The sequence below is a fragment of the Schistocerca serialis genome, chromosome 11 (assembly GCF_023864345.2).
Source record: "Schistocerca serialis cubense isolate TAMUIC-IGC-003099 chromosome 11, iqSchSeri2.2, whole genome shotgun sequence".
NCBI classification, from domain to species: Eukaryota; Metazoa; Arthropoda; class Insecta; order Orthoptera; family Acrididae; genus Schistocerca; species Schistocerca serialis.
Genome location: NC_064648.1, coordinates 131,752,503 through 131,862,039, shown reverse-complemented (window position 1 = coordinate 131,862,039; position 109,537 = coordinate 131,752,503). Strand labels below are relative to the sequence as shown.

At 40.6% G+C, this 109,537-nt stretch overlaps 2 protein-coding genes across 7 annotated transcripts; both read left to right on the top strand.

The window, feature by feature from the left end:
• Positions 1-15,513: 15,513 nt before the first annotated feature.
• Positions 15,514-103,379, top strand: LOC126426901 (zinc finger protein 239-like). Of its 6 annotated transcripts, none has more exons than XM_050089002.1 (8): positions 15,514-15,846; positions 15,943-16,067; positions 27,819-27,899; positions 54,679-54,753; positions 54,837-54,911; positions 82,472-82,509; positions 98,106-99,863; positions 103,206-103,379. In XM_050089002.1, exons 2-7 carry the CDS (start codon positions 16,026-16,028, stop codon positions 99,130-99,132), a joined length of 1,338 nt encoding a protein of 445 aa, XP_049944959.1. In that variant the 5' UTR covers positions 15,514-15,846; positions 15,943-16,025; the 3' UTR covers positions 99,133-99,863; positions 103,206-103,379. The 6 variants fall into 6 exon arrangements, with proteins under 6 accessions (XP_049944959.1, XP_049944958.1, XP_049944957.1 ...); XM_050089001.1 differs by having other exon boundaries at positions 15,940-16,067; XM_050089000.1 differs by having other exon boundaries at positions 15,924-16,067.
• LOC126426903 (uncharacterized) lies at positions 100,474-103,379 on the top strand. Its single transcript, XM_050089005.1, has 2 exons — positions 100,474-101,318; positions 101,426-103,379. Exons 1-2 carry the CDS (start codon positions 100,743-100,745, stop codon positions 101,555-101,557), a joined length of 708 nt encoding a protein of 235 aa, XP_049944962.1. The 5' UTR covers positions 100,474-100,742; the 3' UTR covers positions 101,558-103,379.
• Positions 103,380-109,537: the final 6,158 nt, after the last annotated feature.

Sequence of the window (109,537 nt, the reverse complement as noted above, 5' to 3'; positions counted from 1 at the left end):
TTTAATTTCTTTTGGAATAAATAATTTATGGAAAGCTGATTTAGTCAAAACTGTTTCTGGAAAGTTAAAAGCAATTTCCAAAATAAATATATGGTATAAATATTTGTTAACTGCTACAGATATTTTTTCAGAATTTGCTTTGGCTTTCCAATTAAAGATAAAGCAGGTAAAAATATAGGTGATTCTTACAAGAAAGTATTTGAAAACCAAAAGAATTGCAAACTGATAATGACAAGAAGTTTATAAAAATAATTTCAAGAATTAATGAAAAAACATAACATTAATTATTATTCATATTTTAATGAATTAAAGACATCTTTTGTTGAACGATTTTATAGTCCAGTAAAAGAGAAGATGTGGAAGAAATTTTATCTTCGAGGAAATTATAAATGGATTGACTTGTTTCGAAATTAATTGATAATAACATAAAACATACAATTATAAAAATGGCCCCATGGGACGTTAATGAAGAAACTGAAAAAATCTGTTTAGATAACGAATTTGTTAGATACTGAACCTAAATGTAGAATTGGAGACAAAGTTAGGTTATACAGCAAATTAGTCAACAGGAATTTCCGAAATTGAAGATTTAAATAATTCCGGTCCAATCACATATAAATTGAAACATTTAAATTGCGAAATTTTTATGGAAAAGAATTAATGAAAACGAATTTTCCAGAGTTTTAAATTGTTGTAAAGCTTTAATGAAGAGAGTTATAACGTTTATGTTAAATGGTTGGTTTTCGATAATTTAGACAATAGTTGGGTAAATAAAACATAATTAATTTTTTAAATATAAATGGAGCAAGGTGCTTTCCATAACCTCATTGATTTTCAAAAGCATGTCAAACATTTCATATGTGGAATTCCAAGTCGTAGTACAATCTTGTTTGATTGTCGAAATAGGTTACCCATTTATGTCTGAATATTATGTAATTTCTCAAGTGGTTGAGGACTTCTTTTTCAAAATTCCATTATTGTCTCCACTTTTGTCCTTGTGTCTATAATTGATTTAAGGCTTGCTTGCACAATTAAATTCAGTGTATGTGCAAAACAAGGTACATGCCACCATTGCACACAAATCTGCCTTCACCTTATTAGGTGCATTATCTGTAATGCAAGCTACAATCTTATTGGTAATACCCCAAACTGAGGTTACAATTTGTAAGTCACTAGAAATGTTTTCAGCTGTATGCTTGTCATGGAATTTAAAACTAGATAACAAATATGACTTCAGTTTGCAGTTTTCACTCATGAGTTGAGCAGTCACTGCAATATAATTCTCATTTTTCACAGATGTCCGTCCATCAGTCATAATGCAGATGTACTACTGTAGATCTTACTCACACTAGTGCACTGTTGAACACTTGAGAGAGTAAACTATTGGAGAGTGTTTTTCTATTGGGAGGTACATAGTTTTCATTTTATAAATAAGTCATTTTTCTAAACTCTACACTCTCAGCTACAATAAATGGGAGATATTCCTTAACGACAAGTCTTAAAATCTGTTTGTCTATTTTGGCTCGTTTAGATGAAGGCTTTGGTCTTGATGCAAATCTGGTAATCTTTGTTGGGCTACCACACTTACTCATAACTGAACCAGTAGAAGTGCTGGATATTTCTTGCACAGACTGTTCATCTGGACGCACAGGCACTGAAATGACAGATTCCTGAACAGTTGCTGTGGAATCTGAAATGGCTTTCTCACTGCTCAGATTCATAAAAACTGGTTTCGACAGAGTTTCTTTTAATTATCTGTGGGGTGCTTATATCACAAATGTCTGTTTAAGCGAGAAGTAGAACAGTGACAAGCACAAGTTACACTTAATTTTCTCAGGACTGATTTTCATAAAATAATCCCACACTGGGTTTCATAATGCCATATCTGAAGACAGAAGAACTAACTTGACGGATCTGCAGATGGGAGCAAATTGCAGAAACAACAGATTCGCTATTGGTATTCTCAGATTCTGTGAGTATGGGTAATATACCCCTCCTGCTAATTTTAATGTACAAAAAACGAATTATTGTGAATAACAGGCACATTGACTATAGACTCACAAATAATCCATGTAATTCGAACAAATAACAAAATAAGAGAGAAAAAATTTTTTGTCACCCAAGCTATTTCGAACCATTACCATAAATCCACCATGCTTCTCAGGCTGTTCCATTCATCGTTAGACCAGCAGTGATGTGACCATCAGATTGCTAACAATTATACATCCATCCAATTTATGTATACATCTAAAAACTGCCCTCTATGCCTTTTTTTATTCAAAGCATTGCAGGTTTACTTGCGTTTTTAACATGATAACTGTACATGAACAGAGAAGCGTATATTATAAAAGATGTGTTATGTAACTGAATGGTTTTCACTGTTTTGTTATTTTGAATGCGAATAGTGTGCGTTATTTCATTGTTTGTTAGTGTTTATAAAGCAGATATTACGCCATTTCAGAATATGGAAGTCAATTAGGAACGAAGCTTTAATATCATAAATCTTAAGTTTCATGCTGTTGTTCGTCAAAAAGATTTCGACACTCTTGAAAATGTTCATGAAGTGACATATTAAATGTGTTTCATGAAGTGGCATATTAAATATGTTTCATGAAGTGGCATATTAAATATGTTTCAGTATCTGTGCCAAGCCCGAATCTCGTCCGAGACAGAGTGGAATGAAACATCATTATTTCGATACAGTTAAGGGTACTGAAACAGCTTTATTTTGTAACAACGATACAGTTTCATTCTGGGTCGAGATCGAATCTGGCCCCTTTATCCGAGACAGAGTGAAATGATACACCACTGTTTCGAAACAGTAGAACGTAGCCATTTCGAAACACTGAAAGAGTTCCGCATATTGATACACTGTATTGAAACATAGAAACAGCGGCCAAGTGTACTGTATATAATCACTGTATTCGCTGTTTGAATATATTTTGTATGTTAAGTATGTTCACCAAGTTAGTAGCTGTAATGTAGTTTGAACACTGTGCTCACAGTCTTAATAATTTTGGTATTTACAGATTTCTGAAATATCAAGTCTATTCACTGTCAATAGCGTGAAATATGTTTATTGTGATTTGTACAAAAGACGAAGCCTATTTCACCATGTGTGTATCCAGTAACTGCTAATCATGAACGCTGATTAGTTTCGAAATGAGTTATCCATACACTCGTAATTTACGAAAATTTTCAAAAATTAGTTTCGAAAATGTACAAAAATTCTCAAAAATAACCTATTTCTCACGTAATTATACAAGGAAACCACAGAACGAATGGTTTGAACGTGGATAGGCCTACTATAGTCAAAAACTTTAAGAGAGCATGTATAGGTTTCAGTCTATAATTGACGATAGCTGTTCAACATCTTTTAATATAAATGTGAAAGCTTTCTGAAACAATGTTTTATTAATTAATCAGTACGTGCACAACAACAACTACACACCTCAGAGCACATAATAACCACTGAGTAATTACATCATAAAGCAGGAAACAAAATAACTGTTGAGACCAATTTGCACATCTTAACATGCCCCCTTAAACTAACATTGACATATAGTGTAAAGTCTAAACGTACAGTCACTTCTTCGCTTATTTCACAAGGCCACAGATACTAAACATGTTTCCATCTGGCATTGCTAAGTGGTTTTGCGAAAGCATCAGCTAACATTTCTTCAGAAGACAGATGTTCAACATTAATAACAACTGACTCAACATGCTTTCTTATAAAATGATACTTTATATATGTATATATATATGCTTTTATCTAGAGTTTGCCACTGCATTCTTGGCAAACTCAATAGTTCCTTTATCATCACAACATACTGTAAATGACTTTATGACACTGCATGGATCTACCTCAAACATAAATTGTCTTAACCAGAGTAAATCTTCAACAGTTGATGTCAAGGCCACATGTTCAGCTTCAAAAGTAGGAAGTGCAGTAGTTTTTTGTTTTCTACTAGACCACGAAATTAAAGAGCCTTACAATTTTATGGATGAACCAGCTACAGAGTGTCTGTCATTGATTTTATTTCCCCATCTGCATCACTGAAGGCCATTATTTCTCTGTTACCATCTCTAGAAAATCCTAGCTTGTAGTCCATGTTTCCCTTTAAATATCTAAACAATCTTTCTACTGACAACCAATAAATCTTTTTAAAACATTTATTATATATGCTAAGGAGATTTGCAGCGAAACACATGTCTGGTATGGAGATTCAGGATAGCTATAGAAGACTTTCTATTGCTTTTTGATATGGTACCTCCATATCACATGATTCTACTACCACAATGCCCAAACCAAGTGGTGTTGACGCCAGTGTGGCTTCACTCATTCCAAATTTCTGCAGAACGTTTTTTGTAAGGGATTTCTGGGAGATCCAAATTTTTCCTTTATCATAATCCTGTTTAATTTCCACGCCTAGGCATTGGCATATCTGTCGTAAAACTTTTATCTCAAAAAATCTCTGCAAATAATTTTTGAATTGATCCAGAACACTTCTGTCATTTGAGAATAATAACATATCATCGACATATAAAGCTATGATGACTGGTTTGGTGCAATCTCTGTGAAAATAGATATATGGATCAGTGTTTGATCTGTTCAATTTCAGTTTTCTTAACACCTCATCAATTTTTCAGATTCCAATTCGTATCAGCCTGTTTGAGTCTATAAACAGCTTTCTTCAGCCTCCAGGAGTTGGAAACTTTTCTGGTTGAATGACACAAATGTCTTCATTTAAGTCCTCATAGAGATAAGTAGCAGTGATGTCAACATTGTCGATCTCCAGGTTCTCTCTAGCTGCCGTAGACAGGAATTGTTTAATGGATGCATGCTTGACCACTAGTGTGAAGGTTTCCTGTACTCGAGCACATCCTTTTACCACTAGGCATGTCTCAAATGTGTCTGGTGTACTGCTAGACCCAGGCTTTATTTTTAATATCCGCTTAGTCTCGAGTGGTTTGTGTCCCCATGTCTGCTGGGTAGCTCTACTTTTTCAAATGTGTTACTACAAACTATAGATGAGAATTCTTTCTTCATTGCTTTTTCCATTCTTCATTATTTGTCCCTTCCAAGGGTTATTTGACATCAATGTCTTCACTTGGAAGTCCTTCTTTCAAATAGTAAGTAACAGTGGCAGCTCGTGAGTATACATTCTGGGTGTTCACAAATTTTTAGATTCAGATAAATTTGAGAGTGTGAAATTAATTTTACAGATTTATACAACTACAGCCACTGAAAATAATAATGAAAACATTAATAATAATAATAATAATTATTATTATTATTATTATAAGATGCATAACTTACCTGACAAAATAAATAATTATTTTTGTGGAATTTTGTTGTTTGGTGCCTAATTAAGTACAGTTTAGGGCAATAACGAAATAATATGTAGGGTTTCGCAACTCTACGTTTTTCATTTTTGTGTAAGTGGGAGTTTTTGTCTTTTCTATTTTATTCAGAGAAATGTAATATGCACACAAACGAAGTTGACGTTCGGCACGGTGGCTGATAGCAGCGACAATAAAGACATATCCCATTTACAGTCGCTTCCATCAGCCACCGTGCCGAATGTCAACTTTGTTCTCACGAATACTACAAGATGCCTGAGAGACGTATTAGTCCACGCATTTACTTCTGGGCTGAAAATGGGATATTCTTACGCTGTGCACTGCACCCATACAGCAACTTGTGCTAACTGTGTACTTTCCTTATTAAATGTTCGCTTGTATAAATCATGCTTATCTGATTTCGTCACTCTCTCAATCAACGAATCTATTTTTGGAGGCCCTGGTTCTTTTGCGGCTAACTTTTCCCGGTAATTTACTTTTCTGTCCACAAACTGAAATTTTCACTCTGCAGCAGCATGTGCTCTGATATGGAACTTCCCTGCGATTGAAACTGTATGCCGGACCAAGACTCGAACTCGGGACCTTTGCCTCTTGTGGGCAAGTTCTCTACAGAGGCAAGTTCTCTATTGCCTCAGCTACCCAATGAAGACTCACGACCCATTCTCACAGCTTTACTTTTCTCTTAGCGTTTAAAATAGATTCAACATAGTTCATGTATACACTGCAGACGAAAGCTGATTGCCGCACAGTAAACAACCTACTCCAAACACAAAGTGCCGCCTGTGGAAATGATTAAATTCAGGTAGTTATGTCTACCAATATGGTTACTTGAGTAGAATACAAATGAGGCGCTGAGAGCCACAAGGGCCTAAAGCACACTGCTATCGATCCCACATTTAAGTGAATATCACAGAAATCAGTGATACAGCTTTCTGTGAATATTCATAAATGTAGTGTGGACCTGCAGTACAGATGAACCTGACTCACCATAAGAGCAACAGATTTCAGAAGCATGAATGACTGCTACAACCTCACTTTCGAAGATCAACAGATTTCAGAAGCGTGAATGAATGCTACAATCTCACAATCGTTGATGTGTTTCGGGCCCTTATGTGCTCACAAGGGAAACTACCCTCAGATTTAGTGGTAAGATGGCCCAGTGGATAGCCCATCAAAAACTGAACCCAGATGAAGCATGAAAACAGGAAGAAATTGCACTGAACTGTGGAAAAAAAGCAAACTAGGAACCGTGAAAAGTCCAAGCTTAACAAGTGCAATATAGAGAGAAAATGAATAGCTACAGCGTCATGGGTAAGTGTTCACAGTAACAAACTGTTATGCGGGCGAGCCATGTTCAAAACTCTCTCATAGCAAAGAATTTGATTTTTTTTTTACTTGAAAATATTGTGAACTGTCTGTCTGGTCATTGAAATGTTTACTCCCTTTCTGTAGTCTTGGTAGTTGTCATACTATACACTGGTTGTAGAATATAAATCATGTGGTAAGAATGCATTACTGTCACAAGCAAACGTGATGAATAGTGAAGATAACAAGAGACATCTCACAGAAATTAAAACAACAAATAAATGGGAGTGAACTATGTTACAACAAAAGAATTCGAGATTCAAAACTTTCAAAGTGGAATGCAACTTCAGAAACTTTAAAAAGACATGTTTTGACAGAGCACGGACAAACTGTGTGACTGTGAAACTGTTGCGTTCATTTGTAGCAACTAATGTGGTTCCATCATTTCCTTGGGAATGATGACATACGAATACCTAAATTGGGCAAGGAGACATTTCTCATTCAATCACCTAGCTACAAATTAGGTGTGCCGATAAGAGATTCCTATCATATGACACACATGCCATCACTAATGCCGTGTGTGACAGTCCAGACGTGTTTTCCAGTGGAGGATTCGGTGGACTTGTCGCCTTGTCTTCAAACGTTTGCAGTTCCCATTGGAAAGCCACTTAATTTCGGCTGCTAATAGAGTAGTTGTGCAGAATCAACTGTTATTGTAGGTCCCTTCCTTACACTTTGCTGTTGCAAACGGATGTTATACCGCAACACAGACACAACTTTGAATACAGTGAAAAAAAGAAACGCCGTAGTTTCGAACATGGCTTACCAGCGTGGTAATCCTACACCATAACCACTTAACCATGATGCCACTAGTCTGCTAAGTTTTATCATACTGCACTTTTGTTTTTGGACTGTTCACTGTTTCTATTTTACTTTTTTTCACATTTCAGTACATCTTCTTCCTGGTTTAATGCTTGATCTGTGTTCAGTTTTTGACATTCACTGGGCCCTCTTACCACCAAAACTTAGGAGGGGCGCCATGGGAGTTTCCCTTGTCAGCACCTCAAATGAATTACTGTATAACATCCATAGCTTAATACTCTATGGCTCATTCAGAAACCCACTAAACAGGTTTACTGTCAGTACAACTTTAACATATACTGACATCCGGTCTAATTTTACTACAGTATATAGTGAGTGAATTAGCATATCTGAGGATTGTGCTATCATCTAGCAGGATTTATGTCTAGCGAATGGGGATAAAAGTCTCCCACAGTGTGCTAGCATCTGGCGGCACTGACATAAACTTCTAGTTGTGTGCCAAGGGATAGCTGTGTACATCGTGAACTGTGCACTTTGTTGATCAAACCAGTATGCATTTGGCCCATAAGGCAATTACATCACGCGAGTTGCGCATGTGCAAAAGCTCCTTAAAACGTGCACAACTCAAGGTGTGCTCGCGACCCCGTTGCCAAGTTTCATGGAGTCTAGAGGTGCAATAGCACAGTAGATTTAAGTGCCATATCTTTCAGACTACGGCATTTATGTTACGTTTAACAGCATTCAAGAAACATAACCAATAAATCCGCAAGGTGCCGAAAGTTAGAGTGTTCATGTGCTATTGTGCTCTTACACAGCAGCCACCATCGGTAAATAACCTGATCAAGCCATGTCTTGGGGTTTGGTTCTCTGTTTGATCTTCAAGGTGTAACCTCTTGAAGTATGTTTTGATTCTCGTGACCCTCGTGTTGAGCTTCAGTTTCTATTGAACCACTGTCAAAGCCATAAAGATTAGATTAGTTTTTTTTTCTCCATACTCGGCAATCCACCTGACGGTGTGTGGCGGAGGGTACCCTAAGTACCTCTATCGGTTCTCCCTTCTATTCCAGTCTCGTATCGTTCGTGGAAAGGAGGATTGTCGGTATGCTTCTGTGTGGGCTCTAATCTCTCTGATTTTATCCTCATGGTCTCTTCGCGAGATATACGTAGGAGGGAGCAGTATACTGCTTGACTCTTCGGTGAAGGTATGTTCTCGAAACTTTAACAAAAGCCAGTACCGAGCTACTGAACGTCTCTTCTGCAGAGTCTTCCACTGGAGATTATCTATCATCTCCGTAACGCTTTCGCGATTATTAAATGATCCTGTAACGAAGCGCGCTGCTCTCCGTTGGATCTTCTCTATCTCTTCTATCAACCCTATCTGGTACGGATCCCACACTGCTGAGCAGTATTCAAGCAGTGGGCGAACAAGCGTACTGTAACCTACTTCGTTTGTTTTCGGATTGCATTTCCTTAGGATTCTTCCAATGAATCTCAGTCTGGCATCTACTTTACCAACGATCAACTTTATATGATCATTCCATTTTAAATCACTCCTAATGCGTACTCCCAGATAATTTATGGAATTAACTGCTTCCAGTTGCTGACCTGCTATTTTGTAGCTAAATGATGAGGGATCTATCTTTCTATGTATTCGCAGCACATTACACTTGTCTACATTGAGATTCAATTGCCATTCCCTGCACCATGCGTCAATTCGCTGCAGATCCTCCTGCATTTCAGTACAATTTTCCATTGTTTCAACCTCTCGATACATCACAGCATCATCTGCAAAAAGCCTCAGTGAACTTCCCATGTCATCCACCAGGTCATTTATGTATATTGTGAATAGCAACAGTCCTATGACACTCCCCTGCGGCACACCTGAAATCACTCTTACTTAGGAAGACTTCTCTCCATTGAGAACGACATGCTGCGTTCTGTTATCTAGGAGCTCCTCAATCCAATCACACAATTGGTCTGATAGTCCACATGCTCTTACTTTGTTCATTAAACGACTGTGGGGAACTGTATCGAACGCCTTGCGGAAGTCAAGAAACACGGCATCTACTTGGGAACCCGTGTCTATGGCCCTCTGAGTCTCGTGGACGAATAGCGCGAACTGGGTTTCACACGATCGTCTTTTTCGAAACCCATGCTGATTGCTACAGAGTAGATTTCTAGTCTCCAGAAAAGTCATTATACTGGAACATAATACGTGTTCCAAAATTCTACAACTGATGGACGTTAGAGATATAGGCCTATAGTTCTGCACATCTGTTCGAAGTCCCTTCTTGAAAACGGGGATGACCTGTGCCCTTTTCCAATCCTTTGGAACGCTACGCTCTTCTAGAGACCTACGGTACACCGCTGCAAGAAGGGGGGCAAGTTCCTTCGCGTACTCTGTGTAAAATCGAACTGGTATCCCATCAGGTCCAGCGGCCTTTCCTCTTTTGAACGATTTTAATTGTTTCTCTATCCCTCTGTCGTCTATTTCGGTATCTACCATTTTGTCATCTGTGCGACAATCTAGAGAAGGAACTACAGTGCAGTCTTCCTCTGTGAAACAACTTTGGAAAAAGACATTTAGTATTTCGGCCTTTAGTCTGTCATCCTCTGTTTCAGTACCATTTTGGTCACAGAGTGTCTGGACATTTTGTTTTGATCCACCTACCGCTTTGACATAAGACCAAAATTTCTTAGGATTCTCTGCCAAGTCAGTACATAGAACTTTACTTTCGAATTCATTGAACGCCTCTCGCATAGCCCTCCTCACACTACATTTCGCTTCGCGTAATTTTTGTTTGTCTGCAAGGCTTTGGCTGTGTTTATGTTTGCTGTGAAGTTCCCTTTACTTCCGCAGCAGTTTTCTAACTCGGTTGTTGTACCACGGTGGCTCTTTACCATCTCTTACGATCTTGCTTGGCACATACTCATCTAACGCATATTGTACGATGGTTTTGAACTTTGTCCACTGATCCTCAACACTATCTGTACTTGAGACAAAACTTTTGTGTTGAGCCGTCAGATACTCTGTAATCTGCTATTTGTCACTTTTGCTAAACAGAAAAATCTTCCTACCCTTTTTAATATTTCTATTTAGTTTCATTCCAATTGATCCGTAGTGAGGAGGTCCTCCAGGATGTAGAACATGTCAGAAAAGCAACAATACATGACAAATATTTACAACTAAAACAAATAACAAATAAATAAAAGGTTTCATTATCACAGTCTTCTGATTTAATCTCTTCTTCAGTTTGTAAAGTACTGATGTCCTGAACAACTGCTTCTTGTTCCACTCATAACACATTTGTGGTCTTTGGTTCCTCTGTCTTCGAACCCGAAAAACTCCCATCCTCCTAGAATTTTACATCCCTGCTGACATTTATCGGGCTGTCTCTGTATTGATAAACTGATAGCCTTTGGTGACCTAACAGTAGCCTACAAATGTCAAATTCTGTGACTTCTTATCCAACTCTTTGTGATGGGGTTTCGGAATGTGAACCATTGCACTGCAACCAAAAATTCTCAAATGTGATAAACAAGGCTTCCTATGTCAAAGCTCATGTGGTGTCTTATCTCCTAGTGTGGTGGTCGGTGAACGATTTGACAGGGGGGAGCTGTAGACGCAGCTTCAGACCAATACTCCTTTGGTAGGTTAGCATCGAACATCATGGTACAAGTCTTTTCAACAATATCCTCTCGGTTATACCATTTTGCTGTGGACTGTAACGTACTGTGAGCTGGTGCATAATACCTTGAGAAGCCAGAAATTCTTTTAGTTGATCGTTGACATACTCCCTTCCAATGTCAGACTGCAACTTCTTGATATTTCTCCCTGTTTACTTTTCCACCATGGCTTTGAAGATTTTAAATATCTGTGTTACCTCAGATTTTTTCTGCAAGAAATAAACAAACTTGATTACTGAAAAACCATCAATAAATGTGAGAAACTAATGATTTGCACCAATAGACGCTGTCTCCATTTGCCCACACAAATCAGAATGTACTAAGATGTCGTTAATATACCTTTTGCTAAGTTTGAGTACAAGACGTGGCTGTTTACCCATGATGCACAACTCACAGGGATCCTTAACCACAATATCTTCATTTAGTCCTGTCGAAACCTTTGACAACTTCAGCGTATTTTTACGAGTCATATGTCCTAGCCTGCGATGCCATAAGTATCCACTATCTTTTGTATAATAGCACTGTTTTATTTTATTTGTATTTAAACATTAGATGTCATTCTTAGGCTATGCTTTGACAATTAGTTTACCTTCATCCCACCTTTTTTGTTAAAAGTCGCTTTATGCCCTTTACTTACAATTTTACTGAGAGCAGATTTACAGCTGAGTTTGGGATATGAATGACGTCAGATACTTCTACTTCTATTGTTCTATCACAAGTATAGAAGATCAGATTAACACTTCCAGTAGTCTTTGCTACAAAGGCATCATCTCCCACACTGGTCACTAAACTATTGCATAGCTTGACATTATGAAGCTTGCTTCCGTCATTAGTAATGTGAGCCGAGGCACAGGAATCTAAATACTACATATCCTTTTCGTGAGACTATTTAACACCAGATGCAAGAAAAGCTTTCTTTTGTTGTTTCTGTTTCCTAAATACACTATTGGCCATTAAAATTGCTACACTAAGAAGAAATGCAGATGATAAACGGGTATTCATTGGACAAATATATTATACTAGAACTGACATGTGATTACATTTTCATGCAATTTGGGTGCATGGATCCTGAGAAATCAGTACCCAGAACAACCACCTCTGGCCGTAATAACGGCCTTGATACGCCTGGGCATTCAGTCAAACAGAGCTTGGATGGCGTGTAGAGGTACAGCTGCCCATGCAGCTTCAACACGATACCACAGTTCATCAAGAGTAGTAAATGTCGTATTGTGACGAGCCAGTTGCTCGGCCACCATTGACCAAACGTTTTCAGTTGGTAAGAGATCTGGAGAATGTGCTGGCCAAGGCAGCAGCCGAACATTTTCTGTATCCAGAAGGGCCCGTACAGGACCTGCAACATGCGGTCGTGCATTATCCTGCTGAAATGTAGTGTTTTGCAGGGATCGAATGAAGGGTAGAGCCACAGGTCGTAACACATCTGAAATGTAACGTCCGCTGTTCAAAGTGCCGTCAATGCGAAGAAGAGGTGACCGAGACGTGTAACCAATGGCACCCCGTACCATCACGCTGGATGATACGCCAGTATGGTGGTGACGAATACATGCTTCCAATATGTGTTCACCGCAATGTCACCAAACACAGATGCGACCATCATGATGCTGTAAACAGAACCTGGATTCATCCGAAAAAATGACGTTTTGCCATTTGCGCACCCAGGTTCGTCGTCGAGTACACCATCGCAGGCGCTCCTGTCTGTGATGCAGCGTCGGGGGTAACTACAGCCACGGTCTCCACGCTGATAGTCCATGCTGCTACAAACTTCGTCGAACTGTTCGTGCAGATGGTTGTTGACTTGCAAACATCCCCATCTGTCGACTCAGGGATCGAGATGTGGCTGCACGATCCGTTACAGCAGTGCGCATAAGATGCCTGTCATCTCGACTGCTAGTGATGCGAGGCCGTTGGAATTCAGCACGATGTTCCGTATTACCCTCCTGAACCCACCGATTCCATATTCTGCTTACAGTCATTGGATCTCGACCAACGCGAGCAGCAATGTCGCGATACGATAAACCGCAATCGCGACAGGCTACAATCCGACCTTTATCAAAGTCGGAAACGTGATGGTACGCATTTCTCCTCCTTACACGAGGCATCACAACAACGTTTCACCAGGCAACGTTGGTCAACTGCTGTTTGTGTATGAGAAATCGGTTGGAAACTTTCCTCATGTCAGCATGTAGGTGTCGTCACCGGCGCCAACCTTGTGTCAATGCTCTGAAAAGCTAATCATTTGCATATCACAGCATCTTCTTCCTGTCGGTTAAATTTCGCGTCTGTAGCACGTCATCTTCGTGGTGTAAAAATTTTAATGACCAGTAGTGTACATATCTGTCACCGTCATTTTTTGATGGCGTCCTCCTTTTTCGTCCTTGCTAGAACAATATTTAGCAATATGATTCGGTTTATTGTGCTTGTAGCATTTAATAATACGTTTTGTTGACCTCTTCTTGTTTGTATGTAGAACAAATTCTTCATTTCCATTTGAGTCTTCGGGTTTGTCGTCTTGTAGCAGTTTCATTTTAATGGAATCTCCCGTTATACGTGTGTGACTGTTTTCAAGTGCCATGATCATAGTCTGATAATGATCACGTAAGCCAGCCAGGACCAAAGTTCCTATTCACTCTTCTCTCACCGCAAACTTCATTTAATTTAATTTAAACGCGGTCGTTAATATTCGATCGCAGCAGTTGTCAACCGATTTGCATTTATCTAATTTGGTAGTGATCAATGATCTAAGTACGCACACTCTATGTGTGAGTCCTGAGTCATCAAAAGCTTTTTCCAAGGCCGTCCGTTCTGCTACCATATTTGTGTCCCTTATATGGGAATAATTCATCTTGTCCACGGAAAGTATAATCTGGGAATGTGCCTTTTTGTCTCTCTTCTTCCATAAATCGTCCCGTTTCGTCGGATCCGAAGGAAGGTTTTTAACAACGTGCCATAGTTCGCCATGGACCAATTACGCCTTCATGGCAAAATTCAGCGTCGAATAATTTTTACGTTGGCCGAGCGGTTCTAGGCGCTACAGTCTGGAACCGCGCGACCGCTACGGTCACAGGTTCGAATCGTGCCTCGGGCATGGATGTGTGTGATGTCCTTAAATTAGTTAGGTTTAAGTAGTTCTAAGTTCTAGGAGACTGACGACTTCAGAAGTTAAGTCGCATAGTGCTTTTTTAATTTTCACGCCTGATCAACTTATCCACCACTGGGAGTCCAGTTGGGGCTGTGCTACTCATTTTTAGCTTTGAGTGAGAGAAAAAAATGACGGCAGTCTGCACGCAAGAACGATCAATCGGCAAAATATAAATGATCGGCACAAGCGTAACTTTCAAACCGGCTCTGAATTTGCGCGCACGACTTGAATTTTAATATTTATAAGACCTTACTTTCACACCTGTGCCTGGACCAATAACCTTTTGTTAAGCATTTTTTAATACAAACGTGAAAGCTTCCTGAAAACAATGTTTTATTAAATAATCAGCGCGTGTATAACAACTAAACAAGTCAAAAGGTTCAAATGGCTCTAAGCACTATGGGACTTAACACCTGAGGTCATCAGTCCCCTAGTCTTAGAACTACTTAAACCAAACTAACCGGAGGACATCACACACATTCACGCCCGAGGCAGCATTCGAACCTGTGACGGCAGCAGCAGCGTGCTGAAGCGCCTAGAACAGCTCGACCAAAGGGGCCGGCTACACAAGTCAGAACACATAATAACCATCGAGTTATAACAACACAACGGAGTAAACAAAAAAACTATCGATATCAATTTACATATAATAACAACAATGGCACGTGTATATCACCGCGCACGCCTAAGTTCGAAACTTTACAGTACATCACAATACAAACGAGTTTTGATACAAGCAGACAAAGCGACGCGAACAATAAAACAGTCCACTCGTTAACAGGACTGATTAACGAATGAATTTTACTTTCTCTGACAAAATACAAAATTTTACTTTTTTCATGCCGAGTGAATATCATTCCTCTTTAGTGACAGGCTGACTGTAGCTGTCAAATTTTCCACTCCATGGCAGTCGAAATCACAAGACGCGTCGCCAACATCTGAAAAGCCGAGTCATTGAACACCAAGCTGTGTCTCGTGCACTACGGCAAAATATTGCAAAATGTGTTTCAAATGCCAGTTATCATACGTAGCATGGACGCAAAGGGACATCTGAGTCACGTCGTTGAAACTAACTAAAAAAAATTCGGTGATCTCTATACGTAGTACTGAGCATCTCTCATTGTTTCAGACGTTGGCAAAACATGTTTCCATCCAGAGTGCCTTGCAGGAACAGATGACTGCAGCGTGGCGTTGTGGAAGTTTGTAAATGAAACGGAGGGGCAGAAGTTTTGTTTATGCATTGTGCCGCTGGCACGCTGCGTTGTCGTGCACACATGTTGGCGACTGTGCTGGGTGTGGATTAAAATACGCACTACTATAACATATTTAGTATTGTAGACATCCAATAAGTGATTCATAACAGACGCAGACGTATACAAAGTGCCACCTTATCCTTGGCTTGACGATATTTTACGCCATAGAAACGCTTGTAGTTATTTGTGCTCGTTAAGTTCAAAATAAAATTGTCATAAATCCATATCTACTGCAGCTACGTGAATTGGTGTAAATCTGTGAGTGATATCTCACACTAATTACTTGTGTTACAATATTCACTTTGAATCGTTGTATATATGGTTGACGATTCAAGTGTGTTGTTTTATCAGCAGTGAGTGGGAATACAAGCCGATTAAAAGAAACTGACATCCGTGAATACTGAGCGTCAGCACACGCTTTGCCGACTCGTTTTGTCATGAAGGAAGAACCACTGGATGCTTTCTCGCCGGTCAACACGGTGAGAATGGATCCCTTTCCATTTCATAATTTTTTCTTCCACTCGTCGTGTTCCCTATATAGCATGGAGGTGGACAATCTCAGGGCCATGGAACGAGTCAAAAAATCCAGCAACAAAAGACAAGGAACAAGTGAAATACTACCGTGTGGCGTGTATTGCTTTAACAATGTACCAGGTTTAATTTTTCACACATTTTTATAAAATTTGCCTTGCGGTTTTAATGCCGAAATGTGCGTTAAGTAAGACAATTTGCGTTTAATGCGGCGCGTACGTAAACAGCAGACTACACTACAGATCAGTCTGATAACGACAGCCCGTATTCCACGTTCACAATTGTCGCCTTCGCCAATTTACAGCCATGCTATGCAGCTTAACCTAAACCTTGGGATGTGCTACAGCCAAGTCTGTCAACATTACCAAAAATTCAAATAGATGGAGTTGTAAATTTCTTGCTTTCTTATAACTCATTGTGGGAAGCTTAGCAAGTATCAAGTGTGCCTCACTATTATTCATTTCCTCCCCCCGACTCTCATTTTGTAACAGATGAGTCTGCCTGTCACAAGTGAAAGGAGAAATGGACCACCACCTTTTCACAAGAAAGATCGTAATCACAAACTTGACACAGTACAAATAATGGTTACAGTTAATGGATTTAAATCCAACATTGTTGATAACATTATTAAAAGAAACGAAACTGAATAAGCAAGCTAGATCCCACATGTGCCCAATGAGCATATACAGACATAAAGCTATTTATTTATGATATGATAGGAGAAATATTGGACAACTATTTACAACAAATATATACATTTCAACACAGGTAGATAAAATTTTAATTTCATAATGGGTTCAGGGCTTGAAGTCCAGGTCTGAAATCCATCAAGAATCTACTGCAAACAAATTGTGAAGATGTTCCATTGCCCTTTCCATTGATATCAAGGAACATTCAAATGTTTTGTGATGTACTGTACACTGCGCTTCGCTGCAGTCACATTCAAAGGAGGACTTCTGTCCCTGTTGATGCTCCACATTTGCCCTAACCTGTTTGATCTGATTCAGTATGCACGAGTGCGAGTGTCAACAAGGTAGAAGTAATGTTAGCTGAAACAGCAATAGTCTCTGACTGCATATGAAAGCACTATAGTTGGTGACCAGCTGAAGACTCTTGGAATGGTACCCAAGATGGTTCCTGTTAACTTGTGGAGTATATTGTTCTGAGTTTTGATTCGGATTACCGAAGCGTCCGATTCCACCCGTCTGCTTTGACCCATGACGTCACCAATATGGTGGAAACGACCATTCACCACGACTCCAAATAGCACCTATGACGCCATTACGTAAACATGACAACAAACATGAAAATAGATTGAAAAACCAACACACACATCTTCCTCCAAAAACATAATCAAACTAACGGGACAAGCATGGGAAATTGGAGGTTTTTGGGCGGGGATAAACTAAATATAAATACATATAAACACGCAGGGTCAGCAGCAGCTCACGATACCGAAACACATATCTATGACCGCGTTTTGGAATCGGACACTTCCCTTGACCTATATAGGTCAACAGCAGCTCACGATACCAAAACATAGATAGCTAAGAGAACATATTGAAATCAGACACTTCCCATTACCTATAAAGCTCAAAAACAACTAACGATACCAAAAAAATTTAAATCAAGTACTTCCCCAAAGATAGGTATCTAAATCAAGCCCAAGTGCCAATACCTAAACATTAACCACCAACACACGCAGTAAATACCACTGACCAAACAACACAGAAGAAAGAAAGAAGAAAAAAAAAAAATTCCACCCACAACCTACTAACCCCCCCCCCCCCCCCTCCACCCAACCTCCACCCTCCCTCCAAAGTCAAAACATCCATCAACAAAAATAAACAAAAACCAATCACACACTAAAACTAAAAAACAACTGCAACACAACAGATCCTCCACAATGTAATCATCAAACAACCACCCCACCCACCTACCTCCACAAACACTACCAACAACTACACGCCCACCCCCTCCCCCCGGCCGAGCCGGAGCACCCTCCCCTCCTCCCTGCCCCCCTCACAACACATCCTTAACCAACCACCTTCGGCCTATACATTTTACTAATAGCCCTTAAAAAAAGCTGAAAAATGCAATAGTCCTCAGTGACGCTCTTCCACCAACAATACTCAGCTAAATGAGACTTAACCACCCCCCCCCCAAAATCCCTCTATTGTATTTGTACATGCATGCCCCAGTCTCATAATTCTTGAATTCTGAACTATGTTTAACAAGTACATTATCATGCTCCCTCTCGCCGAACCCCCTATAAGATGAAGAAGCGTTGGAAACTATTGTGCTACCCTCCTCTATAAAATCTTCAATTAATCCCACCAATTCCCTTTTCATGTGCCCCTCCAAAATCCTAAAAGCACACACTGAAAAACCATCCCCAGATACAACAGCTCCCCACACCCATAAACCAACCGGAGACTTACCCCTCCCATACTTTCTCCTCCCAAACTGCGACTCGTCAACCTCCCCGACCACCTCAGGCCCACCCAACTTACCTTTGTACTTAATATATTCTGAACGAACTTCCCTACAAAATGAAAACCAGTCATACACCGTCCTTTCACTAACACCAGTTTCATGTGCACAAAAACTACGGGAGGATCTATAACAAAAATAATACGTCATCAGCACTATCTTGGCATGCCCAGCCTAGACCTCTCGAACCAGGTACCACACCTTATGGAACCCCATGGGTTGTCCCTACGTCATTGTCACATGTAGCAGTCTCTGGTCCGAGACACCGGAACTCTGGCCAACCGCATGTTCTGCCAACACACGCTGCACTTCAGCCAACAGCCCGAATAATTGTAAGAATTTTATCAGGGACAGCATATTGTCACCCGTTTCCGTTAGCAAACGAGAACTATTATATTTATCCGTCATATCCAAACCTAATAAAAGCAGCAAAAATTAAATTAAACGACTCATCATACGATGTACAGCAAACAGCTGTACAATAACTTTGACACAACAAAAACTTAATTCTTAACTCACTGAAACCAATTTCTGTTAAAGACCAGTCACAAACGACGCCTGAACAGATCAACCAGCAACACCAAAATTATCCCAATACACTACATAACACGCGAACCATAAACACACCACCAACTGCAACAAAACGTCAGTTACAAACACAACACACACATAAACTAAACACCGTGCTGTCGTGACGTCCCACACAACACCGCCCTTACATCCTGGGTCAAAACTGACAGGTGGGATCGGACGCGTCTGTTGAACCTTTTGATTTTAGTTGCCAGATTCCGGAGGTGGTTTATGTATGTCAGAGATGTTCGTAGTGGCATACCCAGGTATTTTAGAGCATGATCTCTAAACATGATGATAGGTTTGTGGTTTGTTCTGTAAGTGGAATATTGACACAATGGCCTTTTTAGGAGTTACTTGGACAGGGAGAGTTATGTGTGAAGTCTGATGTTAATGTTTCTTCAGCTTGCAGATCAAAAGTGATGCATTGTTGTTGTTGTTGTTGTGGTCTTCAGTCCTGAGACTGGTTTGATGCAGCTCTCCATGCTACTCTATCCTGTGCAAGCTTCTTCATCTCCCAGTACCTACTGCAACCTACATCCTTCTGAATCTGCTTAGTGTATTGATCTCTTGGTCTCCCTCTACAATTTTTACCCTCCACGCTGCCCTCCAATGCTAAATTTGTGATCCCTTGATGCCTCAAAACATGTCCTACCAACCGATCCCTTCTTCTAGTCAAGTTGTGCCACAAACTTCTCTTCTCCCCAATCCTATTCAATACCTCCTCATTAGTCACGTGATCTACGCACCTTATCTTCAGCATTCTTCTGTAGCACCACATTTCGAAAGCTTCTATTCTCTTCTTGTCCAAACTAGTTATCGTCCACGTTTCACTTCCATACATGGCTACACTCCATACAAATACTTTCAGAAACGGCTTCCTGACACTTAAATCTATACTCGACGTTAACAAATTTCTCTTCTTCAGAAACGATTTCCTTGCCATTGCCAGTCTACATTTTATATCCTCTCTACTTCGACCATCATCAGTTATTTTACTCCCTAAATAGCAAAACTCCTTTACTACTTTAAGTGTCTCATTTCCTAATCTAATCCCCTCAGCATCACCCGATTTAATTTGACTACATTCCATTATCCTCGTTTTGCTTTTGTTGATGTTCATCTTATATCCTCCTTTCAAGACACTGTCCATTCCGTTCAACTGCTCTTCCAAGTCCTTTGCTGTCTCTGACAGAATTACATTGTCATCGGCGAACATCAAAGATTTTACTTCTTCTCCATGAATTTTAATACCTACTCCGAATTTTTCTTTTGTTTCCTTTACTGCTTGCTCAATATACAGATTGAATAACATCGGGGATAGGCTACAACCCTGTCTCACTCCTTTCCCAACCACTGCTTCCCTTTCGTGCCCCTCGACTCTTATAACTGCCATCTGCTTTCTGTACAAATTGTAAATAGCCTTTCGCTCCCTGTATTTTACCCCTGCCACCTTCAGAATTTGAAAGAGAGTATTCCAGTTAACGTTGTCAAAAGCTTTCTCTAAGTCTACAAATGCTAGAAACGTAGGTTTGCCTTTTCTTAATCTTTCTTCTAAGATAAGTCGTAAGGTTAGTATTCCCTCACGTGTTCCAACATTTCTACGGAATCCAAACTGATCTTCCCCGAGGTCCGCTTCTACCAGTTTTTCCATTCGTCTGTAAAGAATTCGGGTTAGTATTTTGCAGCTGTGACTTATTAAACTGATAGTTCGGTAATTTTCACATCTGTCAACTTCTGCTTTCTTTGGTATTGGAATTATTATATTCTTCTTGAAGTCTGTGGGTATTTTGCCTGTCTCATACATCTTGCTCACCAGATGGTAGAGTTTTGTCATGACTGGCTCTCCCAAGGCCATCAGTAGTTCTAATGGAATGTTGTCTACTCCCGAGGCCTTGTTTCGACTCAGGTCTTTCAGTGCTCTGTCAAACTCTTCACGCAGTATCTTATCTCCCATTTCATCTTCATCTACATCCTCTTCCATTTCCATAATATTGTCCTCAAGTACATCGCCCTTGTATAAACCCTCTATATACTCCTTCCACCTTTCTGCCTTCCCTTCTTTGCTTAGAACTGATGCATAGCAGTTAGTATAGTAGTAGTAGTAGTAGTAGTAGTAGTTTTATTCATCTTTGTATCACTGTGTCAACAATATTGAACATTAGAATGTAAAAAAGTTTAAAAAACTTAATTACATGTAAACAGACACATACATACAGTTGCGACTTGATCATGCGGACCTCAGTTACACGTATTCACAATTATATAGATTATCAACCTTGAGCAAATATTTTTTTGCTCTAGTTCGTGCATGCATGGACATGTTGTGCCCGTGCCCCGCATGAACTCTGCCCCTTGCATTTCATTAATTTTTAAAAAATTATTTATTTAGATAGATAAAAAATCTACACTTCAAGCAGCGGAAGAACACACACATAAAAGACTGTTTTAATTGGCAAGCTTTCGGAGAAGGAAAAAGGCTGGAGAGGTCTAGGAAAAGGGGCAGATTTCGGGAAAGTCACCCTGAACCACGGGTCAGGGGAGAGTTACCATACGGGATGGGGAGGAAAGACTGATTGTTGGGGACTGCATGAGACGAGATTTGAAAACCTGATAGCTTAAAGGTGGAAGACAGGCCAATATTCAAGACAGAGATTACTACTAAAACACCATGGATGAGTTAATAAGACTGAAAAGCCAAGTGCATTGCACATAACAGGTGAGAGGGGGGCGGTCAGAAATAGACGGGAAAGACAATGAAAGATGTAGAAAACTAAAACGGAGTGAAGCATAGAGTAGTTACAGTAAAGAAGTGCGGAAACGTAAGAAATTAACGTAATTTACGGCCAGGCGGGTGTCGAGAATCGAGGACATGTTGCAGCGCTAGTTCCCACCTGCAGAGTTCTGAAAAACTGGGGTCTGGGGGAAGAATCCAGATGGCTCATCTGGTGAAACAGGTGCTGACGTCACGAATGTTATGTCCCAATCTTCGCAATATTTTTGTCAGACCCTATGCTGCTCCTGCACCCAACTCACTACCCTGTGGCTCCTACACCTGTGACCATTCACGCTACATGACTTGCCCTATGCACCCTCCACCATCTATAATAGCCCCATACCTGGCAAAACATATACTATAGAAGGGAGAGCCACCTGTGAAAGAACACGTCATGTACCAGTTACTGTGTAAACACTGTTCGGCCTTCTACATCAGCATGACTACCACCAAATTATCAGTTAGGACGAATGGGCATAAGCAGCAGATGTCAACTGGCAACTAGCAATATCCTGTTGCAGAGTGTGCTCTACAACATGATGTTCGTGACCTCGGCACCTGTTTCACCACACACACCATCTGCAGTCTTCCCCCAGATACCAGTTTCTCATAACTCCACAAGTGGGCACTAGCACTACAACGTGTCCTTGATTCTTACCACCCACCTGGCCATAATTTACGTTTATTTCTTCCATTTCAGCATTTCTTCGCTGTAACTACTCCTTGCTGCACTCCATTTTAATTTTCTACATCTTTCATTGTCTTTCCCGTCTATTTCTCATCGCCCCCCTCCCACCTGTTATGTACAATGCACTTAGCTTTTCACCCTTATTAACTCATCCAAGATGTTTTAGTAGTAATCTCTGTCTTGCATGTTACCCAGTCGCCCACCTTTAAGCTCTCAGCAATTATTCAAAATGACAGTCACAATCCCATTATTTATTTTGTCGCCAACCGGTTTCAACCCGCGATGGGTTCATCTTCAGGGCAATTTACGCTGTAAAGTCATAATATTAGCAAGTAATCATGTACATAATCTACAAGCAATTAGTCAAAGTTACATAAATAAACAGATTTTTATACCCATTTGGTCGCTCTCTGGAGTCTTCACCCTGCCTGTGCACGGTTGGTAACTATGCATGGTTGGTTCTCTGTGTGAGCTTAAATAACGGACAACAACACATGGGCAGACGGTAACGCCCTCCACAGTGACCGATGGTAGTTACATACTTAAGCAAGAAATCATAAATTTTAAAGTTTGTTCCAGTTGTAATATAAAACATAATAAATAATAATTATAACTAATTAAATCTCAAGAAATTTACAATTATTTAAAATTCAGATATCTGTTGTCCCATTCATTTTTCACATAATTTGTGGATGGAGTAGAGCCCTCTATCTTTTGTGGTAGGGACGCCGTTGCCATGGGCGATAGTAAATATCAAGCGCCCCCAGCGTCCCTACCACATGAGTGGCAAAAGAACAATAGTACACCACAAAAAAACAAGGAGAAACATGATGAACAGCGTGAAGGAGGTCAGAACGCAAAGTGGTGCTTATATGTCAGTAATATGCGACCTCCAGACCATATGTGAGCAAACACAGATCAGAAAATTGTAAGTAATTATTTTTTTACATTAAAAAATTGCATCGTGAACTGTTTGATAATCTAAAACTAACAAAATTGTATCATTATAGATCTCACTGATGATGCCTTAGAACAAGAAAAAGGCGAAACGCATACGGGATAAATAAATGAAGTGGCAGCAGGAAACGTAGTTTTATTTACAAAACAAGTATTAGTATCCTATGACTATAATATCAGTGAGTCACTGTTGGAATCAGCCAATTCGTACAAATACCTGGGTGTAACACTTTGTAGGAGTATGAAATGGAATGATCACATCGGTTCAGTTGTGGGGAATGCAGGTAGTTCATTGGTACAATTTCGAAGTAGGGCAATCAGTTTACAAAGGAGATTGCTTACAAATCACTCATGCGACTGGTTTTAGAATATTTCTCAAGTGAGTGGGAACCGTACCAAATAGGACTAATGAGGGATATTGAACGTATGCAGAAAAGGGCAGCACAAATTTTTGCAGGTTTATTTGATCCATGGGAGAGTGTTGCAGAGATACTGAAGAAACTGAACTCACAGAGTGTTGAAGGTAGACATAAAGTATCCCAAGAAAGTCTGCAGACAAAGTTTCAAGAACTGGCTTTAAATGATGACTCGAAGAATATACTACAATCCCCTACGTATCGTCCACATAGGGATGATGAGGATAAGATTAGAATAGTTACTGCATGCACAGACATGTTCAAAAATCATTCTTCCTGCACTCCACACAAGAATGGAACGGGAAGAAACCCTACTAACTGGTACAATGGGAGCAGAGATGTAGATGTAAATGTTGATGTAATACTTTGGAAATATGGAGCTTTGAAAATGAATGGATCATCTGTAGTAGCCCTGTATTGTTTAGCTAACAAGGAGTACATTAACCAATGTGATTGCCTTGCATGCATCTTTGTTATGGAGATTTGAACAGCAGTAGATCTTTATTAAATAACACTCTGTATTTTGTTTTATTCGGTAGTCCACTCCCTCTCCTCTGGACCTGATGACAGCATATCAAAGTGCACCATTTTTTCACATTTTCGGATTTTTATCTCATTATAAAATTTGCAATTTTTTGAATAAAGTAATACACATATCATTTATAAACTCACATGGGAAGCATTTTATTTTATTGAATGTAATCTACACTAGTTGAAAATGTTAAAATTCTTACTTGCATTACTTCAAGATCTAAGAAAATCAGTAATTTTTTATATAGAATGCTGTGGATTGCTGTGTTATGAATGTTAAATTATGTGTTTGTATTGGTAGCACTATCAAAAACAGTATCATATTGTCTCATAGTATAAATACATGTTGTATGTCAATGGTAAAACCACAAGAGGCAGGTTGACAGACAAAATGATTGATGGACTACAGCAGTATTATGGGGTGGGCATTAGAAATAATACTGATTTGTTGAAAATGAAGCAGGCAGTATGGGCTACCTTCTTCCACAGACTATCGACTGATGAAAGGCCGGTACACTGTCTTTGCCCTCCTGGACCTGATTCATGGTGCAAGTACTGCAATGCCAAGTACTCAGACAGTTCATACAGCCATAAACATTCCATCCCAGTGGCAGTCATGGATATCATAAAACCTATTTACAGAGACCTGGCAAATCCTGAATTACTGAAGAAGTGTGTGCACGGTCAGACTCAAAATCTCATTGAGTCGTTCAAAATCTTACACGGACTCGCTTACCAAAAATGTTTTTGTTGGAATGAAGACACTAAAGTGGGGAGCCAGTGATGCTGTTATTGCTTTTAATGATGGCAACATTGTTAGAGTGAAAATGGCACAGCATATCGGAATTAATCCTGCAGCAAACTGCATCAGAGAACTTTAGTGGATGGACAAGGTTTGCACTGATAAAGCAGAGTATGCAGCAGAGTTGGCTATTAAGGTCCAGAAAGAAGAAAATACTTGGAAAAAGATCAAGAGGATGATATACTGTATGGTGCAGGGTGCTTCTGACTGACTAAACATAAAAAAAATAATCATATATTAAGTGAGTTGCAGTCTTTTGAAATCTGAGAAGCCGTTCCTGAAAATTTATGTTGCATTTTTCCCTAAATCTCAGAAATCACTTTGAGTAGAGTATTCAAATTTTCAGGGAGTAATAACATACATATCCTGAGTCTACTGAACTAAAAGAAGAACATAATATGTATAGCTAAAATTATTTAGGCTAACATACAAAAAAGTACACAAAATTTTAATCTTATAATTAAAAAAATGTATTTCCAAAAGCACTGGCTGAAATGCAATTATTGTAGTTCAGTAGACTCAGAACACAGTTTAATGTCCTGGTGGTGTGGTTACCACACTGGACTCGCATTTGGGAAATGATGGTTCTAACGCATGTCCGGCCATCCAGATTTAGATTTTCCGTGATTTAGATTTTCCATTATTTCCCTGCATTGCCCAGGCAGCCAGGCAAATGTTGAGATGGTCCCTTTGAAAGGGACTGCTCGGAAACACCTCTGGAAGTCTTTTTTTTGGAATGGTGTTCAGTTCCGTCATCGTGTTCTGCATTATCTCATCTCTTCTCCCAAATTGGGATCCTTTCAGTGGCATCTTCAGATTTGGAAACAACCAGAAGTTTCAAGGAGCCATGTCTGATGAGTAGGGAGGTTGGCAAACGGCTGTAATTCCATGTTTGGCAAAGAAATTTTGGATCAAATGGGATGAATGTGAGGGGGCGTCGTCATGATGCAGTTGCCAGTTTTTCGCCGTCCACATATCTGGTCTTTTGCGATGAACTGCGTCATGGAGTCGTCGGAGAACATCTTGATCGTATTCCTTTGTCACTGTTTGTCCTTCTGGTGCGTATTCGTGATGCACAATTCCACAGACATCAAAGAAGACAGTCAGCATCACCTTGAATTTGCTTTGCACCTGTTGCACTTTCTTCGGACTTGGGAACTCGAGATGCTTCCATTGCGACAACTGTCTTTTAGTTTCTGGGTCGTACCCGTACACCCATGACTCGTCTCCAGTTATCGCACATCAAAACGGAGGTCTTTGTGTTCCTGTGCCAACAACTTGGGATCGAATTTCGCAGCCACTCGGTGCATGTCAAATCATCACGCAATATTGCTTGTGCAGAATCTTTACTCACTCCAACCTCTTGGGCAATCTCCCGCACGGTCTGCCATCACCAAATTTTGCACCCTCTCAACAACAGCTGCACTTCCAGCAGTTTGGGGCCTGCCAGAATGCTGGTGACTCTCTGCTGATATGCGGCCATTTTTGAATCAGTTGAACCACTCCTTAATTTGTGTTACACCCATCGCATCTTCTCCAAACACCTGCTAAACCTTACAAATTGTTTCGCTTTGAGAAACACCAAACTTTTGACAAAATTTGATGCAGTATATTTGTTCAGCACATTCAATCGAGAGAATCGGTAATCCGATGAACACGTTGTGTAGCACCTCATTCTGCGACAGACGGGCAGTGACTGACACGCTGGAAGGCGGGGACAAAATTCACGCATTCGCATAAAGGTCTGTTCCTTTACTGTGTACCGAGCGAGGTGGCGCAGTGGTTAGCACACTGGACTCGCATTCGGGAGGACGACGGTTCAATCCCGTCTCCGGCCATCCTGATTTAGGTTTTCCGTGATTTCCCTAAATCGTTTCAGGCAAATGCCGGGATGGTGCCTTTGAAAGGGCACGGCCGATTTCCTTCCCAATCCTTCACTAACCCGAGCTTGCGCTCCGTCTCTAATGACCTCGTTGTCGACGGGACGTTAAACACTAACCACCACCACCACCACCACCACTTTACTGTGTACAGTGGTGCCACACTATTGTCTCTATTTTGTGTGGGAAAATCAAAGGTCAGATACTTTATAGACAGACCAATCTAGTTAGGTTTCTATTACTTTCTAAATTAAATTGCAGGTCTGATGATGGTCATGTGATATAACCGAAATCGGTCACCTACGTTCTTGTAACATATGTGGTGTGATCAAGACTGAATTTTAAAAAGAAAAATTTTAAAAAATTTTGGTCACTGTTTCAAAAATCTTTATTATTAGAAAAAAAAAAAAAAAAAAAAAAAAAAAAAAAAAAGGCCTAGTATGTTTTTCAGTAGCATCGCTGCTCTTCACCGGAAATCAAGTCAGTTTACAGACTACATTAATTTTTGCAGATTTTGTATTGCAGTTTTTAGGGTGAGATTTCTCTCTTTTTGTGCTTCTTTACAGCAAAATATTGTCTTTTGCAGGGACCTGAAAGCTTCACAACTGCACCAGAACAGGACCAAAGTGCAGATACATTTCCGGTCCCGGAAATGACAGAAACTCAGGTATTTCACCACATTTTCTGTTTACACTTTATGGTGAGGAAAGAGAAAGGTGACGTGATTTTCATGCACTCTATTTAATCAAGCCTTTTCATAGTGTTTGGTGTCAATGAATAATTTCTCTCACATATGTAACACCTACTATTGTTTCACAACTACGAAACCAGACCGCATATGTCCAGCATCTTGTCTGTGCCCATACCTGACACCAAATCTCTCTCCACCTCCTTATCCATTTCAGCCGTATTATTGAGGAAACAATTTTTGTCTAACCTACATCTTACACAGACCCACTCTGCATTCAGCTGGAGAGTAAAGCTTTGTCTGTTCATCTTTTCAGATTTTGTGCGTGTTTACTTTCAGTGAATATGTTTTGGAGAGGGGTTCTACTTTAGAGGTAGGAAATGCACATGTGTTTCGGTTAAATTTCACCATCAGCTGTGGGTTCATTTTATTTTCATCAAAATGAAGAGTGAAATTCCCATCTGGAATACTGGATAGCAGATCCAGTGGAATATATTGTAAACATTGATGCAGTCTGTGTTTGGAACACAGTTTTACATAATTGTATCACGGTGGAAACCACACACACACACACACACACACACACACACACACACACACACACAAACCGATTAACAAAGCCCACCACAAGTAACATGTCCTCACACTCAATAAGAAGAAAATTTTCAGAAACAAGTACAATACTGTAACAAAAGAATGTTAAAACATAATAAACCTATTAATGTTGACAGCAGAAACTTAACATGTAAATTTTTGCAGTAAGATAACATGAAATTAACAAATTTCAAAGTAACCTGAACACAGATACATTCATTCAAGGTCTAAAGTTTGTTCAGTATAATTTTTGTAGACCCTGCTGTAGAGAAATCCTCATTAACTGCTGATGACAAACTGTAGCAGAAGTATCAGTTCTATTGCAGACAACATTACAGCACATAAAACTTGAAGAACAGCATGTGCCATTATGTACTGTATTTACTCGAATCTAAGCTGCATTTTTTTCCGGTTTTTGTAATCCAAAAAACCGTCTGCGGCTTAGAATCGAGTACAAAGTAAGCGGAAGTTCTGAAAAATGTTGGTAGGTCCCACCACAACTAACTTCTGCTGTTGAATATATGTAGCGCTACACAGGCATGCTTTGCAGGCAAAAAGATAAATACTGGTGCCAAAACCTCTGCGTCAGTAAATAAATTTAAAAAAAGAATGTGGAAGACGAGCTTTTTTCTCTGCCCCGAGTTACGACCACTGCATTTTCATACATTATCCAACAAAGTAAATACAAATTCCATATTGTTCATCTTCGAATGTTGTAGCATTTCAATGTACTACGAAAATCCGACTGGCAAGACTGTTTGGGATTTTCTGTGCAGAATGTAATTTACTAAAGAGGCATCTGCAAAGATTTTCATGCCATTGTTCTGCTAATGAGACGATTCCATATATATATATATATATATATATATATATATATATATATATATATATATATATATATATATATATATATATATATATATATATATATATATATATATATATATATATATATATATATATATATATATATATATATATATATATATATATATATATATATATATATATATATATATATATATAAAAAAAATTATAAGCAGCGGCAATGCGCACAAAATAAAGCCATGCTGCGAGCGGCGACAGGCCATAAACACTCATTATCACAATGCATGACACAGTACAGTAATGCATTTTCAGTTTTGAGTGACGTAAACACCTATAACAAAGAGAACGGCACTTATCAGATCAAAGAAAATTAAGCAATAAATTCAAACCAGACGAAGCACATGAAAAAGGTAGGGTACCCGTATATATACGGACGGAGCGCCTGACACATAGCAATGGCTACCTGGTAAAGCTTAACTGCTAAACTTACGGCTCGAACCAAACTACTGTAGCTGTGTCGTCATTCATTCGAACTAAATTGTGTCTCATATCATAATGGTCCAACTTTGTTTCGATTTGGAGGTGCGGCCTAAAACTTTTCTCTCCCCTTGAATTTCGAGTCTCAAATTTCAGGTGCGGCTTGGATTCGGGAAAAAATTTTTTTCCTGTATTTCGAGTCTCATTTTTCAGGTGCGGCTTAGATTCGAGTGCGGCTTAGATTGGAGTAAATACGGTATATAAATTGTTAAAATGTTTTGAATATAAGGGCCAAAATTTGAGCAGAGTATATACGGTGTTAACTAATATGTGCAAAACCTATGGGAAATGGATAGAGGACTAAAACAGAAACAAGAGTGTTCATATATGCATATGATCAATATGTTTTAATTTCTTAGTTACAGACAGTTTTTTGTTGTTACATGTTTGCTTTGTTTCTACCTTCTTGTTTTCAAGCTTCTAGTTTGGTTCTACTGCTGTTTTTTTCTTTTCAATTTTTTTTTTTTTTTTTTTTTTTTTATGTGTTAATTCAAAGCTTAGTCGCCATTGTACTATAGTCCAATTAAAATTATTTTATAGTTGACATCTTTTATTTGCCGCTACCGTGTAGCCACATCTGTTACCGCTCGGTTATAGGTAACATGCACATATAGCGGGTCATTTCCCAAATGCTGTTAATGTATAACATGGAGCAATGTTGGATGTGGTCACCATGAGTTATCTCGGAAATGCGAGATGCTGTGTCACTGGCTGATTTTAAGTGAGCAATGACTGAACTGTGACAGATGACGTGTTTTGTAGCCTTGAATTTAAACTCGTGTCCTAAGCTAACCATAACCTCATGATCTGCAGTTTTTATCGGAGAAAATGGCAGTCAACAATCTGTGGCAGAACAAAAATCACAATTGCTTTCTTCACAGAGGTTAAAGCTAACTTCTGTGAGCTAACTCAATACAGTAGTAGTTCAGTTGGGTTGGGTTGTTTGGGGAAGAGACCAAACAGCGAGGTCGTGGGTCTCATCGGATTACGGAAGGATGGGGAGGAAAGACGGCTGTGCCCTTTCAGAGAAACCATCCCAGCATTTGCTTGGAGCCATTTAGGGAAATCACGGAAAACCTAAATCAGGATGGCCAGACGCAGGGTTGAACCGTTGTCCTCCTGAATGAAGTAATTCAGTTTCAGTGCTAAAAGCAAACTGTAATTTCTCACTATCATTGGTTACTCAAAACTATCCTCACACTAGTTACATGGACCGCATGTTACCAACTGGAGAGCAGTCCTGGATGGCACTTGGTTGCATATTATAGGCAACGCAGGCAGGTACCAAACAAAAGGAGAATGATAGGAGGAAAAATAAGAGCAAATAAAATAAGCCTTCTATGTGGGAATGACCAGCAACAAACTGTCCATTCACATGAATGGACACAGGCAGATACTGTTTGTTGGTAATGAGGCTCACCCTGTGGCTATAACATGCCTCAGTGCACGGCCAGCACATCTCGGCACAGTGTTACACCGTCCGGGTCATCTGGATACTTCCCACTAACACCAACCTATCAGAACTCCGGAGATGGGAACTTGCCCTTCAGTATATCCTCTCTTCCAGTTAACCACCAGGTCTCAACCTCCGCTGATTTCAAGTTGCTGCCCCTCGTACCTCACCTGTCATTCGACAACATCTTTGCCTCTGCACATCCGCCTCGACTGACATCTCTGCCCAAATTCTTTGGCTTTACATATGTCTGCTTGTGTCTGTATATGTGCAGATGGATATGTGTGTGTGCGCGCGAGCGTATACCTGTCCTTTTTTCCCCCTAAGGTAAGTCTTTCCGCTCCTGGGATTGGAATGACTCCTTACCCTCTCCCTTAAAACCCACATCCTTTCGTCTTTCCCTCTCCTTCCCTCTTTCCTGATGAAGCAACCGTGGGTTGCGAAAGCTTGAAATTTGTGTGTGTGTTTGTGTGTTTTTTATTGTGTCTATCTACCAGTACTTTCTTATTTGGTAAGTCACAGCATCTTTTTTTACAATACGATGGTGAAAGTGACATGTCAAAGAATTAGAAATAAAAAAAATTGCATTTAAACCAATTAATTGAATAAAAATGATAATCACACTTTAGGCTAGATTTAGAATTTTAAAAAAGTTACATTACATTTGACGAGATTCAAACCCGTGTTCTCTACATGACATGTTGATCCGCGGGCCATTACACAGTGCCACAGTACTTAAATAGGCAATGATAATTATGACTTTGGTGACCCAGTTGCGACGTTGTTGAAATTGCAACATTCAGAAAATTTGGCTTCACATAATGCCATGTGAAGCCTATCTAATGTAAACCAATCTCATTGATTCTAATAACTGTATAAATGACGCTGAATGACGTGTTGTGTGGAAGGATCCAGTAGCGTTTGGTTAGTGTTGTGTATGAAACATGTATTAGCATCGTTGTTTCTGTCTGTGTGTGTGTGTTTTGCTGTGGTTATCATGTGTGATGAAATAAGAAACAAAATTGACAGAGCCACGAATTGGGATCCAGACATATCAAGAAAAAATGTTGGTCATGGAATTGGAAGCGAGTTGACCAATTGTTGTAGCAGTCTGGCAATGGTGAACAGTTTGGGCATGGCGTCGAGTGCTATGATTGGAGGAAACGAGCTCCGACACGTGAAGTGTCAACTATCAAGTAAATTTAATCGGACAATAGTAAATGAACAAATCCTTATAGTATTGAGGACAAGTCAGTAGTGGAAGCTGGCTCTACAGTGATTCTGGTGCTAGTATTTATTGCGTAGGAAACATTCTTTCCTCACCGGGAGTGCAATTGGCTATTCCCGAGAGGGGCATCACGAAACAAGCATGCGTTAGCGACCTTAGTTGGAGAGCAACATGTGTTTGACTTCCATCCACATGCATGATGCCAGCTCAGTCATATTATTTTTGGACTATTGTGTACTGTACATTTCTGAGTGAAATACACTGATGAAAAAAAAACTGCGACACCAAGAAGGAGCTGTGTGACAAACAAAACTTGGTAGGTGTGTTTGTACATCTGAAAGATAATGTCTCTTCAGATTTCACCCCAGTCACACAAAAGTGGTGTTAGTAGCAGCACAGTAAACGTGCGTATCAGATTTGCTTTAAATACGTGCTGTAATGGTTGTGATTGTTAATTACCTTTGAGTTTGGATGTGGTGAGTTGATGTTAGTCAAGAATGCCTTTAAGCTGACAAACATATCATTATCAACACTCCACTGAGTTTGAACGAGGCCATGTAATAGGACTACAAGAAGCTGAATGTTCTTTCCGTGATACTAGAAAAAGACTTGGCAGGAAAGTAGCCACTGTACATGATTGCTTGCAGCTGTGGAGAATGTACAGTCGCAGTGTGGGATCCGTACCAGATCGGGTTGACGGAGGAGATAGAGAACATCCAAAGAAGAGCGGCGCGTTTCGTCACAGGATTATTTGGTAACCGTGATAGCATTACGGAGAGGTTTAGCAAACTCGAGTGGCAGACTCTGCAAGAGAGGCACTCTGCATCGCGGTGTAGCTCGCTGTCCAGGTTTCGAGAGGGTGCGTTTCTCGATGAGGTATCGAATATATTGCTTCCCCCTACTTATACCTCCCGAGGAGATCACGAATGTAAAATTAGAGAGATTCGAGCGCGCACGGATGCTTTCAGACAGCCGTTCTTCCCGCGAATCATACGCGACTGGAACAGAAAAGGGAGGTAATGACAGTGGCACGTAAAGTGCCCTCCGCCACGTTGGGTGGCTTGCGGAGTATAAATGTAGATGTAGATGTAGAAGAACACCGGGCTCTGGATGGCCACATGCCACGGCTCTGACACATCGTACTGCATTTGCAGCTGCAGTTGCCACCACAGTGACACATCGAACTGTTACAAATTGGTCATCTTGGACAGCTTAGAGTGAAACACCCTGACCCCGAACCAACGCCATATGCAACTTCTGTGGTGTCTAGAGAGAGCTCATTGGAGGACATCTACATCTACATGGATACTCTGCAAATCACAATTAAGTACCTGGCAGAGAGTTCATCAAATCACCTTCACAATTCTCTATTATTCCAATCTCGTATGTTGTTGTTGTGGTCTTCAGTCCTGAGACTGGTTTGATGCAGCTTTCCATGCTACTCTATCCTGTGCAAGCTTCTTCATCTCCCAGTACCTACTGCAACCTACATCCTTCTGAATCTGATTAGTGTATTCATCTCTTGGTCTCCCTCTACGACCTTTACCCTCCACGCTGCCCTCCAATACTAAATTGGTGATACCTTGATGCCTCAGAACATGTCCTACCAATCGATCCCTTCTTCTTCTCAAGTTGTGCCACAAACTCCTCTTCTCCCCAATTCTATTCAATAGCTCCTCATTAGTTATGTGATCAACCCATCTAATCTTCAGCGTTCTTCTGTAGCACCACATTTTGAAAGCTTCTATTCTCTTCTTGTCTAAGCTATTTATCGTCCATGTTTCACTTCCATACATGGCTACACTCATTACAAATACTTTGAGAAACGGCTTCCTGACACTTAAATCAATACTCGATGTTAACAAATTTCTCTTCTTCAGAAACACTTTCCTTGCCATTGCCAGTCTACATTTTATATCCTCTCTACTTCGACCATAATCAGTTATTTTGCTCCCCAAATAGCAAAACTCCTTTACTACTTTAAGTGTCTCATTTCCTAATCTAATTCCCTCAGCATCACCCGACTTAATTCGACTACATTCCATTATCCTCGTTTTGCTTTTGTTGATGTTCATCTTATACCCTCCTTTCAAGACACTGTCCATTCCATTCAACTGCTCTTCCAAGTCCTTTGCTGTCTCTGACAGAATTACAATGTCATCGGCGAACCTCAACGTTTTTATTTCTTCTCCATGGATTTTAATACCTACTCCGAACTTTGCTTTTGTTTCCTTTAGTGCTTGCTCAATATACAGATTGAATAACATCGGGAATAGGCTACAACCCTGTCTCACTTCCTTCCCGACCACTGCTTCCCTTTCATACCCCTCGACTCTTATAACTGCCATCTGCTTTCTGTACAAATTGTAAATAGCCTTTCGATCTCTGTATTTTACCCCTGCTACCTTCAGAATTTGAAAGAGAGTATTCCAATCAACATTGTCAAAAGCTTTCTCTTAGTCTACAAATGCTAGAAACATAGGTTTGCCTTTCCTTAACCTTTCTTCTAAGATAAGTCGTAAGGTCAGTATTGCCTCACGTGTCCCAACATTTCTACGGAATCCAAACTGATCTGCCCTGAGGTTGGCTTCTAACAGTTTTCTCAATCGTCTGTAAAGAATTGGCATTAGTTTTTTGCAGCTGTGACTTATTAAACTGATAGTTCGGTAATCTTCACATCTGTCAACACCTGCTTTCTTTGGGATCGGGGTTATTATGTTCTTCTTGAAGTCTGAGGGTATTTCGCCTGTCTCATACATCTTGCTCACCAGGTGGTAGTTTTTTTGTCAGGACTGGCTCTCAAGGCCGTCAGTACTTCTAATTGAATGTTGTCTACTCCCGGAGCCTTGTTTTGACTCAGATCTTTCAGTGCTCTGTCAAACTCATCATGCAGTATCATATCTCCTATTTCATCTTCATGTACATTCTCTTCCATTTCCATAATACTGTCCTCAAGTACATCGCCCTTGTATAGGCCCTCTATATACTCCTTCCACCTTTCTGCTTTCCCTTCTTTGCTTAGAACTGGGTTTCCATCTTGAGCTCTTGATATTCATACAACTGGCTCTCTTTTCTCCAAAGGTCCCTTTAATTTTCCTGTAGGCAGTATCTATCTTACCCCTAGTGAGATAAGCCTCTACATCCTTACATTTGTCCTCTAGCCATTCCTGCTTAGCCATTTTGCACTTCCTGTTGATCTCATTTTTGAGACGTTGGTATTCGTTTTTGCCTGCTTCATTTACTGCATTTTTATATTTTCTCCTTTCATCAATGAAATTCAATATTTCTACTGTTACCCAAGGGCTTCTACTAGCCCTCGTCTTTTTACCTATTTGATCCTCTGCTGCCTTCACTATTTCATCCCTCAAAGCTACCCATTCTTCTACTGTATTTCTTTCCCCCATTCCTGTCAATTGTTCCCTTACGCTCTCACTGAAACTCAGTACAATCTCTGGTTCTTTCAGTTTATCCAGGTCCCATCTACTTAAATTCCCACCTTTTTGCAGTTTCTTCAGTTTTAATCTACAGTTCATAACTAATAGATTGTGGAAATGTCCTACAATTTAAAAACTGCTTCCTAAATCTCTGTCTTACCATTATATAATCTATTTGATACCTTTTAGTATCTCCAGGATTCTTCCATGTATACAACCTTCTTTCATGAATCTTAAACCAAGTATTAGCTATGATTAGGTTATGCTCTGTGCAAAATTCTATCAGACGGCTTCCTCTTTCATTTCTTAGCCCCAATCCATATTCACCTACTATGTTTCCCTCTCTTCCTTTTCCTACTGACAAATTCCAGTCACCCATGACTATTAAATTTTCGTCTCCCTTCACTACCTGAATAATTTCTTTTATCTCATCATACATTTCATCAATTTCTTCGTCATCTGCAGAGCTAGTTGGCATATAAACTTGTACTACTGTAGTAGGCGTGGCCTTGTGTCTATCTTCTCTATTATTCCAATCTCATATAGCGTGCGGAAAGAATTAACACCTATATGTTTCTGTACGAGCTCTGATTTCCCGTATTTTATCTCGGTGATCGTTCCTTCTTATGTAGGTCGGTGTCAACAAAATATTTTCGTATTCGGAGGAGAATGTTGGTGAATTTGGAATTTCGTGAGAAGATTCCGTCGCAACGAAAAATGCCGTTCTTTTAATGATGTCCAGCCCAAATCCTGTATCATTTCTCTGAAACTCCCCCCCCCCCCCCCCCCATATTTTGCGATAATACAAAACGTGCTGCCTTTCTTTGAACTTTTTCATTATAGTTCGTCAGTCCTATCTGGTAAGGATCCCACACCGTGCAGCAGTATCCTAAAAGAGGACGGACAAGCGTGGTGTAGGCAGTCTCCTTAGTAGGTCTGTTACATTTTTTAAGTGCCCTGCCAATAAAACGCAGCCTTTGGTTAGCCTTCCCAACATTTTCTGTGTGTTCCTTCCAATTTAAGTTGTTCGTAATTGTATTACCTAGGTATTTAGTTGAATTTACGGCTTTTAGATTGGACTGAATTATCGTGTAACCGAAGTTTAAAGAATTCCTTTTAGCACTCATGTGGATGACCTCACACTTTTCGTTATTTAGGGTCAACTGCCAATTTTCGCACCATTCAGATATCGTTTCTAAATGGTTATGCAGTTTCTTTTGGTCTTCTGATGTCTTTATTAGTCTATAAACGACATCGTCATCTGCAAACAACCGAAGATGGCTACCCAGATTGTCTCCAAAATTGTTAATATAGATAAGGAACAGCAAAGAACCTATAACACTGCCTCGGGAAACGCCAGAAATCGCTTCCGTTTTTCGATGACGTTCCGTCAATTACTATGAACTGTGACCTCTCTGACAGGAAATCACAAATCCAGTCACATAACTGAGACGATATTCCATAAGCAGGCAATTTCACTACAAGCCACTTGTGTGGTACAGTGTCAAAAGCCTTCCGGAAATCCAGAAATACGGAATCGATCTGAAATCCCTTGTCAATAGCACTCAACACTTTATGTGAATAAAGAGGTAGTTGTGTTTCACAGGAACGGTGTTTTCTAAACCCATGTTGACTGTGCGTCAATAGACTGTTTTTTTTTCGAGGTAATTCGTAATGTTCGAACACAATATATGTTCTAAAATCCTGCTGCATAGGGTGGGGTTCTGTTGCATTTTCTGATGAAAGCTGGTTCTGCGTCAGTGTCAGTGATGGCCGTGTGTTGGTTAGAAGTAGGTCAGTTGAGGGCCTGCAACCAGCCTATCTGTGCGCCAGACTCACTGGGCCTACACCTGGAGTTATGGTGTGGGGTGCGATTTTAATGCCAGCAGGAGCACTCTCGTGGTTATCCCACACACCCTGATTGCAAATTTGTATGTCAATTTGGTGATCCGACCTGTCTTGCTGCCATTCATGAGTGTCATTTTAGGGGATGTTTTCTAACAAGATACCACTCACCCTCATACTGCTGTTGTAACGCAACATGCTCTACTGAGTGTCGACTTGTTGCCTCGGCATGCTCGATCACCAGATCTGTTTCCAATTGAGCACATACTGGGTGGTCAGAAAATGTGTGAAATGCTTGTAGGGATGTTACAGGGCAGGTTGTACTGAGGCATAAATGATAAGAAAGAAATTCGATACGTTGCGCCGTTTCCGAGATATTTAGCATTGAAATTAGCCAATCAGATCGTCACGCGTGTGAATTCAAATTTCAGTTAACGAGACAAACCACTTGTTGGGCAACACCGCCCGTGGCAGGCCGCTTGAGTGTGAACGCGCGACGCCCCGATTGGCTAAATTCTATGCTAAATAACTCGGAAATGGAGCAACGTATCGAATTTTTTTCTTAACATTTATGCCTCAGTACAAACTGCCCTGTAACATCCCTGCAGCATTTCACACATTTTCTGACCACCCTGTATAGGACATAATCGGACAACAACTGCAGCCTCATCCACAAACAGCATTAACTGTCCCTAGATTGACCGATCAAAGTGCAACAGTCATGGAACTCAATCCCACAAACTGACGTCCTGCACGCGTAGAATGCAATGCATGCAAGTTTGTATGCATTCAACATTCTGGCAGTTATACCAACTGTGTAGATCACATAACTAATGAGGAGGTATTGAATAGAATTGGGGAGAAGAGGAGTTTGTGGCACAACTTGACTAGAAGAAGGGATCGGTTGGTAGGACATGTTCTGAGGCATCAAGAGATTACAAATTTAGCATTGGATGGCAGCGTGGAGGGTAAAAATTGTAGAGGGAGACCAAGAGATGAATACACTAAGCAGATTCAGAAGGATGTAGGTTGCAGTGGGTACTCGGAGATGAAGAAGCTTGCACAGGATAGGGTAGCATGGAGAGCTGCATCAAACCAGTCTCAGGACTGAAGATCACAACAACAAACAACACTAACCTTTGAGCTTACTATGTTAATCACTTAAATGTGTTACCTAGATGAATGTATTCTTGAAATTTCAGTACTTAACATTAACTATTTTTACGAGAGCTATTCAGAAAGTAGGGAATGTTTCTATCTGACTCCGCAAGGCACACGCCGATCGCATATATTTTGGTATGTGCGTGCTCGGCAGCTTGTCGGCATCCGTCCCTGACGGCGGGAACGTCTCTGCGAGTCTGGTTTTTTTGATATTCGAATCTGAAATGTGCTCTGCAATCAAAAATCCTGCCAGTTGTGAGGTGCGGCCTGTGATAAGGTTTTTGTTGGCAAAAAACGTAAAACCTATAGAAATTTATCGTGAACTGTGCGAAGTGTACGGAAACAACATAATGAGGGAATGTTCCATCCGGAAATGGTGCATTCGGTTTAAAAATGGCCAAACCAACCTTCATGATGAATAGAAGAGTGGACGCCTGAGCATTGTGACTGACGATCTTGTCGCTAAAGTTGAGGAAACAATTCGTGTAAACCGTCGCTTCACAATAATGGAGCTTTCGCTTTATTTTCCACAAGTTTCACAGACTTTGTTGTTTGAAATTGTCACTCAACAGCTAAGCTACCACAAATTTTGTGCACAATGGGTGCCCAAAATGCTTACAGATCACCATAAAGAACAGCTAATGAGGGCAACGTTGACATTTCTGGAGGCCTACCGCAAACATGGTGATTCATTACTGGGTCGAATCGTAACCGGTTACGAGACTTGGGTGAAACACGTCAATTGCGAGACGAAATTACAGTCCGTGGAGTGGGGGCACACAAGGTCCTCCAAGAAACCAAGAAAATGTTTGCAAACCTTATCAGCAAGGGAGTTGATGGCGGCAGTGTTTTGGGATGGGCAAGGTGTGCTTCTTATTGATTTTCTCGAATGTGGAGCAACCATAAATTCTGCCTGGTAATGTAAAACTTTGCAAAGCCTTAGAAGAGCAGTTGAAAGCCAACACCGAGGAAATCTGATGTCCAAAGTTTTGTTTTTGCAGGACAATGCCCGACCTCACATGGTAAACTGCACTAAAGAACTCCTTAATTCATTCAATTGCGAAATTTTTCCTCCTCCGCCCTACAGCCCCAATCTTGCACCAAGCGACTTCCACTTGTTTCCCAAGATGAAGAACTGGCTTGCAAAGCAGTGCTTTGATGACAACGCGGAACTCCAGGTGGGCGTGACTCACTGGCTGAAGTCTCAGGCGGCAGAATTTTACGACGAAGGTCTTTCAAAGCTTGTCCACTGCTATGATAATTGCCTCAATGTGTTTGGTGACTATGTGGAAAAGTAATATGCCAGTTGCTCTTTCATATAATAAAATACATTTCTTGTACTTAGTTTTTTTTATTTTTTATTTATTTTTTTTTAAATTTTTTTATTTTTTTTATGCCAGAAAGTTCCCTACTTTCTGAATAGCCCTCGTACATATTGTGATATTCTTTCCAGTAGTGTATAATCTAATCAGCACATGGCAGAATACACTGATATATTCTCTCGCAGATTATGTGCAGCTAGACATTTGTATGCAAAAGATTTCGGAATAGACATTTACCAAGCAATAAGACCTTTCAAAGAATACATGAACGTCTTGCGCGGACAAGCCCTTTTGAGAAAAGGTCATTTCATTGTGGAAGATGAAATAATGTTGGAACATCTTGTCTAGAAGATCAAGTACTTCACTATATTGAAGACAATAATGGCAGCAGCACCAGAGAAATTTCTGAAACTGAGAATGTGAGTCATGTTACAGTGTAGAAAATATTAAGAGAACAACTCATTTATCGATACCACCTTGAGAGTGTGTGAGGTGTTACCAAAACAATTTTCAATCCAGAAAAGCTTGTGGTAATTGGTTACTGAGGATATGTACTAAGGGCCAACACCTTCTGTCTATCATACTGTTCACTGATGAAACAAAGTTTACCAGGGATAGAGTGCAGGATTTTCACAACACTCATGTGAGGACAAATGGGAATCCTTTTGCAGTTTTGGAAGCAAGACGTCAGCAGTTTAGCATTAGCGTATGGTCTGGCATAATTGGAGGAGACAGATTGATTGGACTCTTTACTTTCCATAGAACACTGACTGGAGCATCATGCAGTGAATTTTTAATGGAACATTTAAATGTTTTTGTGGAATACGTTCCACTCCACATGTGTCAGAACATGTGATTCATGTATGAGGGGCACCCTCTAATTTTTCTCTGCAAGTAAGAACAATTTTAAATCAGCATTTCCCAAATAAATCAGTGAGTTGTGGGGTAGTAATATGGTGACCTGTTCAGTCTCCTGGTCTCAATCCATTGGACTTTTATTTTTCTGGGCATTTAAAGGATGTAGCGTATTCGAGATGTGTATTGCAAATGTGGATGTTCTTCACCCGCATGTTCGGGAGGGATTTCAACAGAATTGGAAGCGAGTAAGACAAGCCATTTGCGGCATTTAGGAGCTTGTTTTAGAGCTAACGGTAAATATTTTAAGCATTTCATTTAGCTATCAGAAGACAAGGCTTGATAAGAAAAATACCTGTAGACCCAAGATGCAAATTTGGAAACAAAAAAAGATAGAAACAAAGCAAAAATTGTAACAGCAAAAAGAGTGTGAAACTATATACAAATGTGAATCAAATATAAACAGGATTTTTGTTCCTTAGAATCAGCAGTTGGTAAAGCCGGGCTGCACGTCTAGTATTTTAAAAATGAACACAAGCAGTCTTGACCACAAAAAACCTTTATTTTGTGGTAACGAGTTTCAGCCAGTTTCTGACTTTCTTCAGAGCCTCATACTAAAATATGAACATAGAATGGATTCAGTGGGGTGTCTGAAAATCGTAGCAACATAAAAAGTACATCATATATGTTGTTGTGGTCTTCAGTCCTGAGACTGGTTTGATGCAGCTCTCCATGCTACTCTATCCTGTGCAAGCTTCTTCATCTCCCAGTACCTACTGCAGCCTACATCCTTCTGAATCTGCTTAGTGTATTCATCTCTTGGTCTCCCTCTACGGTTTTTACCCTCCACGCTGCCCTCCAGTACTAAATTGGTGATCCCTTGATGCCTCAGAACATGTCCTACCAACCAATCCCTTCTTCTAGTCAAGTTGTGCTACAAACTCCTCTTCTCCCGAATTCTATTTAATACCTCCTCATAACAAGCATTAAAAGAAGAAATTACACCCATGATGGTAGGCAGTGACGGTGGATGGAGCAGGTGTTATAACTCCACGAAATTCACCTGCTAAGGAGAGCAATGCAGCTGTTGGTTACATATGCGATGTTCCACCCACTGCATATCGAATTATGTCAGTGACAGCCAATCAGGCATACAGGATGTAAAACACTCATTTCAGTAAGCTATATAGAGAATGGTTACATGAAAGCTAACAGCAAATGTAGATATACGAGGGCCGTTCAGAAAGTAACCTCCGATTGGTCACAGTGCGGGTTGTGGGGGGAGTAGCGACGCCATCTGTGCGTTCACGCACTCAACAGGTCAGTCGGCATCAAGCCGTGGTCGAGTGAACGTCGTACCTGCGCTAGTTTAGTTTTTGTGGCAGTTTGAAATGTGTGCTGCAATAGAAAACCCCGCCAAATGTGAAGTGCGTGCTGTCATAAGGTTTTTTACAGCCAAAGGATATTCTGCAGCAGCTATTCATCGTGAGCTTTGTGCCGTGTACGGGCCAAGAGGTATGAGTGAAGGAGTTGTCCGTGAATGGGTACGTTTATTTAAAAGTGGACGAGAAAACTTCACAATGAAGAGAGGAGTGGTAGACCATCATTGGTGACTGACGAACTCGTTCAGACAGTTGATGCAAAAGTTCGTGAAAATCAACGTTTCTCAATGTCGGAGTTGTCTACTGGTTTTCCACAGATTTCTAAGACTCTCTTGTACGAGATAGTGACAGCAAGATTGGGTTACCGTAAGTTCTGTGCACGATGGGTGCCCAAAATTCTTACCGACCACCACAAAACTCAAAGAATGGCCTCTGCATTAGACTTTCTGTCACGTTATGAGGACGAAGGAGAACCATTGTTAAACAGAATCGTGACCGGTGACGAAACCTGGATTAAGTATGTGAACCCTGAGACAAAAGAACAATCAAAGATGTGGGCACATTCAAATTCGCCTACCTAACCAAGAAAAGCCTCGCAAGATTTTTCTGCCAGAAAACTGATGGCAACGGTGTTTTGGGATGCCAAAGGGGTGTTGTTGGTTGAATTCATGGAACGTGGTACGACCATTAATTAAGACGTGTACTGTGAAACAATAAAAAAGTTACGACGGGCTATACAGAACAAACGCCGTGGTATGCTGACTTCCGGTATCGTTTTTTTGCACGATAACGCCCGTCCTCACTCTGCTCGCAGAACAACGGCCCTTCTTGAGTCCTTCAAGTGGGACGTTATCAACCATCCACCTTACAGCCCAGACCTGGCGCCAAGTGATTATCACCTCTTCATGCATTTGAAGAAATGGCTCGGGTCACAGCGGTTTGATGACGACGAAGAGCTCAAAGATGCGGTCACAGGCTGGCTCCAGGCACAAGCGGGTGATTTTTATGCAGAAGGAATTTCAAAGCTTGTTAAGAGATACGATAAGTGCCTCAATCGCTATGGAGACTATGTAGAAAAATAGTGCAAAGATGTAGTTGTAAGATGTATATATTAAAATATTTTTATTTAACTTGGTGTATTTTTTTAAATCAACCGGAGGTTACTTTCTGAACGGCCCTCGTAGTTGCACTATATTGTATAAAGTAACTGCTATAAACAGCATTTTGTCAACATGTGATTAAAAGACGTATAAAAGAGTTAACTAATCATACAGTATAGGAGAGACGCTGAGTCGCATTTAGGCACAACAAAAAGACTCGCAATTAAAGCTTTCAGCCATTGGCCTTCATCAAACACACATTCACGCAAATGCAATTCACACACATGACTGCAGTCTCAGGCAACTAAAACCACTCTGTGAGCAGCAGTACCTGTGTATGATGGAAATGGCGACCGGGTGGGGCTAAGGCGGTAACTGGGGCGGGGAGGGGGAGGGATAGTATGGTGGGGGTGGCACACAGTGAAGTGCTGCAGGTTATTTGGTGGGCAGGGGAGAGGTGGGGGGGGGGGGGGGGGGAGGTGAGTAGTGGAAAAGGAGAGAAATAAAAAGACTGGGTGTCAACAAGTCACCACTCCCGTCATGCACTGGTGCTGCTGCTTGCAATGTGGTTTCAATTGTCTGAGACCACAGCTGTGTGAGTGAGTTGCTTTTGCGCGTGTGTGTGTGTGTGTGCGTGTGTGTGTGTGTGTGCGTGCGTGCATGCGTGTGTATGTGTGTCTATTGTTGACAAAGGCCAATGGCTGAAAGCTTTAATTCTTTTTGTTGTGCCTATCTGTGACTTAGCATCTCTACTATGTGATGATTAGCTACTTTCCTTCCCATTGTTACATTCCATCCTGGATCTTCCATTGTTAGATAACTAATCATAATTGTTTGTGAGAAGAAAAGCCATCTGTGGGGATCTACCCTAAACTCGTAGATTGTACCAGCAATGATAGTCATCAAGCGATGCCAATGGTTCCCGTGGAGACGGCATTGTCATATGGATATGCGCCATCCAGCAGAAGATGATTTTAGAGCTGCAACTGCTATTGGATGCTAAATACATATTGGCATGCAGGCCAAAATGTAGAAAGTCATGCCAGGTATCGCATATTTCTTCTAGACCATAATGCCAGTGAAAATACTGCTAAAGTGACGCTGTTGTTTCTACATGTCGGAGTGCATGCCACACGTATTTAACATCCAGTCACTGTCACAGCTCTGAAATCATCTTCTGCTTTTGTAAATAAACAATTTTTATTATTAGGAAAAGATGCAATGTGTTATGATTCTCGTCGTGAGTTGTTATGATGACAGGTGGCCAATGCTAAATAGAAATATATATTGCAGGTTTGGCAGTGAACTAAGTAAGGAGCTGTCTGTATCTGCAATGACTGAAATAATTAGTAGTCGTGGGTAAAAAATAATATATATTGTACTTAACTTGTGTTACAGGGGTCTTCATGCATATAATTACCAACAGATATCTAGAGAGGCAGTATTATGCCATACTTGACTAAGCGCCTGTTTAGAGGTTGCTTCCTATCAGCTGAAGGCTATGCTACATTCCTAGTTGACGTCCCGAGCAATAGTGGACGAGAGCTTGCTAGATACTTGTCACAAGCCACGGAGTAGCGTAAGTCGCGACCCGCGGGTCCAGCGATATCTATTACGGGCTGCGGTCGATATCTGCAGCCCGTAACAAGTGTGGTATCAAACGTTGATACCACACAATGTAACGTACACTGCCCTTGGTCTGCGATTGTGGAAAGACGTCTGTACCCTTTGCCAAGTTCAGCCATGTAAATAAACAATTCTCCATCCAAAGGTGATTGTGTGATCCAGCGAAATGTGTAGTGGTCAAGTAAACAAGTGACTGATACAGAAATTGTTTTATTTGTATTGATCAACAATCACAGCTCTCATTATGCCAATGGACGAGATATTCAAATGCTTTGTTCTCCTTAGCAGTTGACATTCATGGGGCTATAACATCAGCTCCATTCACCCCCACCACCTGTGATAATGGGTATAATTTCTTCTTTTAATATTTGTTATATATGATGTATTTGATATCTTTACTATTTTCAAGCACCCCTCCAAACCCAATCTGTGTTCATATTTCAGTATAAGAGTCTGAAGACCGTCAAAAACAGATGAAAACCAGTTACCACAAAATAAATGTTTTTTTGTGGTCAAGACTGCTGGAGTCATTTTTAAGGTAGTTTTTGCAATACTGCAGTTGTCCAGGAGAAATGCTCTCAAAAATCACTGCTTCTAGTATTGTTGGATGGGGCCAATAGAAGTGGGGAGAGCCATCTGTTACATATTTCCGAAGGACGAGAATGTGTAGAAAATCGGCAACACAATCACCATCCTTGGACCGTCATTACAGACAAAAACATTTGTGAAGTTCGAGACATTCTCGAAGACAATCGACGGGCGAGAGTATCAGAAATTGCAGAACAGGTCACAATAAGTTACATAGCTGTCGAGCAATCTATGGTTCCTTAAAGTGAGTTCCAGGTGGGCCCCTCGCCTTTTGGCCAAAAATAAGACATCTATACCTTCAGAGGTCTGTCAGAGGCTTTTGGCAAGGTTTGTGAAAGAAAGTGACACATTTGTTAGTTGGATTGTCACCTGCAGTGGAACACGGGCCCATCACTACACTCCCAAATCTGAATGAGCCAGTAAGGAGAGGGGAGGGTGCCCGGTGAAAGCCGAGACTCTACTGTCAGCCGGCGGGGTTCTTTCAAGCACTTTTTTCGCCAGTACGGTGGGTGGGGTACAACCACCGTGTTGTTTTTTGCCAAAATGGTCATGGTGAGCAAGGACGTGTGACAGGGCATGTTGTCATGATGCAGCAGCCAGTTCCCTCGACACCAAAGTTGGGTCTGTTGTTGCCGCACGTTTTCACAGAGCCGTCGCAAAATGTCACAGTAGTAAGCGGAATTCACTGTTTGGTTGGGTGGGATGAATTCTTTGCGCACAATTCGCTCCGTGTCAAAGAAAATGATGATCGTGCTCTTCACTTTGCTCCTTACATGTCTCACTTTTTTGGGTCTTTGAGAGCATAGGCTTTTCCACTGGGATGATTATTGCTTTGTCTCTGGGTCATAACCGTAAATCCAGCTATCGTCGCCGATGATAAGGGTGTCCATAGCACTTTTCCCGAGATTCACACAGAATTTGATACACGTGCGCTGTTCTGTTTGTGGATCCATCATAAAATCGCCACACGCCAAACACAGAGTATTATGGAAATCACTGTGGACACGCAACAGCTGAATGTCACTCTGCACAGTGTCTCATCAGATATGCAGCTCTCGCCACCTAGCGGTGCAAAGATCTACTCCTCCTACTTTTCAGATGGCAGCACCAGTCCCAAAAATTTTGGATTCCACCTCGTATAACACGGGCACTCATACTATCAAAATTACTGGAGTTCCTCGTTTGTCTATCTTATCTAAATGCAAATAGTTACAAAAGAAAACGCAGCTATCAGAATTTGTCTCTGGTTGTTGTTGTTGTTGTTGTTGTTGTTGTTGTTGTGGTCTTCAGTCTTGAGACTGGTTTGATGCAGCTCTCCATGCTACTCTATCCTGTGCAAGCTTCTTCATCTCCCAGTACCTACAGCAGCCTACATCCTTCTGAATCTGCTTAGTGTATTCATCTCTTGGTCTCCCTCTACGATTTTTACCCTCTGCGCTGCAATCCAATGCTAAATTGGTGATCCCTCGATGTCTCAGAACGTGTCCTACCAACCGATCCCTTCTTCTTGTCAAGTTGTGCCACAAACTCCTCTTCTTCCCAATCCTATTCAATACCTCCTCATTAGTTATGTGATCTACCCATCTAATCTTCAGCATTCTTCTGTAGCACCACATTTCGAAAGCTTCTATTCTCTTCTTGTCCAAACTATTTATGATCCATTGTTTCACTTCCATACATGGCTACACTCCATACAAATACTTTCAGAAACGACTCCCTGACACTTAAATCTATACTCGATGTTAACAATTTTCTCTTCTTCAGAAACACTTTCCTTGCCATTGCCAGTCTACATTTTATATCCTCTCTACTTCGACCATCATCAGTTATTTTGCTCCCCAAATAGCAAAACTCCTTTACTACTTTAAGTGTCTCATTTCCTAATCTAATTCCCTCAGCATCACCCGACTTAATTTGACTACATTCCATTATCCTCGTTTTGCTTTTGTTGATGTTCATCTTATATCCTCCTTTCAAGACACTGTCCATTCCATTCAACTGCTCTTCCCAGCCCTTTGCCGTCTCTGACAGAATTACAATGTCATCGGCAAACCTCAAAGTTTTTATTTCTTCTCCGTGGATTTTAATACCTACTCCGAATCATAAATATCATTTTTCCTCAATACAATTCAATACCTCTTCATATGTTGTTCAATCTACAATTCAAAACTTCAGCAGCCGTCTGTAGCCCCATATTTCAGAAGCTTCTATTCTCATCTTGTCTAAACGTTTTATCACCCATGTTTCACTTTTGTTCCAGGTGAAAATCCAAAGAAAGACCTTTAGAAAAGACTTCAATAGATTTAAATTTGTAATCAATGTTAATACATTTGTCTTTTCCAGGAATGCTTTTCTTGCTGTTGCTATCCTGTCTGCTACTACCCAAGCAGCAGAATTAATGAAGTACTGTTAGTGTCTTATTTCCTAATGTAATTCCCTCAGCATTACCTGATGTAATTTAACTAAGTTCTGTTACCTTTGCTTTGCTTTTGTTGAGTTTCATCTTCTACAGGTTGGCACAGTAAAAGTAACCTGCCTCCCCTTTGAATACGAATGCAATTTTTCGATAATGATCGAAGCAGACGAAATGAATTAAAATTTGTGCTGCGGCCCGGACTCAAACCCGCATCTTCTAGATTGCTAGGCAGAAATGCTAACCATTACACCACCGCAGTATGATGGTCGACATTGTTGCACGAACTACCTAAGCTGAGTGCCCTCCCCAACACAAACTTCGATTCATTTTTCCCTTACATATTGCCACTACTGCCAGGGCTCTCGGATATTGGCAAGCACACCAGCATTGGACGTAATGGGATGTCCTTGTACCATTGGCGATCTTATAGATCTTGTAATTAAATGTTTCCCTGAGACATTTAAGTCTCTTTTTATTATTTACGATAATGATCAAAGCAGAAGAAATGAATTAAAATTTGTGCAGTGACCAGGACTCGAACCCAGGTCTTCTTGCCTGCTAGGCAGTAATGCTAACCATTACGCCACCATTACACTACCAGCTTAGGTAGTTCGTGCAGCTATGTTGACCATCGTACTGTGGTGGTGTAATGGTTAGCATTTCTACCTAGCAAGCAAGAAGACTTGGGTTCGAGTTCCAGCCACAAAACAAGTTTTAATTCATTTCGTCTGCTTCGATCATTATCGTAGATAATAAAAAGAGACTTAAATGTCTCAGGGAAAGTGTTATTTCAACTTCAGTTCACACACCAGATATCACTGCAGACATTTGCCGAAGAATTATTCAGAGCCCAAAAGTCTACACATAAATTGGCCCAACAGATCCATGTCAATAGGAGGAGTTGTCAGCAGATATTGAAGCCATACCATGTGACAGTTGCACAGCAGTTACAGCGGGATGACTATCAGAAACATGTTAATTATTGTACGAGGGTAATCCCAAATGTAAAGTCTCCTATTTTTTTATAAGTGCATAGACCTGTTTATTCCTACAATGGTTTACATGAGTTTACAGCTTGAACATTTTTCTATTTGTTGACATAATCACCATTTCTGTTGATGCATTTTTGTAGATGCTGTGGCAGTTTTTGTATGCCCGTGACATACCAGCTTGCCGCCTTGCTGTTCAGAAAGTTATGAACCTCTTCCTTCACCTCGTCGGCGGAGCTGAATCGCTTTCCGGCCAAATGTTCTTTTAACCTAGGGAGCAGGTGATAGTCACTGGTCGTCAAGTCAGGACTATAGGGTGGGTGGGTGATTATGTTGCACAGAAACTGTTGCAGGAGAGCAACAGTTTGCAGAGCGATGTGTGGGCGAGCGTTGTCATGGAGAATGTGTACGCCCTTGCTCAACATTCCTCTTCTCCAGTTCTGAAGTGCCAGTTTGAGTTTTTTCAGTGTCTCACAGCACATGTCAGCATTAATTGTGGTCCCAGTGGGCATAAACTTGATCAACAATGCCCTTTTCCGATCCCAAAAAACGTTTGTCACGACTTTACTGGCAGACTGTGTTTGTTTGAATTTCCGCAGCTTTGGCGAAGAAGGATGCTGCCACTGGTGAGATTGTTGCTGGGTCTCAGGTGTAAACTGGTATGCCAAGGTTTCGTCACCCGTGGCAAATTGAGTCCAGAAAGTTGTCATGTTCGGCTGCTAGGCAGTGAAGAAATGCGCGGGAAGCATCAGCTCATTGCCCCATGTGGTCCTCACTCAGCATGTGTGGCACGCATCTTGTGTACACCTTCCCGTAGTTCAATGTTTCCGTTAAAATTCTGTGAGCGGTGCTTCGAGAAACCTCAGAAACCGAAGTGCAGAGATCATGCAGGGTGATCCGCTGATCTTCATGCACACTTTGCTCAACCTTCACCACCGTCTCCTCAGAAATTGACGGTCTCCTGCACCTTTGTTCGTCGTGAATTTCGCTCTGACCAGCTGCAAACTCTCTACACCACTTACGAACATTTTTGACATCCATGCACGACTCACCATACACTTCCGTCAATTGGCGATGGATTTCAATCGGTGCAGTGCCCTTTGCGTTCAAAAACTGAATAACTGCGTGCAATTCAGACTTGGTGGTAACATCCAACGGGAGCTCCATTCTCAACGGCTGCCAAGCCAAGACTGAGCACCTCAGCACGGCGTGCACATGTTTACACACAGCGTGTGAAGCGCTTTTCATAACAGTGTGACCAACTGCACAAACAGAGTTATGTACTTATAAAAACATAAGACACCTTACTTTTGGGATTACCTTCGCATACGGCTTTTGAATAACATCAATGCTAATTTGTTAGAACCTTTCCATTACATCATGAGTGGTGAAGCATGGTTTCATCTTTTCGGTCATGTGGATTCACAGAATGCGAGGTATTGGGCAACAGAGAATCCTAACATCATGTGTCAGCAATTACTCCATTATCAAAAAATTGGCACTTGGTGCAGTTAACAGGGATGTGCATCATTGGACTGATATTTTTTGACACTACGCTTAACATGGTTGCATACATGGAAATTTTTGATACATTTTGTGCTCAACTCCCTAAATATGAAAAACAATAGTGCTTCTTCCAGCAAGATGGAGCAACATGCCACATGTCTAAGGTATCCCTGGAACGAGTCCATGTTGTCTTCACTGAGGAATGAACTGTCAACAAACATTTATGACCACCTCATTTGCCGGATCTAACAACGTGATATTTTTCCTGTGGGAACGCTTGAAGAGTAATGTCTATGAAACAAATTCACACACAATAAAGGAACTGAAAGACAACACCACACATGATGTTGCAGCCATCGATATCTGAACTTTACGCAGGGTGTATCTGAATAGTTTAGATGTGCAGGGGGTCAATTTCAACTTCTTTTATAAATCCACTTTTCGCTGTATTTTTCATTGCAAATAAATTGTAAATCTAATTTAAACTTCTTGTTTCTGTAATTTCACTGCATTTCCTGTATTCTTACACAGGCTACTTTTATCTGCATCACCCTGTATTATAACCTGTTTTTAAGACACTATCTGTATCATTCAACTGCTCTTCTGAGTGCTTTGCCATCTGTGACACAATTACAGTATCACTGGTAAACATCCAAGGTTTTGCTGTTTCTTCTCCCTGAAATTTAATTCCCTTCCCAGATTTCTCTTTGGTTGCCTTTACTACTGCTGAGTGTGCTGACTGAAAAACATTAGGGATAAGCTACAATCCTGTTTTGCTCCCTGGGCCACTGATTCCATTTCTTTGCTTCAAGTAATTATTATTATATTATTACACTCACGCTCATAAATTAAGGATAATGCTGATACATGGTGAAACAATGCTCTGGTGGGCGGTTTGCGGGTTTAAACCACCTCGGGGTGTGACCATGCGGTGCATCTGACCTGCGGTCGTCGCACGGTGGCGCTGGCAGCAGTCCACATACGCAGGTGTGTTGGTGCATGTCAGAGTACGGTGCAGCCAGTAAGTGTGCAGACGTTTTCAGACGTGCTAATGGTGACTGTGTGTTGAAAATGGCTCAAAGAACACATATTGATGACGTTATGAGGGGTAGAATGGTGGGGCGACTGGAGGATGGTCAAACAGTAGGTCATAGCATGGGTCCTCCGTGTGCCACAAAGTGTGATCTCAAGATTATGGCAACAATTCCAGCAGACAGGAAACGTGTCCAGGTGCTACAGTACGGGACATCCACAGTGTACAACACCACAAGATGACCGATATCTCACCATCAGTGCCCGCAGACGGCCGCGGATACTGCACGTAGCCTCGCTCGGGACCTTACTGCAGCCGCTGGAACAGTTGTCTCCAGACACACAGTCTACAGACAACTGAACAGACACGGTTTATTTGCCCGGAGACCTGCCAGGTGCGTTCCACTAACCCCTGGTCACAGGAGAGCCCGTAAAGCCTGGTGTCAAGAAAACAGTATGTGGTCATTGGAACAGTTGTCCCAGGTTATGTTCACAGACGAGTCCAGGTATAGTCTAAACAGTGATTCTCACTGGGTTTTCATCTGGCGTGAACCAGGAACCAGATACCGACCCCTTAATGTCCTCGAAAGGGACCTGTATGGAGGTCGTGGTTTGATGGGGTGGGGTGGGATTACGATTGGTGCACGTATCCCCCTGCACGTCTTTGACAGAGGAACTGTAACAGGTCAGGTGAATCGGGACGTCATTTTGCACAAGTATGTCCGCCTTTTCAGGGGTGCAGTGGGTCCAACCTTCCTCCTGATGGATGATTATGCACAGCCCCACCGATCTGCCATCTTGGAGGAGTACCTAGAAACAGAAGATATCAGGCGAATGGAGTGGCCTGCCTGTTCTCCAGACCTAAACCCCATCGAGCACGTCTGGGATGCTCTTGGTCAACATATTGCTGCACATCTTCAAACCCCTACGACACTTAAGGAGCTCCGACAGGCACTGGTGCAAGAATGGGAGGCTATACCCCTGCAGCTGCTCAATCTCCTGATCCAGAGTACGCCAACCCGTTGTGCGGCCTGTGTACGTGTACATGGTGATCATATCCCATACTGAATTCGGGGTACATGCGCAGCAAACAGTGGCGTTTTGTAGCACATGTGTTTTGGGACGGTTTTCTCAACTTATCATCAATATCATGGACTTGCAGATCTGTGTCGTGTGTGTTCCCTATGTGCTTATGCTATTAGCGGCAGTTTTGCGTAGTGCCACATTGTGTGGCACCACATTCTGCAATTATGCTTAATTTATGAGCATGAGTGTATTATTATTATTATTATTATTATTATTATTATTACACTAATGGCCATTAAAATTGCTACACCAAGAAGATGCAGATGATAAATGGGTATACAGTGGACAAATATATTATACTAGAACTGACATGTGATTACATTGTCATGCAGTTTGGGTGGATAGATCCTGAGAAATCAGTACCCAGAACAACCATCTCTGGCCATCATAACGGTCTTGATACGCCTGGACATTGAGTCAAACAGAGCTTGGATGGTGTGTACAGGTACAGCTGCCCATGCAGCTTCAACATGATACCACAGTTCATCAAGAGTGGTGACTGGCGTATTGTGACGAGCCAGTTGCTTGGCCACCATTGACCAGACGTTCTCAATTGGTGAGAGATCTGGAGAATGTGCTGGCCGTGGCAGCAGTCGAACATTTTCTGTATGCAGAAAGGCCTGTACAGGACCTGCAACATGCGGTTGCGCATTATCCTACTGAAATGTAAGGTTTTGCAGGGATCGAATGAAGGGTAGAGCCACGGGTCGTAACACATCTGAAATGTAACGTCCACCGTTCAAAGTGCCGTCAATGCAAACAAGAGGTGACCGAGACGTGTAACCGATGGCACCCCATACCATCACGCCGGGTGATACGCCAGTATGGCGATGACGAATACACACTTCCAATGTGCATTCACCGCGATGTCGCCAAACAGGGATGCGACCACCGTGATGCTGTAAACAGAACCTGGATTCATCCGACAAAATGATGTTTTGCCATTTATACACCCAGGTTCATCGTCGAGTACAGCATCGCAGGCGCTTCTGTTTGTGATGCAGCGTCGAGGGTAACCACAGTCACGGTCTCCGAGCTGATAGCCCGTGCTGCTGCAAATGTCGTCGAACTGTTCGTGCAGATGGTTGTTGTCTTCCAAATGTCCCCATCTGTTGACTCTGGGATCGAGACATGGCTGCACGATCCTTTACAGCAGTGCGGATAAGATGCCTGTCATCTCGACTGCTACTGATATGAGGCCGTTGGGATCCAGCACGGCTTTCTGTATTACCTTCATGAACCCACCGATGCCATATTCTGCTAACGGTCATTGGATCTCGACCAATGGGAGCAGCAATGTCGTGATATGATAAACCGCAATCGCGATAGGCTACAATCCAACCTTTATCAAAGTTGGAATCGTGATGGTACGCATTTCTCCTCCTTACACGAGGCATCACAACAACGTTTAACCAGGCAACGCAGGTGAACTACTGTTTGTGTATGAGATATCGGTTGGAAACTTTCCTCATGTCAGCACGTTGTAGGTGTCGCCACCGGCGTCAACCTTGTGTGAATGCTCTGAAAAGCTAATCATTTGCATATCACAGCATCATCTTCCTGTCGGTAAAATTTCGCGTCTGTAGCACGTCATCTTCATGGTGTAGCAATTTTAATGGTCGGTAGTGTATTATTATTACTACCACTATATTCTGGCCATGTACGGCTTGTTAAGAGTGGCTAGTTAGATTGGAGAGAGGGTGTGAAGGACCTTATCGTGCCACGCAAAATAAATGCATATGTAAATGAATAAATGACAAATTGTTTATGTTGCAGGGGTTTGAGTTTGTGGCTGTGAAACAGGAATGGGTCGAAGATGGGGTGAAGAAAGATGACTGGGATGAGGCTCAGGTTGGTATTCACGTAGTTGAGAGGTATGTGGACACCTTGTCTCCAACTTGGTTTAATCCAACATTCTGTTGGTTCTGTTACAGGAGCCTGAGAATGCAGCTGTAGAGGAAGATGAGATTCATGCAAAAACAGAGCCATCTGAGTGGCACACGCCAGAGGTAGGTTTAGTTAGAACTTTGTGTTTGTAATTATTTTATTGCTTGAAGTGTTATTATTATTGTTCTTGTTGTTGTTGTTGTTGTTGTTGTTGTTGTCTTCAGTCCTGAGACTGGTTTGATGCACCTCTCCATGCTACTCTATCCTGTGCAAGCTTCTTCATCTCCCAGTACCTACTGCAACCTGCATCCTTCTGAATCTGCTTTGTGTATTCATCTCTTGGTCTCCCTCTACGATTTTTACCCTCCATGCTGCCCTCCAATGCTAAATTGGTGATCCCTTGATGCCTCAGAACATGTCCTACCAACCGATCCCTTCTTCTAGTCAAGTTGCGCCACAAACTCCTCTTCTCCCCAATTCTGTTCAATACCTCCTCATTAGTTACGTGATCTACCCATCTGATCTTCAGCATTCTTCTGTAGCACCACATTTCAAAAGCTTCTATTCTCTTCTTGTCTAAATTATTTTATCGTCCATGTTTCAGTTCCATACATGGCTACACTCCATACAAATACTTTCAGAAACGACTTCCTGCAACTTAAATCTGTACTTGATGTTAACAAATTTCTCTTCTTCAGAAACACTTTCCTTGCCATTGCCAGTCTACATTTTATATCCTCCCTACTTCGACCATCATCAGTTATTTTGCTCCCCAAATAGCAAAACTTCTTTACTACTTTAAGTGCCTCATTTCCTAATCTAATTCCCTCAGCATAACCATACAGTAAAGCTGCATGCCCTCGGGAAAAATTACAGCTGTAGTTTCCCCTTGCTTTTAGCCGTTCGCAGTACTAGCACAGCAAGGCCGTTTTGGTTAGTGTTGCAAGGCCAGATCAGTCAATGATCCAGACTGTTGCCCCTGCAACTACTGAAAAGGCTGCTGCCCCTCTTCAGGAATCACATGTTTGTCTGGCCTCTCAACAGATACCCCTCCGTTGTGGTTGCACCTACGGTACGGCTATCTTTATCACTGAAGCACGCAAGCCTCCCCACCAACGGCAAGGTCCATGCTTCATTATTAATTATTTTTATTACTATTATTATTAATTACACAGGGTTACCAAAAAGAAGTTTCTAAGAAAGTTTAAATTTGTGCACCCCTAATTCCAAAAATGACATTCATTTCTCTACTTCAGGTGAGGTTTTTGTACTAATTAGATTTCAAAAACAGTGCAAGCTGTGAACAAAAAATATTGAATTTTTATGACATGACCTGTGTATTCTGTTAATACATCCTCAAATTTGGTTTTTCGGAGGAAAAAATCTTTTTATTAGTACAAAATACAGTATGACAAATCACAGTTTATTAATTAAACAAAATTTAACTGAGATTGGTACACATTAAATGCATGTGAAGCCACCATTGTGTAGAATTTAGGGCCTGCTTTTACATTTGCCAGAGCATCGACGGGGTGTTCAAGAAGTCTCTCCGCAGTGGCGTATGATTGTTAGCTGCGCGTGTCGTACGATTGTTCGCCTGCCTGTGTTACTTCCCTTCAAGTGGACTCGATAGTGCAGTGATATTCTGTACCCGTTCATAGGAGAACTTGTGTTAAGTGAAACACTGAACAGTTATTATCAACAAGATGGTGCAACCACGCATACAGCTCACGTTTCAATGTCACTGCTTGTTGGTGTTATTGGTGATCGCATAATTTCACAGGGACTTTGGCCTCCACGATCACCTGACCACCTGACTTTTCCTTCTGGAGTACAGCGAAAGCAACTGTCTATAAAAACTGTCCAAAATCCACCGATGAATTAAAAACTGCAATATCTACTTTCACTGCTTCTGTTACAGAAGAAATGTTACAGCTTGTGTTTGTAAACATGATTAGATGAATTTAATTTTGTATTCAACAACAGGGGGGGGGGGGGGGGGTCACTTTCAACATTTAATATGAAAATTTGTAAGTAAAATGAATATTCAATAAATTAATAACTTGTTGTTGTTGTTGTTGTGGTCTTCAGTCCTGGGACTGGTTTGATGCAGCTCTCCATGCTACTCTATCCTGTGCAAGCTTCTTCATCTCCCAGTACCTACTGCAACCTACATCCTTCTGAATCTGCTTAGTGTATTCATCTCTTGGTCTCCCTTTACGATTTTTACCCTCCACGCTGCCCTCCAATGCTAAATTTGTGATCCCTTGTTGCCTCAAAACATGTCCTACCAACCGATCCCTTCTTCTAGTCAAGTTGTGCCACAAACTTCTCTTCTCCCCAATCCTATTCAATACCTCCTCATTAGTTACGTGATCTACCCACCTTATCTTCAGCATTCTTCTGTAGCACCACATTTCGAAAGCTTCTATTCTCTTCTTATCCAAACTAGTTATCGTCCATGTCTCACTTCCATACATGGCTACACTCCATACAAATACTTTCAGAAACGACCTTCTGACACCTAAATCTATACTCGATGTTAACAAATTTCTCTTCTTCAGAAACTCTTTCCTTGCCATTGCCAGTCTACATTTTATATCCTCTCTACTTCGACCATCATCGGTTATTTTACTCCCTAAATAGCAAAACTCCTTTACTACTTTAAGTGTCTCATTTCCTAATCTAATTCCCTCAGCATCACCCGACTTAATTTGACTACATTCCATTATCTTCGTTTTGCTTTTGTTGATGTTCATCTTATATCCTCCTTTCAAGACACTGTCCATTCTGTTCAACTGCTCTTCCAAGTCCTTTGCTGTCTCTGACAGAATTACAATGTCATCGGCGAACCTCAAAGTTTTTACTTCTTCTCCATGAATTTTAATGCCTACTCCGAATTTTTCTTTTGTTTCCTTTACTGCTTGCTCAGTATACAGATTGAATAACATCGGGGAGAGGCTACAACCCTGTCTCACTCCTTTCCCAACCACTGCTTCCCTTTCATGCCCCTCGACTCTTATAACTGCCATCTGGTTTCTGTACAAATTGTAAATAGCCTTTCGCTCCCTGTATTTTACCCCTGCCACCTTCAGAATTTGAAAGATAGTATTCCAGTTAACATTGTCAAAAGCTTTCTCTAAGTCTACAAATGCTAGAAACGTAGGTTTGCCTTTTCTTAATCTTTCTTCCAAGATAAGTCGTAAGGTCAGTATTGCCTCACGTGTTCCAACATTTCTACTGAATCCAAACTGATCTTCCCCGAGGTCGGCTTCTACCAGTTTTTCTATCCGTCTGTAAAGAATTCGCGTTAGTATTTTGCAGCTGTGACTTATTAAACTGATAGTTCGGTAATTTTCACATCTGTCAACACCTGCTTTCTTTGGGATTGGAAATATTATATTCTTCTTGAACTCTGAAGGTATTTCGCCTGTCTCATACATTGTGCTCACCAGGTGGTAGAGTTTTGTCAGGACTGGCTCTCCCGAGGCCATCAGTAGTTCTAATGGAATGTTGTCTACTCCGGGGGCCTTGTTTCGACTCTAGTCTTTCAGTCCTCTGTCAAACTCTTCACGCAGTATCTTATCTCCCATTTCGTCTTCATCTACATCCTCTTCCATTTCCATAATATTGTCCTCAAGTACATCGCCCTTGTATAAACCCTCTATATACTCCTTCCACCTTTCTGCCTTCCCTTCTTTGCTTAGAACTGGGTTGCCATCTGAGCTCTTGATATTCATACAAGTGGTTCTCTTCTCTCCAAAGGTCTCTTTAATTTTCCTGTAGGCAGTATCTATCTTACCCCTAGTGAGACAAGCCTCTACATCCTTACATTTGTCCTCTAGCCATCCCTGCTTAGCCATTTTGCACTTCCTGTCGATTTCATTTTTGAGACGTTTGTATTCCTTTTTGCCTGCTTCATTTACGGCCTTTTTATATTTTCTCCTTTCATCAATTAAATTCAATATTTCTTCTGTTACCCAAGGATTTCTATTAGCCCTCGTCTTTTTACCTACTTGATCGCCTGCTGCCTTCACCACTTCATCCCTCAGAGCTACCCATTCTTCTTCTACTGTATTTCTTTCCCCTATTCCTGTCAATTATTCCCTTATGCTCTCTCTGAAACTCTCTACAACCTCTGGTTCTTTCAGTTTATCCAGGTCCCATCTCCTTAAATTCCCACCTTTTTGCAGTTTCTTCAGTTTCAATCTGCAGTTCATAACCAATAGATTGTGGTCAGAATCCACATCTGCCCCCAGGAAATGTCTTACAATTTAAAACCTGGTTCCCAAATCTCTGTCTTACCATTATATAATCTATCTGAAACCTGTCAGTATCTCCAGGCTTCTTCCATGTATACAGCCTCCTTTCATGATTCTTGAACCAAGTGTTAGCTATGATTAAGTTATGCTCTGTGCAAAATTCTACCAGGCGGCTTCCTCTTTCATTTCTCACCCCCAATCCATATTCACCTACTATGTTTCCTTCTCTCCCTTTTCCTACTGCCGAATTCCAGTCACCCATGACTATTAAATTTTCGTCACCCTTCACTACCTGAATAATTTCTTTTATCTCGTCATACATTTCATCTATTTCTTCATCATCTGCAGAGCTAGTTGGCATATAAACTTGTACTACTGTAGTAGGCATGGGCTTTGTGTCTATCTTGGCCACAATAATGCGTTCACTATGCTGTTTGTAGTAGCTAACCCGCACTCCTATTTTTTTATTCATTATTAAACCTACTCCTGCATTACCCCTATTTGATTTTGTATTTATAACCCTGTAACCACCTGACCAAAAGTCTTGTTCCTCCTGCCACCGAACGTCACTAATTCCCAATATATCTAACTTTAACCTATCCATTTCCCTTTTCAAATTTTCTAACCTACCTGCCCAATTAAGTGATCTGACATTCCACGCTCCGATCCGTAGAACGCCGGTTTTCTTTCTCCTGATAACGACGTCCTCTTGAGTAGTCCCCGCCCAGAGATCCGAATGGGGGACTATTTTACCTCCGGAATATTTTACCCAAGATGACGCCATCATCATTTAATCATACAGTAGAGCTGCATGTCCTCGGGAAAAATTACGGCTGTAGTTTCCCCTTGCTTTCAGCCGTTCGCAGTACCAGCACAGCAAGGCCGTTTTGGTTATTGTTACAAGGCCAAGTCAGTCAATCATCCAGACTGTTGCCCCTGCAACTACTGAAAAGGCTGCTGCCCCTCTTCAGGAACCACACATTTGTCTGGCCTCTCAACAGATACCCCTCCGTTGTGGTTGCACCTATGGCAAGGTCCATGGTTCATGGGGGTAATAACTTGTATTTCACTGAATTTCACTTCGGTATATTCACTGCGGCATACGGGGAGGCGTAGCGCCGTATAACGATCCTGCCTTGGAGGCAGTTAAGTGGGAGATGTGTCTCAGAGCTGGATAGTGACAGATGGTGACGCGAGACTGGATGCGCACGTATTTTATGTATCAGCCGATAGAGGACAGTATTGGATAGGGGACTGATTTAGTTTCGATTGTGCCCAGTTGAGTGCACTAAAGTAATAGAATGTTTTTCATAAACTGCTCTAGTATTTCCATAAAGTGTTATTATTTCTTTTTGTGTATGTGAAATGTTATAAATGTGTTTTAGCAGTATGAATGATGTGTGAGTCTGGTTTAAGGTTAATATGAAGATAATTGTTTAACGAGTTATGTAGTAGGATTTAGTGTGGGGACATTTTGGAGACGTATGGATATGGACAAAGGGGATTTTTGTAGAATAGATTTGTAAAGTAAGTTTATGGTAAAGGGAAAGTTAATTCGGGTATAAATAACAATAGTAAATAACTTTATGCATAAACAAAACTTCAGTATATTAGATAATGACGTCAGTAAAAAGTGCAGTCGTTAGGTTTACTATTTTGCGATTGGTTATTGATGAAAAGCGCGGACTGACGTGGGAGAATGTTGTTTTGCTATTGGCTGTTGAGTAAACTGACCAATGGTAAAGCAATATTCTTCTCGCGCCTTTCTCTGCTGGTAGAGAAGACTCAGAGTATTCTATGGAGGAGTCAAAGCTTAGCCACGAAAGAGATCGGACGTGTGCAGAAGTAGTAGTTCCAATGGAAATGATAAGTTGCCGGATCTAGCAGTGTTTCATACATCAAAAGTGTTGGAAAGTGACGGCATAATTATTCTGATGTGTGTGTAGAAATTTTGGAATTTTTAAGTGAATTTTGTGACAAAATAAGACATATGTTCGTGTGGCGTATTGAGCAGGTCAGTGGCTAAAAACTGTGACTGCATTTGGTAACAACTGACTTAAAATTTGGTGAGAGTTCTCAATCAAAAACAGTTAGTATTTTTGTAGCTGCTATGTTTTCGGCTAATGCAACACCATAAACTTGCTAACGTGAGTGAAAGGGATTGTGAGTGACCGTGTTAAGACTAGCACGGGCTTGGCTGTGATACTTGTTCCCCTAAGTTTTAGAATATATTAATTGAGAACAAAATTTCCAACCTTACATTTCGTGTTTCTCCCGAAACGTAGATTAGTGACTTTAATCGCAGCCTGGTTCACGTCAAAGTACAGTAGGTTTCACTCGGCTTTCCTACTGATGATCTGCTGAGACAATGTTCACAGGTAGGTGCAGGTTCGTCGTAAAGGGACGGAAGGAACCGTGTCGCTGCAACAGCACGCGTGACTAACAATCGTGTGGCGTGGTGGAGAGACTTTTTGAACACCCCGTAGAATGCTCAGTAGCAGGGATATCCTTTATCAATTGTTTAACAGTAATCTGCCATCATGATGACATCCCAGCATCCCTCGTACCTGGTCTCCATCTCTTTCATCTCCCGGTGGAATCACTTGCACTGCTCACTGCTCATTGCTCCCAGTCTCACGGGAGGTCGATCTATACGTGAGAACATGTATGCGTTTCAATACTCGTGTTGCATCCCGAGGTGTCTGAAACCTACCAGTGACAATTTCTACGTAGCTCGTAGCCTTATTGTTGCACAGAAAGTTCTTCGCCATCAGAACAAAAGCTGTCCACATTTCAGTTAGTTACAGAGTTTTCAAATTGCCATTTATTGGTGGAACAGTTAGAAAATGTAAAAGGTCCGCTAAAGAGACCGCTTACACTACACTTGTCTGCCCTCTCCTGGAATAATGCACCAGAGAGGATTGACGGAGGACACTGAAATAAAAAGTCGTGTGGCGAGGGCCTCCTGTCGGGTAGACTGGTCGTCTTTTGAGTTGACGCCACTTCGGCAGCTGAGAAAAGCACACAGTTGTAAAAGAGGAACATGTGAAATGTGTGCAAAATATAAAATCCAGTTGAGACCACATTTCCAATGTAGTGAATGTAAAGTATATTTGTGCCACAATGACAAAAAGAACTCATATTAACAGAATCTTCCGTCGGTTCTTGGTAGAACAGCATTATAATAATAAATGAAAAGCAACAGTTTGCTTTTGTTCTACAATATTATTTTTATTGCTAACCGGTTTTCGGCTTACAAGGCCATCTTCAGGCATTTACTGAGTATTATCACCAAAGAAGTTAAATGTTAGCAGACAACACTGGAAGAGAAGTAACACATCTAGAGTGAAGTAGAAACATACAGTGAGTAACATCTTTGCAATGAAATAGTAAAAACTGAACAGCACATAAATAACAATGGAGTTGACAGGAAAACATTTAGCACAATATAAGAATAACATGCCTACATAACGGTATCTATTGATAAACAAAACTATTGAAATAAGATAAACTTAGTACTAGGCAAGGCTGCATCAAGAGGTATGAAACATGGAGAGTGATACAGAATTCTGTATTTACATTGACAACTGTCTCTTCTTTTTTTAATTGGTTGTGTATCACTCTCCATGTTTCATACCTCTTGATGCAGCCTTGCCTAGTACTAAGTTTATCTTATTTCAATAGTTTTGTTTATCAATAGATACCGTTATGTAGGCATGTTATTCTTATATTGTGCTAAATGTTTTCCTGTCAACTCCATTGTTATTTATGTGCTGTTCAGTTTTTACTATTTCATTGCAAAGATGTTACTCACTGTATGTTTCTACTTCACTCTAGATGTGTTACTTCTCTTCCAGTGTTGTCTGCTAACATTTAACTTCTTTGGTGATAATACTCAGTAAATGCCTGAAGATGGCCTTGTAAGCCGAAAACCGGTTAGCAATAAAAATAATATTGTAGAACAAAAGCAAACTGTTGCTTTTCATTTATTACAAAAAGAACTGTTTCTTACAATATCATGAGGTATCATTTAGACACATGACAATACCAGAGAAGGAAAGTTGCTACTCACCATATAGCGGAGATGCTTTCGGCCATTAAGGCCTTTGTCAGCCTTAATGGCCGAAAGCTTTAATTGTGTGAATCTTTTTATTGTGCCTATCACGACTCAGCATCTCCGCTATATTCCGCTATATGGTGAGTAGCAACTTTCCTTCTCTGGTACTGTTACATTCCATCCTGGATTTTTCCATTGTCAGACACATGACATGTACATTAAAATTCATGTCATGGGTTTCGAAAACCATGTGTACTATACCTTCAGTAGTTACTCTAGGATCAAAACTAATGTGAAATTTTTGAAAAAAAATAAATTATATTTGTTATTAATTAAGTCTCTAACGTAAAAATGTTCAATAATAATATGGAATAAAGTAAAAGTTCTACATATTGAAGCATTTTTTGTGTGTGTTGTCCTTCTGTCTGTGGAGCTTGATGGTACTTATGAGTACTGGCACTGGAAGAAAAATAAAATAAAATTTTACAAGAAATCATAGAGCCTTCTGAGGCTACAGTAACACCAATTCCACAAAGAAAATGAAACAAAAGTAAATTTTTTCTTAATGTCTGAAGACAAAGGATTAATGTAAAACAATGTAAATTGTGAAATAATAAATTAGTATAAACCAGTGTCATTTTTTAAATCAGTACATCATAATTATATAAAATTAATAAAAAAAACTTGGGCTATTTTTTTCACTGTTACCCAGTGCTGTTATTATTGCTAAGATTCAGTGATGCCATTGCTATCTGCAATGAAACTGACGAACAATTATAGGACTTTTTTAATGGAATGAACAGTTTGATGAGCACACAGTGTGGACTCTGAGTAAACTGAAGAAAACAGTAAGCACCAGAAGTGGGATTGGTGATAAACTAGACATCACAATTCCGGATCACAAACACGACAAAGTGAAGGTATTCTGCTGCCTGTGAAGCAAAATAACACACAACGGACACAGCAAGGAAAAAAAATTTTTGAAAAAAATTGTACCAAACATCGACTTGAATTGAGGAAAAACCCTCTCGGAATGTACGAGACATGTCCAGAAAGTAAGTATCATTTTGGAAAAAAGCTCATAAAAAATATTTTTTCAAAATAAAGCAAGAAAATAGCATTTCTTAAAATATTTTTCTACATAGTTGCAACCATTGTTCGGACATTTGTTCATAGTGAGAAACCATCTTTTCTATGTACTCTTCATAGAAAGATGCCACTAGTGAAGATAGCCTCTCTGAAGACCGGTTTTTGCATCATCGCCACTATCAAAGCACCATCTTCCACAATCGTGCATAAAGTTCACGAACAAGTGGTAGCCAGATGGTGCGAGATCAGGGACATACAACGAGTGACGGAACTACTCTCAAACAAATTGTTGAATAATGTTTTGAGTGACATCAGCAGACTGAAGAAGAGTGTTTTCATGAAGCAACAAGATGCATCGACTGAGCATTCAACACTTTTCATTTCGAATTGCACCCTTATGTTTTCTCAGCATTTCACAGTATTGTAGTGCTTTGAAGGTTTCGCCTCTGGAAAGGAACTCAACAAATAGAATTTCGTGTCTGTTCCAGAACACAGTGCACACATCATTCTGAATTTTTGTTTTTTGAGGAATCGTGAGTGCCTCCACTCCATTGACTATTGTTTTGATTCTGGAGTGACATGACAAACCCGAGTTTCATCACTGGTCACAATTCTGTTTAAGAATTCATCTACCTCAACAGTGTAACAGGTGAGAAATGTCAAAGTGGCACAAAGTCACTTCATTTTGTGGACATCTGTGAGGATTTTTGGAAACCTGTGGGAACACTGTGAAAATTTAAGCTATTTGTGACAGTATCATACAATACAGTTTTTGAAAGTTGTGGAAACTCATCGAAAAGCTTTCTTATTGTGAACCATCTGCTTTCAAGAATTTTCTCATTCACTTTCTCAGCCAAACCAACATTGACTACAGAAGGCAACCCACTCTGTGTCTCATCATGAACATCATCCATCATAGAATTGTCTTCCCCCCTTTCTCAACTTTCTACATCTACATCTACATCTACATTGATACTCCGCAAGCCACCCAACGGTGTGTGGCGGAGGGCACTTTATGTGCCACTGTCATTACCTCCCTTTCCTGTTCCAGTCGCGTATGGTTCGCGGGAAGAACGACTGTCTGAAAGCCTCCGTGCGCGCTCTAATCTCTCTAATTTTACATTCGTGATCTGCTCGGGAGGTATAAGTAGGGGGAAGCAATATATTCGATACCTCATCCAGAAACGCACCCTCTCGAAACCTGGCGAGCAAGCTACACCGCGATGCAGAGCGCCTCTCTTGCAGAGTCTGCCACTTGAGTTTATTAAACATCTCCGTAACGCTATCACGGTTACCAAATAACCCTGTGACGAAACGCGCCGCTCTTCTTTGGATCTTCTCTATCTCCTCTGTCAGACCGACCTGGTACGGATCCCACACTGATGAGCAATACTGAAGTATAGGTCGAACGAGTGTTTTGTAAGCCACCTCCTTTGTTGATGGACTACATTTTCTAAGCACTCTCCCAATGAATCTCAACCTGGTACCCGCCTTACCAACAATTAATTTTATATGATCATTCCACTTCAAATCATTCCGCACGCATACTCCCAGATATTTTACAGAAGTAACTGCTACCAGTGTTTGTTCCGCTATCATATAATCATACAATAAAGGATCCTTCTTTCTATGTATTCGCAATACATTACATTTGTCTATGTTAAGGGTCAGTTGCCACTCCCTGCACCAAGTGCCTATCCGCTGCAGATCTTCCTGCATTTTGCTACAATTTTCTAATGCTGCAACTTCTCTGTATACTACAGCATCATCCGCGAAAAGCCGCATGGAACTTCCTACACTATCTACTAGGTCATTTATATATATTGTGAAAAGCAATGGTCCCATAACACTCCCCTGTGGCACGCCAGAGGTTACTTTAACGTCTGTAGACGTCTCTCCATTGATAACAACATGCTGTGTTCTGTTTGCTAAAAACTCTTCAATCCAGCCACACAGCTGGTCTGATATTCCGTAGGCTCTTACTTTGTTTATCAGGCGACAGTGCGGAACTGTATCGATCTATCCATCATTACATTTTCAACATAATTCTGTACGAGTTGAAATGAAATTCTGCTTGCTCAATGTTCTTTGCATTCAAAAACTGTATTACCGAACATACTTCACAAATGTAAACACGACACAATCTGGCTGTAATGGCATCAGTGGAAAGCCAGTGCACCAGAGAGATGAATGCAAATTTGCAGGATTGCAACACTACCACTGCTGTGGCAGTAGAATGAACCAGTGCCTAATTTCCAGACGCACCTTGTGTGTTGGCGAGACAGCATTGCATGTTAGTAAATCACAGACTATGAGGAATCAGGAAAATGAAGAGAATTGAACCATCTGAGATGTTGTGCGACAGAAGGATGTTGAAAATTAGGTGGGCTGATAAGGTAAAAAATGAGGTGGTTCTCTGTAGGATCTACAAGGAAAGGGTCTATGGCAAACACTGACAAGAAGAAGGGACAAGATGATAGCACATGTGTTGCAGCATCAGGAAAAGTAACCTGTATGGTACTAAAAGGAGCTGTAGAGGGTAAAAACTATAGAGGAAGGCAGAGATTGGAATACATTCAGCAAATAATTGGGGATGTAGGTTACAAGTACTACTCTGAGATGAAAAAGTTGGCCCATGAGAGGAATTCGTTTTAGGCTGCATCAAACCAATCAAAAAATTGATGGCAGAAAGATTACTACTACTACTACTACTACTACTACTATGTATGACTGGAACCCTATTGGATCATAATAAATAAGAATAGACATCAAAATTCTCAAAAATTTATGGCCAAAAATAACATCAGATGTGAAATATAAAAATGCCAAAACACAGTGGCAGTGTTGTTGTTGTTGTTGTTGTTGTTGTCATCGTCATCGTCATCGCCGTTGTAGTTCTACTCAGTCCAAATATTGGTTTGATGCAACTCTCCACACTACTATATCCTGTGCAAGCCTATTCATCTCTGCACAACTGCTACAGGCCGCATCCACTTCGTCCTCCATAACCCTCTCTGTTACCAAATTGACAATGTTAATATACAGGTAGGACATGTTCTGAGGCATCAAGGAATCACCAATTTAGTATTGAAGGGCAGCATGGAGGGTAAAAATCGTAGAGGGTGACCAAGAGATGAATACACTAAGCAGATTCAGAAGGATGTAGGTTGCAGTAGGTACTGGGAGATGAAGAAGCTTGCACAGGATAGAGTAGCATGGAGAGCTGCATCAAACCAGTCTCAGGACTGAAGACCACAACAACAACATCAATATACAGAAATGTAAACAATACATAATAATACATTCTTGGGTTTGATACATTTAAATACAGTAAAACCCCAGTTTTACAGTCCTGTATTTCACGTTTTCCCACTTCTTACATTCAGTTTTGTCTGTCCCAAGAGAAGTCCTATTCTCTCAATACAATGCTTTTCTATCATTAACAATTCCATGTTACAACATTTCCTGCATTTTGTTTTCCTTGACGGCATCACAAACTTCAACATCGATTTTGATACAGATTTCTGCAGAAAATGCAGACAATACACGGAGTTACTGATCATGTAATGTAAGTAAGATTTTCATTGTCGGCATGTGGGATCATGGTCAGCTGTATTATATGTATCCAGTGTTTGCAAGAGTGCAGAGTATACTGGTACACTACCTTAATGATAATCACAATCTGTTGATAGTGAATGTAGTAGCAACATTTTTTCTGCTCGTTGCATTGTATTGCAACAGCTTTAATTTAGTTTCACAGTTATTTATACACATAATCACCATTTTGAAGACTTCCATCTCTATAATGGGCTTTCACGAATTGTCATTACTCCCATGTGAAATACACTAATCCCAACTAGTTGCGCGCAGTCTTAGGTTGGTACAACCTCATGTTAGATGTAAACATTCCTCCTCAAGATGCTCTGTAACATGATGGCAATTTCCACCTTCTTTCTCATCCAGGATGTCCCTGAACCGAGTGGCCGCCCTTTCGGCAAGGAGCAGTAGATTTCATTCCTGTTCTTCTCTGTTTAAGAAGACTGCCAACTTTAGTGTTTTAACTGACATTATGTTACAAGTTTTATTTACCATAATTTTATAATGAATATCAGTAATAGGTCTCATAGTAGAACATGAATATCTTTTTAATGTGATTTCACTAAAGGCTACTGCTCTTGTGTTTTATTTACATCATCAGATATGAGTAGAACAAAGAGGCAAACCCGCATACATTTGTGTTTGTATCAACACTTGGCCACTGTCTTTGCAATTGATGCTTTGTGTACCATGCAAAGCTAGTTGCTGTTAGAGAGAAACAAAAACTGTTAATTATTTCAGATTTTTTAAATTGGTGAAATTTAAATTTTTTAAATTTCATATTTCGAATAATATAAGAAAAATGGTAGTAAGAGTAATTTATTCATTTTCACTTGTCGTGTTTTGTATCTTTCCTGCATTTTACACTTTCCTGCATTTTGCGCTTTCCTGCATTTTGCACTTTGTTGACTGAGGGAGATTGCGCAGTGGTTAGCACACTGGACTCGCATTTGGGAGGACGATGGTTCAAACCCATGTCTGAGCATCCTGATTTAGGTTTTCTCGTGTTTTCCCTAAATCACTTCAGGCAAATGCCAGGATGATTCCTTTGAAAAGGGCATGGCTGATTTCCTGCCCCATCCTTTCATTTTCGATGGGCTGATGACCTCACTGTTTGGCCCCTCCCCTAATCAACCAACCAAAGAACCAACACTCTTTTGGGTCAATCCACTGAGAAGTGTAAAAAAAAAGGGCATTTTACTGTGCATGCATACTATTTGTTTATTTAGTCTGTGTGTCCTATAGTTTGTTTATTTATTGGCCCTTTTATCTATATAGCATGTTGTACCACAAATATTAGACAAGTCTTGCATTCTGGTTTTTTGTACCATCAAGTGATGAGTTGCCACATAAAATTATGGCAAAAGGCATTATGAAATGCACAAAATATGGTAATATATGATGATTAATTTATTTCTAAGATTAGCATTTATAGCACTATGTTGTTTGATCAGTCCAACAGGTATGTTCCCGCCAGTTGAAGTTTTTATCAATGTGCACCCAAACTTTTGGGTTATTGTACCCTAATGACTGATACTTGATAATGTTCTGCATTAATTGTTGGGCATAAATTATACATTGTGCAAAACTGCATACACTCTCTCTCTCTCTCTTGTGTGTGTGTGTGTGTGTGTGTGTGTGTGTGTGTGTGTGTGTGTGTGTGTGTGTGTGTGTGTTCCCCCTAATATGAAGATAGAGTCCTGTTTCCAAGAACCACTTAAAAACTGACAAATTTATTTCTGTTTATTTTTCTGCAATAGAATTTATTATAATGTTTTTGTCATCTTCAGACACTGTTTTATAATTTGATTTCATTTTAATGCACTCATCTTTTTGTGTTTCATGTTTAGGAATGTTTCTTATTAAAAGTCGTACACATCTTTTCTTGCATATTCCAGAAAGCATAATGCCCTTAAATTAAATGTGCTGCTCATGCTAATAGCCTGTACTGAAGATACGGGATATGGAACTTATCAGGAAGACAAAAATATGTAATACATAGAATGCCGTGAAGGACAAAGTGAAACTGGAAAAAAACATCATGTATTATTTTTCATTTACACATTAAAAATCCTATCATGAGGATTTAGATTTAAACACACTAACATGCCTAAGATAATCCCAAGGCCATCATGGAATCACCTTGTGTGTGTGTGTGTGTGTGTGTGTGTGTGTGTGTGTGTGTGTGTGTAATGTAATGTAAATATCTGTATGCAAACAATCTTTCATCCAATATACAACAAGCGGATTTAGTTCTTTTCTGCAAGTGACACTAGTATTGTAATAAATCCAGACACACATAACAGTGACAGAAGAAATTGTAAACAGAGTTCTCAAAAGTATGATTAACTGATTTTCTGTGAATGGTCTCACCCTCAGTTTTAAAGAGATACGACATATTCAGTTCTGCACATCTAGGGGTACTCCACTAACGATGAGTGTAACACGTGGTGAAGAAATGGTGAATAGTGTGAAGACTTCAACATTCTTAAATGTCCACATTGATTAGAATTTAATTTGGAAAAAGCACATTTTGAAAATCAAAACAACTTAATTCAGTCGCATTTGAGGAAAGGTAAGTTAGTAAATTGACGTATTACGCATATTTTCATTGAATAATATCGTATGGAATAATATTTTGGAGATAGCTCATCTTAAAAAAAAGTCTTAATTGCACAAAAATGTGCTGTAAGAATACTATGTGGTGTTCACCCACAATCATCTTGTAGACACCTTTTTAAGGAACTGGTAATTCTGACTACTACTTCACGGTATGTGTATTCCCTCATGAAGTGTGTTGTAAAAAATCCACTGCATTTCAAAAGGAACACTAATGTACATCACCACAATACTAGAAGAAAAAATATCATTCATTGTGCAACACTTAGATTGTATTTAGCACGAAAAGGAGTGTGCAATGCTGCAACAAAAAATTTTGGTCACTTATCCAGTGATCTAAAATGTCTGACAGACAGCTAGGTAAAATTCGAAAACAAACTGAATAAGTTCCTTCTTGACATCTCTTTCTATCCTGTAGAGGATGTAACATGTAAATTCACATCTTTATATCCAATAATAATAGTAATAATAATAAAGAAAAACTTATAGATGAGCAGCATGCAGGCATATTTACAAAACAATATTGAGAGATGAATGTAAAATGACTCATTCCACATCGTTAAGGTTTCTCATGCAAAGGAGCCATGAAATGTGAAACTAAATAAGAAAACTCTTTGCTAGTCATACTCGAACAGGATAGTTAGTAACAAGTGTCAGTCAGTTTTATTACCCTCCCAGGGGACACCGCCGTATCGAAGGTACCTTTAGTACTGGGCGAAGGGTTAGCGCACTCCGACGAAGTGAAGGGTTGTGCAAGCAGCAGTGTGGCTATTGGTAGGGTCACCTGAACTGCAGTGGTCTTGATGGAGGAGCCAGACAAAGAATGTCCCACAACGAAGGGCAGGAAGGGCCCAAAAGGCAGAGTGGAGCGACCTTCCTAGGGGAGAAAACCCTACAAAACCCCCTGACCTCCAGGGTGTGGCCAGTAACCCCCACACTATAAAAATGTCATATTAAGGGACCACAACAAGAGCCTCAGAGAAGGATGGGACATACAAAAGGAGAAGGACAATAGATTTGGCAATAGTAACTCGGAGCGTATGAACAATATTGAAACCTGGAAAATTGAAATAAATAACTGAAAATACCATGAAGTTTAAGATCAATATCATGGCATTACTAGTATTGTAATAAATCCAGACACACATACAGTGACAGAAGAAATTGTAGACAAGAGTTCTCAAAAGTATGATTAACTGCGAAGGCTAGGCCAAGGGCAAGGGCAAATATATATGAGTCGGTATTCTCCTCTATACAGTGGGCCAAAAAGGAGAACAGGGCAATCTGGAACAGGATTTATAACAACAAAAGAAATTGGGAAAAGCCTTTTGGAATTTGAACCTTTAAATGAAAGACTCAGCAGATTGAGCATAAATGGAAAATTCTGGAATATAGCAATGATAACAATGCACACACTAACAGAGGAAGCACAAGAAAAAATAAAAGAACAATTTTATGAAGACCTTGAAAATACGTGTAGTAAAGTACAAAACTACGACCCACTGCTAGTTGTGGGAGATTTAAATGCACAGGTTGAATGTGGAAGAGTATCGCGGAGAAACATATTACATGAAAAAAGAAATGAGAATGGAGATATGTTCTCTCAGTTAGCTGCTAGAAATAATTCACTCATCAAGAGTACGTGCTTTCCTCACAAAAGAATACCTCTTGAAACATGGAATTCAAGTGTAAGTGGAGTAGTTAACTAAATAGACCATGTGTTAATTGAAGTAGAATGTGCGACGTCAGTCATAGATGTATGGAGCAGCAGGGGTCCAGACTGTGACTGAAACCACTACACTGTAAAAGTCATAGTGGGAGAGAAGTTAGTGGTAATACATAAAATCAGTCCCGGCGGGGTCAGGGATTTTCTCTGCCTCGTGATGACCGGGTGTTGTGTGATGTCCTTAGGTTAGTTAGGTTTAAGTAGTTCTAAGTTCTAGGGGACTGATGACCGTGGATGTTAAGTCCCATAGTGCTCAGAGCCATTTGAACCATAAAATCAGAATGAAAAAAAAAAAGCATTTTGGAATATAGCAAAACTTAATGATCCTGAAATTGTAAAAATATACCAAATAAAAATTAAAGCGTCCTGACAGCCAGTGAGGAAATGGTGGGAAATCTAGATTGATGGAATAGAATCCAAAAAGTGGTGAAACAGGCAGCAGAAGAAACAATTGGGGTAAGAAGAAAGGAAAGAAACATGGTTTGCTGATGAATGTGGACTAGCAATAGAATATAAAAATGCAACAAGTCTGAGAAAGTTACAGAGAGAGAGAGACAAGAAGAAATGTGGAGGTGCATAAAGAATTAAGGTCTAATACTAATGGGATGTGTAAGAAAAAGAAAACGAATGACTGAAAGCAAAATTTCAACAGATAGAAGAACTAAAGGAGCAGAATGAGACAAGAAAATTCTATCATGCAATAGGAAAGACGAGAGAGAATTTTACCCACAAAAGATGCACGTAAGTATAGAAATGGTAAGATAATCGTAGATGAACAAAAAATATTGCAGAGATGGGCAGAATACTTTGAAGACATGCTCAATACCAACTCAGACCAGAGATCAAGAGATACGCAAGAGCAGAAGGAGAATATAGAGACAAGAGAAGATGAAAGGAAAGAAGCAAAAAGACCAACATTGGAGAAGGTATACAATCATTGATATATAAATTGAAGAATAAAACCGCACAGCTGGTGAAGAAGGAATAGTGTCAGAACTCATAAAATTCGGTGATCATCCACTGATACGTGAAATACATGCATTAATAAGTAATATTTAAGAAAATGAAAGTGTGCCTGAGGATTGGAAAACTGGGATAATATGCCCTATGTATAACAGAAAGCAAGAAAGTTAGCTTGCAAAAATTGTAGATGCATCACTTTACCAAACGCAGCCAGTAAGATATTTTCTGGGTTGCCAAATGAAAGGATAAAGAAGTGCACTGAAAATATCCTCAGAGAATACCAGTATGGTTTCTGGCCAGATAGTGGCATTTTTTAGCAGTAGTCTGTTACTACGCAAATAATGGAGAAATATGACATAGATATCGACTTCCCGTTTTTTATTTTTTTATTTCAAGCAAGCTTTTATAGTGTAGTCCGTGCAGGATATGGTGGGCTGGACGTGTTAATTTGTTTGTTCAGAAGGGGTGGCCGACATTGTTTGTTCCCTTGCTGCCGGTCGACGATGACAGAAACAATCTGGCAGAAAAATTTCATTTGTACATTACTTATAACTTTATATGTTAGCTTCATAATGGTGTGCCCATCATTTTGTTAATGGTCATAGTTATTGTCATATTCACATGGAAGTAAGACACTGTGTTAAGTTTGAAAAAGTTTGCAATGAAAAACAGGGGTAACTAGACTTTGCATTTGGTGCATATTACATAATACACTCCTGGAAATTGAAATAAGAACACCGTGAATTCATTGTCCCAGGAAGGGGAAACTTTATTGACACATTCCTGGGGTCAGATACATCACATGATCACACTGACAGAACCACAGGCACATAGACACAGGCAACAGAGCATGCACAATGTCGGCACTAGTACAGTGTATATCCACCTTTCGCAGCAATGCAGGCTGCTATTCTCCCATGGAGACGATCATAGAGATGCTGGATGTAGTCCTGTGGAACGGCTTGCCATGCCATTTCCACCTGGCGCCTCAGTTGGACCAGCGTTCGTGCTGGACGTGCAGACCGCGTGAGACGACGCTTCATCCAGTCCCAAACATGCTCAATGGGGGACAGATCCGGAGATCTTGCTGGCCAGGGTAGTTGACTTACACCTTCTAGAGCACGTTGGGTGGCACGGGATACATGCGGACGTGCATTGTCCTGTTGGAACAGCAATTTCCCTTGCCTGTCTAGGAATGGTAGAACGATGGGTTCGATGACGGTTTGGATGTACCGTGCACTATTGTGTCCCCTCGACGATCACCAGTGGTGTACGGCCAGTGTAGGAGATCGCTCCCCACACCATGATGCCGGGTGTTGGCCCTGTGTGCCTCGGTCGTATGCAGTCCTGATTGTGGCGCTCACCTACACGGCGCCAAACACGCATACGACCATCATTGGCACCAAGGCAGAAGCGACTCTCATCGCTGAAGACGACACGTCTTCATTCGTCCCTCCATTCACGCCTGTCGCGACACGACTGGAGGCGGGCTGCACGATGTTGGGGCGTGAGCGGAAGACGGCCTAACGGTGTGCGGGACCGTAGCCCAGCTTCATGGAGACGGTTGCGAATGGTCCTCGCCGATACCCCAGGAGCAACAGTGTCCCTAATTTGCTGGGAAGTGGCGGTGCGGTCCCCTACGGCACTGCGTAGGATCCTACGGTCTTGGCGTGCATCCGTGCGTCGCTGCGGTCCGGTCCCAGGTCAACGGGCACGTGCACCTTCCGCCGACCACTGGCGACAACATCGATGTACTGTGGAGACCTCACGCCCCACGTGTTGAGCAATTCGGCGGTACGTCCACCCGGCCTCCTGCATGCCCACTATACGCCCTCGCTCAAAGTCCGTCAACTGCACATACGGTTCACGTCCACGCTGTCGCGGCATGCTACCAGTGTTAAAGACTGCGATGGAGCTCCGTATGCCACGGCAAACTGGCTGATACTGACGGCGGCGGTGCACAAATGCTGCGCAGCTAGCGCCATTCGACGGCCAACACCGCGGTTCCTGGTGTGTCCGCTGTGCCGTGCGTGTGATCATTGCTTGTACAGCCCTCTCGCAGTGTCCAGAGCAAGTATGGTGGGTCTGACACACCGGTGTCAATGTGTTCTTTTTTCCATTTCCAGGAGTGTATGTTGCTGCATTAGCTAACATGTTGAAGTTGTCTTTAGACTTGGGTGGAGGTCTCTGTCTGTCACTGATCTCGAGAAAATTGATCTAATGTAGCACACTAATTTGCGACTGTGTGCAGCAGTGATAAAGCCAGAGTGAAATATCCACAACATTCCTCATACTTAATAAAAGGTTTAAGTTTGAAATGAGATTTTACAAATGATAGCATACAAAGAGGAGAGATATTTGCCATATGGTTATTATGTGAAACTTCATTAACTACCATATTATTCCATTAACTAGAGACTTTTTCAATGAAAGAATGTTATTTGTAAGGGCCATCAATAGCTGATGAAACGGGAAATGCTATGGGGTTTGGAAGCACATAAGTGAAGAGATTAAACTTTTATTTTTGTACCAAGGAGGTGATTTTTCATAAGCTACTGATCTTACTTTTCCTCAACTCCTCACTTAATAAACCACTGTTTCAGAATTCTCTCACAATTGTGTCTGCACAGCATGTTGGAGAGGTGACAATGTGTATACTCCACTGTGTCTTGGCAAAAGAATCAAATTTTAACACGGTAGCAAGAGAAATGTGTAGGTTTTACTCAAAATTCGCCAGTCATGATGCTTCACTGAAAGTTACAAATGGTTAACGAGCCAGGTGAAAATAAATTGTGGCTTTCATTGTATTTTCAGCAGAATTCTTTCTAGATACTAACCCAAGCAGAGGTGATAGATGTTTTGGAATGATCAACATGCAAGTGTGGGCTCCTCTTAATATTTGCAAAAAATGTGAGCGTAGGCTTCAGTTTAGAACGGCACTTGCCCTTCGGCACTCAGCATTTCCCCTACAGCGTCTGCCCATAACCCGCACCACTTCTTCTTTCCCCACATGTGCCCTGCCGTTTGCGCATCTACTGGTAATGTTTTTCTGCTTTGACTCTAACAGGCCTACACTGTATAAATAATTGGGCATCTGCGACAAGCTAAGAAGGTTAGTTGAGTTAACAATGAAGAACACAAAGGCAAAAGTAAAAGTGAACAACAAAATGAGAAAGAGCTGTAACTTTACAGATGGAGTGAAACAGGGTGATTTTTGTCTCTCTGCAGTCCTGTTCAACTTAGCACTGCATAATCTGATACAAAAAGTAGACAAGAGAGGAACAATAAAGATGAAATCTTATGAAAAGGTAAGTTGCCACTCAGCATATAGCGGAGATGCTGAGTCGCATATAGGCACAACAAAAAGACTGTCACAAATAAACAAACAAACCTTTCGGCCATTAAGGCCTTCATCAACAATAGACACACACACCACATGCAACTCACACACATGATCGCAATCTCATAAGTAGAGTGTGCAGTGCTGTTTGTGGGCAACAAGAGAAACACAGGAAAGAAGAGAAAGAAGGATGAACATTGAGTATAGTGATGTAAAGGAAATAGTAACAAAGGAAAACAGCACTGGGTTATGATAAAAAAAAAGCTATCAGGCAAAAATCAAACAATGGAAAATTCAGGATGGAATGTAAGAATATTGTGAAAAGGAAACTTGCCACTCACCATATAGCAGAGACACTGAGTTGCGGATTGGCACAACAAAAAGACTGTCACAAAAGCTTTTGGACTGAAAGCTTTACTTATTTATCTGTGACAGTCTTTTTGTTGTGCCTACCTGCGACTCAGCATCTCCGCTATATGCAGATTCTGGATTTTCCATTGTTTGATGGAATCTTAGTCAGATGTGTGCATATGCAGATGATATTGCAAATGTGGGAAGAGATGTTGCTGTGTTACATGGCTTTATGCTTAATTACAGACTTACTATTTTATCACTTGATTTGTTTTCACCGAATAACGCCCGCTGTTTACGTCGTCCTTCGTGGCTGAGCAGTGTATCACTTTTCGTTCTGACGCCGCAACTCTCCTTTCCTATATCTTTACTACTTTTTATCTATATTGATCTGTTTACAAAGAGAAAGCAGAAAATCTCTTCCTTTCAGGTCGTCCAACAACGACCTAGGAAGCTCGACGCCCTCGCGGCCCGGGCTCTTCCACGGCTCGCGGTAGTTTGCAGCATTCGTTTTATTCCTTGCCCACTTGCCGCTATGTCGAACTTTCGTGGTGATCGTTGGGCAACGTCTTCCACATTATCTGCATCATAAATAAACTTTCTTCGCACAGTATTTCTGAAAACCCAAAAACAAACTTAAAGAACATAATAATAACAACAACTGTTCTTACAATTATTCGTATAAGTCTTGGTCGGTTTAATGAGGGGTGGGACAGGCCTAAGCCATGTGACAGCACAATGTAAACACCCTTAAAGAAATTGACGAAATAATGGAAGCAAGAAGGAGAAAAATTAGACTTTGGGTAAATGAAAACAAGACCAAATACATGGTAATGACCCATTGTAAAACTAAAAGAACAGCACATGAGCTGCCAGCTGTTTCCGTTATTTGTGTGTCCTCTTAACCAGCAACAGTAATATGAGACAACGTATTAGAGAAAGGATACAAGCAGGGAACAGAGTCTATTATGCAAAATTACAGATATTCAATAATTTTTTTGTAAATTGTGTGTGGGAGGGGGGGAAGGAAAGATAAGGAACTATTGATGTTACATGCATTGGGGCTTTAGGCAAAATCATCGGTGATGAGTAAAATGTGTGCCAGTTCAAGTTCGAACCCAGGATCTCTTGCTTACTAGGTAGTTGTGTTAACCACTGCGCCGACCGGACACAAAGTTTATCACAGTTGCGCAGACTACCTCGGCACGCCTCCTAGCCGACCCACATCCCCACCTAGTGCCTCCTATCTGCAGTCCCTGTCCAGTCCTCGATGCCCGCTACTTTGAGATTCCCACTGGAGGTCGAACTTCATTGTGCATCCACTCTGAAGGTGGTGGATTCTTTGTCCATCGAGGTGAGTCAGTTATACGAATGCGTAGTGTCTATTGTTTCTGACATGTTCAAACGAGCAGACACCATGCAGAATCCGCAGCTGTGATACGTTTTTAGGTAAACTGAAGGTGGAGAGGGGGGAAGGGAAAGAAAAGGGAAGAAACTATTGAGGTCAGCTGCGTTGAGACTTCTGTAATTACAAGAACAGTCAAATTATAAGTCTACTATTCCATTGATGACCTGCTGACAGAAGCAGATACAAACAACCTGAGGCCATTTGAAAGGAAAATTCGGTAAAAAAGTTTTTGGTTCATGATAGAGGCAGAGGGTTGGAGAATAAGGTACAACAACGAAGCACAAGATCTTATACAAGAGAAATATATAGTGAAATGTGTTAAATATCAAAGAATATGCTGTTTATGACATAGGGAGAGGATGACACGGGACAGGATGCCCAAACAGATAATGAAAGGCAGATTTATTCTGCCAGAAGGAAGGACCGACCGAGAGCTAGATGGTTGTACAACGTTTTAGTCGACCTTACTGAGTTTGAGATCAAAGGATGGAAGAGAAAAGCAGAGAACAGAGATGTTTGGGGAAAGATTATTCAGGAGACAAAAGCCCATCAAGGACAGTAGTGAAGAAGAGGAGGAAGAAATTGGCTTTGTTAGGAAGTTCAATTGGAGTGTGAATTGATCGTCAATAAACCCTTTAGGCTGCACGTAAACTGTTCGTCGTTAGTAGTGATACTTTTCGTGGTTGTTGGGTATCTGTTGAAAATGTATGTGCCTGTATAATTAACACCTTTCTGGACTGAAATTACAGTACACATTTACATAGACTTTTTTTCCTGGCACTGACCCTGAGAACTGAACTGTTTGTTTGAAAGAGAATTATATTACTTTTGACAAATTTCTTTATGGTATGAGTAGACAGAGAAGCATCAGGTAGTACACCCAATCCAGCAAAAGCTACTACAGAACATTCTCGAGTTTTCTAAAGTGGGATGGTACAATTCTTAAGAAAATCTCAAAGATTTGAGATTTCTGTTTTTTTGTTACTAGCAAAGAGTCAGAGACTTTGATGATAACAAGTAGGAGTATGAAAATGTTTTGTAGTTCGTTACCATACTGTAATAGTGCTGTGCCATGTTGTTATACAAGGGTAACTAGAAAAAAATGGCTCCTGTCTTTTTAAAATTATTATTTTACAAGAAAAATGCTGTATACTATACATAGGATAACAGCTACAGTGCTCACAATTAAGTTGTGTCTTTTTAACAAAATCCACTTTTTTTTCCCATATTGACACAAGAGCATGTATACCCCTATAGTAAAAATAAGATCCCACTTTCTCAGCCACTGGACCACAAAAATTTTCAAGGTCTCCACATCTGCAAAGTGACATCCACATTGTGCTTTCTTAAGTGGCCTGAAGAGATAGAAGTCTGACAGTGCAGTGGCAGAGAATTTGTTTGACATGCTGTCTGTATGTCACATCGAGCTCTGCTCCTTGTTGCACCAGTCTCTGTTTATCCTTCAGTGGCGAACCCATCATGTGACAGTGCTGATGTCCATTGTAACAATTCCGTACACGTTCCTCGGGCTTTCATGTGTTTGATTGGATGTTTCATGAACTGCATCGAGGAATTCAATCACAGATCGCTGTCTTATGTTAGGTTGGTGCATAAGTTTAGTGTGTTTTTCCACAAGTTTAATAAACATAACAGATACATAAGAGAGGCGTCAATCATTAATAATATATTCTCCTTCACTGTTTACAATAATTTGCAGAGCTGGAGTAACTTTTCAATTCCGTGAATGTAGGAATCACATGGTTTTGAGGCGAAGAATTCGTCGAGCCACGTGCGGAGTGCATTTTCATCTGGAAAGGAAATTCCTTGAAAGTTGTTTGATAGGGAGCAAAAAAGGTGAAAATCCTAGGGTGCAAGATCAAGTGAATGACATGGGTGTGGAATGTCTTCCCGTCCCAACTCCTGTATAGTGTTTTATGTCAGTCCAGCAGTATGTAGGCGAGTGGTATCGTGGAGTAGCATCAGTGTTGCTGGTCGTTGTTCTCGGATTGCATCTGCAAGATGACTCAGTTGTTGCCAATAAAAGTCAACAGTGATGGTTATGCCTTAGTGAAGCAACCCTTACTTCACTATTCCATCGCTGTTCCACAAGATGTACAGGGTTATTACAAATGATTGAAGCGATTTCACAGCTCTACAATAACTTTATTATTTGAGATATTTTCACAATGCTTTGCACACACATACAAAAACTCAAAACGTTTTTTTAGGCATTCACAAATGTTCGATATGTGCCCCTTTAGTGATTCGGCAGACATCAAGCCGATAATCAAGTTCCTCCCACACTCGGCGCAGCATGTCCCCATCAATGAGTTCGAAAGCATCGTTGATGCGAGCTCGCAGTTCTGGCATGTTTCTTGGTAGAGGAGGTTTAAGCACTGAATCTGTCACATAACCCCACAGAAAGAAATCGCATGGGGTTAAGTCGGGAGAGCGTGGAGGCCATGACACGAATTGCTGATCGTGATCTCCACCACAACTGATCCATCTGTTTTCCAATCTCCTGTTTAAGAAATGCCGAACATCATGATGGAAGTGCGGTGGAGCACCATCCTGTTTGAAGATGAAGTCGGCGCTGTCGGTCTCCAGTTGTGGCATGAGCCAATTTTCCAGCATGTCCAGATACACGTGTCCTGTAACGTTTTTTTCACAGAAGAAAAAGGGGCCGTAAACTTTAAACTGTGAGATTGCACAAAACACGTTAACTTTTGGTGAATTGCGAATTTGCTGCACGAATGCGTGAGGATTCTCTACCGCCCAGATTGGCACATTGTGTCTGTTCACTTCACCATTAAGAAAAAATGTTGCTTCATCACTGAAAACAAGTTTCGCACTGAACGCATCCTCTTCCACGAGCTGTTGCAACCGCGCCAAAAATTCAAAGCGTTTGACTTTGTCATCGGGTGTCAGGGCTTGTAGCAATTGTAAACGGTAAGGCTTCTGCTTTAGCCTTTTCCGTAAGATTTTCCAAACCGTCGGCTGTGGTACGTTTAGCTCCCTGCTCGCTTTATTTGTCGACTTCCGCGGGCTACGCGTGAAACTTGCCCGCACGCGTTCAACCGTTTCTTCGCTCACTGCAGGCCGACCCGTCGATTTCCCCTTACAGAGGCATCCAGAAGCTTTAAACTGCGCATACCATAGCCGAATGGAGTTAGCAGTTGGTGGATCTTTGTTGAACTTCGTCCTGAAGCGTCGTTGCACTGTTATGACTGACTGATGTGAGTGCATTTCAAGCACGACATACGCTTTCTCGGCTCCTGTCGCCATTTTGTCTCACTGCGCTCTCGAGCGCTCTGGCGGCAGAAACCTGAAGTGCGGCTTCAGCCGAACAAAACTTTATGAGTTTTTCTATGTATCTGTAGTGTGTCGTGACCATATGTCAATGAATGGAGCTACAGTGAATTTATGAAATCGCTTCAATCATTCGTAATAGCCCTGTATAGCATTATCTTTTGTGGATGCATGTAGATCTTAGAATGGGAAGTAGCTGTGTTCTCTGGACTCAACCATTCCTTTCTTTTTCCTTGTGTTAGCATAAAGACACCATTTCTCATCACCAGTAATGACACAGGGTGGGAATGGTCAGTGTCACCATACTGATGTGGATTAATGCGTTTAAATGACCTTCGTCAAACCCTGGAGGTCTCCCTGACCATGGAGAGTCACAAATGTTAAAATGATAATCCTTATTGTGGGGGACCATTTTCTTGCCATGCTCTGTCCAGTAGCATTCTCCCCATTCACGGCGCAAACGTTTCTGGCTGCCTCTAATGCTGTCATTCTGTATTGAACTCAAACAGAATAATATGTCAGAAACATTCTGATTTCTCCACGTGGCACTCGATTTTCTTGCATCGTCACCTTCACTCACTGTTTCTAAATGACAACATGTAAACTCAGATAGCAACAGCGAAGTACAAATAAAAAATTATAATCGATAAATAAACCCATAACAACTGCAATACTGACCTGCAAAACAAAAATGTTATGAACTTATGCACCGACCTAGTGTGCACGTCTATGTTGGCCATTTTCTAAACATATGCAGTGGTGCCACCTGTTAATTTAGTGTGCTGTTACTGGAGAGGGCTGTAGAAGTAGTTTTGTGAAAGAGCGCCAAATTTGTGTTTAATTCATTACCAATTTAAATAAAGGATGGAAAAAAATAGGAGGCGTTATTTTCTGACTGGCCATTGTAATTTGCTTGTTTTACAGCTCCATTTTACCTAATTCTGCTATAAAACTGTTCCAGGAATCCGAATCAGGAGACACAACAGTGGACACTCCAAGGTAAGATAAGCATTATTTGTAAGACATATGAAGCTCTCTTAAGGGGGAGAAGGGACGGGGTGACCTTTAGTTGGCTCAGTCATTACGTGGGTAGAAAGTAGTTTCTACATTGATGTACAGTGTTTCTTTCCATCACAAAAATAACCTCATTGGACAATATTATTCACCCCATGAAAACAGCATACTGCACTACCAGCGTAAGTCATGGCAGGGAAATGATGTGCGTGTGACAGTCAGTCGTCAGAGGCACCAAAGTGAGTAGGGTCGACCAGGAGATGTAATAAAATGGCAGAAAGGAGCCATTGTGTTTGAACATATGTGTGCTCGCACCATGAATGAAGCTGTCATCTTTGTACTGAGCAAGCCATTGTACAGTGTGTGGCAGTGTGGCAGAAGGTACCTTGTACCATTACCAGTCATTTCCTTTCCTGTTTCAGTTGGAAATAGAGTGAGGGAAAAATGACTTCCTATATGCCTCTGTATGAGCCCTAATTTCTCTTATACTTGTGGTCCTTATGCAAGATGTGCATTGGTGGCAGCAGAATCGTTTTGCAGCCAGCTTCAAGTTCCGGTTTTCTAAATTTTCTCAGTAGTGCTCCTCAAAAGAACATCACCTTACCTCCATGGATTCCCATCCAATTGTTCGAACCTACCAGTCATGAATCTAGCAGCCCATCTCTGAATTGTTTTGATGTCTTCCTTTAATCTGATTTGATACAGATCCCAAACACTCGAGCAGCACTCAAGAATAGGTCACGCCATCGTCCTATATGCAGTCTCCTTAAACCTGAACCACACTTTCCTAGAATTCTCCCAGCAAACCAGAGTTGACAATTTGCCTCTCCTACCACAATCCTTACACACTCGTTGCATTTCGTATCGCTTTACAACGTTACACCAAGGTATTTAAACCACGTGACTGTGTCAAGCAGGACACCACTAATGCTGTATCCAAACATTATGGAATTGTTTTTCCTACTCATCCACATTAACGTACATTTTTCCACATTTAGAGCTAGCTGCTATTCATCACACCAACTAGAAACTTTGTCTAAATCTTGTATATTCCTACAGTAACTCAACTTCGACACCTTCCATACACCACAGCATCACCAAACAACCGCAAGGCACTGCCCACCCTGTCTGCTACATCTTTACATGCATAGAGTGTAATAGCAGTCCTATTGCCCTTGCCTGGGATACTCCTGAAAGTACCTTTGTCTTGTGAGAACATTCGCTGTCGAGGACAATGTACTGGCTTCTATTACTTAAGAAGTCTTTCAGCCACTCACATATCTGGGAACCTATTCTGTATGCTCGTACCTTTGTTAGCACTCTGATGTGAGGTAATGGGTCAGAAGGTTATCGGGAATCTAGAAATATGGAATCTACCTGTTTCTCTTCGTCTATGGGTCACCGGATATCATGTGAGACTAGAGCAAGGTGATTTTCACATACCTAATCATTTCTAAATCTGCGTCAATTACTGGACAGAAACTTTTCTATCTTAAGAAAATTTATTGTATTCAACGTGAAAATATCTTGAGGAATTCTGCAGAAAACCAGTGTTAAGGATATTGGTCTGTAATTTCGCAAAGCAGTTCTTTTACCTGTCTTACGTACAGGAGTCACCTGTGCTTTCTTTTTTAACTGCTCGGGTTTTTGCACTGGCCAAGAGATTCGGTATAAATGTGAGCTAGGTAAGGGGTGAATACTGTGGTGTCACCGCCAGACACCACACTTGCTAGGTGCTAGTCTTTAAATCGGCCGCGGTCCGTTAGTATACGTTGGACCCACGTGTCGCCACTGTCAGTGATTGCAGACCGAGCGCTGCCACACGGCAGGTCTAGTCTAGAGAGACTCCCTAGCACTCGACCCAGTTGTACAGCCGACTTTGCTATCGATGGTTCACTGACAAATTACGCTCTCATTTGCCGAGACGATAGTTAGCATAGCCTTCAGCTACGTCATTTGCTACGACCTAGCAAGGCGCCATTATCAATTGCTATTTATCTTGTGATGCATTTACCGTCAGACCGATGTTCACCAATTATGGATTAAAGTTAAGTATTCCAGAAGCTTCGTACTTTATGTACTAGACTCAACTCCTTTAACTGTTCCAGACCTCACGCCAGCCTGCGTGAGCTTAAACGCGTGCCTTTCGGCTACCCGTCACTGTGGATTGTCCATAACAAATACCATAAAAAATTCTTTGTAAAATCAAATTGGGATTGTGGATGGTCGCTTCGCTCCCCTCGATTAATGATAATATTACTAGTGATAACCCAACATGATAAATCGTCGGACTTCATATGATGCGACTGCACACGGGCACGACAGATTGCACCCAACGACCCGTATCTTGGTGCCTGGAGTTTCCAACCTTCACGCTATGTTTATATTAGTAAATTTTTAAAATCGGGGAATAATCTGCAATACTTCACACAGTAGACTATGGGGTTGATTCCATTTGAGGTACGCTACTGTAATTAATCTTCCCTTAACCAGGAGTGTAGCTCACAGACTCGAACTTTCTTCAGCAAGGACCCTGGCTTCTCTTAATATGTCACACGTCATATTGGTTACATTTCACATACACTATTACAATAAATAGTACCTTAAAACTGCACATATTAATCTACAAATATCTTTTCACTAATTACCGACTCGTCTACTATGCTGTGCTGATATTTCTTTGTTTTAGTCGATGCAGTTATCTTTAATACTACAATTTTATACACTTTAAAGTATTTGTCTGTACCACCGTAGACAGCTTTCCCTGGTCTTCTCGATGATAGGTGCCAGGTCAGTCCATACCAGCTGCGAACTCCATTGTTGTCACTGTCACAAACCTTCCCCCTGTTAAAAAAAACAAGCATCAACTTTTCGCCTGGGCATTTTTATGAATCCTATCACCAATTGTGTGCACCAATTTTAAGCAAGAAGGAAGTTCGTAATAATGTGTAAAACTGAAAAATGAACTCATCTGATTGTTGTAGGTCTTCATCAAAATTATGAGATGTTCAGTAATCGTTTACATCTATAGTCCGCGACAGCGTTAATGGCCTGTCGCCGCGCCGCAACGCGCAGTTTCCAAATAGTGCTGCGTTGTCAACTCGGCGCTGGGCGAATTGACGGCAGCTATCCTACAGACAGCTGCTTTAGCCGATGTTTGATCTGTCTCGCTACAGTCAGGTTCATGGTACTCTACTCCCTGTTCCGTGATAAATTCATTAAACGTACGTAATAGCTGCGACATACACATAACAGAATAGAATGTCTATTCAACCTTTCCCAGTCATAACTACATTACGAAATAGTGTTACATATTCTCTCACTGCAGAATGGATTTCATAAAAATTGCACCTTACAGAAAGATTACACCTTACGTTCCTCTTGCTTTATAAATAAAAAGACGAAAGAATCAAATCTAAAATACCAACCCCGTCCCCAGGACTAACAGCATTTTAATCTACTTTATATCGCAGACAGAATAGAGAGAGAAGTAAAATAAGCAAATTTGTTTGAATGGCCATTATCCGCAGCTAGTATATAAATAATCATTTTTTGAAGTAAATGCCTTTTCTAGCTGCAATCTGTTTTATTAATCCAGACACGTTTAGAATTTTATTTTAAGGCATTATCAGTGGATATCATCTGAAATAGTACACTGTAGCTACATGCTGTCATTGTAGATTTAAGAACAGTTCACGCCCTTATTTTTGCATATAATCATAAGTAATAATTTATTTATGCAAAAATAACGGCGTATATAACTGTTTTCAAATCTACATGATGGCATATAATAGCTACAGTGTACTACATCAAATGATATCCACCGATAATGCCTTAAAATAAAATTCTAAACGCGTCTGGATTAATAAAACAGATTGTAGCATGAAAGGGCGTTTAATTTAAAGAAAAAAACGAAGTAAAATAATTGGACTTTACATATTTAAATCCAATGTTCTTCAACATTCTTTGCATTGATCTTGCACTTCCATCAAACCCAGTAGCTTCGTGCATAACAGTGTACAATTTCGCTGCTATGGGGAACTCGCCTCTTTCATAAAATTCGAAAACCTTGCGAAGTAACACATTTTGATTGAAGACGTCGATTCCTGTTACCCTCTTTGGAACGCTATGTTTCTTCCCTGGAGTTCGAAACACCACATTGCCAACTGCCTGCTCTGACAGCTTCACCTCCTGTATATCTCGCCTGACAGTTTGTACACAAATATCACCACAGGCCGCTGCAGTGCATTCCTGCACCTTGGCAACCTCGCAGATTGGCTCGCTGAAACTGCCCCACGCTTGAAGAAAGAGTACACTCTAAAAATAAGGTCTCTTGCCTGTTTGTGAAACACTTGACGTTTAGGTGTTTCAGCCATTACGACAAAACTCAAGAGAAGATCCAATATACAACAGATATCGGCCAACCGCACTTTTTCGCACGTAAAACACGGTAGAACTCTGAAATACGATGGAGCTTCAGACAGCACGAGACACAGAAACCGAATGACCGCTCATTGGCCAACTGCGCAGCTGTCTACTGTGCATCGTCGGCCGTGCGGCCTTCAACGCTGTTGCGAAGTATAGTAGGATGATGGGTTCAGCTCTTGACAAATGTGGGATCTGCAGCATAATGAATTTTTGTCCATCTGTGTCTGGTCCTCCATCGAAGTCCATATTAATGATCTGAAAGACTTCGGGATCTCACCATATTAATAGGAATTGCACATTTGAATCTGTATTTTTAGGCCATTTTTCCAATACCATTTCCAACAAAGTCTGGCCAAGTTGATGTGGTTACAGTTTGTTCTGGTGGCTCAGTTTCAGCATTTTCATCGCAAGCATATGGAACTGACAAATTCCTAGCATCAGTTATGGGCCCTAGTGGGTCACCGGTGGTGGGTACTTGCACTACTTCAGATTCGTCTTGGTTCTGAGCACCACTAGAACTCGCACCTGACGGCCCTTGCATAGGTTTTGGCATCTGCGAAGGAACTTTCGTCAACTTTACTATAGCCTCTTCATGTTTTCCTGATAGTTTCATCCTTGACTTTCTTCTTTTGATATGATGCTCCACTATCCTGGTTACGTGAGCTGTAGCAACACACACTCGTGATAGAAATAAGAAATAACAATGAATACACTACACGTGCATAAAATTAAGTACAATTTAGTATGTTAAAAGAAATAATGCGGTTCTACATGGGTAAAGCCGCAGAGCGATTGAAAAGTTTAGAAATAAGCAAAACAAATGTTCACCTTAACCACTCCTGAATCTTTGATGAATCGTATGGAACATATAAACTTGAATTTATAAGAACTGACAAATTTATGTACATGTGAAATTTTGTCAGAGTATAAAATAAACTTTTTCAATGGTGCCTTGCTTTTCTGAGCAACAAAAATGTTGAAGGTATCAATGTTGCTTGCTCACAGTCACATCTTTGAGTTGATCAATACGACAATAACTCAAAAGTCAAAATCAGCACACTAATTGGATATGTTGCACAGCACAGAAGTGGTCCAAGCAATCACTGAGAGTGGAATACCGGGGCTTAAGGACCATCACACATGGGCCGTGCATTCGAGTGTCAGCATTGAGTATGCCGAGTTTCTGACATCATAGCATGGAAAAAACACTTTGAAAGGCCTTTCCAAACATGTAGAGCTTGGCAGATATTCTGAACATATATTTGAACATAGACCAAAGAGATGGGAGAACGCCATCCATAGTACAAGCATGTCTTCTCTTTTTCAGTGCAGAGTCTGGAGACACTATATTGGCTTTCAGTTTAAGCCCATACTTGATTGGGTTAGTTTTATAAATTACATCTCATGAATATATGCCTTTAGAAAGTACTGGAAAATTTATCTCTCAAGAACCTGTCATTTGTTGATGTGATAAAATGTCAGGGAATGTCATATTGGCGGTTAAATAATTTTTGAATTGTAACTTGCATGTTATGAAAGTTTCAAGGCAAAGGCGCATTGAAGACCCATCAAAAATACATTTTTCTTGGTATGATTTGGTATAATGTAATGTCAGTAAATACTGTATGTGCAACTAAAGCTTTTAAAAAACATAGTAACATACAACGCCAGGTCATCTGTTAGAGAAGTTCAGTGCAGTGTAATGAATAGAAATGCAAAGTTCTGAATTAATCTGCAATGTTGCATGTTTGTGTCACACTACATTCAGATTTTTTTTACTCACCTTGACATTTTCTAATACATCCTGAGACTTCCTTATTAATTTAATACAAGAATATTCTACAGGGTGGTCCATCTGATTTTCGGATGAAATTATCTAGAAAACTATACATCGGGTAAAAATAGTGGGTAAGACAAGTTTGTAAGCTCAAAGGGGGGACATCAAATGATACTACACGTGACCTCCAGCCCCCGACCACTTGGTGGGGGAGGGGGGGGGGGGGGGGGCAACTTTTAAATCTTGAATGGAAACACCCATTTTTTATTGCAGATTTGGATTCTCCATAAAAAAGTAATCAAGTTTTGTCTGAAACATTTTTTTAAACCATTGACAGATGGCGCTGAAATTGAGAAAAAAGTAAAATTGGGGAAGAACGGTGAGGGTATTCGCGATGACGAGGTGGACAGTGCATGCATCCATTTTGAGCTCATTGAGTGCAATTTCGAATAATGTTTTCACTTGGATGTCATCTGTTTGGGAAACAATCTGCATAAAATTGCGCAGCTGCAGCATAATTGTTATGGCATTCACCTTAAATTAACATCATATCAACAATCTCTGTAGGAGTATAGTGAGCCATGTTTCGCTAAAGAATCATTTACTTTCGTCAGCTGATGTTTACGATTCACAATCTGAAAGTGAAGTGGCGTATGATCGCATTGCACCGACCTTTATATGGAGCCATAGTTCGCAGTCTGGCCACGGTAGCACCACAGTCGGGTGAGTAAAGTAATTGTGAAGAATCCCTAATGAGATTTTAATACCATTCGACCTCCCTCCATCAAAAACTGTGGCAGGTAGGATACCTTTTGGAAAAAAAGAGCTTAATTTGGCGTAATGAAAGAATTGGTGCATATTTTGTATTTATTTGATGCGCCCTTCTCAGATCATTCTAAATAAATCGGAGTTCTTCCTCAACTTTAATTTTTCTCAATTTCAGCGTGGTATATCGGTGGTTTAAAAAACTGGTTCAGACAAAACTTGATTACTTTTTTTATGGAGAATCTGAATCTGCAATAAAAAATGGGGGTTTCCAGTTAAGATTTAAAAGTTGCCCTCCAACTCACCCAAAGGGGCGGGAGCTGGGAGTCACATGTAGTATCATTTGATGTCCCCCTTTGAGCTTATGAACCTGTCTTACCCACTATTTTTGCCCAACATATAGTTTTCGAGATAATCTCATCCGAAACTTCAGATGGTCAACCTTGTATAATATTTGATGTTATATAAATATAAGTGTGCTCTTTCTCAGGAGTGTCTGTGTACTGTTCGCTTTATCTACAAGAGTTATGCTCTACTTACAGTAAGATTTTCCGACTTTTGTGTTTAGTCTTGCATTACACATGTTGGGAAGATTCTGCAATTGCAAAGAAACAGTGATCAAATAAGAATGACCTTAGGGTTTTCTAAAAAGTGAGCATCATGAAATAATTTTTGTCTTATGTTGAAGACTATTGTAAATTTGTATGACACTATTTGCAATGAAATTTTTGTAAGCTGATGTCTTCTGACTGTATGTGGAACTTTCCTTTCTGCATTATGAGATGTTCATAGGTCTTGAAGTTACTACTGATGTTGCCTACAGGCAGAACAACATGGCTAGCTTACAGACAAGGGAGGAAATGTATGTTTTAATAGAGCAGACGTAGGAATTTTATGCCCTTCCATACTGTAAATAGAGTTACGATACGTTAACCAGACACTGAGTGCACTACAATCGCAGATACCATGTTCAGACACACGCACTGCGCGCACAAGCTGCATCGTTTCTGAACGTTCAGCAGCATGTTGAACTTGGTATGCTCAACATTGCCATTCAAATGCACAGTCCCTGTGTCGACAGCCATAAACTTGTGTTCAACTCTCATAAGTGTAGGTAAGTGTATCTCTGGGAATCTTTTCACCTCTGGATAACAGTAAATTCTTCAGTGGAACTGCAAATACTCCATGCCGCATGCAAACCCAAATGTACAAATTAATAAGAGCAACATGACTATCTTACAGACAAGGAAGGGCTGTTAAAACCTCTACAATTGTCATTGATGTCCCATTTGCATATCAAACCTTGCATTACTGAAGCAAGAAAAAGAAAAAAGTATGCATATCACATGTTTGAATAAATATTAAATGTAGATAAAGTGAATTGTCAGATTGGCTACAACCAGAAGCATTTCAGAACAAAGCAGAAGCAGTCACTGATGTTTAAGTGTTTCTTGTGATTTTAAATTTGAGGAAATTTAACATAAAAGAGATCGAGCTGTTGTCGATCCTGATCTGGACAGAAATAAACTACTGCTTCAGCACAGAAATGCAAAACATCTCAGTCGAGTAATAAAGAATGGATCACATTTAGGACACTTCCAAGAATTTCTCAGAAAATCATATTTTGAAGTTTTCAACCTGTTGATTGCATCACCCAAGAACACATTCAGCAATGATTCTGCAATATTTTAAAGTGTTGGAAAAATTTACTCTTATACAATTTAATGGTGTTGATAAAATTGTAAAATTTTATAAAAATGATTTTGATGAAAAACGACTCCTAAATGATAGTGATGTACTTTTTCAGCTTTTGAAGAGGCAAAATGAGCAGAAAAAGAATTTGATGGAAGTAGCAAAGTCCTTAAAAAATATGTATGAACAAGAGGAATAATAATAGGCTTTGTACCCTGTGTTGACTTGCTTATTACAGTCCCTGGACCATCCTGTCCTAATGAATATGGTTATTGTTACTTAAAATCCGTCTTGATTGCTGTTATCCCATAAGACATTATGTCTGTTTTTGCAAAATTTTTGAAAAGTATGGTTATTCTTTCTCACATCCATTCATGTCTTATTTAAGATCAACTATGTTGCAATATCAACTGTGTCATATAATTTTACATATTTGTTGCAATATTAACAATAAACTAGGTTTAGATGAGTTGTTAACTAAGTTTATTTCGCGCACACGAAGCACAGCACAGTTCTTTGTATTGTGCAAGTGACTTTTTGTACTGGACAGCATTTAATAAAGTCAATAATATTTAACGAATCATTTTGAATTATATTTACAAGCAGGAGACTTCTCACAAAACATAAATCACCGGGCCTGATATGTTGTGCCTGAATGTGGCTGTAAAGAGACCTTTCTTCATAAGTTGTGGAGATTTTACAGTTCCAGTGCTGTCTTCCCATTTGCACAGAAAAATATCCTTCAGTGTTGGTCACTTCCACATCTTGTTGATGGACTTGACACATTCAATTAAAGCACTGTGGTCTTCTGGTTGGAAATGACTTGAAAACTCTTGGATAAATTGCCTTTTACAAACAGCACTCTAGCTTTTTACATCTACATCCACATTTTGCAAATGAATGTATTGTGTGGGTTACTTGTGCCCTCAGTAATATTACATTTAAAGGTTATAAGTGTCATTCAGGACCGGTTGAGCCCAAATCAATTGACAGAAACATTGGGCCCAAGTAGCCCACTTTTGCACTTTGTGTTGGAAAGCTTTTGAAAGAACATATATGATTTGCATTTTAAAAACATTAAAATTATTATAGATAAAGTTGTAAAAGGTCGAAACTTGAACAAAATCATTTCCCATCGGTCTGTATCCTTTGATGGTGCCGGTGTAGATGAAAGTTGACGAGTTGTTTGTGACAAACAAGACAAATCGAAGCATCTGGGTACCAGTATATGAACTAATAAATCTGTCTGTACTAAAGACACTGTGTCTGCCTATGGAAAATCATAATTCTAACACTCACAACAGTTCTCCATGAAAACAGGCTGCAACGTTTATCCTTTTTGGGCTGAAGATAACACTGAGGGCTCAAATAACCCTAGCCTACAGTCCATTTGCTTAGGTCACACCTTAAAACTCTGCTGTGTACCACTTCCACTTGTCCAATTTCGTTGAAATTCTGCGTAAGTGCATATGTAGTCTCAATGACAATACTGCTATCTGATGTAATGACCACGCAGACCTTCTCGGCTGCTACATGGCCCCCTCCCACCCTACTCCAGCCCTTCCATTTGTGCCACCAAGGGCACATGGATTCAGTTATGAAGTCAGTTTTGTGGTTCATATTACTTTTATAGCTTTTTAAATCTTGAATGGAAACACCCATTTTTTATTGCAGATTTGGATTCTCCATAAAATAGTAATCAAGTTTTGGTGAAACATTTTTTTTAAACCATTGACAGATGGCGCTGAAATTGAGAAAAAAGTAAAATTGGGGAAGAACGGTGAGGGTATTCGCGATGACGAGGTGGACAGTGCATGCATCCATTTTGAGCTCATTGAGTGCAATTTCGAATAATGTTTTCACTTGGATGTCATCTGTTTGGGAAACAATCTGCATAAAATTGCGCAGCTGCAGCATAATTGTTATGGCATTCACCTTAAATTAACATCATATCAACAATCTCTGTAGGAGTATAGTGAGCCGTGTTTCGCTAAAGAATCATTTACTTTCGTCAGCTGATGTTTACGATTCACAATCTGAAAGTGAAGTGGCGTATGATCGCATTGCACCGACCTTTATATGGAGCCATAGTTCGCAGTCTGGCCACGGTAGCACCACAGTCGGGTGAGTAAAGTAATTGTGAAGAATCCCTAATGAGATTTTAATACCATTCGACCTCCCTCCATCAAAAACTGTGGCAGGTAGGATACCTTTTGGAAAAAAAGAGCTTAATTTGGCGTAATGAAAGAATTGGTGCATATTTTGTATTTATTTGATGCGCCCTTCTCAGATCATTCTAAATAAATCGGAGTTCTTCCTCAACTTTAATTTTTCTCGATTTCAGCGTGGTATATCGGTGGTTTAAAAAACTGGTTCAGACAAAACTTGATTACTTTTTTTATGGAGAATCTGAATCTGCAATAAAAAATGGGGGTTTCCAGTTAAGATTTAAAAGTTGCCCTCCAACTCACCCAAAGGGGCGGGAGCTGGGAGTCACATGTAGTATCATTTGATGTCCCCCTTTGAGCTTATGAACCTGTCTTACCCACTATTTTTGCCCAACATATAGTTTTCGAGATAATCTCATCCGAAACTTCAGATGGTCAACCTTGTATAATATTTGATGTTATATAAATATAAGTGTGCTCTTTCTCAGGAGTGTCTGTGTACTGTTCGCTTTATCTACAAGAGTTATGCTCTACTTACAGTAAGATTTTCCGACTTTTGTGTTTAGTCTTGCATTACACATGTTGGGAAGATTCTGCAATTGCAAAGAAACAGTGATCAAATAAGAATGACCTTAGGGTTTTCTAAAAAGTGAGCATCATGAAATAATTTTTGTCTTATGTTGAAGACTATTGTAAATTTGTATGACACTATTTGCAATGAAATTTTTGTAAGCTGATGTCTTCTGACTGTATGTGGAACTTTCCTTTCTGCATTATGAGATGTTCATAGGTCTTGAAGTTACTACTGATGTTGCCTACAGGCAGAACAACATGGCTAGCTTACAGACAAGGGAGGAAATGTATGTTTTAATAGAGCAGACGTAGGAATTTTATGCCCTTCCATACTGTAAATAGAGTTACGACACGTTAACCAGACACTGAGTGCACTACAATCGCAGATACCATGTTCAGACACATGCACTGCGCGCACAAGCTGCATCGTTTCTGAACGTTCAGCAGCATGTTGAACTTGGTATGCTCAACATTGCCATTCAAATGCACAGTCCCTGTGTCGACAGCCATAAACTTGTGTTCAACTCTCATAAGTGTAGGTAAGTGTATCTCTGGGAATCTTTTCACCTCTGGATAACAGTAAATTCTTCAGTGGAACTGCAAATACTCCATGCCGCATGCAAACCCAAATGTACAAATTAATAAGAGCAACATGACTATCTTACAGACAAGGAAGGGCTGTTAAAACCTCTACAATTGTCATTGATGTCCCATTTGCATATCAAACCTTGCATTACTGAAGCAAGAAAAAGAAAAAAGTATGCATATCACATGTTTGAATAAATATTAAATGTAGATAAAGTGAATTGTCAGATTGGCTACAACCAGAAGCATTTCAGAACAAAGCAGAAGCAGTCACTGATGTTTAAGTGTTTCTTGTGATTTTAAATTTGAGGAAATTTAACGTAAAAGAGATCGAGCTGTTGTCGATCCTGATCTGGACAGAAATAAACTACTGCTTCAGCACAGAAATGCAAAACATCTCAGTCGAGTAATAAAGAATAGATCACATTTAGGACACTTCCAAGAATTTCTCAGAAAATCATATTTTGAAGTTTTCAACCTGTTGATTGCATCACCCAAGAACACATTCAGCAATGATTCTGCAATATTTTAAAGTGTTGGAAAAATTTACTCTTATACAATTTAATGGTGTTGATAAAATTGTAAAATTTTATAAAAATGATTTTGATGAAAAACGACTCCTAGATGATAGTGATGTACTTTTTCAGCTTTTGAAGAGGCAAAATGAGCAGAAAAAGAATTTGATGGAAGTAGCAAAGTCCTTAAAAAATATGTATGAACAAGAGGAATAATAATAGGCTTTGTACCCTGTGTTGACTTGCTTATTACAGTCCCTGGACCATCCTGTCCTAATGAATATGGTTATTGTTACTTAAAATCCATCTTGATTGCTGTTATCCCATAAGACATTATGTCTGTTTTTGCAAAATTTTTGAAAAGTATGGTTATTCTTTCTCACATCCATTCATGTCTTATTTAAGATCAACTATGTTGCAATATCAACTGTGTCATATAATTTTACATATTTGTTGCAATATTAACAATAAACTAGGTTTAGATGAGTTGTTAACTAAGTTTATTTCGCGCACACGAAGCACAGCACAGTTCTTTGTATTGTGCAAGTGACTTTTTGTACTGGACAGCATTTAATAAAGTCAATAATATTTAACGAATCATTTTGAATTATATTTACAAGCAGGAGACTTCTCACAAAACATAAATCACCGGGCCTGATATGTTGTGCCTGAATGTGGCTGTAAAGAGACCTTTCTTCATAAGTTGTGGAGATTTTACAGTTCCAGTGCTGTCTTCCCATTTGCACAGAAAAATATCCTTCAGTGTTGGTCACTTCCACATCTTGTTGATGGACTTGACACATTCAATTAAAGCACTGTGGTCTTCTGGTTGGAAATGACTTGAAAACTCTTGGATAAATTGCCTTTTACAAACAGCACTCTAGTTTTTTACATCTACATCCACATTTTGCAAATGAATGTATTGTGTGGGTTACTTGTGCCCTCAGTAATATTACATTTAAAGGTTATAAGTGTCATTCAGGACCGGTTGAGCCCAAATCAATTGACAGAAACATTGGGCCCAAGTAGCCCACTTTTGCACTTTGTGTTGGAAAGCTTTTGAAAGAACATATATGATTTGCATTTTAAAAACATTAAAATTATTATAGATAAAGTTGTAAAAGGTCGAAACTTGAAAAAAATCATTTCCCATCGGTCTGTATCCTTTGAGGTTGCTGGTGTAGATGAAAGTTGACGAGTTGTTTGAGACAAACAAGACAAATCGAAGCATCTGGGTACCAGTATATGAACTAATAAATCTGTCTGTACTAAAGACACTGTGTCTGCCTATGGAAAATCATAATTCTAACACTCACAACAGTTCTCCATGAAAACAGGCTGCAACGTTTATCCTTTTTGGGCTGAAGATAACACTGAGGGCTCAAATAACCCTAGCCTACAGTCCATTTGCTTAGGTCACACCTTAAAACTCTGCTGTGTACCACTTCCACTTGTCCAATTTCGTTGAAATTCTGCGTAAGTGCATATGTAGTCTCAATGACAATACTGCTATCTGATGTAATGACCACGCAGACCATCTCGGCTGCTACATGGCCCCCTCCCTCCCTACTCCAGCCCTTCCATTTGTGCCACCAAGGGCACATGGATTCAGTTATGAAGTCAGTTTTGTGGTTCATATTAGTTTTATAGCTTATGATAAATTGGAAATTTAATTGATATATGCAATAGTGTGCCCCATACATCCGTATTTTTATCACAAATTATTTTTGCAACTTACTACATTCAACATGTAAATTAAGAAAAAATTATAAACATAGGCTTTCGTGGCCATGGTCACATTCAATGAAATTTTTCTGGGTTTGTGAGCAAATTGTCAATTTTTTTATATATATATTTTTGCATTTACATATGTCTGCCTGTGTCTGTATAAGTGCGGATGGATATGTGTGTGTGTGTGTGTGTGCGTGTGCGTGTGTGCGTGCGTGTGTGTGCGCACACAAGTGTATACCTGTCCTTTTTTCCCCCTAAGGTAAGTCTTTCCGCTCCCGGGATTGGAACGACTCCTTACCCTCTCCCTTAAAACCCACATCCCTTCATCTTTCCCTCTCCTTCCTGATGAAGCATCCACATAACCTGGACGGTGTAACACTGTGCCAAGATGTGCTGGCCATTGTTGGTAATAAGAATCACCCTGTGGCTAAACATGCCTTAGTGCACGGCCAGCACATCTTGGCACAGTGTTACATCGTCCGGGTTATCTGGATACTTCCCACTAACACCAACCTGTCAGAACTCCGGAGATGGGAACTTGCCGTTCAATATATTCTCTCTTCCCGTTACCCACCAGGCCTCAACCTCCGCTAATTTCAAGTTGCCGCCGCTCTTACCTCACCTGTCATTCAACAACATCTTTGCCTCTGTACTTCCGCCTCGACTGACATCTCTGCCCAACCTCTTTGCATTTACATATGTCTACCTGTGTCTTTATATGTGCAGGTGTGTGTGTGTGTGTGTGTGTGTGTGTGTGTGTGTGTGTGTATACCTGTCCTTTTTTCCCCCTAAGGTAAGTCTTTCCGCTCCCGGGATTGGAATGACTCCCTACCGTCTCCCTTAAAACCCACATCCTTTCATCTTTCCCTCTCCTTCCCTCTTTCCTGATGAAGCAATTGTGGGTTGCAAAAGCTTGAAATTTGTGTTTGTGTATTTTTTATTGTCTCTATCAACAGACCAACGCTTTCATTTGGTAAGGTACAGCATCTTTGTTTTTTATATATATATATTTTTCCCACGTGGAGTGTTTCCCTCTATTTTTTTATATACATCCGACATTTCAGTCCCTTTTGAAAGCGACCTTCTTCAGGGTGTTTTTGCTAATGTGGACACAAACCCAATAAAAATTTATAGAATAATAAAAAGTTCTTTGTACCATAATAAACATTGAGAAATACCGATGTAAAATTAGACTGTGACTGAGGAAATAAATTACATATACAAAATATATGTATCACATTGTGTATTAGTTTTGTTTATCATTTTGTGCAATACTATTTGACATTTTCAGTTACATTACAAGCTGAAATATGAAATGTGCAACCATTACCATCTGCAATTTTTCAGGTCCATCCCGCAGGACCAGGATCGGCCTACTACTGACAAATGTGCTGCCATAATTGCCAGAAATGACGATATCCCGCGTGGTGATAGTAATCACAGTGGCAGCAGTAAGGAATGTGACAAGAACAAAAGGGACAGACTCCTACTGTCAGGACAGGTGGTGTACTCAGAGATGCAGGATAAAGTAGGTACCCATAAAGACACCTATTCTGTCACAAACAGCACGTCGAGTGACAGATTCCGCAAGGCCACCTCCGATGCCGATTGCAATCGCTGCCGTACAAGTGCCGACTGCGAGAGTGTCTCCCCGTCAGGGAATGAGCGTGTCGTCGAGCTGCCGTCACTGCCGCCTGTCGAACGGGACGTCTACACGTGCGACGTCTGTCGGGAAGCGTTTACTGACAAGGGAGCTCTGAGAACCCACTTGCAGCAGCACGTGCTGATATGTGACATCTGCCACAAGGCTTTCCGTGGCACCGACGGCCTCGAGGTGCACTACCGGACGCACGCGGCCGAGAGGCCCTTCCCCTGTGAGGCCTGTGGCAAGGCGTTCTCGCGCAGCGATAAGCTGAGGCTGCATTCGCTGCAGCACACGGGCCGGCGGCCCTACCGCTGCGATACCTGCGGCGAGACGTTCTCGCGCAGCGACAACCTCAGGCAGCACACACTGCGGCACACGGGTGAATGCCCCTACAGCTGCAGTGACTGCGGTAAGAAGTTCTCACGCAGCAATAACCTCAGGCAGCACCGTCTGCAACACACGGGCGAGCGGCTCCACGAGTGCGGCGTCTGCCACAAGCGGTTCGCCAACGCCAGCAACCTGGCGCAGCACTCGCGCGTCCATACGGGCGAGCGGCCCTACCGCTGTGACACCTGCGGCAGATCGTTCGCGCGAAGCAGAAACCTGAGAGTGCACCGTCGCCCGCACACGGGCGAATGGCTCTACGCCTGCGACGACTGCGGCAAGGCGTTTGTTTACGGCAGTGGCGTGCAGAAGCCCAGGCAAGTCCGAACACAGGTGGAGTCTTGAGACTGTGCCCTCTTCTGGAAACATTTTGCACAGACGACCAGTCTGAACTGGCACTCGTGGCTCCACGGCTTCGGAAAGCCGAGAGGTTCTGCTGACAGTGCAAAAATGGGTGCTTATGAACTTGTCGTGCATCTTACGACGATTTCACACTGTGACACCCTTATTCTAATTAATATTGTTGTAGCAGTGATTCCATAATACAATCAGATCATTACAAATTAATTATTTGCAAATGCTTCAGGTAGAATAGAAATCTTATGTACAAATTAAAAAATTTTTAGAACATAATGTGTCACATTGTAATCGAAAGTAATGAACTTTGTATTTTCGGCTGTGTAGGAATATAGATGGTCTCATCTGCTTGCTGCTAAAAACAGGTGTCACGAGTACTTCCTGTTTGGAGTACAATGAGCGTTCCACAGACCGCCGGAGCCAGTAGACAGAAAACTTCGACCTCACTTGAGCCTGTGTTGCGTGTACACTGTGCTGTGAGATATTTATCAATAGAGGGTATTTGTACCAGTAATTTACTTTTGCCTGCATCACATAGGAAGTAAATAGTGACTGTAAACAAAATACAGCAAGTGATTCTGATTGTAGATTTGATACAGAGCATGATTATGAGAGCCACCCAATTATAAGGAAATGTAAAATTGATAAGGTGAAGTGGAAGAAACGGGTTGCAAAGAAGAAGAGGAATTCGGGACACTGTTCTGGTTTACTGAAATCTGGTAAGAACTTCTGTTCTAAGAAATTTGTTGTCAATAAGAAATGTTGTCCAAAGAAATATGTTCTAAAAATACCCACAAAAAGTCAAGAAGACATCCATGAATGATTTTGGGCATTAGGTAGCAAGAACGCAAAAAATACGCTGAAGTTTAACTGACAAGGGGAGTCTACGACTTTCGGAATCCAGATTTACTTCAAACTTCATACACTTGTAGTGCTCCATTAGGACAACAAACTGTGTAAGCAGGAGCATGTACTTCTCAAGCATTATTGAGAAAATCGCAAGATAATTTCGGTCGTCAGATATATACCTGTGCATTGCCATTTTTACCATGAAGCGGCATTAGCCGAGTGGTTAGCGTTCAAGCCACATAATCGCTGGATCATATCCTGTTTGCCAGGTTGTTGTTTTTTTTCTGCCCCCCCTCCCCCCCCCCCCCACCCCAACACAGTCATATTCTTTACTATTTATATTACAATTTATATAATGGGAAAAATACGTGTAATCAGATGAACGTTTATTAAATTTACAATGTTATTTGGCAGTCTACAAATTTTAGTCATCACAAATAATATAATATTCATAACTATTGACTAGTTAACTACCAAACGCATAAAGTGATACTGAAAATGTATGCTTGTCCATTATTTGAGAAATCCCTTATACCCGGAAGGAGCCCAAAACGACTTGTTACCTGCAGGCTTTGACTGGCACAGACGGCTTCAAAGAACGAGGGGAGGACCAGGCTCGAACCGGGATAGAATGGGGATCATTCGATAGTTAACTCACATAGCGGTGAGACCTTGCTTATGTTGCAGGAAGGAATAACGTATGTGCAAATGTTTCATGAAGTATAACACCTTACATTGTGACTAGAAAAATGGAAGTGACACCCGGTTTGTCAAGAACTGCAGATGATAAATGTCATGAATATTCAGTCCATAGTGCAGGTTCGAAATGTCAGTTGAAAGATGTGTTCATATATTGTGACAGTCTTCTTCAAGAAGTGAACATCATTGATACACAAGCATCAGCAACAATTTCTGCCGATTCGATGGTGATTGGAGAAGAACTGTATCAGGCTATCATGGAAATATTAGGAGAAAAAATATTCATCATTGATAGGGACCTTATTCATTTTGATGAAGTAGATCAATTCCGTGAAGTCGAAGAAAATTCATCCAACACTGAAGATTATGAGCCAGTGGAAAAGGCGTCAAAAGGCGATTATGTTCCGTTGGAGACCAAAAGAAAAGTTGTTAAACTGGCGAAAGGACACCCCAAATGGAGTCTCCGAACTCTCCAGATAAAAGGGTGTAGAAGTTTGACAAGAAAAGACGAATTGAAGAGATGGGAAGAAAACATAAAACCTGGAGGATCAACGATCGATAAATATTTGGTAATTGATTCGTGGATCTATGACCGTTTCGTGGAGTCTTGCCAAAATTGTCAGCAAGTAAGTGTTCATTTTTATCACTCTACATCTAATTTTCTATATCTTTAACAACCTCATTCGAAGAAATAATTATATTAATAAAATGAAACTTTGATTTTACTTTTCAGGTAACAACCAGAAACTTACAGCAGTGGGCTTTGGCTGCTGAAGGTCAATTCCAGTCGGAGGACTTCATCTTCAAAGCATCACTTTCATGGTTAAAAAATTCAAACTATGGCACAGAATTTGGCAGAGTTTGAGGGAATGTATGTCTGAAGAAGGAACGCTGGGCAATCATCCCGAATTTCAAAAAAATTGTTATCAATACAGACCAAACAGGTTGCCAGTACCAGTCCACATACAACAGAACTCTCGCCGAAAGAAAATCAAAGACCATGTTTTTTCAGAAGGCGCTATATGATGCGATAACATTGTGTGGCGAATTATTTTCGCACATGTTTGTTTGTTTGCAAGAAGCCACGGGGAAGTCTGGACCAAATGTTCGGAACACCATTGACAAATAAATGACAGATCTTTCAAATGTGGTCATAAAGAGTTTGAAATCCAGGAAACTTACCAGGCAATTATATTACTCATTTTTATCTAGTGTCATGCTTCCCTATGTGAAGAAAGGAAAATTCTTATTAATAATAGATTCTTGAGGGTGTCAAACAAATCCTGGTTTGTACGAAGAAATTTTCATCGATGACAAAGGACTTGGAACATGTACGATTAAAGTTGTATCTCTGAAATGCACGCCAGTTTGTCAACCTTGCGATGTTTAATTCTTATGGCAAGTCAAAAATTTCATTAAGCGTCTTCAAAATTGTTCTTATTTAATCGAAAGAGAACGAGAAATTGCTTCTCGTGAAGACGCTATTAAAATACACTCGATACTGCATGACCAGTTATCAGCACCAATATTTAAGGAAATGCTGTGTTATGCATGGTTTGCTTCCAAATTATCGGCTGAAAGAGACGTTTTTGAAAACGTTAACAAGGTTTGTTTTTCCTTGGAAAACCTTAAAAATCTTGCGTATGTGGAAACATAGCATTTATTCAATGCAGCTGGTGCCATTTAACTTAATGTTTTCCATGTTTTCACGAAAAATACCATCCTGCAACTTGTACTCGTAATGTCGAAAGCGACGATTAATTGTACATCTTTCGAAAGCCATCTGTGCCGGTCAAAACTCGCAGATAACAAGTAGTTTCGGGCTCCTTCCAGGTATAAAGGAGTTCTCAAATCACGGACAAGCATACATTTTCAGTATCACCTTATGCGCTTGGTCATTTACTAGTCGATAGTTATGAATATTATATTATTTGTCATAATTAAAATTTGTAGACTGCCAAATAACATTGTAAATTTGATAAAAGTTCATCCAATTACATGTATTTTTCCCATTATATCAATTGTAATATAAATAGTAAAGAATATAACTGTGTTGGGGGACTGATGAACGGGACTCGATCAAGCGACTATGGGGCTTGAACGCTAACCACTCGGCTGCTGCCGCTTCATGGTAAAAATGGCAATGAACAAGTATATATTTGACGACTGAAATTGTCTTGAAATTTTTTCAATAATGCTTGAGAAGTATGTGCTACTGGTTACACATTTTGTTGTCCTAATGGAGTTTGAAGTAAATCCGCGTTTCAAACGTTGTGGCCTCCCCTTGTGAAAAGAAAGCACCATCTACAACTAGGGTCTTCAAACCTGATCTTTTTGCTCAGGAGTCAATACTGACTTCGTGGGACAGCATCCTGGGTCATATATGTACTGATCCTACTATTAATTGTAGCTATAGTGTGGGTGCAATAAGTCGGCTGCTGACCACCCCAAATACTGATCATTAAGAGTCAGCACCATTTGTAACACTCTTTTTTTCTGATTGCCTGTTCCAGATTGCTGCCACCCTCAGTGATCCCAAAATTGTGGCACTGCAGTTGCCTGATGGAGTCCTGTTGTATTGTCCGTGTGAGCTGATGATTAATTGATTACCAACAGCAATTGTACTTATGCTGAAATACTATATTAAATATGATTATAAATGCGTAATAAAGGCTTTGAATCTCATTTTTCTTCTAAGCATTGCCAATTTGTTGGTATTGAAAGACAAGCAATAAAACTAAACTTTGCTCCTCCGACACCTACACTCTCTACCCTCAGTGGCCACATTACTTACTTCCCCCCCCCCCCCCCCGGCCCCCCACCCACCCACCACCCACCCACCACCACCACCACCACCACCACCACCCAGATAAGCAGCAAACTTTGCTTTACCGAATTCACCAACATCAATTAAAATTAAGCACATCTTAAAATATTATGGTCTTTGTAAGTATCTTCTTTGCTACTGAGCAACGAAACTACACTCTTAAGAAGATCTTGATGTCAGCTAATGGTTTTGGATTTGGCTGTTAGTTGCTAGATGCATATTATTGTAAAATATGGCTGAGGTCCGCAGGCTGCACAGACATTCACACACACTGGACTCGCATTCGGGAGGACGACGGTTCAATCCCGCGTCCGGCCATCCTGATTTAGGTTTTCCGTGATTTCCCTAAATCATTCCAGGCAAATGCCGGGATGGTTCCTCTGAAAGGGCACGGCCGACTTCCTTCCCCATCCTTCCCTAATCCGATGAGACCGATGACCACGCTGTCTGGTCTCCTTCCCCAAGCAACCTACCAACCAACAGACATTCACATCAGGCTACATGCAGCCCCTCAAGCTGCAGTTCGATGACAACAGGTCTTGAACATCTGATGCACCTAAGTCTAGTCAGAATTGTAGTTCCAACTATATTTACCATCTAAAATGCAATACAGCAGTCTAAATCTCTATTTTAGAGAATCTTGCAAGTTACCGAGAGTCATTTGAAAACGCTTTCATGTGCCTTGAACATCAATGCTGTTACAGTAGAAGGAAAAAGAATAGGAAACTCCATGAGCCAAATAATACTTCTACTGGATTCGTGCAGAGGGCAAAATAAAAATATGAGTATGGTACAATTTTTCACTTCAACACGCAAAAAATGTAATCATACAAAACATATTTCCAGTTAGGGGATGCTCTAACTGTTAGTTCTACCATAACTTCAGCCTGTAAGGAAAAATGCTAATAGATATTGACAACATCGAGACTGGGTGCCAATATACATACACCAAAAAATAGTTTTGCATGACCCTGTTTCCCAGAACTCCTGAAGATAGATGTTGACTGTGGATATTGTATTACAGACACAGTCCCTTTGACTGTTCAGAGATGTCACTAAACCTGCCCAAAGATGTAAACAACCTTGGATGAGCAGCGCCTATTAGACAGAGGGGGTCTGACAGCCAATCAGTTCCATTCATTCCGCCAGGAAGGAGGTACACGGCTTGTCTTGTCTGTAGGTCAACCATGCCTAGACGGTCAATACCGCAATTCGATCGCGTCCGTATTGTTACTTTGTGCCAGGAAGGGCTCTCAGCAGGGGAAGCGTCCAGGCGTCTTGGAGTGAACCAAAGCGATGTTGTTCAGACATGGAGGAGATACAGAGAGACAGGAACTGTCGATGACATGCCTCGCTCAGGCCACCCAAAGGCTACTACTGTAGTGGATGACCGCTATCTATGGATTATGGCTCGGAGGAACCCTGGCAGCATCGCCACCATGTTGAATAATGCTTTTTGTCCACCCACAGGACACCATGCATTGACTCAAACTGTGCACAATAGGCTGCATGATGCGTAACTTCACTCCCGACATCCATGGTGAGGTCCATCTTTGCAACCACGACACCATACAGTGCAGTACAGATGGGCCCAACAACATGCCGAATTGACCACTCAGGACTGGCATCACGTTCTCTTCACAAATGAGTGTCGCGTATGCCTTCAACCAGAGGCTGAATGCCTTAGACACACTGTCCACTGAGTGCAGCAAGGTGGAGCTTCTCTGTCGCTTTGGGGTGGCATTATGTGGGGCCGACGTACGCCACTGGTGGTCATGAAAGGTGTGATAACAGCTGTACAATATGTGAATGCCATCCTCCAACTTATAGTGCTACCATATCGGCAGCATAGTGGCGAGGCATTCATCTTCATGGACGACCGTTCGCACCCCCATCGTGCAAAACTTGTGAGCGACTTCCTTCAGGATAACGACATCGCTCGACTAGAGTGGCCAGCATGTTCTCCAGACATGAACCGTATTGAAGATGCCTTGGATAGATTGAAAAGGGCTGTTTATGGATGATGTGATCCACCAACCACTCTGAGAGATCTACACTGAATGCCCTTCAGGAGTGGGACAATCTGGACCAACAGAGCCTCGATGAACTTTTGATAGTATGCCATGACGAATACAGGCATTCATCAATGCAAGAAGACGTGCTACTGGGTATTAGAGGTACCAGTGTGCACAGCAATCTGGACCACCACTTCTGAAGGTCTCGCTGTGTTGTGGTACAACATGAGATGTGTGATTTTCGTGAGCAATAAAAAGGGAGGAAATGATGATTATGTTGATCTCTATTCCAATTTTCTGTACAGGTTCTGGAACTCTTGGAACCGAGGTGATGCAAAACTTTTTTTGACGTGTGTATTTCAGACCTGCAGAAAGAAGCTAGAATCTTGTGAGGTGGTGGAAGGAGTGGACATCGTTGTAGAGTGGGCATCAGCTTTATCACCATACTGCGTCACAAGACCCAAAGAAATCATACTGTTTGGAATACAAAGATATGTTATTTTCTGTTCCAATGGAAATACATTTTAAGTCTGTGTATGTATGCACTAACATTTAGTCCTTACCAAATAAAGAAATGAGGATGTACATTCCAACACGGAAGACAGTAATTTAAAGCACTACAGCCATATGGCAAATGTGCACGAATAGTGCTTGTCTACATGACTTGCTATGCAAGCACATGCGGAAGCACGCGGCTGTCATTTCATTCACTCATTATCGTGCAGCGCTCACTCACGGAGTGATGGGCAAGAGCCGCATGGGCCTGCCTTGCAGGTAAGGAAATGTGGGCCCTACCTATACAGCTTCATCACACCATAGCAGCAGTAATGGACCCGGCAGGCATCCAAATGCTTTTAGAGTTAAAATTTCTTTTTAGCTATCGATTTTCCACGTTCTCTATGGAGAAGATGTGTGCTGTATATCTGTGTTTCTCCAAGTGTTACTAAAGTATGACGAAAATTAATTTGATGATATTGAAGCTCATTGTTTCAGTTGTAGAACTGTATATTTCCGTGAAATAATAGCTGATGAATTAATGCTCAGTTTCAGTCAGCTGCTAAAATTAGACTGACATTTAGACATATTTTGAACAAAACAAAAATATTTAGGTTGAGAGTGTGGCAACAGATTATAATTGTCAACTTTGTTTATAATTAACTGAAAATCTTCAATCCAGCTACACCGAGAGCTTTCGTGAGTTAATCAAGCTGGTGAAAGTGTAGTGTTGAAAAGAGATGGTATTATCCCAATAGATTTCTATCTAGATAGTTATTCGAATCAGTAGGTTGCAATACTACATGAGTATGTCCAATATAGTTGGATCTACTTTGTGTCACTTGAGTGTAGGGTAGTTGAAACAAGTAGTGACCCATGACATCATATCAACTTGAGATTTTTTTATGCGTGTAATTCATTTCTAAATTTTATTGATTATTTATGGAGTAAAGAATTTAATTGTGTATAATGTTTAATAGGTAATGAGTTTAAAGGAGGTAGATATAAATACGTTTTGACATAGCAAATAACCTTGCTGCATTATGCATGATATGTTTTCTCTTCGTAAGAACAAAAACTTCCATGTTGCTCAAGTGTGCATCAAGTAGTCGTCGAGTGTGGATCTTCTGTAACTTTCATGAATTACAACCTGGAGTTGATTTAAAAATTATTCTAGGGAACCACAGCCTGACTTTGGTGCAAACAAATCACACACGAATTCTCAGATATCGGCATGGAGTTTAAGATACGCGGCTGGATATCAGGCGTTATCGTTGCATCTGTGATTCAGTAACGTTAACCGCAACTTACGGACATTAGCTTGATAATATCTATAAAAGACCTATATGAGTGGCTTAGTAATCGTCTTGATGCTTAAAGCAAGTGAGAAGCGATTTACTGTCGGGGTATGACAAATATTAATTGTTGCATAGTCAGCTTGTTGATACGTTGCTTAGCAACTCATAAATGGACAGTGATAGAATTACTGAAACGATCTTTTGAGTATCAATGACTACTACACACACATCAGTTACTAATTACTGTAACTGTAAATGACTTCTGGATTGGATGAGTTTTTTTTATTTCAGCTAATAGGCATTAATAAACTTCTTTCGAGGTTGAAACTTAATCAATGGTGTCGCACTCATTCACTTTAGTAGAATGATAGATAGTACTAGCTATGCTACTATTTATAGTCTTAAAAGAAAAGAGAGCATATACCTGTTTCTTTTTTTTTTTTTTTTTTTTTTTGGAGTAATGTTCGTACTTCAGTCATCAGTCTTCTCAAACCAGAGGCACGAGTGTCGCTCCCTCACAGCGCTACGATATTGGGAACCACCACACACACGTGCCCCCTACTCACTACATTTGTGCATTGAAAACCCTGAGTTATAGCCGCAGTACGAAGAAGGAAGAAAGAAGAGGAAAGAAGCGGAGCAAAGAGAGAAGGGAAGTCACAAGGTCATTCAAACAAATTTATTTGCCATTAAATTATTGGTAAATTAAATAACAAATAACATATGATGCCAGTTATATTCTTTGTTTAGTTTTTGTAGAAAATTAGTGTTTGTTCCCTTGGCTCCATTTTTATTAGTAACGTAATAATGGTTTGTCCAGAAATGTGCCTTTATGACTCAGTGTCTTAAGCTCCAGACTACAAAACTTAGGCTTAGGGTTCATACCCCAGTTAATCCTACGATTTCTCTGTTACTTGCCACTTACGTCACCTCTAACAATGAGAATAATGCCAAGTCAAGTTGGACTATATTTTGGAATACGTGTTGAAATGTAGATCGCCCTCTAACTGGCTGCATCAGTTCAGAGGTGGGAGGAAGTCAGTGGTGCAGCATGACGACTAGTGAAATACTGCACTGCTGAAATTGTCTTTCAAATTGTGCACAGCAATATTTGATTTGCAGTGTAAACAAATGAAGTATAAACATGCTTATAGGTGGATGACCTCAGTAGTTTGGGTTATGACACACTAGGCAGCTGCAGTGTGAAGCATCATCTGCAGCTCGTGGGTCTAGTGGCTAGTGTTGCTGCATCTGGATCACGGGATCCCAGGTTCAATTCCCAGCCGTGTCAGGGATTTTCTCCACCCAGAGATAGGGTGTTTGTGTTGTCCTCATCATCGTATGGGAATGTGGCAAGACTGGACAGTTAAAAGAATGGGAATTTGTATGGGTGCTGGTAACCTTGCAGTTGAGCACCCGAAAAACCAAATATCAATATCATCAATGTTAAGTAGCCAATTTAGTCAGCCAACTGATGGTCAGTTGTGACCAATCAGCCGAGTGAGATGGACATCTAATATGTTATGCGTTGTTTCTCGTAAGAAACGGACTTTACTATAATTATAAAAATTATTTTTCCATCATTTTACTTGCTTTATACGCTATGGATTATAAGTTCACTTATACAGATGTTGGAGCATACAGAAACTATAGTGACTCCATCTGTTTCTAAGGAATCAGATTAATCTCATAAGTAAAAATTTATGAATATCACAGAAAAGCTCCATACCAAACAAGGGAGTACCAGAGCTGCGCATCATCATCAGAGATGAGGCATTTGGTATAGCTGAAAATTTAATGCTTCCTTATGGAGGAAGGAGTTTAACAAACAATAAAAGAATCTTTAAACGCCAGCTGTCTCAGATTAGTCTGTTTATAGAATACATTCTGGCAAATTATGGAGAACAGGGAATTTTTCATAGCCCAATGGATGTTCTAGATGAATTAAATACTAACAAAGAGATAGAGGGGCTGGCCAGTACTTACCTCAGCTCAGTACAGCCGATAGATACGCATAAAACAGAACTGAAAATTTACATTCCTTGCTTTCGGAACTTTGTTCCTTCATCAGGGAGGAGAGAGGGGAAAAAAGGGAAGAAGGGAAAGTGGATTCAGTTACTCACAACCCAGGTTATGAAGCAACAGGGAAAGGTAAACAGGGAGGGTAGCAAGGATGGAGGCATGGTTGTCAGAGGGAAGCCAAAGATATT

Excerpts from the sequence above, each read along its gene's own strand:
- LOC126426903 (XM_050089005.1), top strand. The coding sequence starts at position 100,743 with ATGGAAGTGACACCCGGTTTGTCAAGAACTGCAGATGATAAATGTCAT. Across the intron at positions 101,319-101,425 it reads CTTGCCAAAATTGTCAGCAA|GTAACAACCAGAAACTTACA; the intron begins GTAAGTGTTCAT and ends TTTACTTTTCAG.
- LOC126426901 (XM_050089002.1), top strand. The coding sequence starts at position 16,026 with ATGAAGGAAGAACCACTGGATGCTTTCTCGCCGGTCAACACG. Across the intron at positions 16,068-27,818 it reads CTTTCTCGCCGGTCAACACG|GGACCTGAAAGCTTCACAAC; the intron begins GTGAGAATGGAT and ends TGTCTTTTGCAG. Across the intron at positions 54,754-54,836 it reads ATGACTGGGATGAGGCTCAG|GAGCCTGAGAATGCAGCTGT; the intron begins GTTGGTATTCAC and ends GTTCTGTTACAG.